Source organism: Ochotona princeps, chromosome X (genome assembly GCF_030435755.1).
Source record: "Ochotona princeps isolate mOchPri1 chromosome X, mOchPri1.hap1, whole genome shotgun sequence".
NCBI lineage: Eukaryota > Metazoa > Chordata > Mammalia > Lagomorpha > Ochotonidae > Ochotona > Ochotona princeps.
Genome location: NC_080865.1, coordinates 88629106 through 88751001, shown reverse-complemented (window position 1 = coordinate 88751001; position 121896 = coordinate 88629106). Strand labels below are relative to the sequence as shown.

The 121896-nt window shown below is 39.4% G+C and overlaps 1 protein-coding gene and 1 non-coding gene across 4 annotated transcripts; one reads left to right on the top strand and one right to left on the bottom strand.

Annotated features, from left to right (window-relative positions):
* Window positions 1–6326: 6326 nt before the first annotated feature.
* On the top strand, window positions 6327–94192 carry SMARCA1 (SWI/SNF related, matrix associated, actin dependent regulator of chromatin, subfamily a, member 1). 3 transcript variants are annotated; one of them, XM_004587678.4, is made up of 25 exons: window positions 6327–6669; window positions 11973–12056; window positions 14781–14947; window positions 15629–15729; window positions 15842–15942; window positions 18510–18689; window positions 21609–21764; window positions 22997–23128; window positions 24109–24177; window positions 30484–30593; window positions 32689–32915; window positions 34025–34146; window positions 36898–36933; window positions 37848–38000; window positions 41488–41620; window positions 42782–42930; window positions 47916–48035; window positions 53904–54014; window positions 54324–54437; window positions 70370–70492; window positions 73290–73422; window positions 75562–75680; window positions 75790–76002; window positions 92528–92638; window positions 93707–94192. In XM_004587678.4, exons 1-25 carry the CDS (start codon window positions 6481–6483, stop codon window positions 93776–93778), a joined length of 3225 nt encoding a protein of 1074 aa, XP_004587735.2. In that variant the 5' UTR covers window positions 6327–6480; the 3' UTR covers window positions 93779–94192. The 3 variants fall into 3 exon arrangements, with proteins under 3 accessions (XP_004587735.2, XP_004587736.2, XP_058514795.1); XM_004587679.4 differs by lacking the exon at window positions 36898–36933; XM_058658812.1 differs by lacking the exon at window positions 6327–6669 and having other exon boundaries at window positions 11977–12056; window positions 92528–92669.
* A 13025-nt stretch (window positions 94193–107217) lies between these two features.
* On the bottom strand, window positions 107218–107324 carry LOC118760534 (U6 spliceosomal RNA). Its single transcript, XR_004996841.2, has one exon. It is a non-coding gene; the product is annotated as a U6 spliceosomal RNA (small nuclear RNA).
* Window positions 107325–121896: the final 14572 nt, after the last annotated feature.

Sequence of the window (121896 nt, the reverse complement as noted above, 5' to 3'; positions counted from 1 at the left end):
AAACATGGTCCCTTGTCTAAGCAGAGAAGTATCTTTGTTCTCTTCTCCTTCACTTCATGCTTTTCTGCAGGACTTCTGGTGAAAGTTTAATGACATCATATTGCTGACCCTCATAAGTGATAATGACAACAGAAAATGAACACGCTGAACAACAGTGATGCTTAGTCTGAGTTTAGTTTTGGACTGACTTCTGGACCTACTTTCTCCTATCCTGGCTTTTTCTCCAGGTAAAAGCATCATCCGGGTTTTCCTGTTGTTGTCTATTAGCCACAGAGTGTGCATTACATCCCAAGAGCAAGCAAGATGTTCTCCATATTCTTTTATATGAAATTCTCATATAAACACTTGGAGCAAGCATTAATACTCATTTTACAGATGCAAATATGAGGTTAGAGGGGTTATATAATTTTGTAGAATTCAAACTCCAAGCCTTTCCAAGTTTAGAGTCAAAGCTGGTAATAGCTGTGCTATTCTGTTTCTAATGATTTTCAGCGTGCATAATACTGAGCCTTTCAGCAAATCCAATTCAGACTATTTAGCATGTATTTCATGTTTTAGGGCATGTATGGATGCATCTGATTTCAGGGCTGTGCACAATTAAATCTGGCATATCTTCTTCCTGAACCAAATTTTGTATAATGGCTTTTAAAAGTACAAAAATCCAGGGCCAGTATTTGGGGTGCCTGAATTCCAAATCAGAGTGCCAGTTTGAATCCCAGCCACTTTGTTTCAATCCAGCTTCCTGCTAATGCCTGGGAAGATAGTGGATGATGACTTACGTGCTTGGGCCCCTGCCACCCGAGTGGGAGACCGGAATGGAGTTCTGGGCTCTTGGCTTCTGGCTGTTATAGGAACTTGGGGAGTGAACCAACAGGAAGAAGATGATTTCTTTGTTTCCTCCTCTCTGTCACAGAGGTTTTTCAAATAAATAAATAAAAAAAAAGTAGAAAAATCCTTTCATATAGAAAAGTACTTTAAACAAATTCATAGAACACAGAATTAAACATAAATATGTAGTTTTTGTGTGCCACGAAATTTTTAAAAATGTAAAATATGAGCTTATTTTTTAAAGATAAGTTTATTCTGGTGCAAAATAATTTTGAAATTCATGCATGTGAGTAGACAAAACAATGTCAAGCAAGTTTTTCAAACAGGTTAACATAACTGAAAACAGTACAATAACAATATTGCATCTATTATATTACACATTACTTTTGTGTTGTGCCATCATTCTTAAATCACTCATTTCCTTTCTTTTATTTACTTTTTCTGAGTGGCAGAGAAACAGACAAAATTCCCTTTCACTGGTTCACTCCCCATAGTCCTACAATGGTTGGGGTTGGACAAAGTCAAGGCCAGGAATCTAGGTTTTTTGTTTTTTTTTCATATGGGTGGCAGAAAAGCAGTCACTGGAGCCATCACCACTGCCCCCCACGGTCTACATTAGGAGGAAGGTAGTTAACAACCAGAACCAGGAATCAAACCCAGGCACTCCAATGTGAGATAAAGGTGTCTTAACCACTAGATCAGATGCCTGTACAGCTCCCCCTTTTAATTCACGCTATCAACTCACACTCCTGTTAAGAATTATTTCAGTTTGTTCCATTTTGAGCAATAATTTTCATCTCATTTTTTCAAGTGTTATTTGTTTATTATGTGGGGGAAAGCGGAAGTATCAGAAAACTAAAAGCAGGAAAAAAAATCCACTATCTCGTCACTTCACTGAAACTACTGCGAACATTTGCAGTAGAGACTTTGGGTTTCTTCCTTTGTGCAAGTATATTTATGTAAGTAGTTTTTTTTTTTTTTGATGGAATCATCTTGTTTTTCTCTTTGGCCAGCCTTTCTTGTTTATTTATCACTATATTAGGAGAATATTTCCATATCAACAGACACCTCTTTACATACCCATTTTTAATGCTACATGGTATTCCATTGCTAAATGTATTATGCGGAGTTTGACCCTTCCCTTCTTCTTAGGCAGCTAAGTTGCTTCCTTTAGGTTTTCTCCTCCTCTGCACTATCTTGGGTATCACTACCGTTCTGAGAATTATTTTAGTCGCAACAACATGGATGCAGATAGAAAAAACGTACCTCAGGAATTTTCTTAAGATGATTTCTACTGTCAAGGAAGATGTCACGAAAAGACAAAAGTTAATTAAGACAAAATGGAACCATGAAATTTGGAGTCAGAGAGTCCAGGATTTGAATCTGTCTTCTGTCACTAGCTATGAAGCCTCAGATGAGTTATTTAGCCTAACTCTTCATTTTGTCATGTGTAAGACAGGGAGATATTTCAAATTTTTATTTTAATTGATAGTTAGTTTTAACAGACTGGATGTGATTTCTAGATACAGTTCTAAGGACATAATGATATGCACTTCCTCCTCTGACCTTTCTTCCTTCTCTGTTCCTTGCACCTTTTTAAAGTTTTTGAGCTAATGTACTTTAAATTTATTTTACAGTAAAAAGTCTTAGTAGTTCACTGAATAAGATTAACAAGTCAAAAGCAAAAGATCTTGGCTTAGTGGGAATATAGACAACAAGTATAAACAATAATCGAATAGAATGACCATTTTACACTCATACAGTAACTTTTAAAGCATTCTCAAGTTATTAAAACGATATAGTATAACATTCTTAAGCTTTGTTTTATGAAGGTATAAAACAACATTTTATAAAAGTGTATTTCCACACATACTGATGCAAATAGATGTTTCTTTTTCATTGTTCATTTATTTTTTAAATTTTAGCTCCCACACATAAGGGAGAACATGTAGGATTTGTCTTTCTGAGTCTAGCGTATTTCACTTAACAGGATATGTTCGGGTTGAGTTAAGGTAGGCACTCTGTGCAGCCAATAGCATGCTGCTTCAGACACAGGCATCACAGGGCCTGGGACTTGAGTCTCGCTTCCTCTTTTGATTCCAGATTCCCAATAACACAGACCTTGGGAGGCAGTAGCAATGGCTCCACTATTTGGGTCCCGGCCTCCTTAACGGGAGACCTGGATTGGGCTCTGGACTCCTAGCTTTGGCATGCCCAGTCCCAGCTATTGCGGTCATATGCAGAGTGATTCCCTGGCTGGATGATGTCTTTCTACCTCTGTCTGTCTTCTTCCTGTCTGTCTCAATACCTTAGAAATATAAAAAAATCATTTCCGAGAATTATCAGGATGTTAAGCTGTATCACAGGTAAAGCATCTAGCATAGACCCTCCCTTAACATACAGAACACTGAGAAAAACGTTGTTTTTCAAAAATGCCACTTTTCGAAAAATCTTTTAAAAAGTGGTGAGTAAGCTTAGATATGAGCAGAATGGCTACGGTTGTCAGCAACATTCTGTAACCAGAATGCTTTGTATTAGTTTCTGAGGAACACGGATCACTGGGATCCCTGTGTGGTTTTAAAGTCACATTGTGGTCTAAATAACATATTTCTGATAGTGGATAAGAAAAGGAACACCAAGCCCCTGGCCTTGCCTTTATGCACTTCATAAAGTATTTAATATCGCCGGTGGATACACATTCTTGTCACTACAAAACAAGTTTGGCTCTGGGAAAATGATTATTGTGCAACTTTGATGATAGCCGTAATCTCCCAGAATGGACACACTGTCCTGGTGACTGGGATTAATTTTTGACGCTCCCAAATGTAGCTACAAGATTCTTTATGAAAAGTTTGCTTTGATCTCCAAACCCTGTGGAGTAGAACAATTAAACAGCATTCAAACGAAAAAACCATAATGGGGGAAAGGGTAGCAGAGAGCAAGATGTTAGGTAGGATCAGAAGCAGGGTGACTGGCTGCACAAAGTCTACAGATCATTAATTTTAGGCAGATTTTCAAATAAGGAATGGCACATGCTCTGCAAATAGCAGCTGCTCCCATAAGCCAATATTTACATGGATCCTGTGGCAAGGTCTATTGAGCATCAACCTTTCCAGCCCAATTCATACACTTTACAGCACTTTCAGCCATGCATCTTGAAAAGGAAGGAACACATTATACTTACATGGACAACTGCCAGCATGCAAATATGTTCTGGTCATCAAATCAATTCCTAACTTTTTTTTTGTTGGTGGAACTTGGAAGTCATGCTCCTACAGGACAGGTTTTTAACATGGGCTGTGGGTTTTCCAGATGCCTTCAAAAGGTTGTACTGAACGCACAAAGTAAGTGAAACACTGCATATTGCAAGGACAAATACAGGGCGTTGAAGGACTTACACAAGCAAGAGCACATCAGTACATAGCAAATAGTTCTTCAGCCTCTCTCCCTTTTTTGAGAGAGAGTTATTTTATTACCGTTACTTGAAAGTCAGAAAGAGAAGGAGAGAGGGAGAGAGAGAGACAGAGACAGTCTTTCATCTAAATGGCCGCAATGGCCAGAACTGGGCCAATTCAGAACCCAGGTCTCCCATGTGGATGTAGGGGCCCAAGGACTTGAGCCAACCTCCCTACTTTCCCAGACCTTACGCAGGGAGCTGGATCAGGAGTGAAGTAGCAAATTGGTGCCCAAATGGGATGTTGGTGTCTACAGGTAGAGCATTAACCTATGCTGCTAAGGTGCTGGCCCCAGCCTCTTTCCTTCAAAGTCTGCTATCTTCTTAGCTGTAGTTTTGTGAAAAGGAAATCCTCCACCCTCACTGCCTCTCTGCCAGGGGCCTTGTCAAGCCAGGGGGATGCTACTTGTATCGCTGCATTCTGGTGTTTAACCAAAGAACCCTTAATGATTGCAGCTATGGGGAAGGGGTAGAGTGTCTAAGTGGAAGTCTTAAGACACTTCAAATTGCATTCTTGAGTATATCTGAACACTTTAATCAAAAATCACATTTCAAATGATCCATAAAGTTAATTCTGCCCCACATTTTGACTGACATTGACACTGCAAAAAACACGAGGCACTTTTATACTGAGACATGCTATGTCTCATGGTTAGAACACATGTGTTTGTCAGGATGAGTAACATGGGCACCGGCTGGGGAAATGTACAGCCCCAAATCAAAGCCTGAGCTGCCGGCTTCTCCTTTCCTCTTACATTAGCACCAGCTTCATGTCTTTTCCCTCTTTTTCTTGGGACAGGATCTCACACTCATTCACACTAATTTGTAAATGACCAACACCAGCTTAAAAAGAAAAAAAAAGTCACATGGTTTGTGTACACAGAGGATCTTAGGTTTGAAAACAAAAAGAAATTGGGCGACTACTCCCCAAGAAAAAGGAGCAATTGTGTGCTATTTGCAGAAATCACACCTCATTTCAGATTGGCAATTGAAGGAGAAATGCCGAGGAAAATTAGTCATCACTTCTTTTCACTTGGGAAAGTGCTGCCTTCATTTTTGGCAGCTGTGGTCTTTGTGCTTGTTGGTTGGTTTACTGCTTTCTCTTGGCCCTAATGACAGAAAATTAAAGGCCAGGATGCAAACCCAATCGAAATAAATGGCGCGGGAGGGGGGGGGGAATAAAAGCAATAATACTATCTTAAGGTTAACGTTTGTATACTGTGGCACCCTATAGAAGTATTTTTTACATCCGTAATTACGTATGCAACTGGAGCTGAAGTACCGACAAATAATAACGGAGATGCAAACAGAAAGCGAATTGAAAAAAAAAATCACATTGAGTTAATAATGTCAGGTACCTACCATGTGTTGCCCCAGGTTCTGTGGGGGACCTTGACCTTGTCTCTCAGGAGTTTTAAGATTCAGCGGTAAAATCAAAAGAAGGGCTCATGCCCGGTGGCCGTCTGGCGGGTTGAAATACGGAACCCCCCCCCCCCCCCCGAGGGAGGTTTCCCTTGTCAGTGAAGGTTGGCAGTCAGAATAGTCAAAGAGAGCACCCCAGCACAATTTAGAAAGGTGAGAACAGCGCAACCACTGCTACTCCTTTAGAGACCTGGGACTGGTCAATCCCCCGGAAAGGGTCTGGGCTTTGCAAATGGGTGGGGGTGGGTGGAGAAAGCCTTTGGCTGAACAGTTACACGCCCAGAAAAAAGTTCTTTGTGCAAGAGGGGAGGGCGTCCCGAGGTACAAAGAGCAGATGTGTGTAAGAGAAAGTGGGTTCCGCTTGCACACGTTTGTGAGGGGAGCTCCGTTTCAGTGTGGGGGCGTGTGGCAAGAGAGGTTTTCGGGGGACGCCAGCTGCAGGTTCCCGCTTCCACCCAGTCCGCGCCTCCCGCGAAAGGCAACAGTTGGTTGTGTGGGGCCGGCCCGGGCTCTGGGTGGGGAGGGGGAGTCTCGCGATCGTTGAGGGGGGGGTGGGGGAAAAGGGGGAGGGTGGGGGGGAGGCCATGACGTAGGGTGGGTGGACGGAAGTGGGGCAGGGTTGAGGGTTATTTAATGAAGGGGGGCCGCGCGAAGGGGTTGGAAGCAGAGTGATTCCCCACCCCTGCTCCATCTAGCTCTTTCCCGAGCCGCAGCCGCCGCCGCCCAGGAGCCCTCATCCCCTTCCTCGACCCCTCTGTCGTTCCCGCTCCAACGCCATGGAGCCGGACGCCGCAGCAGAGGCAGCCACCGTGGCAGCCGTGGATACGACCGCCACAGTCGTGACCGTGGAAGAGGACGAGCAGCCGGGACCGTCCACTTTTGAGGAGGGAGCCGCCGCCGTCGCTGGCGCGGCCACCGAACCCACCGAAGCCACCGCCGCCACCGAGAAGGGAGAGAAGAAGGAGGTAAATAGAAAGGGGGTGTGTGTGTGCGCGCGCGCGCCCTCCTGTGCGGCCGTGTGCGGGGCCCCTCGGAGGGGCCCAAGTCCTGACCTTTGGGCGCCGACAGGTACCGGCGGAGGTGGCCGGGGTTGGGGGTAGCGGGATGGCGCGGGGCGGCGGCGGCTGATCGCCTGCGCTCCCCTCCCCCTTCCCTGCTCGCAGCCGGCGGCCGGGGGCGGGGCCGGCGCGCGGGCGGGCGGGCTTGGGGCTCTGGGGTGCGCCTTTATCCCGGGGCTGGAGAGGGGGCTTGGAAGCCCCTGGAACACCCCCCGACTCCCGACTCGCTGCACCCTCCCGGAACCGGGGTAACGGGGTGGGGGATGGCGCCGTGCGGTGGAAAAAAGCCTCTGCCTCTCCTTCGTTCGCTCGCTCGCTCGCTTTCTCGCTCTCTCTTGCTCTTTCGCTCCCCGCCCCCCCTTCCCGTCGGCCTCTGCCTGGGAAATCTGGGCCCTTCAATCCCACACTCTGGCTAAAGGGGTTTGGCTGGGGGCTTATTTTTGCAATTGCAGTTTCAGGGCGTTAGCGCTGGAGGGGTAAAGCATGAGAGGGAAAACATTTTTTGGATTGGTAATATCGGGCTTTTGGATGGCAGAAAGAAAAAAAAATCATCCCTTGTTCTGCTCCATGCCTGCTGAGGTGGGGTGTCACTTCCAGAAAACGAGCTCTCCTCGTGGTACCCTCCTCCCATCCCAAACGCCAAATTGAGGAACCATGGACTCTGGTTTAGGAAAATTTTCGACATCTGCACCCGTACCTTTGCCTGCCCCGCCCCCCGACGGTATAGTGTTTCACTTCAGGGCCACCCAGATGGTCCCCAATCCGGCCCCAAGCTTTCCAAGCTTCCGCCTCCCTGTTCTAGTAGGCGCTGCTCGCTCCTCGCTCATGGACACGCGCAGGTTGTGTGTGTGTATGTGTGTGTGTGTGTGTGCGCGCGCGCACGCATGCTTGTGTGTCTGTGTGCGCGCGTAATTATTTTTAAAAAATGTAGCTTTGCAGAGATGAGCGGCTAGTAATACATAGGCCAGTCGATTTCATATCTATGAAAGTCAAATCCACAAAATATATATTAATCTCATAAAGCATATTTCACATTGAGGCATGCAAATAAAAGTATGAAATGCTTTGAAAAATTGAGATAAAAATAGCATTGGGCGTAAGGAGCTGCCATGTATATAACCAGCTAGGAGAATGGATGGTTCATGGATAGAGCCTCCCCTTACCAGCAGACATATAGCAATTAAAACCTGTGGGTAATTAAAATGATGCTTTAGAGATCTCAAGTGGCTTTGTCTGAATCACTGTATGATTCTGTACAATCAAATGAAAAGCTTGGGGGGGGGGATGAACACCTTTTGCCTTGTGTTAGAGGGTAATTTAAAATCCAGCCCTTCCTTAAGTGATATATTGAAGGTTCCAGGGTTGATTAAATAGGAAAACAATTGTGATGCTAAGTGAAAGCTCCCTAAAATGCATTTTAAGCTCTGCACAATCCTTTGGTCAGCAGGGTGGTATTGATGATGAAAGTTGGGCTGGTACAAATGTTGAAAAATTCGGACTTATGTCTAGGTGTCATTTATTCCATAGCCTGGACAAATGTAAGTGCTAAACTATTATTTTTTTTTAAGTGTCGCTCTATAGGTTGTTGAATTTTCAGGTTGTATAATTTTTGAACTATGAAACAACTGGAGGAGGGCTCAATTATAAAACTTACATAAGCTCTGAGCTAATAGGTTATAGCTTATAGGTTCAAGAACTTTGTAGTCTCAGCACAAATTGCCCTAATGGTGCTTCAGTAGTCTGCACAGGCTGGGGAAGTGAAGTATAACCTGGCAGGAACCTCCTGGGTGTGGAAGTGTAGTAGAGTTGCTGCTGTAAGTTTTGCTTAAAATCGTCACTGTGGTGCCCACTACCTTGGCTTAAGTTGTGTAGTAACAGAGATGAACCTTTTCTTCATTGTGCATCAGTTGTATCCTGACTGTGGATACCAAGGCTGTTGCTTCCCTTCAGTTCAATAACCACTAACCACTTTCCAGATCTTTCCAGGATTGTGCTGATTTTTTTTTTTTTTGGTATGCTTCTGTCATACCCCTCAGTTGCCATGCTGTTAGCAGTTATATTTTTAACAAAGATTTATTTTATTTGAATGTCAGAATTACAGATAGGGAAGCAGAGACAGAGAGATAATGAAGAGAGAGAGAAGTTTGTTCTGATGGCTCAGTCCCCAAATGGCCATAACAGTTGGAGTTGGGCCAGGCTGAAGCCAGGGGTTGGGGGCCTCTTCTGGGTCTCCTACATGGGTGCAGGGTCCAAGCACTTGGGCCGTCTTGTGATGCTTCTCCCATTCTCATGCCATTAGCAGGAGCTGGAACAGAAGTGGAGCAGCCAGGGCTTGAACTGACACCAAAATGGGATTGCACATGGCAGCTTTATCCGATAGGTTGAGTTGCCAACTCCTTCCTATCACTTTTTATGCACTGCTTCTACTTCATCAGAAAGAATTTAATTTATATACATGTGAGAAAACCATAAAACCAATTACAAAATCAACTGTAAAATGCAAAGTAGTGATACAGCAGGAAGAAGGAAACAATTACACCTGAACACTGAGGGTTATTCACGCTCCTGCAGTGAAACGCATGTTTTGGTACTGGGCTCCTGCCGTGTCTTCTTGCTGTCTCCAGTGAACTTGCCTTTCCCATGTCATTTGCTGCTGTTTTTAGTCTCTGTAGTATGGGAAGCCACATTATCAAAGTTGCTGGAATTGTGCCTCAAATAAAGGAAAGCAGGCTTTTGGATGAGAGCATTTTCTGTTTCATTTAAAGAAATTAATTTATTAATTTGAAAGACAAAGAAATAGAGAGATCATGTGTCTGTTGATTCCCTCCCTAAATGGCTGCAACAACAGGATTGGATGAGGCAGAAGTCAGCAGAGACTGGAACTCCATCTGGTTCTTCCACATGGATCCAGGGACCCAAGGACTTGGGCCATCCTCTGCTGCTTTCCCAGGCCACAAGCAGGGAGCTGAATCAGAAGTACAGCTGCTGGGACTAGAACCAGCACTTATATGGGGTGCTGGTGCCACAGGTGGCAGTTTGACCCACTCTACCAAGATGAGTGAAGTAGATGGGATTAGGTGAATTGACTTGTGTGTGACATATGACTGCTATTCTCAGGTATTTTTGCTTATCTCCTGTTCTTGGGCTTGGTTTGAGTGACAGTTGGTTTTGCCAATGAAAACGTCAAGCTAAAGGTCAGGGCTCTTAACACAAGAGTTTTTGATGGTCTTGTGCTGCATTTTTATGGTATCTGGACTACCAAATGATAACATCTACAAACAATCATTACGTCATCTTGGCTCCTTTTTATCTTTTCTTGTATGAGAAATGTTTTGAAAAATATAAATGCACACACAAATATCTGCATATGGATATATATGTGTGTGTGCGTGTAGATCTGGATATGTATGTGTATGTAAATAGGTATACGTGTGTGTAAATGGATGCATGTGGATATGTGTATATATGCATGAATTTGTATGTGTTTGTATACATACATATATAAATGAGAAGGTAAAGAAGATAGGCATTTTACAATTTGTTGTAGGAGATAGTGCCAATTAAATTACCCATAGCTTTTAATAGCACTATTCAAGAGTAGGGACTTTTATTAGTATGTAATTAAATTCTTATCATATCCTAACTGCAAAGTTAGCGAAAAAGTAATGCATAAAATGTTTTTTCTAAAACTAAAGCTTCGATTTTCTGTAAGTGAACTTTACTTCCCATGGTTAGCTCTATAGCTGTGTAGATGAGGTGAAGGGATTTTCAATGCCATCAACTTGAAAATTCAGACCTCGTATCACTTTTTGAAAAATGATAAAGGTTTAGGCTCTGATACATAGTTTTCCTTGTTGGTATGAATGAAAGAGGATTTATAGTATACATGGCTATTTGAAAGTGTGGGTTTGGGGGCACCTTCAGCAGTTGTTCATTCCCAGCACCTCAGGATTATATTCAGAATATTTCACATGATTGATCTAGAATCCACATGAGATATTATAAATCAGGATGATGACTTGGCTTAGAGAAACTGATGCCTGAGCAGCAGGTCACAGTCAGACTTGGATCATGGTTAAGTTCTATAATCTTAGTTTGGATTTCCTCAAAATAGAGATTTTAGTAAATATTGAAAGATTTATTTACTAACTGTGGGGTGCCTATTTTTTATGTTTAAAGTCATGATCTATTGTTGATTTTTAACCTGTTTTCAGATTAATTTACAAAGCCATGGTAAAATTGACAGCTTCTGTAGTTTTCACAAAGATTTGTGTTTTGACTTACATAGGATACGCTAAAATTGAAAAACTCTGGAGTTTTCTCTTAATGGGGAGATTATATGTTTTCATTTTGTTTCTTGATTTCTAAGAGAAAAAAATTTGCTTGCTATTCATGTCTGCAAATGCAAGCAATTCTTTACAAATGATAGAATCATGAGCTAACCTATCACACAACTTCACTATTTTTAAGTTGCTGATTGATTTTCTTTCTCATTAAATTACACATTTTAAAGTATTGGAGATTAATGATTAATAGTCCTGATAAGCTGCTTTTACAAAAGCATTAAAATAGTTTAAAGTACTTTCCTTTCCAGTTATAGAAAACTAACATGTCAAATATTTGAAATCATACTATTAAATTATTTTAAACATATATGGTCACAGTGCATTACATAACAGATTTAAATATTCTAAGTGGATTATGAAAACAAATTTTGAAAAGTGTCTTTTTTAGGGACAGAAACCACAGCTGTTTCTTCTGAAAGTCTGGCTTGTTTCTGTTACATAAAGAAGTGTTTCTGAGAATTAATATTTACTTTCTTTGAATTCTTTGGTTTGTGGTTGATAATATTAGCCTGTTTTTAGATTTTTAAGTCCTTAGTTAATGGTTACATATTTTCTTATGCTTTAAATTAAAAAAATAGATGAGAAGGTTCCGTGTTTTGGCTTTTGGTTTTATTTAATATCATTAGTCTGGCTTTCCTGATTTTTTTTAGATTATTTTTTTAGTTGGATCTCAGGTGCACAGAACTGCATTAATTGTAAACCTTAATTCATAAATGCTGTCACCATTGGTCTATGCATGTCCCGTGTCCTACATTTACTTACTTAGTTATCTTAATTGCTTTGCACTTTCTGAAAATGAGAACATTGACTAATTTTAAGACCTTGCCTTGCAATTTGATGACATTTATTTTTTTGACATTCTAGAAAAACATTTCTCCTTTCCAACTCAAGCTTGGCATGAAAGCTAAGTCTGAAAAAGAAATGGACCCAGAGTATGAAGAGAAAATGGTAAATATACTCTTGGATAGAATGGGGAATATGTAGTTAATTTTATAGTGGTGATGGAAAGGAAAGAAATATGCATGTGTGTGTATAATACCTTAGCAAATCATAGAGTTTTGAAACTGGAAAGAAATTTGCTGTATAATCTATCATGTGTTTTGTTAAATAAATTCACATCACTCTTCAGATGAGTAAATTAAGGATCTGAGAAACTATTGGAATATTGGTATTAGAAGCTGTATGTTCTAATTTTTGTTCAGTGTTCTTTACCCATAATAAAATGCATTATTATGGTTTGAGTATTTTATTTCTGTAATTAAAATGATTTTATTTATTAGTGCCAGCATGGTTGCTTACGAGGTAAAACACCACATGTGACATTGGCATCCCGTACGGGCATGCTTTGGAGTTCTGGCTGCTCTGCTTCCAATGCTTCTCCCTGTTAATGCACCCGGGAAAGCAGCAGAAGGTGGCTTAAACGCCTGGGCCTCTGCCTCACATGTGGGAGACCCGGCTTTGGCCCGGGCCAACCCTGGCCATTGTGGCCTTGTAGGAAATGAAACAGCTGATGGAAGATCTCTCTCTCCCTCTCTCTTTCTGTAACTCTGCTGTTCAAATAAAGAAATTTCTTTTATTTGAAAGATTTACAGAGATAAAGAGAGAGATACATAGTGAGAGGTCCAAGAACTTGGGTCATGTTAGCTGCTTTACCAGGTACGTTAGCAGGGAGCCAAATTGGAAATGGAGCAGCTGCGACTTCAGCTGGTGCCTATGTGGGATGCTGATGTTACAGGCAACAGCTAAGCTTGCTGCGCCACAATGCCAGCTCTATTCTGAATATTTTATACTTTAAATAATTGTATTAGTGGCACTATCATTGTGGCTTTGTCACCTGAGAAATCCAGTTAAAATCCAGATTGATTTTTTTCTTTTTCCTTCTTGCTTTGGAAAAACGAGGGTATCACAAAAAGTTCATGGAAAACACAATTGGAAGATTGTTTTAATGCAAAACATTCTTGAAATCTATGCATAGTTGTTTTTCATAGTACTCAATATTCAGGAACTGTTTGAAGACTGTAAGTGAATGCTACACACTATGGAAGCATGCAGTGTGTTAAGTAAGGGAGTACATTTTATCTTCGTTACACTGCTAAATTAATTCACTATACATTTAATTATTTCATTTTTATCACTAAACTTGGAACTTTGCTTTAGTTTTAACTGAACTTTTATGCCTTTGGATGTTTGAAGAAATTGAAACTCTTTTTCCTCCCTAAGGGATTGTTTTTGCAGTAGTAGTGTAAGTAGAGCTGAAGTACACTTTCCCGTTCTTCATAGCTGTTTTACGAGACTCTGTGTCATAAGGTTTAAGGGCGCATCTAACATAGACAGTTATTGTTTTAACAACTCTAAAAACAACATTCCAGTGAGGATAACATAAAATGGAAAGTTTCTGGCCTCCTTCCAGCTAACGGTCTGAATATATTTGTCTAACTCTTGGATTTATGTTAATGAACTCTTCTGTAAGTTTCTGGTGTTATTAATTATGCATCCATCCTGAGGAATCCAAGTAATTTTTATCCTGTGGTTAGAAAGTGACTGAAAGATGCTTGGTTTTCTTTTACGTAGAATGATGTGCATACCTTTAAAGCATTTTTAACTGAAAAAGATTTTGACTGTATTTGGTATAAGTTATGTGGTGCTTGACAGCTTACTGTAAAATTAGATTGTACATTAACCTTTAGTAGTTAATATAGATTAACCATTTTTTGTACATATGTTTCTTTCAAGCCTTGCTCACTTTGGGGAGAGTGTTTTCATACTGCAGGCATAAAGTACTATTTTCCAGATGCATTATAATCTAGGAGAGGAAGGTTTATTATATTATTTTTTAAAGTTTCATTTACAGAAAGTCAGATTTACAGAGAAGGAGAGACAGAGAGAAAAATCTTCCATCCACTGGGTCACTCCCCTAGTAGCCGCAATGGCTGGAACTGAGCCAATCCGAAGCCAGGAGCCTCTTCCAGGTCTCCCATGTGGGTGCAGGGTCCCAAGGCTTTGGGCCGTCCTTGGCTGCTTTCCCAGGCCACAAGCAGGGAGCTGGATGGGAAGTGGAGCAGCCGGGATTAGAACCGGCGCCCATATGGGATCCCGGCACATGCAAGACGAGGACTTTAGCCATTAGGCTACCGCACTGGGATCAGTGTTTATTATGTTACTTAACATATTAAAGATATCTTGAGAGATTACACTAAATGCTTTCAGTTATTTCTAGATCAACTTAAAGTCATAGTAATTTCAAAATTGGGGAATGTATTATGTTTGACGCTTAATTTTGTTACTGTTTAGGAAAAGAAAAGCAAATGATGTTTTTGGAAAAAGGGTTTACCTATGGATCTTTAAGAAGAAAAGTACTTCTTGTTGGGACATTTATTAAGTATGTCAGATAATTTTGTTTCTATTTGAACTATTTCAAAATCTTTGAATTCTGCTACCTAATAGTGATGCAGCTTTGGGCAAAATTTTTGTTGGCTTCTCAGTGCCGTTGCATTATCATCTGTGAAATGGGGATTAAGCTAGTAACTACATCATAGGTTTCTTAAGAGAATTCAACAGGTTAGTATATTCCAAAGTGCTTAGAGCATAGTACAAAGTAAGCATAGTATGTGTGTTAAACAACACTGAACAAAAAAGGAATACCAGTACTTTTTCTTTTGTTTTGCAAATTAGAAAGCAGACAGAGCAAAGAGATTTGAATTCTTACTGAAGCAGACAGAACTTTTTGCACACTTCATTCAGCCATCAGCGCAGAAATCTCCAACATCTCCTCTGAACATGAAATTGGGACGTCCTCGAATAAAGAAAGATGAAAAGCAGAATTTAATTTCCGCTGGAGAGTATGTTGGCATCTCTGCTTCTTCCTCCTGCCCTCTCCCTTCCTTCATTCTCTTCTTCCCTTTTCACATATTATGCATTGTTTTGTATGAAAACAATTAGCTTAATTGTTATTGTAAATATATTGTATATATATATATGTGTGTGTGTATATATATATTCCCCCCCCCCCCCCCCCGCTCCAGAGGTCAATCAGTAAAACTTAAGGCTGGCTCTGATAAATCCTTTCTTTTTTAAAGCATATTTTCCTTTGGAGGGGGAGGGTTGCTTTTAAAGATTTATTCATTTGAAAGGTAGATTTATGGAGAGAGGGAGAGAGAGATACCTTCCATCCATTGGTTCACTTTCCCAAAATACAGAGGCTGGTCCAGCCTGAATCCAGGAGCCCAACCTTACAACCTGCTCTCTCACATGGAGTTTGGCATCTTCCACTGCTTTTGCAGGGGCTTCAGTAGGGAACTGGACCAGAAGCAGAGCAGCAGGTAGGTGAACCAGTGCTCTCATGGTATGCCAGCCTAGCAGGCAGTGGCTTAACATACTGTACCACAGCACTGGCCCTGGTTCTGCCCAGTTCTGCAATTCTTAACCAGACCCTCTGTGTTTTATAGTAACAGTGTTCACGGGGTGTAACCTGTAGCACTGTGTTCAGGGTGAAGAGGAACGTGTTTCCTTTATTATTCCAGTTATCGCCACAGGCGAACGGAACAAGAAGAGGATGAAGAGCTCCTGTCGGAGAGCCGGAAAACATCGCATGTGTGTGTGAGGTTCGAGGTGTCCCCTTCCTGTAAGTCCTCAGCCCCTTGCCGATATCCTTTACAGTTTGGTTTTGGAAAAAAAAAAAAGTGGACTTGAGTATGTTCACGCAAACAGGAGACATGCTTGATCTCTTTCATCAGATGTGAAAGGAGGACCGCTGAGAGATTATCAGATTCGAGGACTCAACTGGCTGATCTCGCTGTATGAAAATGGAGTCAATGGCATTTTGGCAGATGAAATGGTAAGGAGTGGGCCGCTAAGAGCACTAGGTCAGTTCTCAGTGCTTTTTGATGCACATTTAAAGCACCTGAGCCTTCCTGACCCTTTCTTGGTGTCTATGGGCTTTCTTTGGTTCTTAGTGTAACAAGGTAATTGTATAAAGTCCACGGTTTCTCTAAGTGACCCGTAGAAGATGACCTTTTCAGGGTTGAAAATTGCAGTTAGGATTTCCTTTGGTGGTACAAAAAAACCTCCTTGTAGTTTTATGTTCTTTCTGTTGACCTTCTGCCTTCCAGCAACCTCAGAGTCAGGTTGAATGTTAAACTGGAGCATCTGTGTAACCATTAATGGGATGCTCTTTGCTGTCTCTTCCTATTTTTTACCTCCTACTCTTTCCTTACTGCTTCTTTACTTTTATTTTACCATTAAATTGTGTTCCATGTTTTCTTTGTAGGCCACCTGAAACATGTTTTCATTGTAGGCTACCTGCCATCCTTTTGGGAATGAGGTGGGGTATATAAATCAGACAAGGAGTGAATGAATGAATATATGCATGAATAACAATATCTCAATTTGTGAATAATGAAAAAGTGAATCGATGGGATAAGTGACAATAAAAAAGGCAGTGTTGAGTCTTGATGCAGTAGCATATCAAGGAGGAGAAACAGGATAAGGGTGTATGAGATAAGAATTTAGCACATGGGATAATATAGCAAGCTCTAGGTTTGTATTTTGAGCTCAGTTAATAAAATACAAGTTGGGAGGGCAGAGGTTTTAGTTCTGTGAAGCCCAGGGGTATTCATTTGTATGACTTGAAAACCATCACTCTTATCCTGAGGCACCACCTAGCAATATGTGCCCTCTGGCATCTGGTGTGGTAGTTTAACAGGTACTCATCTTGGGTTGAGCATCAGTTAGATATGTGGTAGAGGATCCTTTAAATTGGGGGCTGGGAACCTTTTTTTCTGCCAAGGATCATTTGGGTATTTAATAACATCATGTACCATTTTCAACTTAAAAATTAGCCTGCTGTAGATTTATTGAATTTTGAGTCCTGCCTGCTGTTGCTTTGTCAGGGCCAGAGCAGATGATTTCCAGGGCCTTAGATGGCCTGCAGGCCTGATAGTCTCTGTTTTAAATCAAGATTTTGTAACTTCTTTTATTTATTTGCTAGGGATTTTCCAAAAGTTCATGGAAAATGCGTATATTGTGGAAAATCTATACATTGATTTTGAAATTTTTGCTCTAAGACGAGCTTATTTTAAAAAATTCCATTTTTTTAGGCACCCTTGCATATGTTCTGGGTTGAGGACTGTGGACAGCTCAGCAGTGGGGGGTGGGAGGAGGAACTTGGCTAATTCGGCAACTGGAAGACAAGGATTATTTGCCCACACATCTGTTGGCTGGCGCTTATCTAAGCATGAGGAATCCATGTTGAGTTTATGCTGGTGCCAGATATGTTATAATTGCTGAAATAAAGATAGACAGTTTAAGGAGTAAAGAAAATTTGGAAGAAAAATTAGAGCACAATTCTGTTGCATAGACATATCCACAGTTAACATTTTGACATTTATTTCTTTTGGTTGTATTTATTTTGCTTTGTTAGAATAATATTCTACTTCTACTCTGGTAGTAGAATTTATTTATTTATGTATATTTTTCATGTATTTAAAGCACTTTGTAAAAATAATTGTTAATTACTACCTAATAATCCTAGGGAGGTGCTGTAATTTGATTCTGTTCCTTTCTTATTGCTGTTCTTTTGGCTTCCCTGGTGTATAGTACTCATACTGGTGTTATAAGAAGCTTGTAATTGAATTTTTCTGTACCACTCAGATTTTTTTCCCCATAGGATTCTTAAAAGTAGAAATTCTGGGTTAGGGATTATAGACATTCCAAGTTTTTGAAACTCTATAAAAATATTTTAAGATTAGATTTATAAAAGGAAATGTATACCTTGGTTAAAGATAAAGGCTGCAAGGTTAAACGCCATAGGATGCTTCGTATTAGGTGGTGGGGTCATAGGTGTTTTAGGTACTATTTTTTTTTTAAAGTCCACTAGACTTTAAGGGTTTCCAAGATCCTTTCTGGTTGCAAAGTCTGTTCTTTTATGGTTCCTGCAAGTGAAGGACCATAGCCCCTTGAGATGTATAGTCTGAATGTTCGGTATCTGGACTGTAATAATTTCGGGTACAATAAGAAAAAAAGACCAGTATCTAAGCAGGTTGGCAGAGGGAGTTTTCCTTTATGGAATGAAAGGACACAAGATACCTAATTTTGCCAAAAGTAGAAAAAAATTATTTGGATAATTTTGCTCTGTTTGGAATTAAAAAAAAAGTCTTAAATAGAAAGCTGCTTTATTGAGTAACATCTTAAAATTCTTGTTTTCTTTTTGTGCTCAGAGTAAGTACTGAATTTGGAATGCTTATTTTCTTAAAATCTTAAAGCCTTTCTGTACTTTTCATTGATAGAAATATAGTCTACTGTTTGAGTATATAACTGGCAAATATCTATTATATTGTTGTTAATGAAATTACCTTGTTAAAGAAAGAACATTTATGCATTTTTCCCTTTATGATGATAATGCAGGGTCTTGGTAAGACTTTACAAACCATTGCTTTGCTTGGTTACCTGAAACACTACCGAAACCTTCCTGGACCTCACATGGTTTTAGTTCCAAAGTCTACTTTACATAACTGGATGAATGAATTTAAACGATGGGTTCCATCACTCCGTGTTATTTGTTTCATTGGCGACAAGGATGCAAGAGTAAGTGCCAATCATATTTAAAAAGGCAGACAAGAATAATGTCATTTTTGGAGTTAAGTTACACACGATTGCTGTTAAAGATGTTGAAGTCGATTACTGTCAGTAAATCATAGTTAATTTGTGCCAATTCTGATCCATTTGGCTGTTTTAGGTGCTTTGCATGTGTTAATTTAACCCTCAGAATACTCCTATGTGGAATATTCTTATCTTACTAATTTAGCAACAATTCATTATTATGCCTCATCTGTGTTTACTTTTAACTTGCTAACCTGAACATTTTTGAATTATACTTTCAAATAACTTTATTTAAAAACTTCATTTTATTGACAGTATGTCTTAACATTCCCTCTATTTTGAAGCTAAAAATGTGTACAGATTCATTGCTTAAACTTTTTATTTAACATTTTGGTTTTTGACTTGGTTTATACCTGCTCATTCACATCAAATGGAACCTGCTGGGTACATGCAAGGAGCCTTGTATTTTGTGTTTATACATAAACATGTCTTTCAGTTTGCCCTTTGAACAGAAAAATACATGTCTCTGTATCTTCTCAAAATGTATTATAAATCTTGGTTATTTTGAGGGAGTTAATTTTGGACCGTGAAATAAATTTTGCAAATATTCTGAAATGAATAATCAGTTTAGAAAGCATGTTTTGCATCCAAAGAGCAGTTTTAAGAGTTATTCTATTTTTACATATTTAGATAGGCGATCAAAAGATTTTCTCAAAGAAAGGTAGCACAATTAACTACATTACTTCATCCTCATTTTTTTTTGCTGGAGGAAAAATTATATTTCTGATATTTGACCTAGAAATAATTTAGATATTGAAATGTTCAGCTCAAATTTAGATTTATAGGCTTGAATTTTTTCTTATCCCTAATATTTTGCAGTAGCAATTTAGTTACTAAGAATTCTTTCTGTTCACTATTACTTAATGTAATATTATTTCTTATAAAATTTTGCTTTTCTAACGTATTGATGTTTTGATGAAGCTATTTTTTCAAGAGTATAAGCAAGAAAGGAATACCTAGGCTTGTGGGGTTTTTTTTTAGATTTTTATTTATTTATTTATTTATTTATTTATTTATTTAAAGAAAGAGGTTGTGGAATGGAGAGATCTGTCATCTGCTGGCTCACTTCCCAAATGTCCATAGCAGCCAGGGTTGGGCCAAGGCCGGAACCAGGAACTCCATCTTGGTCTCCCATATGGGTGGCAGAGGCGCAGGTACTTAGGCCATCTGCGGCTGCATTTCCAGGCACATCAGCAGGGAGTCTGATTGGAAGTGGAGCAGCCAGGATTCCAACTGATATTGCAGTATGGGATGCTAGTAATAATACAATGCTAGTATTACAGGTGGCAGCTTAAGCTGTTGTGTCACAATGCTGAGCTTTTATCATGCCTCACCAAAAATGTAAATCATAAATCAGTAGCTTTCATTTATATTATATGGAATCTGAGGGTTTTATGAAGTATTTCTTGGCATTTTTTTTAAGAGTGAATATAATTCATTTATGACTGTCCTATATCTGCCCAGTTGAGGGGTTGGGATTCTGATGGATTTCTTAGGCTTGAAAATTATTTTTCAAAGTCAGTGCTTTTGAAATTGTCAGTTTCTATCCATTAATGAGTTAGGAAGCTGGCTTAGTGGGTGATGACAACAACTTTTTTTAAACATTTAAGAGAAGCGAAAATAGCACATCATTTTCATACTGCAGTAATGTTAAGTATTATTTTGAGAAAGATTTACCTTTTTCTAGGTACAAATACTGAAGCATATATGTGTGTGCTGGATTGCAACTTGAAATATAATTTTACTATCGGCCATGGCCAATTACATAAGTAATTCATATGTTCAGTGCGGAGAGATTGTTGTTGACGTGTATTAGCAAGTCCAGATCATTGCTTTTAGACATATTTGAACCTTAGTACCACAGCATATGGACTATTTTCCTGGTCTTCCGGATGTTTTTTCCCTATCAATCACAATTTTGTAGTCTATGTTTCTTCTCTTTTCTTTATTACAAACACCAGACATCTATATTTTTACAAGGTCTGTTTTCTATACTTGTTTTAATTTTTATCTATTTGAAAGCAGAAAGAGCAATTGAGCAAATGAATGTCCTCTACTAGTGCACAACAGCCAAATGGTCACAATAGCTAGTGCTGGACTAGCCTGAAGTCAGGAGCCTAGCACTCCTTCTGAGTCTCTTGTATCAGGGGACCACTTGAGCACCTGTGCCATCACCTGCTGCTTGCCCGGGAGTGTAACAACAGAAAGCCAGTATAATAAGAGTGGAGCCAGTACTTGAACCTAGGCACTCCCATATGGATGTGGCATACCAGACAATGTCATAATAGCTACACTAAATGCCTGCCTCTAAATAGCCTCCTAGAGCACACAGAACAAGCCTACTTTGTGAACATTTGTAGCCCCAGAGTAAAAACTTCACAAAACAATGGATTTTCATGACCTTTGTAGTATGTAACTCATCCTTGTTGGAAAATGAAGGAAAATAGAAGAGTTCTTAAAAAGTTGGACTCTATCCTGTGTATTGAATTCTTGTGTTTGTTGGAACCATTAGTAATGGTTGGATCTTGGTAAGAAAATAGTGTTCTGAAAGTGTTATTTTGTTCCTGTCCTTTGGGTTATTTAGTGGACTCTGGTAATATGTACTTTTCGAGGGTATTGAATGTACCGTATTTCTGTAAGGAAAGCCCTGTTCCATGTCTGTTGATGTATATATTAGAGTGTCTTCCAGATAATCGACTACAAAGGTGTCTTTGTATCTTAGTTTTCTCATCTCAAAAATAGATGAGACAAAAAAAAAATATATCAGACTCCACCTCTGACACTTTAATTCTGTGATTGTCTTGTAAACATATTTTAAAAAGAAGAACTGTTCTTTTGCATTAGGGTGCTTTTATTCGCGACGAAATGATGCCAGGAGAGTGGGATGTTTGTGTCACTTCTTATGAGATGGTTATTAAAGAGAAATCTGTGTTCAAAAAGTTTCATTGGCGCTACCTAGTCATTGATGAGGCTCACCGAATAAAAAATGAAAAATCCAAGGTAAGTTCTCAATATCTTTGTCAACATTTTCATTTAATTCTCAGGTCTGTCCTCTCACTTTCGTGTATTCAAAAAATACAAAAGTGATGGAAGTTTTTTATTTTATTCATTGAATATAGAATGTGAATGAAAATCAGTTTTTCAAATGATTTTAAAGTCTTGAATTGTTGAATACAGAGTAAATAAGATTTGATCAATTTTTAATATACAGAAAATTAGGTGTTCATTGGCTATGGCATTTGTGGTAACCTAACTGTTATAATGTGGTATTTTATTGTTGAGAGTATATAGTGTGTGAATGTGATTTGCATTGACTTATTTTTTATTGAGGTGTTATATATACTCTTATGAATTAGAAAAAGAATTTCCTGGAGTTGTCTGACTTGTGTGAATTAGAGTGTGTTATTAGCATTGAAAACGCTCAGCATGTTTTGCCATTCAACTACATCAGCAGTAGGAAAAGCTTCACGTGTTAGGATGAACATCTCTTTGGATTGCTGGGCTAGTTTGTGAGAAACAGGGACAGAATGTCTGCAAAACCACCAGGTGGATCACACTAATTCCTAACTGGAACAATTACCTGATAAGAGAATACAAATTTAAGAATAATGATTTAAGAGCGTTATAAAAATGTTCACTGTTAGGACTGTTCTTATGTTGTATGTTTTACTACAAAGTTAATAGAAAGTACCAGGGCTCAATTGAAATTCACTCAATTCTGGTGCTTAAAGATTTGGGTTAGGCTAAGTTAGCCCTTTGCTGGGTTTGTAGATGAACATGGTTGGCAGGGAGAAAGAGATTTTGCTGTAGGGAGCAGCTAGCCTGGTTTCCATGGAGATGATCTGACAGTTTTCTGTGAATCCAAAATGAAGAAAATACTTTTTTTGAAGAGGGGAGGAGTCTGATGTATAAATATGGTCTGCACTGTTTCAGATGTAGAAATGCCTAGAGTATTTTGTTGTGCTTCACTGTAGCCGTGTAACTTGAACTAGGATATTTTTCCATAGAGTGTCATTGTGAAGTTTTATTGTACCAAATGGACTTCAAAAAAATGTTCGTGGAAAAATGAAATTAAGTAAGTTTGTTTTGGTGTAAAATACTGAAATCTATACATAGTTTTTTATTATGTGCATTTTGTGAGCTTTTTGGTGGACCCTCATATTTTAAAAAAAAGTGTTGGAATGCTGAGTTTTCTACTAAATCAATGCTTACAAAAGTATTATTGTTTCTAGCTTTCAGAGATAGTTCGTGAATTCAAGTCAACAAACCGTTTGCTCCTAACTGGAACACCTTTGCAGAATAACCTGCATGAACTCTGGGCATTACTCAACTTTCTGTTGCCAGATGTTTTTAATTCTGCAGATGTAAGTTTAAGGTTTATTACACGGATAGTTTTCCTGTGTTCACACACATTTGTTTTTCAAAGCATAGATTGGAGATCAAAAGTTCTACTTACATTTCATGTATGAATTTTTATCTCTGTGTTTCAGTTTTCTCAGGATATAGTTCTTAAGTGTAAAATTTCAAAATGGGCATATTTACAAAATTAGTGTTTTTCTTCTTTGAAATCAACCTGCCTTTTAAACTTTTCCTTTGTCCCATTGCAATCATAGTTTATGGTGTTAGATAATCTGAGTTCAGAATAGTATCTTCAACATTCTCTTTTCATTAAATTTCAGTAGTTTGACATATGTTTCTATATATTAGTGTGGTAGGTGAAGAATTTAAAATAATCTTTATTCTAGGTTTTAGCATTTGGTAAGTGCTAAAGAGCCTGTAAGTATTTGAACTGAGAAACACCATATTTTGTGATTGTGTAATTCCTTTTTTTAAATCATGAGCACAAATTTATACTAGGTTAGAAAACTACTGAATGATTTAAGGACTTTTGGGGCTTGATTTTCCCCATATTAATCAATAATAAAAAAGTACCAAGTTTAGCAATTCATTGACTTGTAAACCTTTATCTTGCTTTTGCTTGTTTTATTATTTGATGACACCAACATTTTCACTAACATGAGATGTCCTTGATTTTATATTCTTCCTCTGACAGTTGTTAATAAGATACAATCTTAATGGTGATATGAGGAAACCTAATAAATGTCTTTTAGGGAAAAAATTGCTGATGGGTTTCCTGTAATATGAGTTCTAATTTCATTGACTGTTCAAATGTTTTATCTCTTTTTAGAAGTAAATAATATATTGCCTGTGATGATGGATGAAGCTTTGAAAGTACTATTAAAATGGATTATGTCTATACAGGTCACACATGCTTTTATGGAATATAGAGTATATATTTTTTAAATGGCTATGCATTTATGACAGAATTTCCACTTCTCCACAGGACTTTGATTCTTGGTTTGATACCAAAAATTGTCTTGGTGATCAAAAACTTGTGGAAAGACTTCATTCAGTAAGTAGTCGCAGACAAGCACATTGGGTCATTAAATGTGTAAATAAGTCTGAAAACAAACTGCCATAGAATCTGTTGGAACTTTTGGCTTTGCCTCTTAACTTCGTCTCACTGCTTCCGAGTCTCAGCTTTCTGACAGCCTCTTTGGTTAACAAAGTCCACTGTATCCTCAGCCTCTCTGAGCAATGGCTTTTTTGAGTTGGCTCTCCCCCAAGGGGCTGTGGGTCTCTCCAGCTGTTGGAACTTCCTTCAGTGGTGCTCAAAATGACGTCAGGGTTCCATTAATTCCCCAGTGTCATTTCTTGAGTTACTGCTTCTGGACTAGCATATATAAAACTCTTTCATTGAGGTGTGTACTCTCTTGGTGTTCCACCCTCTGCCCATTTATCATCTGTTCATCACCAGATGACTTCCTCACGTTCATTGAACACCAGTTTGCCATGATTTGATAGCAAGCTTCTTCCATCTTGCTAGCTCTTTCACTCATGTTATTGCTTCTGTATAGTATGGAGATCTCCAATCCCTTGGACCTCTGCTTTTGTTGCCATTTATCAGCCCACTTCTGTTGTGGCGTTTCTATATTTGGCAGTGAGTCTCTTTTCTGGCACTAAAAGCACTCTTGCCAGTTTTCCCAGGTTCTCTTGCTCTTTTGTCCATTTGCCATACATTCTCTGAAAGCCCTAAACTGGAATGATGTAACATTTCTGTCTTTTGTGTGTAAATTCTGCTTCTACTGCTATTTATTGGAGTGACCCTCTTTGTGCTATGGCTGCTCAATCCTGATGATTTTACAACTGTACGGGTTGGAACTACTGTGATCTCGTATTCTCTAACCTAGCTTTGGTTTTTATGATTCTGGTAATCTCAAGAAATGTGAACTTCTACAGCCTACTTTTGCATTTCCTGTAACAGCTATTCTAGACTTTTCTCAATCTGCCCAAGGTTTCTTTATTTTTATTTTATTTTTTTATTTTATGACAAAGTTTAATAGGCAGTGGGGTTTCACCTCCCCCTCCCCTTTCCCCCCTAGATTTCTATTCCATGTATTTCTTGCCCTCCTCATCTCTGCAGGTAGCATCATGCTATTTTCCAAGACAGTAGAGATCATTAGGTAGGAGTTCCTTGAAGGATATTTATCTTCCAAGGACACCTGCATCTGTGCTACCTTCTGTCTGGACCTCTTTCCTACACACCTGCTCCCATGATCTATGCTTTTTAAAAAAGATTTATTTATTTTTATTGGAAAGTCAGATATACAGAGAGAAGGAGAGACAGAGAGGAAGATCTTCCATCTGCTGATTCGCTCCCCAAGTGGCTGCAACAGCCGGAGCTCAGCCAATCCGAAGCCAGGCGCCAGGAGCCTCTTCCTGGTCTCCCACATGGGTGCAGGGTCTCAAGGCTTTGGCCTGTCCTCGACTGCTTTCCCAGGCTACAGGCAGGGAGCTGGATGGGAAGTGGAGCCGCGAGGATTAGAACCTGTGCCCATATGAGATCCCGGGGCGCATGCAAGGTGAGGACTTTAGCCTCTAGGCTACCATGCCAGGCCCATTCTATGCTTTTAATAACTTAATTTTCACTCTCCTTATCCTCAATATATATAAACATAGTCAGGTATTTCCCTAATTATCTCCAAGTCCAAACCTGTATCCATCCTGATGCATATGAGAGGGAACTTAAAAATTGTATGTAAAAATGGAGTTTAGGGCTCAGTGCGGTAGCCTACTGGGGTCCTCGCTTTGCATGCACCAGGATCTCATGGACGCCAGTTTTAATCCTGGCAGCCCCACTTCCCATCCAGCTCCCTACTTATGGCCCAGGAAAACAGTGGAGGACAGCACCTTGGAACCTGCACCCGCATTGGAGACCCAAAAGAGGCTCCAGGCTCCTGCTTCAGATCTGCTCAGTTCCAGCCATTGCGGCCACTTCGGCCGCAATCAGATGGAATCATCAGATGGAAGATATTCCTCTCTGTATATTTGCCTTTCCAATAAAAATAAATCTTTAAAAAATGGAGTTTAAAACCTTATTCTGGTATAAACTTTTTTTTTTTTGGGAAATCCACACAAACTGTCTTCATAAGATGTTTTTTTCACATTCTAAAAATTTCCATCTTCCATGAACTTTTCGAAGTACCCTGTACAAAACACGGCTGACTCAGCGTGTGTCCCTGTCTGTGAGTCTTGCATCTATTTTCTTTATTTTTGTTTTTACAGATTTATCTATTTTATTTTACCTGAAAATCATAATCACAGACAAAGATCTTCCATCTGCTGATTCAATTCCTAGACCCCCTGCTATGGTCAGAGTTGGGTTGGTCTGAAACTGAGAGCTAGAATTTCTTCCAGGTGTTCCACATAGCTGCAAGGTGTCCGGGGACTTGAGCCATTCTCTGCTGCTTTCCCAGTATATTGGCAGGCAGCTGGATCAAAAGTGGTGTAGCTGGGACTTGAACTGTCACCCACAGGGGATGCTGGTGCCACAAGTGGAGGATTAGCCTGTATGCCAGCACTCTGGTCCTGAGTCTGTTTTCTTCTTTTGAGAACTAAATTTCTTGAAGGAATAGTTTTTCTATCTCTACTACATAATCTCTCATTCATTCCTTTTTAAAACATACAGCTGCTATGTTTGCTATATTCATTTAATAATTATTTTATCTATATCTCTATTATAGCTTTTTAATTTTCAAACCCAAGAGTCAATTGCCTATTGCTATTATAGAACTCCTCAGGGGTCTCCCACACAGGTGCAGGATTCCAAGGCTTTGGGTCATCCTTGACTGCTTTCTCAGGCCACAAGCAGAGACCTGGATGGGAAGCTGGGACACTGGAATTAGAAGCAACACCCAAATGGGATCCTGGCATGTGCAAGGCGAGGACTTTGGCCTCTAGGTTACCATGCCGGGCCATTTGTATTGTTTTTATAGTAAAAGTTTGCTTTGCCTATATAATCAAAATGAGATTTTTTTGTGTGTTATTCCTTCTTATTGTGATAAAATCATATAAAAATATATTTGCCTTAATCATTTTTTTTTAGATTTTTTTATTATTATTGGAAAGCCGGATATACAGAGAGGAGGAGAGACAGAGAGGAAGATCTTCCATCCGATGTTTCACTCCCCAAGTGAGCCGCAACGGGCCGATCCGATGCCGGGACCAGGAACCTCTTCCAGGTCTCCCACGCGGGTGCAGTGTCCCAAAGTTTTGGGCCGTTCTCAACTGCTTTCCCAGGCTACAGGCAGGGAGCTGGATGGGAAGCAGGGCTGCCGAGGTTAGAACCGGCGCCCATATGGGATTCCGGGGCTTTCAAGGCAAGGACTTTAGCCGCTAGGCCACGCCGCCGGGCCCATGCCTTAATCATTTAAAAGTGTATAGTTAAGTGATGTTAGAGTATTCACATTATTCTAAAGCAGATCACTTGAACTTGTCATCTTGGAAGGCTGAAATGATACCAGTTAAGTACAAATTGCCATATCTACCACGCACACCCCTTAGCTACTGTTTTTCTAATCTTTTTTTTTTTTATGATTTTAACTGTTTGATGTTTCATATGAGTGAAATTATTTCATATGTTCCTCTTGGTGACTGGCTTATTTTGATTGTCATATTTCCTTGAGATTCATGAATATTATAGCAGGTGACAAGATTTTGTTCTAGTTAAAGACTGTTCATTGTGTCTGCCAAAGTATTGTCATTGAAGTATCGGTGAACACTGATTCCAGTTGTTGTCTGTGTTACATAAAGCTGCAGTGAACATGAGAGCGGAAGTGTTGAGATGCTGCTTTGTAGTTCTTTGGATATACAGCCAGGTGGGATTGCTAACTCATAGTGATTCTGTTTTAATTTTGGGGGGAGCCACATACTAGTTTTCACAGTGGCTGTATCATTTTACATTCCCACCAACAGTGAACACAGGTTCCAATTTCTTTGCGTCCTTGCCAAACTTATATTTAGTTCTTTTGATAGAGACTGTATTGATTGGTATCAAGTCATATCTCATTGAGGCTTCAATTCTTTTTTCTGTTTTGGATGTTGAGCATTTTATATATGCTTCTTTTGGACATTTGTAAATCTTTTGAGAACTGTCCATTAATTTTCCCATTTTAATTTTTTAAAGACACATTTTTTTTTTAAATTTGAAAGGTAGAGGTAGAACTATGGAGAGTGAGAATGAGAGAGAAAAACAACTGGCTCACTCCCCAAATGGTCATTAGACCTGAGGCAGGCCAGGCGGAAGCCAGGAGCTCAGAGCTCCATCTGAATCTCCCATGTGGGTATAGGGGTCGAAGCACTTGGGCCACTTTTTTGCCTTCTCAGCCACAGTATGGGAAAGCTGGATCAGAAGCAGAGCAGCTAGGACTTAAATGACATTCTGATTTGGAATGTTAAGTGCTTCAGGATGAAGCTAAATCCTCTGATACAATGCCATCCCATATTTTGCTCGTTTTAAAATCGGGTGCTTTTTTGGTCTGTGTTTTGCTTTATTTGTTTTGTTTTTTGCTACAATTTGAAGGAATTTTTTTATATACTGTTTTTAGGAATTTATACTTTTTAGGTTATCCAATTTGTTGGCCTGTAATTCTTCTCTTATTCACTGTTTTTTTTTTTTAAAGATTCATTTATTTTTATTGGAATGGTAGATTTTACAGAGACAAGGAGAGACAGAAAGATCTTCCATCTGTTGATTCACTTCCCAGATGGCCTCAATAGCCAGTGCTGAGCAGATCCAATCTGAAGCCAGGAGGTCTCCCATGTGGGTGCAGGGTCCCAAGGCTTTGGGTCATCCTCTACTGCTTTCCAGGCCACAGGCAGGGAACTGGATGGAACGTGGAGCAGTCTGGACATGAACTGGCACCTGTATGGGATCCAGTACTTAAAGGTAGAGGATTAGCCAATTGAGCCATCACACCAGGTCCTCCTATTCACTTTTGAGCCCATTGACCACTGGCTTCTGTTCATTGTGTATAACTGAAAGTTACCTCATATGATGTTTAATGACTTTCTAGTTGCTGAATTCAAGGTGCATTTCCCTCAGTTTCTTGGCCTCTCTCTACTATTTCACTCTCTCAGTTTCTTGGCCTTAGTTCTGGAAGCCCTTTTTGATGTTTCGTTTCCAATATACTGATTTTCTCTTCCCTCTTTGGCTCCTCTTCTTAGACCTCTATATGGGCTTTTCTTTGTTCCTTAAATTTAACATTTTGGGGATGGGTATTTGGCACAGTATTTCCAAGGCAGTTGCACTTTTAAGATTCTCTCTCTTGAACAAGTTTGTGAGGCACAAATCAAGTCTTCTCTTACTGTTCTGTTTTCCTTACCTTCATAGATCTCTGATAATAATAGCTATAGTTTACTGAATGTGGGAAGCTCTATGCATGTACGACCATAAATCTTTGTGACAGCCCTAGAAATAGTATCATTATCCCCATTTTAAAACACTCGGCATATATACATACCATAAATATTTTTTCAATGACTAAATAAAGAAATGGGCTTGGAAAAACTAAGCAACATGCCTAAACTCAAGAGGTCATCAGAATCTGCCAGATCTGCATTTGAGTTCAGCTTCTACTGCTTACCAGCAAAGTGACTTTGGTGAGTTTACTGCTCAAATTGAAATAGTCACATCTCACTCAAAGATGTGCTGTAGTTACTTGCTGTAATTCAGTACTTATTTTAGTGAAGTTCACAGTTCAGTGTTTGGAAAATTGTAGAGAGGCACTCTGTAAGCGATAGCACTGTTGTTAGGATAGAATCTGTCTTTTAGGTATATGCTGATTATTTGGTATTTTATCTTTTATCCTGATTCATCCACATCTTCATTAATGATGAACCATTTTCTTTTTATTCGTATGTTTAACGATTTTGAAATGACTTGTAATTTTATTTCATTTTTACAGTCTTTGATTAGTGCTCTGAATTCAGATTACCTCTCCTGTTTTAAAGTCAAAAGATTATTTATGAAGAGAGAGAGATCAAGAGAGAGAAAGAGAAACCTTCTAACCACTAGTTCACCCCCCAGATGTCTTTCTAGAACTCAGTCTGGGTCTCCTATGTGAATAATAAAGTCCCAAGTACTTGTGCCGTATTCTCCTTTAGCAGGTATGCTGGACTAGAAACAGAGTAGCTGGGGCTTGAACTAGCACTCTAATGTGGGATTCCAGTGTCAGAATCAGCAGCTTACCGTGCTGAACCACAGTGCTGGTGCCCATAGCTATGAAGTAAATTTCACATTCAAGTGGTGTTAAGTGAAATACATGCTTTGCAGTGTTAAATTTTTTATAATTTTTAAATAAAAACTATCACTTTTTAGGTTTTAAAGCCATTTTTGTTGCGTCGTATAAAAACTGATGTAGAGAAGAGTTTGCCTCCAAAAAAGGAAATAAAAATTTACTTGGGATTGAGTAAGATGCAGCGAGAATGGTGAGCTATTTTATTTCCATTAAAACTTATTTGTGTGTTAAGAATTTACTAAATTCAATAAGATGCTGGACTCTATGTTTGGTATATGCTTGCAATGGGGGAATCTCAACTGAACTTGAGCTGTGGTTATGCAACAAGGTGGAGGAATCCACCATGGTGGGAGGGTATGGGGGGGGGAGAACCCAAGTATCTATGTAACTGTGTCACATAATACAATGTAATTAATGAAGTTAAATAATAAATAATTAAAAAAAAAGAATTTACTAAATGATAGCTTTGTAGTTCCTTAGATATGCTTTCAGTTCAAACATTACATTTTGTATTTAAATGTGACAAGTAGTTGAAATGTTTTAAAACAATTAAAAGATATTTTGCTTAACATTTGGGAAAGAACAGGTTTTAGAGTCTGTTGATTAGTGTTTGAATCCTATGTGTTGCCCCTTTTTATTTTAAAGATTTTATTTGAAAGGCAGAGTTGCAGAGAGGTCTCTACCATCCCCTGGTCCTCCTCCCCCAATGACTGTAAGAGCCAGGGCTGGGTCAGGAGCCTAGAACTCTATTCTGGTCTCTCATGTTTGTGGCAAAAACCCAGGTAACTGGATCATCTTTTACAGGAGCATTTGCAGGGAAAAGAGGTGAATTGAAAATGGTACAGCTGGGGATACAACCATTGTTCATATGGGATTGGGATGCCAGTAATGCACTGCAGTACGCACATGTATTTTTTTTTTTACATGATTTACTTTTTACTCAGAAAGTCAAAGTTATTGGGAGGGAGGGACGGATGGGAGAGGCAGAGAGAGAGAGAATGAATCTTCCATCCACTGGTTCACTCTCCCACCAGTCCACAAAGCCAGAGCTGGGCTAGTCTGAAGTTGGGAGCCAGGAGCTTTTTCTAGATCTTCCAACTGGGTGCAGGACCCCAAGGATCTAAGCCATCCTTCAGTGCTTTCCAGCATCATCAGGGAGCTGGATCGGAAGTAGAGCATCTAGGACTCAAACTGGTGCTCAGATGGGATGCTGATGTGGATGTTATGCCTTGGCACCACCCCACCCCCACTCTTACTGTGTACATTGCCTCTTAATAGCTATTTAGTGCGGGCAAATTATATCACCTTTTTCTTTTTCTAAAAATATGTGTGATAATACTTAGTTTAAGAGGAAGATTTTTAGGATTTAAAGAGCAAAATGTCACTGGCAGACTTGTTATTCTTGGTTTTCTCATCAGTGAAAATAGTAATAATTATCATGATGATGATAAAAACATTGTGATTATGGATGTTAACAAAATACAGATGCTGGAGTGGTCTGATAAACAGAAGCAGAACTGGAAATTGACAAGGGAATCACCAAGTGATAGTGATAAAATGGTTATTGATATAATAATGGTACTGGAAGATGGAAAATGTTGCTTATATAAGTAAAATTAGGTCATATATAAAACATATAATGATTTATCTAGTCTGCAAACTGGTATAATGTAGTAGAGCATCAGAAGTAAGACCAACTCATTACCTTTCCTTATTGCTGTGGCTCTAAGTTATTCACCTTCTCTTAGCTTTGTGAATTTCTGTTCATGATATGGGTATGATACTGATACACACTTGAGTTGCGATGATTTAGTGGAATGATTCAGGTAAGTCCTGTACAAATTGACTATTAAATTCTGGTTTTGGTCAGATGAATGCACAGGTCTCTTTTTGTCTGGGTAAAGGTCTAGAAAAAGGTGAAAACAGTTACAAGATCACAAAAAAAGATTGTAACAATAGGTTTATATAAACTTGAGACTGCTTTTAGCTCAAGTGGATGTCAATGTTTAGCAAATATTGTAGTTCTAAAATAATGATCAGATGCATGCAGTTTTCTGAATAGTTATCAGCTGATGGGCGTTTCTCAATCAGTAGAGCAGGAGAAAACATTTTTGTAAGCAACATAGAAGTTAAATGTGAAAACTTTATTTGTTTCTTGGTTTTGCTGCTCAGTTTTGGTCTTCAGTCAAGTCTTCACATGGGAATCTAATCTGACCATCAGGGATCATTTCTTCATGGCATTCGTCTTTCTAATAATTGGTGGCTAATTTTATTTCAAATTTTAGGTATACAAAAATCCTGATGAAAGATATTGATGTTTTAAACTCTGCTGGCAAGATGGACAAGATGCGACTCTTAAACATTCTCATGCAGCTTCGCAAGTGTTGTAATCATCCGTACCTGTTTGATGGAGCTGAGCCTGGACCACCTTATACCACTGATGAGCATATTGTCAGCAACAGTGGGAAAATGCTAGTTCTAGATAAGCTTTTGGCCAAACTCAAAGAACAGGGTAAGAAGTGTTCACTTTAGCAAGGAACACATTCATATGAATGTATTATGAGTATACTTTTTCCATGTTCATTCATTCACTCATTCAGCAGACATTGTTGCATATTTGTTACGTGCCAGGAATTGTCCTGAGTTGGGTGCACAAAAGTAAGATATTAGTCTTTGCCTTGGACAGGCTGACAGTGCAGGGAGGAGGAATGGTTGTGATAAATGCTGTGATGGGTTGAGAAACAGGGAGTTGGGAAAGTCTTCACAGAGATAACAGTTGGGGTGAATGCTGAAAAGTGGAGTGAACCATGGTAACAGCAGAGGGAGGGTTCTCCAGGTCAGTGAAATGAATATATGAAAGAAGGCGATGGGTGGAGGTGGGGTATATGGTATATGGGGGGTAAAGTGGCAGTTGATGGATCTGAGGAGCTGCATGGGGCCCAGTTGCAAAAGGTCATTAAAACCATGCTTTAAGGCACATGAAAGTTTGCTGAAGGAGGATCTGAGAAGATTTGCTGTGGGTAGTGCTGTTATGCGAGTTAACATGGTAGGAGGAGAGTCTTGGAGGCAGTACAAGGGATCAGCTGAGGCCAAGAGAACAGAAATGGACAGGAGGCTAGTTGGGAGACTAGTAGTTCAGATTCAGTGATCCAATGGGAGGCCATGTGGAGCCATCATTCACCCTTAGGACAAAATAAAGGCACAGTTTCTTTTTTATATCATGTCAATATGTATAGAGGATTTTGAAGTACAATGTGTAGCTCGCAAATGCAAAATTATATAGAGCATCCCTTGAAAGGGTGTGTGTGCGTTTGGACTGCTCTTGTATTATAGGAGAGTACTTCAAAAGGTACATGTGCAATGGAATTAAAAGACAAGTTTATTTTGGTGTAAAACGTTGAAATCCAGCCTTTTGAAAAGTTCACAAAATGTATATTGTGAAAATGCTACATGGAGCACACTAAATTTTATATCAAAATAAGCTTTAAACTCCCCTTTCCATGAACTTTTTGAAGTACCTTCACGTGTGTATATTGTGTATGATGTTAAGTATTATTTTCCTAACTTCAAGTTAGTTTTGCACAAGTTGTATAATTTGCCTTTTCTTGTGAAATGTTTTAGGTTCAAGGGTTCTCATTTTCAGCCAGATGACTCGCTTGCTGGACATTTTGGAGGATTATTGTATGTGGCGTGGTTATGAGTATTGTCGGCTGGATGGACAAACCCCACATGAAGAAAGAGAGGTGAGGAAGAGAGAATAAAACACCACTTCCAAAATCAGTTCAGTGAAGCAATGTTTTTCACCATTAGGTCATTTTGAACTTTTGCTTTTTCTTGAGCTAGGTGCATTGACTTTCTCACTGCCATCTCTTTCTGGAATCTTCAGTTTGGTTTCCATTCTGCTGATTCTTTACAAATCATCTTTCCAAGGTCTGCAAAGACTTCCTTATCTATAGGACACCACTCCATCTTTATCTCCTCTAGCCACTGAGCTCTTTCATTATCGTTGCTCAGCTTATTCTCTGACTTACGATGCAATTTTCTTTTCTTGATTTGCCTCCTGCAGTAGACCCTTGCCATTTGTGGAGTTTAATGGAGGAGATTTGGCCTATTAATGAGCAACACAAAGACTCATACATGAAGTCATCTTTAAAGAGAGTAATCTTGATCTTATGGAGCTTTTGTATAAGTTAGATGGTAGCAGTAAAATACAGATGCTTTATCACGAATTTTGGATCTTGGGACACTCGAAGGTTGTTGTGCATGAATGAGTCCGTGAGCTTACCTACCACCCAGTATGTTTCTTGAATTTGGAAATTCTTTGAGATCTTTAGACTATCCCTCACCAATGTCATGGGTCTAATGCTTTTCAAGCGCTTTTTGGAGAAGGCTTTCATAATTTATCTTCTATATTCTGTTATCTTTCGGGGCTCTTTCTTGGGCTTCTGTTTCAAGCCTATGCTCAAGTTCTGGGCAAAGATGATGATTTTATGGTATATTGAAAAATGCACTGAATTTGGTTAAAGAAGCCCTGTGAATTTTAGCACCTGCTTTGCTGCTTTGTAGTGTATGCAAGCCATTTAATTCTCTGAGGCCCAGTGTTTTCACTTGTATTATAAGTACACTGGTAACACATGAGTTTCTTTTTTTTCTGATAGTGTTAGGCGGATCAGTGAATATGAATGCAGCCTTAAATTAGTAATGCAGTATATGAGTGCACTTCTAAAAGTTCGTGGAAAATTAAAAAAATATTTTGGTGCAATTTTTGAAACTGAGTATGTGCAAGAACTTCAAAAACTTCATGGCAAGTGCATATTATGAAAAGCTACAGGCCTAAATAAACTTAGCTTTTAAGTTAATTTTCTATGAACTTTTGGAGGTGCCTGCATATGCCACATGTCATGACATCGCACACAGGTCTTTTTACAGGCATGTGGTTTATAGTCCTTTCTCAGTGTCCAGGTACTCAGCCTGAATCCCTTTCCGTTGGTGAATGCAATGGGCACTGTCCCTCAGGTGCTTCCTCTGGAGGCCTGGCTGTAGCACAGAGTGGTGTTTACAGCAAGCACACAGGCCCTTTTCCTATTAAGGCGTTTAGGCCAGCTGCTAGAGGGAGGCAGATGTGGTAACATTCACACATATGAGGATGGTTCAGTGCTTGCACTGTTCCATGCAATATAGATTTTTACTCTCTGGGAGTAATTTTTACTCATCTGGGAGATGGTGGCTTTAAGCTTTACGGAGCTTTTGCTGACCTGTTGCTAAGAAATGATTTTACCACATCCATGTTAAGCATACGTGCTATAGTGCCATTGCAGATGACCGTTCTTCATAGAATGAAGAGGATACCAAGTCAGTACAGTAGGTGTTTTGTGATGTCAAGTAGCCAAGTGTCATTTCTGACTGTTCTCTCTGTTCATGATGTATTTATGTTCAAATTCTTCAGGCTTTAAAAAGTTTCAAATAATGAAAAAAAAATTCAAATAGTGCTTTGTTCTCAGAGACTTTGAATTATGTATGGTAATTTTAAATTTGGCAAAGTCAGAGCTGTTCATATTTTTTTTTCTTGGAGATGCCCTGCATTCCTTCTGTGTTGTCCATGCCATCATTTCATCCATTATTTCCAGTAAGAAGTGACAGACCATATTTGGTTTCTTACTCTGTGTGCCAGCTGTGAATAGATAATTCTTTCTTAATAGCTCTGATTTGTCCTTTCCCCATTACTACAGCTGAATTCAGCTAGCTGAGCCTCTGGTCATCCTCTGATTTAATTGGCCTCCTCACTTTTATAGGAAAAGGAACTAACATTTCTCAAACAACTACTATGAGCTAGGCAACTTAAAGTTCCAATTGAATTCTCCCAGCAGCCTGGTAAAGTATTGGTATAATCTTCTCCATTTGAAACTGTGTCTCAGAGAGGTTAAATGCTTGCTGAGAATCACAGATGTAATACATGGTAGAGTTGTGATTCACGCTCAAGTTTTTGCTGTTTCCTCTACAGCAAGGTGCCTCTCACTACACCCAGCTGCTTTCTCTACTGCCCCTTCACGTGCTCTGCTGACTGCGGCAATGGGAGTCACTTTCTCCGCCTGCAACTTTGACCGTGCCATGTCATTCATTGAAAAAAAAAGAAATACTTTCCTGCCTTTTGTAATTATACAAGTGATAAATAATTGCTGAAGGAAATTTAGAAAATGAAACTGTTTCTGGCCAATCTTTTTCAATGTATGTAAGACATGTTTAAGTAATTGATAGCATACTGTATAAAGGTCAATATGCTAAGTCTCACTCAGCATTATATTGTACTTTTGTATTTTAGTAAAGAAAATCATAAAATAATGTTTGAATAACTATTTCATCCAGTGGCTATAGTTTGAGTAACTTACCCCCCCATTTTTGATCATTTAGGCTGTCTCCAATATTTTCATTGTTATAAATAATGCTAGAGTGAAGTCCTTATACATAAATCTTTCTGAACATCTCTATTTCCTTAGGATAAATTCCTAGAAGTGGAATTACGGGGTCAAAGGGTATGAACATTTTTAAGGCTCTTGACGCATATTGCCAAATTGCTTTCCAGAAAGCTTGTGCCAATTGACATTCTCAGCAGCAATGTATGAGAGTGCCCGTCTCACCGCCCCCTCGTCAACATTGAGTATTATCATTTTTTTTAATCTTCAAAAATGGTATTGTTTTACTTTGCATTTATTTGATGACTAGTGAGGTTGAACACTGTTCTTGTTTCTTGTGGTGTTTAGTCATTTGTGTTTGTTCTGTGAGTTGTATTTTTTCTTTTTGCTCATTTTTTTTCCTGTTGGAGTCTCAGTGTTCTAATTTCTATGAGATCTTTATGTAGTAAGGATGTCAACATCCTTTTAATTTGTGAGATTGATTACTGAATATCCCTTTTGTGGCTTCTTGGTTTTGCCTATTGCTTACTTGTTTGTCCTTTGTCGCCATACTGGCATGTATCTTCTTACTTTGCCTTTTGTCTGTTTTTGCTCATTCCCATTCCAAAGCCTTTTTATCTCTTGGTTGAGCTTCTGAATTGTATCTTTATTAATTCTTCATAAGTTAATGGAAATGAAGTTGAGATTGGACATTCTACCTGCAGATATATTTCAGGTCTTAATTATATAAATGAATAATTCATTTTTTAGTTGAAGTTGTCCTTGTGATTTTGCTAAGTTTATTGATGTAAGCTTTTAAACATTAATAGTTTCATTGATATAGTTTCTACAGCAGTTCACACAGTATACAATGTAGATATATGCTTAAGTGTTTTTAAAGATAGAATATTAAAAATATATGTGAAGTATATTAAAAAGTATACAGAGATCTTTTTTTGTGCATGTTAAGTCTTTTATTTGTTTATTAAGGACTCTGGTAATTTGATTTTTCTTTCTCTTTTTTTTTCTATTCCTTTGTCAATTTTTTTTAAAAGGAAGCAATAGAGGCTTTTAATGCTCCTAATAGTAGCAAATTCATCTTTATGCTGAGTACCAGGGCTGGAGGTCTTGGAATTAACTTGGCAAGTGCTGATGTGGTTATACTGTATGATTCAGACTGGAATCCACAGGTTGATCTTCAAGCTATGGTTAGTAATCTTTATTAATAATGTCAGCAATGGGATCTTAGAAAACCATTGTTACTTATACAACACGGCAATTTATGCCAAAAGGGAGAAAACTTTGGAGATTTATAGAAGTTAAAGATTTTCCTTGGGGGAAAAAAAGTTGCTGTGCTAAATATGAAAGCAAAAGAATTGAAGACAAGCACACACATACAGCAATTCCAACTGCAACATTTATGTGTTGATGTGGATTTTTTCACTTACTATTTACTTTAGTTTTCTTTTATCTGAAGAGAATACATGTAAGGATATTTCTCACCTTCCCTCCCTCCCTCATCCTTTCTTTTTTCCTTTTAATTTTTTAGAAGAAAATGCTGTCAATTCACTTTATCATCACAGGCTTAATCCCCCACTAATTAAAAAAATTCAACAAGTATAGACTATAAAGGCCACTGCCCCTCAAGACTACACATAAAAGCTATGAACAATAATCACATCTCAAGATGGCAGTTTTACTCATATATAATACATTTTTTGTGCTGTATATTAGCTGTCACAAATTGGAGGAAACATACTTGTCTTTTAGGGTCTGGCTTATTTCATTAAGCATAATGGTCTCTAGCAGTGGCTTGACGTCCTGCACTGCAATGCCACCCCAATATAAAAGAACTTAGTGGGGTTGGTGCCTAGGCATAGTAGGTTAAGCCTCTGCCTGCAGTGCTGACATTCCATATGGGTGTTTTTTCGAATTTTAGCTGCTCTACATCTGATCCAGATCACTGCTAATGGCCTTGGAAAGCAGCAGAGGATGGTCCAAATGCTTGGGTCACTGTGTTCATGTGGGAGGTCCAGAAGAGGCTACTGGTTCCTGACTTTGGCCCAACTTCCACTGTGGGGGCCATTTAGAGAGTGAATCAATCAGTGGATGGAAGATCTCTTTCTCTGTCACTGGCTCTTTCACTGTGACTGTCTTTCAAATAAAAATAGATAAATCTTTAAGAAATTGGTTAACAGCCACCACTTATGGCACCAGCATCCTGTATCATAGTGCTGGTTCGAGTCCCATCTGTTCTGCTTCTGATTCGGCTCCCTGCTAATGCACCTGGGAAAGCAGTAGAAGGTGGCCCATGTACTTGGACTGGAGTGTCCCACATGAGACACGCAGAGAGAGGAGCCCCACAGATGTATCCTGGTGCGGCTCGGACGGTTGCAACTGTTTGGAAAGTGAACCAACAGATGGACAATCTTTCTGTGTCTCTGTCCATCTCTCTTTTTCACTGTCTTGCAAATAATAAAGAATGTCAAAAAGTAAATATATATATTTATTTTCATTTAGTTTGTAAGAAGAGAGTTTTTATTATAGACTTTTATTTGAGGGCAAAGGGAGAGAGCCTTTATAGAGAGATCCTCCATTCACTGGCTTGTGCTCCAGATGCACACACCTTCTGGGGCTGGGCCAGGCCAAAGCAGGAATCCAGAACTTAGTCTGGGTCTTGCACATGGGTAACAGGGACCCAAATACTTGAGCCATCGTCAGTGGACTCTCAGAGCTCATGTTGGCAGGAAGCTGAGGCAGAAGCAGAGGAGCCAGGGACTGAATAAACACAAGCACAAGTGGCCTGTGACTATCCTGAGTAACTTGGTGCCAAAAACCTGCTACTCATTTGGTTTCCATTCTGAAATACACATGCCCTCATTCATGAAGATCAAAGGGGAATGCATACATCTGATGTAATTAAAAGGGTTAAGATGGATCATTATTATTCCAGTTAACAGCTAAATATATTAAAGTCTTCTGTACTGAAATTGGCAGAGGTGGGATTTTTGCCTCTAGTAATAAAACAATTGAGAACAGAAGATAAAAATGGTCAATAAAGCAATGTATTAGAGAAAAACATTGGCTGCTTTAGGACACTATCCAAAAACTATTCTATAATGAAAAAAATTTTAGGGACTATTTATTTATTTTTATTTATTATTATCATTTTATGATACAGTTCCAAAGGCTCCTGGGATTTCCTTTATCCCCTCCCCAATTCTCCCCTCCACCTAGTTCCTCTATACCATTACTAACATATAGTTCTTCATACACAGTCATATGTCCATCTTTGCAGGCATGGACAATGGCAGAGAGTCCAGCATCCTATTGTCAAGATGTAGTAAATAGTTTCATTGTAAGTTTATCTTTGTCTGGAAGTAGAGATGCATACTACATTATATCCTCACATCTGGATATGTTAGTCTCCATTACACAACTACTGTACATCCCCTTAAATGAAAAGTCACAATACAAAATCAACAATAGGAAGAAAAACAGAAGTTTACAATGCCATGAAGTTAAATAACATGTTACTAGATATGACAGTCTCCATTACACAGCTACTATAATCCCCTTAAATGAAAAGCCACAAAACAAATTCAACAATTGGAAGAAAAAAGAAATTAACAACACCATGAAGTTAAATAACATGCTACTGAATGACTAACGTGTCGCTGAAGAAATGGAAAAGAAAATCAAGAACCTTCTTGAAGAAAATTAGGCTACTGTATGATCTATGAATCCTTGAATAATTTAATCAGAAAAAACTGTTTTGAAGAGATGAAACTAACAAAAACAAAAACATCAAAATCCACGAGCTATAGCTTCCTCTAGGTCTCATGTGGCTGGCCGAGACCCAACTACTTGGCCATCTGCTGCTGCCTCTCAGAATGCACACTTCTGGGAATAGCAGCTGCTGAGTTTCAAAAACCCTCTCCCTATAAGTTTTTATATTAACAAACTCTGTCACCTTTACTAACTATAAATCTGTAGGGCTAATTGTAGACTGTTACATAGCCAGGATAATAATAACCTATTTTTTTTTTTACTAAATATTCTCAGATTTTTTTCAGTAAACTTAAAAAACTGCTTCAATTTGAGATAAAGCAGACTTCTGTAATTGTAACAACCCTTGCTAACTACTTTGTCACTTATAAAACTTCTTTATAGTTTAGAAGATTGAATTTAGTGGCTTAAAGTTACTTAGTAACTCAGTACATAAGCTTTCTGCTCTCTCTTGTTCTCATCCCAAAGGGACTTTACATTTTGTCCTTCTAGAAATTGCCCCTTAAGAGTACAGTATAGGGCTCGGCGGCATGGCCTGGTGGCTAAGGTCCTCGCCTTGATCCCATATGGCCGCTGGTTCTAATCCCGGCAGCTCCACTTCCTCTCTATCTCTCCTCCTCTCAGTATGTCTGACTTTGTAATAAAAATAAAATAAATCTTATAAAAAAAAAGAGTACAGTATAATAGGGTTTTTTTTTTTTGTCCCTGAGGATCTTTAAATATTCGCAATATTCATTCACCTTTCAAAGTGGTATATCTAGGGAGATAGACAGAAAGCCAATTTTATTTTCAGAATGTTGAAGTGTGTGATTACTGATATTCTTAAGTTTTATTTATGATATCTGATATCTCATGTAAGTTTTATTTATGACATCTGATATCTCATGTAAGGACTCTCTCTACCAGGATCGAGCTCATCGTATTGGTCAGAAGAAGCCAGTACGTGTATTCCGTCTCATCACTGACAACACTGTGGAAGAAAGGATTGTGGAAAGAGCTGAGATAAAACTGAGACTTGATTCAATTGTTATACAACAAGGTATTTGTGCTTATAAACTTTGTTAAGTAGGTTTTGCAAAAACACATGATTTTCTTTAAACAAGCTTAGTTTTAATAAACACTGACAGAAATTTGCAAACTTAGAGGAAAAATCAGATGTGAATTATAATCGTGCTTATTGAAATACTTGTATTCACTCTACGGAATACTTGAATACCAGTAGCCTATAGTTTAATGCCAGAAGCTTGCCTTGTGAAGTACCTGGTAAGATTTAGCAGGTAAAATGTCTAGCTTTAAAAACATTTTTTATACAGAGAAATTCGTTCTGAAAAAATGGTCTGAGCATGAGAAAAACACATACATGTCCTGCAAGGTTTTAAATTGGTTTCTTTTTTTTTTTTTTTTTAAAGATTTACTCATTTCATTACAGCCATATATACAGAGAGAAGGAGAGACAGAGAGGAAGATCCTCTGTCCGATGATTCACTCCCCAAGTGAGCCGCAACAGGCCGATGCGAGCCGATCCGAAGCCGGGAACCAGGAACCTCCTCCGGGTCTCCCACATGGGTGCAGTGTCCCAAAGCTTTGGGCCGTCCTCAACTGCTTTCCCAGGCCACAAGCAGGGAGCTGGATGGGAAGTGGAGCTGCCGGGATCAGAACCGGCGCCCATATGAGATCCCGGGGCGTTCAAGGCGAGGACCCTAGCCGCTAGGCCACGCCGCCGGGCCCTTAAATTGGTTTCTAAAAAAGATGATTGGAGAAGAAGAGTGTGAGGTCCTATCTGCTGGTTCACTCCATGCCCGGGACTGGGCAGAGGCCAGAGTCGGTAGCTGAGAACACAATGCACGGCTCCCAGTCATGTGAACCATGTAGCTGCTTTCCAGTGTCTGCATTAGCAAGGAGCGGGAGTCAGGAAGCAGAGATGGGACTCTGATGTGGGGGATAGGTGTCTTCTCTGCTACGTTAAATTCTGTTCCTGTCCTTCTGGGTTTTGACTGAATTTTACAGAAAGAAATTTATATTAAAATGGAAAGCATGATAGAAGAAAAACAGAGTTGTTCATTAAATTACTTTAAAGGTTCACTAGTTTTCTTATGAAGCCTTATGTATGATTAACTGCAGTATGGTTTAGGTAGAACTAATGCAGAGTGCTTTCTTGGGAATGTAATTGCATATATACAATTTTCATTTTTATTATTAGGAAGACTCATTGACCAACAGTCCAATAAACTGGCAAAAGATGAAATGTTACAGATGATACGCCATGGAGCCACACATGTTTTTGCTTCCAAGGAGAGTGAGCTGACAGATGAAGATATTACAACTATTCTGGAAAGGGGAGAAAAGAAGGTTAGTTACCGTAGTATTCTAGTTTCATGTTGGACTTCTTTAAAATCAACATTCTTCACCATCTACTTGTATTCAACTGAGTTTCATACAGCTTATATTTTGTCCAAGAACTTGGAGATATATTTCTGGGGTAGATTACATTTTTTAAAAACATTTTTGGTGAGAAAGACTAAGAGCTAGAATTTAAAATTGAGTGCCCTTATACCTTATGCTTACTGAATCGTGCATACTGAAAATACTGTCCTTAAAAGCCAAGGAGAGTATTCTGGCAGGGAGTGGAGCAGCTGTGGGCATAGCTAGCGGGTCAGATGTGGAACAGGGCTGCATCTCGGTTCCCCCCCTCCAACACACACACACAGACCTCCACCAATGACGCCAGCCCAACCCCTCTGTGAACAGCCCCAGCCCCACCAAACTATCCTCTGATGCATGAGCCCGAGGTGGCTCCAGGTGCCCCCAGAGGACCCCCCCACATCATAGTAGCCAGGGCTCCAAGGTGCCTGGGACCATGTGACTGCTGAGGAGGCAGTAGGCACTTCGCACCCCCCTCCCCCCAAGGCCAATGGACAGGAGAATGACCACGTGAAAAGCAATGGAGATTTAACCCCCAAAGGTGAATAAGAGTGGTCTTCCCTCTCCCCCCCACGAACTGAACAGGTGAGGCAGTGGGCACGCCATAACCGGGATGCCTAGGCCAAGGGGGGAATGCCCCACCCCCACTCTCCAAGGAGACCCTCACGAAGAATAAATTCTCTTTCAAGAAGCCTTTCAAATTGAGCGGTCTGTCCTTAAGGAAAAATCGAAAAGAGGGTAGAGGCAACTCTTCAGCCTCCTTGCCCACCGAGGATGAGCAGGAGCAGGGTGAGATAGGGGCCCGTAGTGACCAGTAGCTGGGTAGGGGCAAAGGGGTGATCTGAGCTACAAAAAAACTGTGCTGTCCTTGTGAGGTCACTGCCTGGTCCCTGTGCCCTGGCTGCCTTCCTGTGCCCAGAAAGGAGGGGCTTCTGCCCCGTTCCAACTACTTCCCTCTCCTCTCCCTCCTGTGCAGTCTCCCGTTGGCCATCTGGTCTCCCTCTGAAGGCCAGTTGAAGATGGTGCCTTTCATTCTCCCAAGTTGGGTTAGTGATGTGAAATGCTCCTGGTCCCGTCCCCTTCCTTGAATCCCTGTCCCCCATCTCCCTGCAGAAGGCAATTGCTCATTTTCTTCCTCAGTTCTTTTCCAAGTAGGTTTTGTTCACTTTCTCCCCAAATCCATGAGCCAGAAGTGGGGTGCTTACACTCCCAAACTCCAAGTGTCAGCTTTTCCCCTGTTGAGTTTTTTGTCTCTTGAACTGTCCTAGTGGCACCTGGGCTTGGGAGGACATTGCACCTGCCTGGGTTTTTATAAATGTCTTACTTAGATTCCACCCTCTGGCTTGTGAATCACTTGTGTCCTTTATTTATTTATTTATTTTTTTGACTTGGGAAGTAAGTGTTAGGCTTTGGGGTGAGGTCTGTAATGTGAAACAACTTTTTATTGTCTTTTTCTCCCATTGATGTAAATAACTTTCAATGGCCAAACCCCAGAATTGTACTTTTTTTTTCTAATTGCTAAAACTATTCTCTTCCATCTAGTTTTACTGTAAATGTCATCCCTTAAAAAAAAAGCCAAGAAAATACTCTTTTTTACCATAAAAGTATTTTCCCCCGGATTAGGAAAAAAATGAAATTGCATATATGAGGGAGTCTTCAAAAAGTTTATTGAAAATATACATTGTGTAAAAGCTATGCATATATTTAAGTTTATTTTGCACAAAAATAAACTTACTTTTTAATTCTATTTTTTCAAACCTGTTGAAGTCTCATATTTCCCAAACATAAGGACTCTTAACATTATATCATGATACCAATGTCCCACTTGAAAACCCCCCAATTTTTTATTAAATCAAATATCCATTAGTATTCAAATGTTTAATTGTTTTGCAAATTGGCATTGTATTTGTTCTGCCAGGATGATATAGAATAAAAAAAATTCCTTAAGGATTTATATAAAATACTTGTGGTAGCAACTATGATTACAAGGGCTTAATATGCCACTAAAAAAGCAATTAAAAACTCTAATATTGGTTTTTAGTTTATTTTGTGAATTTTTTGAAAGTAGTTTTACGTTTTCAGAGAGAGGGTAAATACCACTTTTTTTTTTTCTCCAAGGCAAAACTTAGAGCTTCTGAATACCACTGTAATGTTTGTTGTTTAAGAATTCATTAGTTTTCCTATTTATAAAACATAAGAGTTAAGATCAACTATCAGAATCTGTTAACAGCATTTTTAATGCAACACTTTTACGTCTTTAAAGGGGTCTATGTTTGACCAGTTAAGCAACTAAGCAAAAATACTGAACAGCTTACGTCTGAGTCTTTGAATATTCTGAGGACTTGGGCTACTTTCATAGCTGTTGGAGCCGATGTTAGGTGATAATGATGTTGCTTTTCTGAATGTTTTTATTTCATGATTTTAAATGTATGAAACTGACAGCATTATGTGTGAAAAATCCAGGCCAGTCTTTATCAAACTTACATAATGGTGCGGGTTCAGAACTAAGGCCTTCAGGTCCTGGCTCACAACTCACCATGCCTCACTTCTCTCCCTGCTGTGCTTACGTTGCAGTAAAGCACTATTTACAGTATAGCTAAGCCTTGTAGCAATTTGGCTACAAATAAAAAAAGGTCAGATATTCACAGCTTTCCTGTTAAAATTCATAAGCCACAAATTAGAAATTATTCATTTCAAAAAACTCAACAACGTGTTGACTCAGCCTTTGCAGGTTATTTATCTAAATACATTTACCATGTTAATATCATATCATCACCTGAAGGTGACCAAAGACTGTCTACAATGAGTAAGACAAAGAATAAATGAAAAACAAACATACTTTGATAGGAAGAGGCAAGCTAGTTTTTCAGATTAAAAAATAAATGTAACAAACTGTTGACAAACAAGGAAAGACTCAAGAGTCACTGGTTGTAACATGTGAAGCTGGATCATAGAAAGGCAAAGTCAATGTTTCTCCTGACTATTACTCTGGTACCTGTTAAAGCAGAATGCAGCAGGAGTGCAACTGACTCCAAACAGCTTAGAAATTTATTGTAAACATCCCATAAAGAATGGAAACAAATGAATGCAGTTTTTGTCTTTGAACATAATTTCTTGTAATAACTGACAACTCTCAAATAAAACATATTTTATAAACCAAACCAGTTTAGCTCACCATTTTATTTTTACTGAATTTGTTTAATACATGTTTTGTCAATATGCAGCATTACATCAACTACTAACTGAATGACTCTCTACCTTAAAACTTAGGAACAAATTATGAATACTAAGAAAAAAAAACCCCTAAGGTAGTTTTGTTAATACTGTGTAAGGGGTTACAAATGGCAAGGATGATAAGAACCAGGACAAAGATACAAATTTCTGATTGCCATCACCACAGTATTGTTTAAAAAATTTACAGTGCTAACGTGTATCTGATGACATATGTAGAATCACACTTTCCAATCAGATTTCTAAATATCTTTGTATTAGTTTTACAAGTCAGTTACAAATGGCAATTTTAACACATATTAAGTTTTTTTTTGTTTCTTTAGAAAGTACTTATGCACTTAGATGTCAAAGTCTCATTCTAGTTTTAGTTTAAGATAGGCATAAGGATAACAAGTGTCATGCATATTAAAAAGTAAATACATCTTCCCAAACTGCTAGGACTTTTCTACTATACTTAACCCTTCAGTGAATCAGAACTCTCTTGTCTTGTTGACATGTGTAAATTAGAGTTTAGGTTTCATCTTCATTGCAGAAAAAAAAAAGAGGTGAAGAAACTCAGGACAAGAAGAAAAGGGAAACCATCCAGATTAAGGTTATATACCAAATAACTATCGAGTACTATTTATTAAAATACATCACCATGAAAAAAGCTAGCTTTATATTGATATTTAATCAAACCTTGGTTAAGGAAGATTACTAGGAGAAGTAAAGCAAAAACCATGGGAATATTTTAATGCTGACTTTTTAAAAATGAACCTTAAAAGTGACCTGATAAAATTATTTTCAATAAAACTTTTTAAAAGCCTCATTCACTTCAAAAATGTTGGGGATAGGATTGTGATTTAAAACAGTAGACTTCATAAATTCATTGCCTTCCATGTGTCTAATCCAGTCCTGCAAGAACAGTCTACTCCTGTGAGACTTACTTGCTCCCCAGAGTAAATCATTTATCCCTCTTAAAGACCTAATTACCATCTCTTAAAGGTCTCATGACCTGAGCCACATTACACTGGGGACCAGGCTCCCAACACATGACTCTCTGAGGGATCAGTCCTGTCCAATCTGTGCTGACAACAGTCTTCTATTCTGTAACTTGGTTCATCTGGCTTTTCAGATGATGTTATTGTTGAAGTCTGCCCTGTGTTTTCAACACTCTTGTGTTTAGTATGTTTCATGGCAGTATGCCATTGTCCATAACTACAGTGTCAAGAAACAAAATAACAGAATGATGGACTTATGACTATTTTTGAAGGAATATACTATTGCAGGGGAAATCAGCGGGGGGGGGGAGGAGGTTTAGGGAGGGGGAAGGGGAAATCACAGAGCCTTTGGAAATGCATCATATATAACAAAACAAAAACAAAAAAGTATTGTTTTATCTTTCAGCATTAGCTTTTGGTCCATTAAAATGAACATATTAGAAATTATGGCATGTCTCACCTTCAGTAATAAATAATTTAAAGAAAGCCTAAATGAGAACACTTGGGAAAAACTGTTTAAATTTTTAAGGTACTTGGGATAAGTTAAATTTACATTCAGGTTTGAGATTAATAATGAATTTTTACATCATAAATTAACAGACTGGGTATTTTATGTCAAAACCTAACTGTTACAAAAGCAGAGTCCAGAGATTTTCTAAGAAAATTCTTGATATATTCTCATTTTAATATATTAAACATTAGACTGCGGAGATGAATGAACGCTTGAAGAAAATGGGAGAGTCTTCTCTGAGAAACTTTCGAATGGATGTTGAACAAAGTTTGTACAAGTTTGAAGGAGAAGATTATAGAGAAAAACAAAAGGTAATATTTTATCCAGAACAATTAGACCCTCCAATTAACCTTTTCCCCCATAATAATCATAAAGTAACATACCAAATTACTTGCTGGTGATTTTGTACAACAACTTCTTTAACTTAAGTAACATATATTTAGGTTTCCCACATGTTCTTTCATAGCTTGATAGCTCTTTTTTAGTGCTGAGTAATATTCTATCATCTGAGTGTACCACAGTTGATCCATTTACCTACTGAAGGACATCCTGGTTACTTCAGTTACAAGTAAAGCTGCTATAACTACTTCTAGCATGTTTGTGGACTGAATTTATTTTTGACTGTCTTGAGTAAATTTCAAGGAACGGGATTGCAGGATCCTAGGGTAAGAGGCTGTCTAGTTTGTAAGAAACTGCCAAAATATCTTCCAAAGTGGCTGTACCATTTTAGATTGCTAGCAGCAACGAATCAGAGTTGCTGTCACTTTACATCCTGCCCAGCATTTGTTTGTTGTTAGCAGTACTTTGGATTTTCACCTTTTAACAGATGTGCAATGATTTCTCGGTTTTTATTTTATTTTATTTTTTTTAGATTTATTTATTTGAAAGGCAGAATTACAGAGAGAAAGGGAGGGAGGGAGAGAGAGAGAGAGAGAGAGATCAACATCAATCTTCCTTCCATCCATTGGTTCATTCTTCAAATGGCTGTAGCACCAGGGCTTGCCCACATAAAAGAAGCCAGGAATGAGGGACTTCTTTTGGGTCTCCCACATGGGTGCAGGGGCCTAGGCACTTGGGCCATCCTCTGCTACTTTCCCAGGCATGATATCAAGGATCTGCATTGAAGTGAAGCAGCTGAGATAGGAATTGGTGTCTGTACAGAATGCCAGCACCACAGTGGTAGCTTAATCCCCAATGCCATGATGTTGGCTCCGGATTTTCAATTCTTTAATGACGTATGTTGACTATCTTTACACGTATTTAATTGCTATCTTTCCGATGATACTTAAAATAGTTTGTGGAATATGGATGTCATTAAAAGAAAACAAAACTCTTAATAACTTTGTTGAGGTGGTATCTGTTGGGCTTCTCTCCTGTTAGTTAACTTTTTGGTAAGCTATCTTGAGGGAGATATTGCTACAAGTTGGATTTCAGCATCTGTTGGTGGGGCTTCCCTGGGAGAGTTCTTCGTGTGCTGTTTGCCTCATTTCTCTCATGCCATCCAGAGTTAGTAATCAGGAGTTTTCTGTAAAAACAGCCACTCTTTCATTTAGTCATGTATTCAGTTATGTATCAGTGTGGACTTGTGATGTCTTGTTTCTTGAGTTATAATCCAATTCTATCATTTTATCACTGAAGTTATTCTATAGAGTTGCTATATTTTTGAATTGATGAAAATGAATTTTATGAAAGTTAAAAACAGCTCATCTTTAGGTCTTGAGTTTACCAATATCTGAGGAGGGAGTCATTTTAGTGGCTTTAGTGTACTGATAATGCTTTGTGGCTGTCATTGCTTCTGATAGTTTTTAGGTTTGTGACTTATCTGCGTGATCTGTCTGTAGTCTTAAATATTCACCTTGCTGTGGTGGAGGGGATGGCCTTGCTACACAGGGTAGAAATTGGCTCCTAAGGAGCTTTTCAGATCTCATTATGTGATATGCTCTTTATGCCTTTTATAACTATTCGTTTGAGTATATCAGTATTAGAAGTGTTTGTAAAGTAGAAAAATATTAAGCACTGGAGTGTCTTATTCACATTTTGGAGGAAAATGAGACTTACTAAAACATTTATTTCTATTGTTAACAGGTTTTCCTGTACTTTGGATTCCACTTAAATAATGACAGATATAGAGAAATTTGAATAAAATTGGGATTATTTGTTTGTAAAAAAGATTGGAGTGTTTGATCATTATTGTAATGTTGAAAATCAAAATTTTTTTGAATATTAAATTAAATCTTTCCCTTCATATTTTCTAGGTAGGTTTGGCTAATAGGTTCAAATCATTCTTTCTAGAGCTTTGAAAATCTGGAAGAATTGCTTATGAATCATGAGGGGCTGGTGTTGTGGCAGAGCAGTTAAAGCTGCTGCCTACGATGCTGATACCCCATAATGGACACTAGTCTGAATCCAGGTTACTTCTCATCCAGCTTTCTGATAATGACCTGGGACAGCAGTGGAAGTTGGCCTAAGTGCTCGGGCTGCCGCGCCCCTGTGGGAGGCCAGGGAAAGCTTCTGGCTACTGCTTTTGGCCTGATTTAGTGCTGGCTGTTGCAATTTTCCAGGGATTGAACCAGCTAAGGATAGAAGATCTCTTTCTGTCTCTCCCTCTCTCTATATAATTCTCTCAAATTAATAAATCTTTTAAAAAATCATGAGCATTTTAAATTGAGGTAGATTTTCATTCATAATTTTTCAAAGATTTATTTATTTTATTGCAAAGTCAGATATACAGAGAGGGGGAAAGATAGAGAGGAAGATCTTCTGTCCGATGTTTCATTCCCCAAGTGGCCGCACGGCTGGAGCTGAGCCAGTCTGAAGCCAAGAGCCAGGAGCTTCTTCCTGGTCTCCCACGTGGGTGCAGGGTCCCGAGGCTTTGAACTGTCCTCGACTGCTTTCCCAGGCTACAGGCAGGGAGCTGGATGGGAAGCAGGGCCGCTGGGATTAGAACCAGTGCCCATATGGGATCCTGGTGCATTCAGGGTGAGGACTTTAACCTCTAGGCTACCATGCCGGGCCCTCATACCTAATTTGTTGAACCAGTTGTATTATTTGACCAGTGAACCTGGTAAATTAAATATGTGACAATTGACGGTGAACCTGAATAAACTAACATGAATAAATTAGTATTAATATACTGTTGTCTAAAACAAACTAAAGCAGCATGATTTTTTTGTATTTTTGAAAGTTCTGGATTTGGTCTTTAATGCCCATTTCAAGTGGAATATGTAGGCCTTCAGGTAAGTGACCAAACATTTAGAAAATTAAGCTATTATTGATTTTTTTTTTACTCCAACTAAGGAAGACAAAATATTGGTTATTCATAAAATTTATCTTTCCATTCCTGTCACCTTACATTCATCTGCTTGGAGAAAAAGGCAGCATTTCTGTCATTGTTCTGAATGGTTCTCAAGCCTCACATTATAGTAGCCCTAGTACTTAGCGCACTACAGTTAAAAAGCACTTTAAAAGTCACTCAGGGCCCACCAGGATAGCATAGCGGCTGAAGTCCTCGACTTGTATGCGCTGGAATCCCATATGGGTGCCAGTTCTAGTCCCGGCGGCCCCGCTGCCCATCCAGCTCCCTGCCTGTGGCCTGGAAACGCAGTAGAGGATGGCCCAAAGCCTTGGGACCCTGCACCACGTGGGTACGTGGGAGACCTGGAAGAGGTTCCTGGCTTCGGACTGGCTCAGTTCCAGCTGTTGCGACCACTTTAGGAGTAAACCATCAGTCAGAAGATCTTCCTCTCTCTCTCCTCCTCTCTGTGTATCTGCCTTTCCAGTAAAAATAAATAAATCTTTAAAAAAAAGTCAGTTACTCTAGCCTTTTTTTCTATATAAGAAATTCCATTTTACAGCATCTGTAACAGCTACCCAGACTTTGAGGACTATCATGTTGGAGTCTTATCCCTGTCAAGATAGTTTAGTTACTATGTTATGTTCTCTGGCTCTAAAAAATGTCTTAATTGCCTTACAAGCTCCTTGGAGGGAGATTACTATTTATTGATTTATTTATTGAAGAAAGAGCTTTAGAGAGAGAGGGGGAAAGAAAGAGATAGAGAGACAGGGCGGGGGAGAGATACATCTGTAGTTTGCTGGTTCACTCCCCAGAAGGCCCCCATGGATGGAGCTGGGCCAGCCTGAACAGGATCCAGCAGCTTCTTTTGGATCTCCCATGTGAGTGGCAAGGGCCCAAGCACTTTGGCCATCTTCCATTGTTTCTCCTAGATAATTAGCAGAGAGCTGGATCTAAAGTCCAGCAGCCAGGGCTCAAACCAGCACCCATATGGGACCGGTAGCTACTTTACCAGCTATGCCACAGTACCAGCCCTAATTAAAGATTATTTTTTTCATCTTTTATCCTACTGTGTTCCTGACACTGACATGCATATAAGATAGTAGGCACTTAGTTGCACAATTGGTATATTGAACAGCAATGTGCTTTCTTATAACTCCTCAAATTAGTTTTGACCTTTAACATTATGGATCCACGAAGAATTTAGGTCTTTTCAGTCAAATATGTGAATGACCCCATTGTGTGTGTCTTTAGTCTCAGGCAATATGATTGCTCACAAATCTTTAACCATTCTGGTTGTCTTAGTTTATTATCCACTCTTGGAACCCAGTCCTTAATAAGATAAAATGGATTTGGGGCCTGGCGCGGTAGCGTAGTGCTAAAGTCCTCACCTTGTGTATGCTGGGATCCCATATGGTTGCCAGTTCTAATCCCAGCGGCCCTGCTTCCCATCCAGCTCCCTGCTTGTGGCCTGGAAAAGCAGTCGAGGACAGCCCAAAGCCTTGGGACCCTGCACCCATGTGGGAGACCCGAAGGAAGCTCCTGGCTCCTGGCTTCGGATTGGCTCAGCTCCAGCCGTTGCGGCCACTTGGGGAGTGAATCATCGGATGGAAGATCTTCCTCTCTGTCTCTCCTCCTTTCTGTATATCTGCCTTTCCAATAAAAATAAATAAATCTTTTTAAAAAAAGATAAAATGGATTGGGATCACAGTAGATTAATGGCCTCTTTTAGACCGTTAATGACCTCTTTTATATACAGGCATTACTTAGTCACTGTGAAATCAAGTTATTTTTCAAATGTTTATTTTCATCCATGTGAAAGAGAGAGAGAGAGCGCACATCCATCTTACGATTTTCTCCACAAATTCCCTCAACAGGCAGGGCTGGGCCAGGCCAACACTAGGAGCCAGGAACTTCACCCAGGTCTCCCACGTAGTAGCCAGGCCCCAAGGACCTCAATCCTCATCTGTTGCCTGTTAGGCTGCATCAACAGGAAACTGAACTGGATATGCAGGAGCAGGGACACAGCTCAGCACTCTGATACAGGAAGTGGGTGTTCCAAGTGGTAGCTTAACACACTGCCCCACAGTGCCTACCCCATTCCTATTATTAGTTTTGTCTCTGGACAGTTTAGTTGTATTTTCTACGTGATAATGGAATAAAATTTCTAATGTTACCAAATCATTACTTGTACTCCTTTGGGTGTTTACTAATATCTTACATTTAGCTTGTGGCAGTTTACCAATGTCTTCATGAATGTAATATTGTCATTTTACAAATGGGGAAAATATAAGTAATTCTCCCCAAAGTTACATATCTAGTGAAGCAGCAGAACCCAGATTCAAATCTAAGCCTTTCTGGTCCCAGCAGCTGTTCTCATAAAATGCAACTACTTTCCCTGAATGTCTTATTTGGACGTTTCTCTTGGCTTCAACGGAAATGTGCTTGTCATGTTGGTATTCTTCATTTTTTTGTCATCTGCTTTTGAATATTGGAATCAACATTACTGTTCCTTTTATAGTAACATTGATTTAATTGTTTAATTGGACTTAAATGGCTCTGTGGATTGTACAAATTCTTTTTTATTACAACTAGTTTTGAAATATAACTTTCAAAAGGAAAAGAATAGAAAGTCATTTTATAACCTAAACTGGTGTACAGTGCAAATTTTTTGACCTTTGGTTATGTAACTGATTTACAAAGTATATTTTGATTCTTTTATATATAAATATTCTTGTCAGATAGAAATGTAATGCAGATACAGCATTTATTGTGATGAAACACCATGGCCTTGGTTTTCTCATGCTTCTGCAGCCTTGATGTACTTGATTTTGGTAAAGCGATTCAAAATAACTAACTCCCTTGTTCCTGTTTGTCATGTATGTAGCTTGGTATGGTGGAATGGATTGAACCTCCTAAACGAGAACGCAAAGCAAACTACGCTGTGGATGCTTACTTTAGAGAGGCTCTGCGTGTCAGTGAGCCGAAGATCCCAAAGGTAAACTGCTACAAGGCTGGGTTTTATGTCCTGAAGATTTTCTTCTAACATGGTCTGTGATTCAGAGTTAACTATATTATTGCTAAACCATGGTGTCTTATTATAGCAATGCGAAGAAGCACTTCATATGGGCCAGCCATATCAATGGATTTCTGCAGTATTTGTTTTTCCATCTGTAAAAGAAAAATATTTTCACTCAAAGCATGTATGTGCATGTATGTGTGTGTATATGTATATATAAAACACACACACACACACACACACACACACACACATATATATATATAAAAAACACTTTTTTTTTCACAGGCTCCACGACCTCCAAAGCAACCAAATGTTCAGGACTTTCAATTTTTCCCACCACGTTTATTTGAACTTTTGGAAAAAGAAATTCTTTATTATCGAAAGACAATAGGCTATAAGGTAATATTTTTGGTCTTTTAGACTAATATAATACTGCCTTTTTAAAAATAATAGTTTGTTAAGCTAGAGTATTAGTTGTTTCATATTAATGTGAAAGAATTTAAGAGTAAATCAGAATGGTGTTTTTAAAACCAAAGAGGGGCAGACTTTAGATGCTGGTTAACATACCAGTTAAGGTGCCTATAAGCAGTGTAGGGGTGCCTGGATTCAGCGCTCGTCTCTGGCTCCTGACTCCAGCTTCCTGCTAATAAAGAGCTTGGTAAGGAGTGGTTCTGTCCCAAGGGATTTGGTTCCCGCTCCCCACACGGGAGCCTTGGATTCATTTTCTGACTGCAGGCTGATCCCAGCCATTGTGGGCATTTGGGGAGAGAAGCAGCTGATGGGAATCTATGCTCTTTCTCTGTCATCTGTCTTTCCCTGTCTCTCAGATACGTTAAAGAGGGAAACAAAGAGGAGGTTTAATTGAAAATAAACCATCAGTCACTGAGTTACCAATAGGATCATTATTAAGTGGTATCACTGGAGAATTATCCAACATTTGAAATAGTAATAATAATCTTATGTTAATAATGTGAGTGTTTGACTATTTGAAGACTATGTACTAAGATCAGTACGCAGGTAGTTCATTAGAACTGAATGTTGATATGTGATAGGAAAATTCTGACCATTTTCTTGATAGGACTAAAAAATAATGTATCTCTGTTTATTGCCCATACGTTGATGAAAGTTAGTATCTTAGTAGTTAGTATGTGGTTATTTTGGTATTAGATAATGATAGTTACATAATATAAAAATGGTTATTTGGAATTCAAAATTGTTTAATTTATGTAGGTAGATAGAAATGAATTTTTGGTGAGTGAAATTTATATTTATCACACTAACTCTGTTGTACTGATGGGGTAAGCAATACTAGGTTGTATTTTGATGTTAGAATTGACTTCCTAGTGCAAGACCAGGGATGACCCAAAGTATAATAATCACTAGTGTATGTAAAATTGTAAAAACATTAACACTGTTATAGTGTTATGAATCAGGAACTATGTTTTTATTTTTTGAAATTTTATCACAGTTGGGACTATGACCAGATTTTGATTAGTAGCTGGAATATGCCTGGAAATTTTCATGAAGATATTTTGTTATTTCATTTATGTTTTGGATTTGGAGTGGATCTTTGGAGGTGTGTTATTTGTCCAGACTAGGTAGGCTGTTGTTTGCATCAGTGAGAAACAAAAGAATAAATAAAGAAAAAATGTTGCTTTGTATGATATATGAAAGTTTAAAAATTTATAAAAAAGAACTAAAAAGTTTAAGGGGTATGTCATTGGGTAATGTTATAATCTAGGGAAATGTGTTGAAGTTCAGATGTACAGTTTGTCCCTGCATATCTATGGTCTATGCATCTGAAGATTCAACCATGGATCAGAAATACGGCAAAAATATTGCATCTGTACCAAACATATACAAAATTTTTTCTCGTCATTATTCTCCAAACAATGCAGTGCAGCAATTTACATGGAATTGGAGTTGTATTCTGGAGATGATTTAAGGTATATGGGAGGGTGTGCAGCATTCTGTGCAAATGCTAAATTATTATATATAACTATAAGAGGCTTGAGAATCTGTCCGTGGAACCTCTATTCTTTTGGGATATCAAGAGATGACTGCATTGAGACCAACAGGACTAGACCAAATCCTTGTAAGGAAATTGTGGAAGAGCAGAATAACTACGATTGAACTTTTAGATCAGGCATTAAGCCACTTTTAAAGAAAGTGAAAGCAGAGATGTGGCAGAAGAAACTATTAAGCTATAAGTTAAAAATGAAAATAATAAAATTAATAATAGAGTAGTTTAAAAATAACACAAGGTGAGCAAATGTCTATCATTTCACCAAGTTTGCAATGTTTTAGTTTTATATATTTTTTGTTACTTTTATTGACTGTTATAAGACTTGAAAATTGGTTGGAATGTTACACTTATTAGTAATAAACCATGTTTGTATAGGGCATTTTATAATGTGCAAAATGCTTTAACACATTTCATTTGATTCCTACAAGTCACATGAAGTAGCTGTTATTATCACCTTCACACACTAGGCAAGGAAACGGAAGTTCAGGGAGAGGATTATTAACCTTGTTCAAGGTCACATAGCTAATAAGGTTGCCATGGGAGCTGGTTTCAAACCCTAGTTCAGAGTATTCAAGTGCTGTGCTCTTTCCACTCTGACATTCTGGGCTATTTCTGCATGTGATATAACCCTGCGTCTTGCTACAGTCCTAAATAAGGACTGTGTTTATAGTGGTGTGGCATGTTTTTTGGGAGATGTGCCAAGTGGTAGTCAAATAGCAGCAATAAAAAATCAGAACTGATGATAGAACTGTTTATGCTCCTTCTTTGGTGATTCTGAGATTTTGTTCCTTATGATAATTGCGGTGTTCACTGCATTCTGGCCACAGCTCTGATTTGAATGTAAACATTGCCTTTCATTACAGGCAGTTTGTGGTTAGGGGTGAGGGCTTACAGTGACTGTTTGGATGGGAGCCAGCTGGCAGAAGATGGAGGAGAGAGGAAACCTCAGAAGACGTAGGAATGCAGGGACAGCTGCAAAGGGTAATGGAAAGAAGGAGAAGGTGTAAGAGGAGGATCGGGATGAGAGAGGGAAGATGCAAATCACTGCAGTGTTTTTAACTTAGGGAGGTGGATGAGCGAATGATGAAACATCAACAGACATATTTTGATCTGTGGCCAGACCAACCTGAACGCAGCTGATCTTGGAAGCTAAGTAGGGTCGGACCTGGTTTGTACTGAGATAGGAGATATGTATTTCATCCTGGCTTGCATTACTTTTTGTTCCAGATTCTTTATAGATATTAGCTTCTTATCCTCATGACGGCCGTGGAACTGAATGGTTGTTTACAGGTGAGGAACCTGGGGCATAGAGAGGTTGAACGGTTTGATCTGAGGAATTAACACAAGTCATATCTCTTGTAAGTGTTATAGTGTGGTCAGACTTAATCTTGAAAAGCTCAATTGGTGATGTACAGATTGGCAGGGACACCAGTCATGAGGCTTTTGGAGTATGAAAATGAGAGAAGATGGTGGTGACTTGGACTGTGATGGCGGAGAGAACAGATTCGATGGTCTACAATTCTACTCCTACTCTCGGGCTCTCTTCAGGCCCATTCTGGATTACCGTTGTGTTGTCCTAAGACTTGCTTTGGACATTCTTTCTATGCTGAGAATTCTCTCCAACTAAGGATTTACAAGACAAATAGGAACACATCCTGGATGTTGGTCCTTTGTGAACCTTGTCTCTTTATTCTTTGCCAAGAACTTAAGGACTTAAACTAAGGTGAAATTTTCAATTGACTAGAGTTTTGTGTTTGAGTTCAAAGTATGGAAAAGTTAGCACGGCATGTTAATCATTGCAAAACCCTTCTTTCAAGGAGCATATGATATGTAGTCATTAAACATGTTGTTGAACATAGGCTTTTCACCCATATAGAAAACTTGTTAGGGCCACAGTGAATAGGGGGAGGGCACTGGTTTATTCTTAGATCAATAAAACTGCTATAATGGAGTTTCCTAGGGTACACTCAGGATCCCCCAAAGGGACTATTCAGGGGGTGCTGCGTGTTACTCACAGCCAGGATTCATTGGGGATCCTGGTTCAAAAGTGTTTTCCTTGAGAATCTGCTTAAGTGCATTTCTCTTTCCTGTTTTATTGCCTCCTCCACCCCCATATTCACCAGCAAAAGGTCACATCAGTATTATTGATAAGGACAGCTAGGGTTGCAGGGTATTTGAAGCTGAGAAAAGTGTTTTGCCCTAGCCACTTGATGGCTGGCATGTGTCGATTATTCCCACTAGTTAAGCCTTGATCTTGTTACACATCAGGCATGTTCACAAGCATCATTGCTTCTGCAGCTTAAAAGGCATTATTTAATGCATTCAATTCCTTGTTCAGTAGAATCTTTACATTGGAAGAGGATGACTTAACTGAAATTTCAATTACAGCATGAAAATATGGAATGTCTTAGTTCATTCAGTCCAAGACCTAGAGTGCCAGAATTTTGCTGTGTTTGTAGCTGAAGAAAGCTGTAGAATATTTCCCACTTATTTAATTAATTAGGGACTAAGTGAAACATTTGACAAGTGGAGGAAGCTCTAAGTGTTCTGAGTTTTGGTGACAGGTCATTGTGGGCCACCTACTCTGCAGTACTGGGATCAAAACATGATGAGCTGCTGTCAGGTCACTGTTTTCAGTTTATGGGCTGTTGTATTTAATTCAGTATATACTTGCTAAACTCCTTCCAAGAAACAATATCCTCACCCCCAATTTTTTTTTTCGCTAGATCATGGACCCCAGCTCTTCATCCCAAATTCCTTAGTATCTGTTTGGAAACCGAAATAACAGTTGAGATACTTCCTTTTGAAGGATAATTTTTTTTTTGTATTGTTAGGAACTACAGTAGGATGTAAAGTCTGAGTACTTCAGCCACCTCTTAGGTATCTGTTCATTAGTAGTGGTTTATAATTAATCTGTCTAGTTCTTACATGGCAGTTCTTTTGCATGGAAATTGAAATTTATTGATATTTTTATACGAAGCTATGCAAAGTTATAACAGTTGAGTTTACATTTGATCATTCTAAGCTATTATGTTTGATTAATGTAAATACTATGACTTTCTTTTTTTCTTTTTTTAATATTTTTATTTTGAATTTTGAATTATGTGGTACATTTTTGTATAGGCTAGGATTCCCCCCCCCCAAAATCCTACCTCTTGTCAGATTTTTCCCATTTTGTTACAATAGTATAGTCCTTCATAAGGAATCATAATTCCATCAGTCTCTTATTTAAGTGTACCCCGACATTGTTGGTAGAGACAATGTCAGACAGTCCAGCATCCCATTGTCTACACATGTCCAACAGTTTCATTGGGAATCCATCTTTCATCTGGATGCAGGGATGCATGTTCCATTATACCCCCACGTCTGTGTATGATAGACCCCAGTACTCCATCACTCTACATTACTATAAGTGAGAAGCCATGAAACAAGGTCAACAACCGGTATGAGTTAGAACAGCCACAACAACAACAACAACAACATTAACAACAAATTATAGTACCATAAAAAAAGCACCACTGAGTAACCAGCACATGAGTGACAACAAGGAAACACAGAAGTCTCTTGGGAAAAATGATGCCATCGTATAATTCATGAGCACGTGATGAATTCAACTAGAGAAAAGAGATTATTTGGAATGAACCAAACTGAAATAAATACATCGAAACACATGGGATACAGCCAAAAAAGCAAACAGTCAAAAAACAGTATGGATTGGACTGTTAGAGTTACACTTTCCATGTTGGCTTCCTTATATAAGAAAGAACATATGGTATTTGTTCTTTCGTGATTAACTCATTTCACTGAGCATAATAGTCTCTAGTTGGGACCACCTGGTTGTAAATAGAATAATTTCATTCTTCTTAATAGCTGAATAATATTCCACGGAGTAGATGTACCACAGTTTCTTTTTTTTTTTTTTAAAGATTGATTCATCTTTATTACAGCCAGATATACACAGAGGAGGAGAGACAGAGAGGAAGATCTTCAGTCCGATGATTCACTCCCCAAGTGAGCCACAACGGGCCGGTGCGTGCCGATCAGAAGCCCGGAACCTGGAACCTCTTCTGGGTCTCCCACATGGGTGCAGTGTCCCAATGCATTGGGCCGTCCTCAACTGCTTTCCCAGGCCACAAGCAGGGAGCTGGATGGGAAGTGGAGCTGCCGGGGTTAGAACCGGCGCCCATATGGGATCCCGGGGCTTTCAAGGTGAGGACTTTAGCCGCTAGGCCATGCCGCCGGGCCCAAGATTTTAAAGCAAATTAGTAGGTGTACCACAGTTTCTTAAGCCACTCTTCTTTGGACACACATCTGGTTCGTTTCCATGTCTTTGCTATTGTAGATTGTGCTGCTGTAAATATAGGATTACAGATCCCCTTCTCACATGCAAATTTCACTCCTTTTTGGGTATATTCCTAGGAGCGGGATAACTGGGTCACATGGCAGGTTTATTTGCAATTTTCCAAGCACTCTCCATACTGATTTCCATAGTGGTTGTACTAGCCTACACTCCCACCAGCAGTGAAGGAGGGTGCCTTTTCCCCCACATCCACACCAGCAGGTGTTATTGGTTGAGTTCTCAATGTAGGCCAGTCTCACTGGAGTTAGGTGGTAGCTCAACGTGGTTTTCATTTGTATCTCTCTGATGGCTAGGGAGCCTGAGTATCTTTTCATATGTCTGTTAGCCATTTGAATCTGTTCTTTTGAAAATGTTCATTTCTTTTGCCCATTTTGTTACAGGGTTGTTATTTTTTTCTCTCCCTGGGTTTCTGAAGCTCTTTGTAGATCCTGGGTATTAGTCCTCTATCACTTGTGTAGTATGCAGAAATTTTCTCCCATTCTGTTGGTTGCTTCTTCACTTTGTTAATTGTTTCCTTTGCTGTACAGAAGCTTTTTAGTTTGGTGTAGTCCCATTTGTTCATTTTGGCTTTGATTGCCTTTGCTTTTGGCATTTTTTTCTAAGAAGGCTTTCCCTGTTCCTGTATCTTGGAGTGTGCTTCCTATGTTTTTCTTTAATAGTTTGATGGTTTCTGGGTATAGATTTGGGTCCTTGATCCATTTAGAGCTAATTTTTGTATAATGTAACATGTGTGGATCTTGCTTCTTTATTCTGCAAGCTGCTATCCAGTTGTCCCAACAGCATTTGTTGAATAGACCAGGATTTTTGCCTGGATTGTTTTCAGTTTTCTTGTCAAAGATGAGTTGACTATACATGTGTGGGCTTCCTTCTGGTGTTTCTATTCTGTTCCATTGATCTTCTCTGTTTTTGTACCAGTTCCAGACTGTTTTGATGACCACTGCTCTGTAGTATGTCTAGAGGGCTGGAATTGTGATTCCTCCAGGTTGATTTCTATTTTTCAGGATAGCTTTAGCTATTCGTGGTCTTTTGTGATTCTAGATGAACTTTTGTATCATCTTTCCTATTTCTGAGAAGAATGTTGTTGGGATTTTGATTGGGATTGCGTGGAATCTGCATATTGCTTTTGGTAATATGGTCATTTTGATAATGTTGATCCTGCCAATCCAGGAACATGGTAAGGTTTTCCATTTTTCAAGATTTTCTTCTATTTCCTTTTAAAATGATTTATAGTTTTCATCATAGAGTTCTTTCACCTATTTAGTTAGCTTAATTCCTAGGTATTTAAGATTCCTCTCCTCTATTTTAAAGGGAACTGTACTTACAATTTCTTTCTCATCCATGGAATTATTTATGTACACTAGTGCCATCAATTTGTGTTCATTAATTTTGTATTCTGCTACTCTGCCAAAGTCTCCCCATTTTCTCAATGTCTTCCTCAGTTAACCCTGAGAGTGGGTGAAGCTTTTGCTCCTTTGCTGGAGAGTCTTCAGTAACATTCATAGTGCCTTTGTCTTTTCTTTTACTTTTTGTAGTTGCCATTCTGGTTGATGAAATCATCTCTAAGGTGTATTACCTACAGCTCTACAAGTTGATTTTTTATGATCAATCAGTGCCCTGGATTTGGAAAACACAGCTGTCCTGAATAATTGCTTTGTTGACAGCACTGATTTTGTAGGCTGCACTGATTTTGTCTCCCCCTGCTGGCCGATAAGTCTAAGTGCGTCCTGGAGTTATTTTGGGTGGAGTTGGTGGCATGCCCTGCTGGGGCTGTTTTTTCTGCAGAGCCTGTGTAGTGCTCTAAGATGGTGGTGATTTTGTTGCCAGCTTAGTTCTTGGGCAGCTCAGCTGTGCTCCCTTCAGTGTAACAGTGTCAGGTCCCGTGACACTGATATCTGAGAGCTTCTGAATTAGTGCATGTGCAGTTTACCACTGCTTCTCTTGCAGTTTATCAGTGTTTGGAGCACTTGCCTCAGTGTCCAAGATGGCACCCGTAGGGGCACTAGTAAAGATCAGGGGGCTGTCGGCCATCAGCTCCAGGGGCCACACAGACCCTACAGGCTGCAAGGCTGGTGCTGTGGGCTCAGCTCAGTGCAATTAGCTAGTAACATGCCCACTTTGGACCTTCAGCTGGGGTCCACACTTGCTGCCCTGCTACCTGAGATGGCGCCAAGCTGGACGCTGCTGGAGAACTGCAGCTGCTGGCTTTCATCTCCAGGGACCACACCGACCCTGCAGGGAGTGAAGCTGGTGCTACCCTCCCCACTTGGATCTGTTCTGTGTGATCCACCAGAAGCGTGCCTCCTCTGTGCCACTTTGTCAACTCCACATTACGCCTCTCCACACAAGATGGCGCCCTGAGTCTCCTACTCTTTCTCTGCCCGGGCTGGTCCCAGTCACCCAGCTTGATTGTCAAGTTCCAGAGTGCACTCACCTCCCGAGCTCCCCACGCGGACCCAGGCTCCCACCTGTCGGTCACAAGAGCTGTGTGGAGGCCACTGCTGGATGTCTGGCTGGTGCTGGAAACGGATCGCCGGAGCCTGGAACACCGGAGCCTGGATCGCTGGAGTCTGAGTTGCCCCTTGCTGACTGCTGGTGGATTTTTCTGTCCACTGCAACACTGCTGTCCCATCGCCACAGCTTTCCAGTGTCCAGGGGGTCTCCAGGTACCTCCTGCTTACTGCCTGAGCCCTATTTTCCCCCTGTAATCTACTTATTGCACTTCACCTTGTGTAAAGATTCTCCTTCTTATCAAACGTGTCTGTACTCTATGCCGCCATCTTGCCTCTCCCAATACTATGACTTTCCATTGACGGGAAGCGCAGTCTTTATACTCAAACATTAAAACATACAAAGCATCAATGCATTGTTAAGCATAACAGCAAATTACTAAAAATCAGACTTTGTGACCAAGTACCATGATTAAATCACTTCTTATTTTACATCAACTGTGCACGTCCACCACTTATGCTTGCTATCAAAATGTTACACATGCAAAACAATCAGTTACAGGCAAAAATACTAAAGCTGTATGCTTGATATTTCAAATACACTTGTTTGAGAGCAACTCAAGGATTCACAGTGAGTGTCGTCAGCTGTAGGGGCCTGAAAATGATTTATAAAACTGTTAAACCATTAAAGAATTGCTTGAAATTATATATTTCTTGTACTAGACCTCCAGTGTATGTATACGTAACTATAAATATTGTTCCTTGTGCTGATAAAAATGGAGAAATACTAAAGTTTGAAAATTCTGGATATTTCCTTCATAGCAGATATTAACGGTATTATATTTTTAACATTTATTTATTTATTTGAAAGTCAAAGTTAGCAGCGTGAGAGGGGGGAAGAGACAGAGATCTTCATCCGCTGGTTCATTCCACAGATAAATGCCTTGGCCAGGACTCAATCAGAACCGGACTAGGCCAAAGCCAGGAGCCAAGAACTCTGGATCTTCCATGTGGGTGCAGGGGTCGAAACACATTGAATCATCTTTTATGGTAAAGGCAATATTTTTAATCTAAATGAAATGACTATTATATTTTAAAGGTATGATCACAGTCTACAAAGACTTTTTGAAAAATCAAACTATATATTTTTCTTTTTGATTTCAAAAAATTATTTGAGTGCCCAATATACTCAATACTTTAGCCTAGTGGCTAAAGTCCTTGTCTTGCATGTGCTGGGATCCTATATGGACACTGGTTCATGTCCAGGTTACTTCATTTTCCATCCAGCTCCCTGCTTGTGGCCTCGGAAAGCAGTAGAGGATAGCTCAGAGCCTTGGGACCCTGCACCCGCGTGGGAGACCTGGAGGACGTTTCTGGCTCCTGGCGTCGGATCAGCTGAGCTCCAGTTGTTGCGACCACTTTAGGAGTGATTCAGCAGATGGAATATCATTCTGCTTTCCCTCTCTGTACACCCGACTTTAAATAAAAATAAATACATGTTTAAAAAAACTTATTGGAAAGGAAAAGTTACAGAGAGAGGACACACCACACACACACACACACACACACACACACACACTCACTTTAAGAGAATGCGTCTCTCCACTGGTTCACTCCCTAGTTGGCCACACCACAATGCTTTAGATTAGGGTAGACCGAATCTAGGATGCTCCCAAGTGGGAGCAGGGGCTCAAGCACATGGTGCACTTTCCACTGCTTTCCCAGGCACTTTAGCTAGAAGCGAATCAGAAGTGGACTGGCCAGGACTCATACCAGGATGCATGTAGGGTTCCAGTATCACAGGTGAAGGTGTAACCTGCTACAGGTAATGCAGGACCCACCATAGATTATTTTTTTAAGGAAAAAATAATGTGTTTGTAATTAAAAAGCTTATTTTATATTATACAATGTTAATGATTTTGAACGTCTCAGCTACCAGTATTAAAGAAGTAATTTCTGTAATATGTTTGAAATAATGATGCTTTTAGGATTTACATTATCATACTCTCTAATACAAAGCATGGGCAAGTTAAAATAGAAGTATACCATTTTCGTAGTGTGCAACCTTGGTGGATGAAGGATGTCTCTTAGCAGTAATTCTGGAAGTAGCCTCTGGTTTTACCAGATGTATAATCTAGGGCTGTTATATAAGTAAAATTTTACCTTGTAGTACTGGAAAGTGATTTGTGATGTGTGAACTGATACAGTAGCTTTTCATCTCAGGGAACCACCACGGGAAAGTCCATTTAAGATGTCGGTAGGTTTAGCTGAACTGGAATGCTGGTGTTGTTGAACTGGGCCGTGGTTCTTCAGACCTGGCTCACAGCCACAGCACATTTAGTGTGTTAAATCAGCCAACACAATGAGATTCTGCAGGCCTTTTTAGGCACTGGAGATTTTCTGTTAGTTTGCTGCACTAGGTCATAAAAGGTCTCATTATCCTTGTTTTTTGTTTTTTTATTTTACAGATGATTCCATAGGCGGTTGTTCCATTGTGCTGGTAGTTGTTCATTGTCCTTGTTCCATTCTTACAACTCTCTTGTTCCAAGTCATACTTGTTATCCATCGGAAGCTTTGCAACATCACTGCTGTGTCTTTAACTCAAAAGAATTCTGTTGTCTAGGATCTCGTAAATCATTAAATGCGACCTGTGCTGTGATGGAAGAAGCCAGTGCAGAGCCTTGTCCATTTTTTATGTGCTGTTATACTTTGGTCCATTCTTGTGGTATCTAAGATGTTAAGCTTCCTTTTTTTTTTTTCAAAAAAAAAAAAACATTAAGTTTTTATTGGAAAGGAAGATATACAGAGAGAAGGAGAAACAGAGAGAAACATCTCCCATCTGCTTGTTCACTCCCCAAGTGGCCGCAGCAGCGAGAGCTGAGTTGATCCGAAGCCAGGAGCCAGGAGCTTCCTCTGGGCCTCCTATGTGGGTGCAGGGTCCCAAGGGTCTGGGCTGTCCTCTACTGCTTTCCTTGACCACAAGCAGGGAGCTGGTTGGGAAGTTTAGTAGCCAGGACATGAACTAGTGCCTCTATGGAATCCTGGCACATGCAAAGTGAGGATTTAGTCACTAAGCCATCATGTTGGGCCCTCAGCTTCTTTTCTGTGAGTCTTACATTGTGGGATCGTAATTTTCAACAGAAATTCTGCAGCTAAATGGTATAATCAGAGCAGACTTAGCGTTTCCTCCTGAACACAGAATGACTCATTGATATTTGCACAGCATGTAAACTTGTCCAAATTTAGTATCTCTCACACCACACTGTCACCAGGTCCCAGCAGACACCATCACCTCGTGGTTCCTGCTTCCTCCTGGTAGTTCTGTCTGATTTACATGCCTGCCTCTCTTAAACAGCACTTTGCAACCGTTGCAGGAAACTTACTACTGATAAGGCCTCATGAGAGTCTTTTCAAAATTATGAAAATGAAGGAATTTTTGATATTTAAATAATTTCGAGAATTAAAATTGTAAATGTGGCATTGCTGAAGTTAGTCCTAAGTTTTGTTTTGTTATTCTGTGCAGTGGCTAGGGAAGAAGCTGCCTCCAGTGGATCCTAAATTCCAGTTGTGATGTATAATACTCCAATTTTCCTGTTATTAGAAGTTTCAAGGGCAAATTTTCAGTACTGGGGAAATCTTCACAATAATAAATATTTTGCAGGGACGTATTATCTATTTCTGCCATAAATTAAATGTTTATAAAATATTTTGTTAGAATATGGCTGGACATGGACAGTTTGTAGGTATTTGATAAATGTTTGTAGATATTTGATAGATCTTAAGATCAAAGTGATTTTTCAAAATTAAAATTTGAAGTCAAGGTAATTTGAAATAGCATCAAACTAGCATCTTATCAAACATTTAAAGCTATATAGTCTATTCAAACATACATTTTTTTAAAATGAGACAGATATCTCCACCCTGATACATCTATCTGATCTCTTTGCTTTTTTCCTTTTCCCCTAATTTTTATTTATTTATTTATTTATTTTTTATTACAAAGTCAGATAAACAGAGAGGAGGAGAGACAGAGACGAAAATCTTCTGTCCGATGATTCACTCCCCAAGTGAGCCACAACGGGCCGGTGCGTGCCGATCAGAAGCCCGGAACCTGGAACCTCTTCCGGGTCTCCCACGCGGGTGCAGTGTCCCAATGCATTGGGCTGTCCTCGACTGCTTTCCCAGGCCACAAGCAGGGAGCTGGATGGGAAGTGGAGCCGCCGGGTTTAGAACCGGCGCCCATATGGGATCCCGGGGCTTTCAAGGTGAGGACTTTAGCCGCTAGGCCACGCCGCTGGGCCCTTCCCTAATTTTTAAAAAATGTACTTATTTTTGTTGGAAAGGCAGATTCACAGAGAAGAGAGAGAAAGATCTTCCGTTTGCTGGGTCATTCCCAAAATGACTGCTATGGCTGGAACTGAGCCAATCCAAAGCCAGGAGCCAGCAGCTTCTTCTGGGTCTCCCACGTGGGTGCAGGGTGCTAAGGCTTTGGGCCATGCTCAACTGCTTTTCCAGGTCACAAGCACAGAGCTGGATGGGAAGCGGGGTCACTGGGATTAGAACCGGCGCCTATATGGGATCCCTGTGCTTCAAGGGGAGGATTAACCAATTGGGCCATTGTGCTGTGCCCAAGAAGTTTTGAACACTGACAAATGTTGACAAAATTGTGTTGGTGAATATATGTATACATACATATCATATATCTTTTACAGTTTACTTCTTACTATGTTTGCTTTTTCCCTTATTTTTCCATTTCTGCAGCCCTCAAGATCCATTTTATTTGTTATATATTTCAAAATTGCAGCCATAAGTGCATTTTACCTGGAAGCATTTAAATATGCACATTCTTAGGGAAACTACAATATTTAATTTTGAAGGATTTATATATTTATGTGTGAGGCAGAGTGACAGAGGGAGGGGGAAGCATGTTGATATTCATCCACTGGTTCGCTCCCCAAATACTTGGAATAGCTGGGGTTGGGTTGCGTTGAAGGTAGCAACCTGAAACTCTGTCCTGGTTTCCCATATGGATGGCAAGAACCCAAGTGCCTGGGCCATCTTCTGCTACTTTCATTAGCAGAGAGCTGACCTGAAAGAGAAGGAATTGTGACTTGGAACTGGTGCTCTGATATGAGATACCAATGTTACAAGCAGTGGCTTAACCCGTTGCATCACAAGCTGATGCCTCAAAGTCCAATATTTACTTAAGATTGTTCAGGTAAAACATACATGCTTATGTTGTGGGAAATCTGTGGAGGATGGCCCTCTGCACCAATGTGGGAGACATAACAAAAAACTACTGGCTTCAGGCTTTGGATTGGCTCAGCTCTGGCTCTTACAGCCATTTGGGCAGTGAACCAGTGGATGGAATCTCTCTCTGTAATTCTGCCTTTCAAATAAAATTGCTTAAAATCTTAAAAAAAAAAAAAGGCACTGCTCAAAACTCAGCAACAGGTTTGTGATCAAGGAACATGCTGACTACCTGTTTCCTATTACACTCAGTACTTTCAATGTATTATGGACATAATGGACATTTAGTTCCTGTGTAATAATTTGTCTATCTGGTGCGGATGATTATAAATCAGTCTACTTTTTTAGTATTTTTAAAGATTTATTTTATTTTTATTGGAAAGTCAGATATGCAAAGAGGAGGAGAGACAGAGAGGAAAGACCTTCTGTCTGATGAATCACTCCTCAAGCGCCCGCAATGGCCAGAGCTGCACGTGGTGTCTGCCACACGGGTGCAGGGTCCCAAGGCTTTGGGCCGTCCTCGACTGCTTTCCCAGGCCACAAGCAGGGAGCTGGATGGGAAGCAGGGCTGCCGGGATTAGAACTGGTGCCCTCAAGGGATCCCGGTGCGTGCAAGGTAAGTTCTGTAGCCGCTAGGCTACCATGCTGGGCCCCGTATTTGTTTTTAATGCCCAGTAAGCAGATTTCGTTTTTGGAGAACTGTTAGACACAATATTTTACAAAATACTTATCTTTAGATTCTAGTGTTACATTTACCAACTGTGAAATATGTGTAATGATGAGAAAAATATGTTAGAATCATAGTTGAGCAAAACCATGACTATCTGATACCCCTGGAGAGTTCGTAATTTCTGATATGTATATGTTCCAAACTACAGGAGACTTATTGCCAGCCCTTTTAGTTTCATGTTTAATAGAATGCTGTAGAATGTACATGTTGTCTACCTGCCTTCTGAAGTCAACATGCTGCAGTGTGGCTGCAGATGCGCATAGTGGCTGGCTGGACTTCGTGCTGAGAGACACAAAGTTTGCCCCCTTCCCTCCACCACAGAGTGAACACTGCCCAGGCTGCTGAGCCATACTGTATAAGCATACTTCAAAATGTTTGTGGAAAATGAAGTCAAAAGATAAATGTACTGTGGCACAGAGAAATGCCATGTGAAGGGTACATTTCCCATGGACCTTTTGAAGACCCATCGCATGTGCTGCACTGTGAAGCCTGAAGCTCTTTGGAGTACAGTTTTGCCATACACTTAATGGCTTGTTTTTTTTGGAAGCTCGAGTTTCTGTCCTCCATCTTTTGAACTTGAGCTGTCTTCTTGGTTGTCCTTACATTTGTAACTCTGCTCAGAAAACCTTGCGTCATTTCTGTTCACCACTATTTTTGTCCTTTTCCCCTTCACAGCGGGTTCCGTGACAGTTGTCTGTAGGTTGTACTACTCCCCTCCTCTTACAATGTCTATTTCATTTTTCTTTCATTATCCTGCCACTGAATGCAGATTTTCTATTTCTGAAAATATTTTATTTGGGGGGAAAGAAAGTGAATGAGCAAGAAAGCATTCTCCTCCAATGTTTGCGGCTTTGAGATTGCGTCAGTCCAAAGCCTGGACGTAGGAACTCAGTCCTACGACAGGGACCTACCCTACTTGAGCCAGCACCACTGACTCCTGGGGTCTGCCTTAGTAGGAGGCTGGCATCGGGAGCTGGACCTGCGAGATGAACCTAGGCACTCTGATACAGGATGCAACGTGCAAGCATCCGAACTGTTGTCTTAAATGGTAGCCAAGTGCTTGTTGTCTAATTTTCTATTTTACGTAAAATATTCTCCCTTTGCATACCCCAGAAGGCACTGTAACACTCTTCATACATTGAACCAATCAAAGTTTTGAATATAATCTTTAGGTGCATTGTCGTCTCTGTACCCTGTTCTGTTTAACTAGGGGAATACAAGCGATTTTTAATTGTGGAACTTTTTATTTACTCCAAGTACTAGTATAATGTTGTAAGAATGCATTTTGTGCCACAGTATAATCAAATCTAGGATATAACCCGAGGTTCATTTCCTAATGGATATTAAATCTAAAATGCCGGATGGGACCAGAATGCTTTTTCTTTTGAGAATGTGGAGACCACATGCCATTCTGGTTATGACTTCATATTCTTTAGTGTTAAAGTGACTCCAAATATTGCTATGTGTATACACATTGTGACAATGTGTCTTGTCAATTTTATCACTTGTGTTATGCAGGTTCCAAGGAATCCCGATATCCCGAATCCAGCTCTGGCTCAAAGAGAAGAGCAGAGAAAGATCGACGGGGCTGAAACTCTCACACAAGAGGAGACTGAAGAAAAGGAAAAGCTTCTCACACAAGTAATGTATTCTAAGTGCCTGAAATGCTTCCAGCCGACTGTTAGAATAAAAGAAAATAGGAAAATATAGATCACGTTTTTTATTGTATGAGCCACCCTTCTTAAACATATGTTTAGAACAGATATCTCTTTTGAAAACATTTGTTTTCATCTACTTGAGAGCTGTTGGGAGGAGGAGGGAGAAAGAGAATTTAAAAAAGAAAGGGAGAGACAGATACAGGCTGGTGAGAGAAATATCTTCCGTCCATTGTTTTACTCAAATACCTGTAACAGCCAAGGCTAGGCCAAGTTGAAGCTAGGAACCTGGAACTCCACTTGGGCCTCCCACATGGGTGTCAAAGGGACTCAAACACTAGAGTCATTATTTGCTGGCTCCCAGCATGCATTAATAGGAAGCTGGATCTGAACTAAAGCAGCCAGAAATCAATTGGGCACTCAGGGCCCGGCGTGATAGCATAGTGGTTAAAGTCCTAGTCTTGAGCTCACCAGGATCCCATATGGGTGCTGATTCTAATCCTGGCAACTCCACTTCCCACACAGCTCCCTGCTTGAGGCCTGGGAAAGCAGTCTCTCCTCCTCTCTGTATATCTGCTTTTCCAATAAAAAAAAAAATCAATCTTTAAAAAAAAATGGGCACTCAGATATGTGTCTGGTGTGTGTTGTAAGCACAGCTTAATTCACTGTGCTGTAACATCAGCCCGTTATCCCTATTTCTGAAATACCTGTTATGGGATATGTTCTTTGGGAAATTAGAAAACACATATATGCACAGTGTAATTGTCAACCATGTGATATGTGAAAGGTCAGTGAATCGATTTTTGAGTTCTGGTAAATTGTAATCACTAACATATTCTTGCAAATTTTAGTTTGTTTTATTGGTTGATGTTGATTTTACCCTGAAATTATACCCTACTATTTTTAATTTATAGAATAATCTCATATTTATTTGAACATTTTTCTTTTCTGGGAAAGAATTTTAAAACAATGATGAGGAATTTCTGAAACTTTTAAAATAAAGATTTATTTATTTGAAAAGCAGAGTTAGAGGAAAGACAGAAATCTTCCTAGCTGGTTCAGTCCCCAGATGGCTGCAACTGCCAAGGCTGTGCCAGGCTGTGCCAGGCTGAAACTTGTGCAACTCCATCCAGGTCTCCTACCTAGGTCCAGGGCCCTAGTGTTTGGACCGTCTTCTGTTGCTTTTCCCAACTACATTAGCAAGGCATGAAATCAGAAGTGCAGCAGCCAGGTCTTGAAGCAGAGATCATATGGGATGCAGGCATTGCAGACAGTGGCCTGTTAATATCCCAATATACTACAATGGCAGCCCTAAACTGTGTGAAAATTTTATGGTGACTGTTAGATAATTAAAAGTTAGCTATTATTAAAAAGGAACATTTCCATTTGAACAAAATATTAGTACTTTCAAACTTTTTAATAATGAATTTCATTAATATCATGAATCCCAAACTGTACCAAGTAAAATGTACCAGCATAAAAGACTCTTGCAAAATAATAAGAATGTGTTTACTGTATGATACCATCTTATTATAGAAAGTTGCCAGTATGATTTATTCATTCAGTAGTTTTTTTAAGAATGTATATAGTTGTAGCAAATTCTCCGCATTAATTATTGAAAGATAGTTTTCATATTTATGTATTATTTATTATATGAGTCTTTTTCTTGTTATGTGATTTTTATTGAAGGATTTTTTACAAGCAATATTCATAGAGTTTTGAATCAGATGTCTGAAAGTCATAAAGTTTGGTTTGAAGGTATAATTGCAGTGGCTGAGCACTGGGACTTAACACGGAATAAAACTTTTAAATATTCAAATTCTATTTTCAAAAATGTATTTCCTAAACAAAAACGTGACATTCGGGCCTAGAAATGCTCCCTGGCTTGCAATCTATTGTGAGTGAACAAGAAGAGTCTTCGCCGAGCTAGTGCTGTCACTGGGACAGCAGCAGGTTCTCCCTTTCTCGTAGTTGAATTCATTTTCATATTCTTTCTCTGTTGCTGAATAATAATTACACATATTTTAAAAATCATGTCAGTCGAAAGGAACAAAATATGAGGTCACTTGAAATCTTGACAACTAAAAGCCAGGGATAACAATTTGTAATGTCGAGTGTATCACACTTTGGGTAGAAAGCAAATTCTTGGTCCTATGATTTCACAGAAATGCTAATAATGCCGGGAGATTTAAAACACAGGCTAAGCTGTTCTGTTTTAATAGAGAAATTAAGTAGGCTCAATAATATACTATTTATGGAAATTACATTTATGCATATAATTTTGAGCAAGAATCATCATAGTTTGAAATAATAAAAAGAACTACAAAAGGTTTTTTTTCCTTCTTTTGATCATCCCTCAGTGTTATATTGATTTAATGCATCTATACTCCTCTCAATCTACATGAAAACAGATCTGTTTTAAAAAATATCATTAAAGTAGTAGAATATCAGGGCTTTAGTATTTGTATTAGCATTTTAATTGTAATACATTTGTATTTTAAGGTAGTAGAGATCTGTAAAATATACTGAAGTAAATAGTATCTGAGAACTTAAAATCAACTTTAAGTACTTGGAAGGGAGTACCTTCTCATCATTGAAAAGAAGCTATTTCTAGAACATTTGTTGTTCAGCTTTTGATTCCAGCATATAAAAAGCACAATTTTATTAAGGAGGAACATTTTGAGCATTTAAGAATGTTTTTACACTGTCACAGTATAGAAAGAAGTACATAGGATAATAAATGGATATATTAATCTAATGTCTACTTAACTCTTTGGCCTCAGGGTTTTACGAACTGGACTAAGCGAGATTTTAACCAGTTTATTAAAGCTAATGAAAAGTATGGAAGAGATGACATTGATAATATAGCTCGGGAGGTGGAGGGAAAGTCCCCTGAGGAAGTCATGGAATATTCAGGTCAGTAAATAATTTGAAACTTGATGTTTTGCTTCAGCCCTACTCATTTGTTTGGCATCAGTTTAGTTGTCCCTTTGTTCAGAGATCTTTTAAACTTTGATGCTTACATGCAGGTGAAAGTATAAATATAACTGTTTTCTGTGAAAAGATGTTAAGGATTTATTCTACCATACTAAGTACTTTGCTCTCTAGTAGTCAGCCCATACAACCAAGTAAAACTGATGACTAAGGGTGGTTATTAGATAAGTATGGACAAAGTTAGTTTCTTACTCTTCCACCTCTGGATTTGGTTATCTTCTAGTCCAGTCACGTGATTTCAGGTTCAGGTTTGGGTCTTTTCTTCTAGATTGTCCTTGAAAGTGGAGAGTTCCTGATAGGCCTGTCTAGATGCACAAACATAGCTGGAGTTCCAAGTTTACTCCAGACTGGTTATGTGGGTCCTATTGATATGAGGCAAGCTGGGATGGGTCTGAAAATGTTGCTTGAATAAATCTGTTTACTGATCCTGGAATCATTTCTCTCTTCTACTTAGCTGTGTCTTTGTTCTTAACCAGAATCAGTTTAGCTGCAGAAGCAGGCATAGTTAGTACTAATTTGCATACCACAGAATGTCCAACCTCAGGTTTCAGAAAAACAAAACAAACAAAACAAAACTCATGTAAAATAGGTAAACATGTTTGGCAAATTTTCTATATGTGGAACATAGGATGTTTCTAACTTCCAAATACCTGAGCTCTGAAATTTATTGTGAATAATAGCAGTTTAGAATATAGAACACTTTTCACTACAGAAGCAATGGCACAGAAGTAATTTTAAGTTTTAAACTTCCCTTTGTGCTTCCATCCTATTTAACCGAACCACTGAAATACTGTATTTTTACAACAGCAGCAATGAAATAGTGTATGGAACAGCTTTTCACTTTATCTAGAGTGCTAATGCTTGAATAAATCCCAAGTTTAATTGGAGAACAGGTACTTTTTTTTTAACATTTGGGAGGCTAAAAGGGCCTTCTGGAAATCACAGGGCCTTTAGAGGCTTCCCTGGATAGCAGCAGGACATTCCGATTACTGTTAAAATGTAACACGTAAGTTCAGTGCATTTGGAGGCTTAGGAGAACAACAGAGATTTTAACAGCCAAAGTAAAATGCAAAAAGTGTGAAAGAGTGTGTGTAGATTTTTACAAGTTTTTTTTTTTCAGAAGATTTGAAGAGAAATCACAGCAGTGTATGTGAAGTTGCAAGACAAAAAGTGATTCTAAAAGATACCGTGTCAGTTGTGTAGAAAGAGAGGAAATGTACAATTGGCTGTTTGTGAGTGTACAGTATCTTAAATAGGCATTTAAATGTGTGTTGCATGAATAAGCTTGTGAATGAATAACCCAAGTGCTTATAAAATCTGAGTGCTAAAACACCTTTGTTGATAGGCTATAAAAATGAAGAATTTGAGAATGTAGACTAAGTCATTAAAAGGCTTCCTTCCACTGAAGTCGTAAGATGAGGGATATTAATACAAGCAGATTATTGGACTCATGTATAAAATTTGGTTGGGTGGCTGGATAATTTGAGTGTTTTGTCTGTATGTAATTAAAATCCCAAAGAACGTGTTTCTTAGAGAAAAGCCTATTTGAGTTAAGTTTAGAAACAAAACAATTAGAAATATTGTAATATTAATAAATGATTTGAAAAGCAGAAAACAGTTTCAGTAGAGATGTTTGTTTCATGGGAAAAATTGGACATGTTGGTAATAGTTAGGTTTTGCTTTTGCTTGCTAGGAAAAGGAATTCTTTGTTTGTATACTGCCCTCTTCTGTCAAGTTTTAAGTATTTGGTCTCTTCTATATCATGTTTGAGAAAAAAGCCTAGCTTAAATCTGTCTGTAGCATCCTTTGAGATCTCAGCTATTTGGGATGAATATATGAAGATTCCATATTTCGTGAAATGGGAATTTCTAACTTAAAACCTTGCTGACATATTATTTTCAAATAAAAGATAGTTTTCGATAATTGAACTTATATACACAGATGACTCTGGGTGTATGTTTTTTAAGATAGAAGTTCACTAGAGTTTTTTCCCCACTTTTTATGCTCTGATTCCTTAGTTTTTGGCCTAAATGATACTATTTTAAAATAACTGTTTTTCAGCTGTGTTTTGGGAACGCTGCAATGAGTTGCAGGATATTGAGAAAATTATGGCTCAAATTGAACGTGGAGAAGCAAGAATCCAGCGGAGGATCAGTATCAAAAAAGCCCTGGATGCTAAAGTACTACATTTTATGCCAAATTATTCTTATGTTATTTTAATGTATGTGGTGATTAGCTTTGACTTGCTGCACATTCTGCTAAAAGCACTATTTTTGTTGAAATACACAGATTGCAAGATACAAGGCTCCATTTCATCAGTTGCGTATTCAGTATGGAACCAGTAAAGGGAAGAACTATACTGAGGAAGAAGATAGATTCTTGATTTGCATGTTACACAAAATGGGTTTTGATAGAGAAAATGTGTATGAAGAATTAAGACAGTGTGTCCGGAATGCTCCCCAGTTCAGATTTGACTGGTTTATCAAGTCTAGAACTGCCATGGTATGTATTGCTTTCTTACTTATTTCTGCCAACTTTTTGTTTTGAAAAATTACAGATATCGTGTGTCCTTCATTTACATTCTCCGGTTGCTAGCATTTTGTCACAGTAGTGTACTTGTTCATACTCTCCATATATATATATATATATATAGCAGCGTCTATATATCTATCTTTATATGTGCCATATATAGTAGAATCTGTATTTTCAGAAATAGGTAACCGTTTATATTCTATACTCAGAAATATGTCTGTTTCATATTTGTAAATGCCCATATCGGTACTTCTGAACCATTTGAAAAGCAGTTTCAGACAACATGAGTGCTCACCTTCAAATACTTTAGCATACATCAGCTAGGAATAAATATATTTTCTTATATTAGCACAGTCTTGCTGGAAAATGTTAACATTGATTCGGCATTGTCATTGGGAAAACAGTCCATTTAGAAGCTTCTGCAGATGTTGTCTTTCTTCAGTCCATTTCATGTTATAATATTAGAATATCTAAGACAGATAGTTTTTTAAAAAGATTTGTTTATTTTTATTGAAAGTTGGAATTAAAAAGAGGAGAGATAGAGAGAAAGATCTTCTACCCACTGGTTCACTCCCCGAGTGGCCACAACAGCTGGAGCTGAGCTGATCTGAAGCCAGGAGCCTGGAGCTTCTCCTGGGTCTCCCATGTGGGTACCGCCCTCTTCTGCTTTCCCAGGCCAGAAGTAGGAAGCAGGAAGGGAAGTGGAGCAACTGGGATATGAACTGGCGCTCAGATGGGATCCCGGCACATGTAAGGCAAGGACTTTAGCCACTAGGCTACTGTGCTGGGAGCAAGACCAAATAATTTAAAAAGAGTAGATATGTGTTTGGGTTTATGGTTCTGGAGGTTGGCAAGTTCAAAATCAAGCAATCATATCTGAACAGCTTTTGGCAAGGGCATCGTGCTGCGTTTGTAAGTTGGTGGAGAACCAAAATGGGGAAGCAGGCACATGTGGAGGGAGATGAAAGCTGAAGAGGCAGGCTCAATAGTTATTTACTCTTCTTTTTAAGATTTATTTATCTACTTGAAGGGCAGAGAGAGGTTTGCTTCCTAAATGACCACAATGGCCAGGACCAGCCAAAGGCAGGAATCAGGAACTCCATCTGGGTCTCACTCATGGGAGGCAGGGACTTAAGCACTTGACAATCACCTGCTGCTTTTTAGGCCTTAGCAGGGATCTGCATGGAAATTGGAGTAGCTGAAACTTGAACTGGACGTGGATATGGGATAGAGGTGTCCCAGGGTATGGCTTAACTTGCCATGCCACAGTGCTAGTCCCAGGAACCCACTCTTGAGGTAACTAGACCACTCTTTTGAAACCTAACATTACTCCAGTGATGAGGGCATGAATTCGAATACTTCATGATCCAAACATCTCCCATTAGTTGCATCCCACATGACCTAAAAAAATCTGCTATTTGGATCCACTTCTGAAACGACTTCACTGAGTAAATTCCAATACATGGGGCTGGCACTCTGGTGCCAGCCTGTGCTACAGCCATCCCATGTGGGTACCAGTTCGAGTCCTGACTATTCCACTTCTAATACAGCCCCTGGCTAATTACCTGTATCAGCTAGGAGGGAGAATGATGGAGTGTAGGCCTCTGGTTTTGGCTTGGCCCTGCCCTGGCTATTGCAGCCCTCTGGAGAAGTGAACCAGTGCTTGGAAGATTTCTCTCTTCCTCTCTCTTTCTTTCTCCCCCTCTTTATAGTTCTGCCTTTGAAATAAAAATTAAAAAAAAACCACAAAATTCAAACACATTAACTTGTTGGAGACAAAAATTATATCATCAGAGTATTTTTATATCTGTTTTGTGTATTTCTTATATAACTTACTAAACTTTTAAAATTACATTTGCATTTGAAAGGCAGAGAGAAAGAGAAATACAGTTAGGGAGTGATCTTTGATTTGCTGGCTCACTCCCCAAATGACCAGCACTAGCCAGAGCTGGGCCAGGCCAAAGTAGACCCCTAAATTCTATCTGGTTCTCCCAAGAGGGATACCAAGTGCTTAAGCCATCATCAGCTGCCTCTCAGGGTGCTTATTAGCAGGGCACCAGATTGAAATCAGAGCAGCAGGAACTTGAACTAGGCACTCCAATACTGGATGTGAGACAAACGGCGACTTAACCCACTGTGCCAAACACCAGGCCCTGTTTTTTCTTAAACCGATCCAGCAAGGTTCACACATTGTATTTGGTTATGGGATCTTCTGTCTCTTTTAATCCGCAACTTCTTATTTTTAATGACAAAGATTTTTAAAAGGTATCCAGACTAGTTGTCTCATAGCATGGCTTGTATTGTTTGCTTATTGTTACATTTGGGTTCAACGTTTTTGTCAAGAATGTTCCGGAAGTGATGTGTCCTTCTTATTGTATTGTGGCAGGAGGCATGGCAGGTTGTCTCACATTTGATGATGCTAAGTTTGTTCACTTGATTAATATGGTAATTCCCAGGGCTTTGCAACTTAAAGGTAAATTTTCTTCTTTGTAATTAAGCAGTAGATACTTGAGAGGATGCTAATAACCTAAGGATTTATTTTTTAATGAAAAGGAATTGTTAGCTAAGTTGTGTATAAGAGTTGTAAGAATTACTATAAACGTAATAATTAAGTAGAAGAGATACTTTGTTTTAGCTTAAGCTATTTCCTCCATTTGTTTCTAATGTAAGTTATGTTCCTGTTAGATTCTAGTGCTACTTAGCAGTGCCATTCATGATGATATTGAAATTCATGCAACACATTTTTAATGTTGGCATCCTCAGTTTTTTTGTCAGCCAAAGTAATTAAGAGAAAAACAGATTTATGCAGTCTAAAAATTAAAAGCAACCAGAAAGTAACAACCCAAAATGTGATTTTGTGACTAGTCATAAAATGCAATGCATCTCTTTGTTGCAGTTCTATCATAAATATTTTCTTGTCTCAAAGTTCATTAGGGGTGTGAAACATGTTCAATATTTTAGCATTTATAGTACACATGAATTATATTGTTAGAATGTCGATCAAACTTGTGGATGACGCAGTTTTGGTAGAGCTAGCAAATACTTTAGATCAAGCCAGGGCACAAGAAAGAAATGAGAACAATGGGAATAATGGATCAGTTGACTCTCAAAACCTAATACTTACTGTGGATAAATGTAGTTATACATATTTACAAAAAACTAGTAAGAGGTGTATATGTTCACAAGATATAGTCAGAAGAATGGAGAAAACAATAAGAAAAAAAGGTAAGAATGTGTAGCATGAAGAACTGAGGTTAGAGTTGTTTGACATGGTTGTTTGGATCATTGAAATAGATTATGGAAGAACAATGTGGAATAGCTTTTCTATTAGCCTTTGAAAATGAGATTCATTCTGAACTCTCTTGACAACTTTGACAGTGAATTAGTTGCCCTTTTAAGGTGCCTTCTAGCTTAGTTAATCTGTGCCCATGATTAGCATAGATCTTCCATTTGAAATGTATAATCATTTGGGATTTTGTGCATCTTAGAATAACTCCAACAGCTTGTAAAAGACAAATGCCTACCTGCATTTGTTGGTGAATCATGGTTTAGGACATACATGTCCTCTTCTGTGATGGAATATCTGTTGAATTTTGAGTTTTGTTTAGGTGATATTTTATTAATTTTTGTTAAGATTGTGAGCTTAATGCTGTTTGCAGTTTCTGTAATCATGAAACTAAATAAGTAAGGAATGTAAAGGAATAACGTAGCCTATTTGCAATATAAACTTGACTGTAGTGTAACTACATAAATTTCTGATTTCATTTCCAAGGGAAAAAAATCTGGTATATTATTAACAGCCACTAGATGTCTCTGGACTCCCTTGTAAAGAATATTTTCCTCCATTTTCATTTTATACAAGATTTACCTATATAGTCTTTTTATTTTTTGCCAAGAGATTTAAATCTCTAACCTATGTTTTCCAAAAAGCAGATATTAACTACGTAAGAGATCACAAAATGAAGTCTTTTTTTTTTTTGGTTAAAAATAAAATTACCTTTGTCCTTGATTACCTTCTAGAACATAGACTTTCTTATTCTAAGGCATATTAAAAACGTGCAATAGTTTTTTATATTTAAACATTTCAACTGGAAGCTTTATTTTTCCTCATCTCTGTTCTAGTTAATGAATTTTTTATTATATTTCTGGATTTAGAGTTTAATTAATATGTTATTTAATATTTTAAATTACTTCTTCTCCCCTCATTTTGAATGACTTTCCTTTCTGTGAATAATATTTACAATCTAGGAAGAGAAGCTGCCACCATTGAAACAGGCTATTATGATCCTGAAACACAATAAAAGCAATTTCTTTTGTTAAAAAATCTGATCTTACAGAGGAGATCATTGATCCCTTAGGGTGTCATTGTGTTTGAATCAAAACCTTACTCATGATTAAAGTTAGCCTACTAAAGCAGCTGTCTTGAAAAACTTTATCATGCTTAAAGATATCTTTTCTTCCTCAGAGATACCAGTAAGTAGTGTGAAATACTTATTAGAAAAATGCAGAAACCTTAGCACTGTATTTTATTCTGAGATCTCAAAGAACTGAATTCATGGCTTCTGACATAACTAACAGTCATAAAGTGCCTCAAGGCATGAACCTGTGCTTTTAAACATGCTTCTCTGTGAAAGCTTTCAACGAATGGCTGGAAATTTCTTTGAGGCTTTTTTTTTTTTTTTCATTTAAAAGTGCTGGCTATACAAAAGAGAAAATGAACTTCAGTTCCATTTCTCTGTACTAAAAAAAGATTGTGATTTCTTTCTCTGAGAACTTGTGTGATCTTTAAGTACGTAATCAGCCTCTATTGAATTACATAAACAAGGAGGAAGGATGTGATCAATTCAGATTTTTTAAGCTTTCGAGCGTATGAATCTACCATTTTATTTCTTAGAAGAAGATCTTAAAATGGAGTGTGTCTAATCAAAAGCTATCAGAATTAAACGGATCTTTAGCAGCAACCACAAGAGGAAATGATAGTACTTTGGATAGTGGCAATTCCTTTATCAATGTTGCTTCACTAATTTTCAGGCCATGCCTTTTAGGTAATGGATGTCCGAGCTCTCTCCCTGTTCATTTAATAGTATTCTGATGTGACTTGAGATTTGAGAAGAAAGTGGAAAATCTAGCATGTTTACTACAAAGGGTGTGTGGAAGAACTACCCAAAGTTTAATGACAATCCTTGAGCCTCCTTAGGGCTAAATGCTACTTCACTAGGAAAAGCAGAATTTAATTTTCTTAAGTAAAGACTATCTCTTGATGTAATCCTGCAGTGTATCTTTTGTAGGATTGTTTTGGTATAGTTTTAATTAAAAGACAGTCTGTGTAATGGAGACTGTCATATCCAGATGTGAGGATACAATGCAGTATGCATCTCTACTTCGGGACAATGATGGACTCCCAATGAAACTGTTTACTGTATCTTGATAATAGGATGCTGGACTCTCTGCCATTGTCCATGCCCATTGTCTCTGCCATGTCATGATGGACATATGACTGTGTATGAAGAACTATATGATAGTAATGATATAGGGGAACTCAGTGAGGGGGAAGGGGTTGGGGAGGGGATAAGGGAAATCCCAGGGCCTATGGAACTGTATCATACAATGATAATAATAATAATAATAATGAAAAGAAGTAAAATTTAAAAAAAGATAATCTGACCTTATAACTTTCTGGGGAGTTTTTCTTTTGTAGCGAGCTGTAGGAATTTGGTGTTTTCTGCCTGTGGCCGTGTAGGTTGGTATTGAATCTGAGTGAGTAGTTAGTCTCTACAATTACCCTTTTATAGCAGGTTAAATGAGTTGTTTCGATAGCATCTCAGGAAGAGAAGCACACACTACAGTATGCAATACGATAAAAATTTCATGTTATTATGGTTTGTTTTCAGATCACAGCTTCATTGTTAATGCGATGTTCCTTATTTAAAAGTAGGAAAATGAAGTTGCATATTAGAATTGGAAAAAAAATGTTTTAAAAAAATACTGTGGTAGTTTTTGATGAACTTCCATTTTTTATCAGTTTATCAGTGAATAGTAAATGTTAATTAGGTTTTGGTTGAGCATAGTGTATTTTATAAATTATCTGTTCAGTCAGAAAAGAATTTTCTTTAGAGATACTCTAGAAAAGTGAAGGCCAAACTAAAAGTTTTGTTTTATACTCCCAGTGTTAGTAAAGCCTAGGGAACATCGTAGGGAAAGGCTTCTCGTGAGTTTTGATTTTATGTGTTTGATGGTATTTAATAGTGTGTAACCAGTAATATTGACATTTTAGTGTATTACATGTTTTTCATGATTATTTTTATTTCATTTGAATGGTAGAGGGGAAGAGAGAGAGAGAGAGAAAGGGATGGGGGGGAGAGAGAGAAAGAAAGGAAGAAAGAAAGAAAAGGAAAGATCTTTTCCATCTGCTGGTTCACTCCTCAAATGGGCACAATAGTCAGGGTTGGGCCAGGCCAAAGCAGGATCCCATCTGGTGGCAGGAACTCAAGTGCTTGAGCCATTATTTTGTTGCCTCCCTAGCTTTCACATTAGTAGGAAGCTGCAGCAGAACCAGGCACTCTCACACCAGATGCAAGCTCTCCAAATGGCATTTTGATTGTGTCGAATGGCCACCCTGATTATTACATTCTTAATAAAATATGAGAAATATGAATAATACATTATTAGTAAAATTGTTAAGTTGAAATATATTGGGGATTCTTTAGAATTAAAATATTTAAAAATCTGCTATATTTTTCTTATGGGGTTTGTTACTTCCTCATGCACTCAAAGGACTAGAATCCCTTTCCTGTCTTAGTTTTGAACAAGCCCTAGAACAGGTATATACAGAGGAGGCAGTGCTTATATTTGCCTTGAAGGTTGGGTCAGAGGCGTCATGAGAGACATGCGTAGTTGTAGAAACATATGTAGATAGGAACAGGGAGAACATAGAATGATTTTGTTCTCATTGTTGTCTCAACCCGCAAGTGAATTACTTGGTTATACTTAAAGAGACCAGCACAGGAGTTTACCCAGTTATTCAGTGAATAAATGAGTATGGAACTTCTGTATTTCACTTTATTTCTAGCTTACAGATCTCTGCAATTGGAACCATATATGGAAAGACTTTGAGGAAATGGACAAACGTGCTGGACTTCCTTTCTTTTAATTTACCTTTTTTCTAATGATAGACTGTCTTGAGCTGTCAATTCCTGTAGCTTTCATTTATTGTTCACTTTAAACAGCCAGTTGTAAATTTCATAAGCTTTATTATGGAGCTGTAGCAGTTGATTTAGGACCCTGAACTGTTACAAGTTTGACATACAATTAATGCATTTATGGGAGTTCATCTTAGGTGTTTATATGCATGCATTGTTTTGTGAGGAGGTGTGACATAATATGTGACAAATAACAGTGCTCACATGAGAGTAGCCATGTGAAAATATCATGACACTCGACATTAGTTTGAGAATCGTAGCACATTTTTTCATTTGAATTTTAACTCACATTTAACTACCCTAATGCTTGGGTCCTGAGATTTTGATGCAGGCTTCCATTGCTATTTGTTAGTGAGCCAGGGATTTAGACGTCTCTAGGAGCCTGTGTACTCTGCTGCTTGTTTGTGGGAGTGGGAGTGTCAGTGAAAAAGCAGGACATTTGGAGGCAGAATAGAGGGAATATATAAAAGCAAAGTTGGAAAAAATGCCCGTTTTGTGTAAGACCTGTAGAAGAAAATTTTGATCTTAACAGAACTTTACCAGAGGCACAAATGTGGAGTATAATTCTTTTATTTTTTCCTTTTCCCCTGCCTCTTTCAGCTACTTTTCAGGTGCTTTTTTCAACTACTTCCCACCACAACAGGCACAGATCTTCCGTCATTCAGTCTTAGGTAGGCTTAGTGTCTAGGATTTTAGTACATAGAAAATGTAATGTGGAGCCTCTTTAATCTGATTCAATAAGTCACTTCAAGTCTGCTGATGCTTTCTGTGCCTTTTGAATTGATGCTTTGAAGCCAAGTGCGAATCAGTGCAAAGGATATTTGAACTTAGTAGGCAGCAGGATTGATATTCACCACATGCTAAGGGGCAGCACCAGTCATTGAAAACATTACATCATTTATTGGGGGTAGGGATACATGTCCTAGTATCCAAAAGTTGAATTGTGTGTACTTGCTTTGAATAAAATCCTAGGCAGTTAAAATGGTGTGGAAAAACCAAGGCTGACCAATTTTGTTGAAATTCAGTCTCAAGTCTGTAGTTGAAAACGGGTTGGCAAATTGTGGCCTACCACCTATTTTTGCATGGCTAGCAAGTCAAGAATGAGTTTTATATTTTCAGTAGTTGGGAAAAAACAAATCAAAGCAGAGACACTATTTTGTGATGTGAAAATTCTCCAGTCGTTGTTTGAGTGGCCATGAGGACCTTAGCCACACTGGCAATTACAGATCATCTGTACCTGTTTTCATGCAGCTGTGGTAGAGTTGAATGGCCGTGGCAGAGCCTGTGTGAATTGCAGAGGCAAAACCTTTCTGCCATCTTTACTGGAAAACATGTACTGACTCCTGGTTTAAAATAATGCACAGTGAAAGTGGAAAGAAAGAAATTGTGAAGCCAAGGGTGTGATAGGAGGGGGTGTCCAAAAAGTTCATGGAAAATGTGTTTTCTGAAAAACAATTATACCTGGGTATCAAAGTTTTTCTTTTTTTTAGCAAACTTACCATTCAGTTCTATTTTCCATATACTTCTGGAAGTACCTTTGTGTATGACAGTCCTTTATGAGATGTATGAATGAAGCATGAGAGGTAATTGTGGCACAGATGTGGCCGCTGCCTTGCAGATTCCTTAGGAGGATGATTACATGGAAAAGGAAAGCAGATTGTTCTCGAAGACTGGGAAACTTTGACCTAGGTCCAGTTGTTGAAAACTGTAAAGCAACAAACTTTAGCTTTGCATTAAAGAGCTTTGTTAGCCTTCCCTGGGTAGAATAGCTAGCCAGCTCTGGGAGATAGTGAGTACTCAATGACTGGAAGAATTCAGACAAAGCTGGGCAACTAAGTATCAAGGGATTCAACTATCAACTTAAATGATTTTTAGAAGTCCTTTCTAGGGACTGCTATGGTGGCCTAACAGGATGATCCTCCACCCACAAGTGCCAGCATCCCATATGGGTGCTACTTCAAGTAGCAACTGCTCCACTCCCCATCCAGCTTCCTGCTAATGGACTGGAAAAGTAGTGGAGGATGACTCAAGTCTCTGGACTCCTGTATGCATGTGCGAGACCCAGAGGAGGGCTATGGGCTTCTGGCTTTGGATCAGCTCAGCTCTGGCTATTGAAGCCATTTGGGGAGTGAACTAGCAGGTGGAGGACCTCTCTGTCTCTTTCTCTGTAAACCTTCCATTCAAGCAAAAATAAATAAGTCTTACAAATCCTTTCTAATCCTTAGGGCCTATGACTTCATGAATTCCCACTAGTGAGAATCAATTGTTATGGGAAACTTTTGGAGTACAAAATACACCTTTGATTATATTGCTCATCCTGCTTTTAAAAAAAGTGTCAACGAGATCCTGTGCTTGGCAGAATTAAGAACAATGCCTTAGTTCCTTGTTAGTTTGTAAGTTCTGAGTACTTTGATCCTAACTTCGGTTTATCCATCGCTGTTTTTTGTTTTTTTCTGTTTTTTTTGTTTGTTTGTTTGTTTGTTTGTTTTTTATTCCTGTGGGCCTCGGCCCTCTACTGCTGGGCGCACCAATGCAGGTTCACTCCTTTTTTTTTTTTAAGATTTATTTATTTTTATTACAAAGTCAGATATACAGAGAGGAGAGACAGAGAGGAAGATCTTCCTTCCGATGATTCACTCCCCAAGTGAGCGCAACGGCCGGTGCTGCGCCGATCCAAAGCCGGGAACCTGGAACCTCTTCCAGGTCTCCCACGCAGGTGCAGGGTCCCAAAGCTTTGGGGCCATCTTCGACTGCTTTCCCAGGCCACAAGCAGGGAGCTGGATGGGAAGTGGAGCTGCCGTGATTAGAACTGGCGGCCCATATGGGATCCCGGGGCGTTCAAGGCAAGGACTTTAGCCGCTAAGCCATGCTGCTGGGCCCTATCCATCGCTCTTAATGCTGTACAACATTCCTAAAAGTTGTTTCTCCAACCACTGGCCAGGATATGTAAACAGAAGACATACAGAAGAATTCTGTATTCAAATAGATTTGGGATCTGCTGATGCTCAATCTTTGTTTTCACACCTTGGGTGCTAAAAGCTCTGAGAAGTCCTGCAATGAAGAGAGTTGCTTCAATTTTTAGCATTCTAATGTTTCCCCCACATCTGAACCAAATAAGATATTTTGGTCTGTTGTCACAGCTCTTGACATTTAAGAGTAGTTTTTTTTATTTTTATTTTATTTTATTGTATTGTTGTTGACAATCTTTACATAGTTAGTTGCGGTTAAAAAAAAAAGGTTCAGGGGGTATAGGGAAGTGGGTAATACTATTATGTCCATATTGTTTCCATCATGTATCTGAGGTAAAGGGGGATATTGAGGGAGAAGCCCCACCCGGTTTCCCGCCCACCCCAAGTCCCGGATGTGGGGCATGCTCTGAGATATTTGCTCAAGTGGTTTTAATAGTTCTCCAGTTATGAATCGCTGCCAGTTTCGCTCAATGAGGTCGTCCACTGATTGATATGGTCCATCATAAAGTCTCCGTTTGCCCCATATTTTGCTGCCAACATATAGCTGAGATGAATGATTGACCTGTTCTGTCTTCTGTCTTTTCTTGGTTAGAGTTCTGAGTCCAGCAGTTCGATTGGGGAGATCTCCAAAGAAACCTTGAGGTATTCCCAGACCAGATTCTTGTATGTTCTAGCAAGCACAGGGCCCGGCACAGTCCATCATAGACCAGTCTGTCCCCCATCCAATTTGGCTCTTGTACTTGTCAGTGGGTATTAAAGCTTAGTTCCATCTAACCAACTCAACCATCCAGCCCTGACGGATGTTGTTGAGTGCCTCTCTGTCTAGCCATCCCAGCCCCCATCCTAGTTTTCATGCCCTCCCGTGGGACTAGTGACCCAGGAAGGGGGAACCCACTTTTTCCCTCCCAGGTCTCTCTCAGTCCTGGTTTATGCACTCTTTAGGTGGTTCTGTGATTTGACTTGACAGAATTAGTCTCCAGTGCCAGCTTCTGCCAGCTGATGCTGCGGCCAAGCCCAAACATCCCTCACCCGCTCTAATTTATGCTTGCACCAGCAGGAATAATCAGCCCAGCCTGGCTTTTCCCTATGACATTTAAGACTAGCTTTACACTCATCACTGTCCTATTATTTTCCTTCTCATTTTTGCATCCCCCTTTTCCTCTTGTGTGCCATTTTTCCCCCTTCCACCTCATTCTTGAAACCAGTGTGGGGAAATGGGGCGAAAAAGAGCTAATTAAGCTACAGAATTGTGGAAGCTGATGTCCTATGAACCTTTCCTTCCTTTCCTTCTAACCCCAGAAAAATAGGAAGGTAGAGAGGTACAAGAATCTGAGAGACTGTGCAAAGAGAGATTGTAGAAAGCGAAAAGTTCTTTTGACATGAGCTTTCTCATAGTCACCGGGTTATTTGTATGAGGGATGTGTGAAATGGCTATTTTCTCCTCAATTATTGTCTGTTGCTATTGTCTGTATTCCCACTAAACTAAGGTCTATTTGCTTTTTGCTTGTTAAACCTCTTGGCGAAGCATTAAGCCTTTTATACTGCAATGTAAGTTTACACAATGTTATCTTAAAAACTAAAGAAAAAGAAAGAGGGGATGGGAGGGAGCCAGAGGAGGAAGAAGGAAAGGAGGGAATATCGTTATATTCTTATACTTGTATCCGTGTTAAAAGCTAATTAAAATTTCAAAAACACTGTTTAAAAGAAGTCATGGTCTTGTTAACTTGTCCTTTTCCCTTTTGATTTCTGATTTTAGATAGTGTTCTTTTTATGATACCATCTGTTTAGTTAGGGTAAAGAATGGAGTTGGTCTTCCTAAAAATGTGACAGAGACCTGTGCTGAAAAGGTAACATCCATACTCATCCATTACTTGATGCCTTTCTCTAGAGGTTAGGTTATTTTTCTGTGTCTGGAGTACTTAGTGACAGGTTAAAAGGAAAAAAAGAACTCCCGATATCGTCTATTTATAATCATTTTGAGACATGTAACTTCCCTCTACACAGACTGTCTCAAAGAATTAGCTTTTTCTCCTGAATCATGCATATAAACCAGGAATATGTATCTAAAGATAAGTAAGTCATAGGCAACTATTACTTATTGAGAATAATAACAGCCAGAGGGTATAGTTTAATGATTCAAGAGTAAGCTTCACATGAAGACTCTATCTAGTCTCCCTAGAAAACTAATGGTCAAATCTCATCAGGGTCAATTTAGCCCTTTCTGTAATAGATAAATTAAATAACATGCTGCTTAATTTGTATGTGGATTATTGAGTGAAGCTATGAAGAGCATTTAGTCTGCATATTAAAATATTGTGATTGTTTTGTTAAGTAAGGAAAATTCTAGTGTTAGTCTTCCTAAATTACTTAATCTTGGATAATTGTATGCAAGATCACTTTAATAGATAAGCAATAATTGATTAGTGAGCTTTTTCTGGCTAGATTCTTTGGTTGTCTGCCTTTTTTAGAGCTCCAATTAAAGCAGAGAATGCTTGGATAGTTGATTAGATTTCTGTAGTTAATGTTTCCTCTACTGCATGCCATTTTTTTCTGGATTTTATTTGGAAAAATAAAACTCTATTATGAGTATTTAGGAAAACAATTGCTGTTTTATCAAAACTGTCATATTGCTCAAGACCTAAATGTTTATTACAGACAATTTGGAAAACACAGGCTGGTACTTGTATAAAGAAGAAAATAGAAGTTATCAGTGGTCCCACTCTGATAGTTAGCTGCTGTTAACCATGGGCATTATTGTCAGTATTCTATTGCTGTGTATACCTACCTAATATAAATCTGCGTATTCTCTTCAAATTACCAAAATTTAGGTAGCCCCCAATATCTCCCTTACACTATACTAAACATTTTTTGTAAATCTTTGTGTACATTTATTTCCATCAGTAAATTTCTATGAATGTTAGCTTGGCTCAGCCCCAGCCATTGTGGCTGTCTTGGAGGTGAGCCAGCATGTAGATCTCTCTGTGTCTTTTGAGTTGTCTTCATAACTCTTTTAAATAATAAATATTTTATTTTGAAAGTGCTAAATGAGTGAATCGTATGATTCAGATTGCCTTTTCTTTTCTTTTTTTTTTTATTAATTATTTTGCATTATGTGACAGTTTCATAGGCTCTGGGAATTCCCCCACCCCTCCCCATGCCCTTCCCCTATGGTGGATTCCTCCACCTTGTTGCAGTATTACAGTTCAAATTTAATCAAGATTCTTTCTTTGCAATCATATACCAAGCATAGAGTCCAGCAACTTATTGTCCAGATGAATTGAACAGTTTCTTGGGGAGACCATTTCTTGTCTGAAGCTAGAGCTGGCAGAATATCATCCCAATCAATTAAGAGCCCCAACATAACATCAATGGCAACTTACAACATTATGGAATTGACATGGTTTTGAGTAACCAGTATGTTAAAAAAAAAAAAAGCAAATTCTTAATCACATCCTATGATTAGCTCATTGACATTTCAATTTTAGTTTATATACAGGACCGGCTGCTATATACCTTAAAATGGCTATAAGGTACCATTCAGCTGTCTCGTGTCTATTTCATTTTAGTGTTTAGCCATTTGTTGTGTTGAAGTATAATTTTGCTGATCTTGGCAGATTTTAGGATAATCTAGACTGGCTTGTAACTCTAACAAGACATTTGTTGACAATTAAGGTGCAGAACATTTTTTTTTTTTTTTGCGGGGTGGGGGTGTGCAGGAAAATCCTTAACACCATGGTGAGGAGTGAGTAATCTTTGTGTCCCACCCAGCGAGGCATGAGCCAATCCACTCCAGCTCTTTCCTGTCAGATTCCAAGCTCTACTTTTTGTTGTTTGTCTATTTATTTTAGGGTTTTTTAGTTTGTATGATTGTTTGTTTGCTATGAGGGGTTTTCGGAGCGATCCCGATGGTCATTGCGAGGGAGGGCGGGGGTCCAGAGGTGGAGCCAGGCTCGGACCAGAGAAAGCTCTCCTCCCTGGTCCCAAAGGACGTTTATTGTTCTTCTGTTTCTGCGGACCGCTCAGGGCTTCTGGTTGTCTTTCTGATGACGTTGGTTTCTGCACGGTAGTGTTTGGACTTCTTCCATCCCCTGCGGAAGCTCCGGTTGGGGGTGGGTGACCTCAGAGTACTCAGCCTCCGAGGGCATCCAATTCCCTGTGGCCTCCTTGGCAGTTGGGATATAGTCCTTGTTGCTCGTATTAATAGTTTGTGGTGAAGGTCTGGGAGTCTTCATGGTTGGGATCCAAGCTTCCTCCTTACCACCTGCTCCACTCTGGAGTGCCCCCCTGCTCCACGCACATGACCTCCTGTTAAGAGGTTGTCAGGATCACACCCGATTCCCCCCTCATGCATTGGTATAGTAGTTTTACTATTGTTTAGTGCCGCTTTGAGTCTGTTGTCTATGAATTACCAGATTTGATCTTGATAGGCTATATTGTACTTTTTCTTCACTCTTTTTATGTTCCCGAAAGACTTCCCTGCACTCCCTCCCAATTACGGATTAACATAGCGTATTGAGGGTATAGTAGGTTTTACAGTTTTTCGATGTAGATCTTAAGTATTCTGACATTAATTGTTGGTTTATAGATTATATCGCATTATCTTATTGCATTGGATACAGGTTGTTAGAGATTGCACTAATATTACAATATACAGGTATTATCTTCCAGGTTGTCATCTTTTCATCTCAGATTAAGGCAAACATGTGGTATTTAACCTTTTGGGATTGGTTCATTTCTCTTAGCATAATGGATTCCAGTCGGGCCCATTTGACCACAAAGAACTGCATTTCATTTTTTTTAATAGCTGAGTAGTATTCCATAGAGTAGATGAACCATAGCTTTCTTATCCAGTCTTCTGTTGATGGGCATTTTGGTTGCTTCCAGGTTTTTGCGATTGTAGATTGTGCTGCTATGAACATAGGCGTGCATGTTGGTTTCTTGTGTAGGAGATGTTTTAGATATATTCCTAGGAGTGCTATTGCTGGATCATATGATATGTTGATTTTCAGTTGTTTGAGTATTCTCCATACTGATTCCCATAGAGGCTGTACCAGTCTGCAGTCCCACCAGCAGTGTAGAAGGGTTCCCTTTTCCCCACATCCTTGCCAGCAAGTGTTGTTGGTGGTATTATGTATGTGTGCCATCCTTACTGGAGTTAGGTGGTACCTCATTGTTGTCTTCATTTGGATTTCTCTTATTGCCAGGGAACTTGAGCATTTTTTCATATGCTTGTTTGCCATTTAGGTTTGTTCTTTTGTGAAATGTCTGCCCATTTCCCGTGCCCATTTCTTGAGCAGTTTGTTTGTTCTGGTGTTTTGGTTTCTCTGGAGATCTTTGTATATTCTGGAGATCAGCCCTCTATCTCCTATGTAGTGTACAAAGATCTTCTCCCATTCTGCAGGTTGTTTTTTTACTTTGTTGATTGTTTCCCTAGCTGTACACAAGCTTCTTAGTTTGATGAGGTCCCAATTGTTTATTTTAGTCTCGATTTCTAGTGCTTTTGGAGTCCTTTTTAGGAAGTCAGGGCCTACGCCTAAGTGTTGCAGTGTGTTTCCAACATTTTCTTCCAAAAGTTTGAAGGTTTCTGGATGTAGGTTTAGGCCTTTTATCCATTTAGATTCGATCTTAGTGTATGGTGAGAGATGTGGGTCTATCTTTTTGTTTCTGCAGCAGATTGCCTTTTCTTTAAAGATTTGTTTATTTTTATTACAAAGTCAGATATACAGAGAAAAAGAGAGACAGAGAGGAAGATCTTCATCCAATGATTCTCTCCCCAAGTGAGTGAAACAGCTGGAGCTGCGCCGATCCGAAGCCAGGAGCCAGGAACTTCCTCCAGGTCTCCCAAGCATTTTTAGGGTCCCAAGGCTTTTGGCCATCCTCGACTGCTTTCCCAGGTCGCAAACAGGGAACTGAATGGGAGGCAGGATTAGAACTGGTGCCCATATGGGATCCTGCCACTCATACGGGATCCCAGGCGTGCAAGGCGAGGATCTTAACTACTATGCTATCGCGCCGGGCCCTCAGACTGCCTTTTTTCACTCAGCATATTACCTTAAAGCCCATCCCTTGTATGTGTCAGTTGTCCTTTCCCTCCTGATGCTGAGTAGTATGCTGTGATGTGGATGTAGCACAGTTTGCTTAATCCTGTTGAATGGCATTTGCCTCGCCTCTTATTTTTGGTGGAATCTTTAATATGCTGAATGAATGTTGTTTTCAAACATACCAGTTCTGGAAATTCCACGTCACAGAAATGATACAGAGAATTGTCATCTGTTTAAAGGATTTGACTGGACTATGAGAGTGAGAAAGTTTTATTGTTGCTTTCAGGAATTCCAGAGACGCTGCAACACTCTGATTTCATTGATTGAGAAAGAAAACATGGAGATTGAGGAAAGAGAGAGGGCAGAAAAGAAGAAACGGGCAACTAAAACTCCAATGGTAAAATTTTCAGCATTTTCCTAACTTTTAGGTAGATCTCATTTTTTTTTACATAATTAAAATGCCTATGCTATGTTTAATGTCATAGTGATACCTATTACAAAAACTGGTTCTTTGAAACACTAATTTGTTTTGGACAGAAAAAGAATCACAAAACAACCATATGTTCCCTATTTGTTTATAGAATATGATTAACAATTCCCTAGCAGTGGGGCTTAGTAGTTAAAATATTTCCTCATGGATCTAGGCAGAAATACAATGCAAATTGAATCCTTTGAATGGAGACTGTGATGAGGGCAGGAGAAGGGTAAGATGGGATGGCATGGGGCGAAGTAGAAATTGGAAGTTCTGATTTGCTCAGACACATTTTCTGCTCTTTGTAGAACCAAGTGTACAAATGAGAACTTAGAGCAGAAACTGTTGAACTATTAGATAATTTGGTTTTAATCCCGAAATATTGCTTTGCTATGGGAATGATTTAAAATACTCTTTATTAGATCCTACTCTTTGGGTATCATTAAGTAAACTACCATATTTCATCAAATCTAAGATGCCTTCCCTTGTAAGACAGCATTATTTTATATACCACCAAGAAAAAAATGCTGCCGAAAAATAATTTGTCATCACTTGTGAGATACATCCTGATTTCAGAGATGTGAACATGTGACAGAAATGTGCATCGTAGAAGATATGAAATATGGTATGTTAAAACCTGCTGGAAATTTTTATAAGATGATACACATAGTGAAATTTTGCCTGGAAAACTTTGAGTATTAATCAGTTCTTTACGATAAGAGTACATTTATAATACCATGTGTAAGTAGATACTTGATGACTATTTTTGATGGCTATTTTATGTCTTTTTGTAAAAAGAAACATCTTTGAAGGTTATTTTACATTGGGTTATATAGTTTGTGGGACTATATAGAACATTAACTGTGAGTATAACACTGAAGTGAATATTCATGTTAAAATTTTTTTGATGCATTTACATCCTAGATTTAACATTGTTGGGCCATTTAAAAATGTGCATATTGGAGCAGAACATTAAATCTGTTTCCATTTTAGTCACAGAAAAGAAAAGCAGAGTCAGCTACTGAGAGCTCTGGAAAGAAGGATGTCAAGAAGGTGAAATCCTAAAGCCTAGAAATAAAGTTTTAAGTGGGAAACTGCTATTTTCTTGTTCCCATCTTCAAATGCTAATTGCCAGTTCCAGTGTATTTATGGTACTCTGAGAAAAAATCTCTTTGGTTTTGATTTCTTGCATATTTTATATATTTTACAATGCTTTCTACCTGAAATGTGTAGCTTTATATTTTATGCATTGTAGTATTTTTGTGTACTGTATTTTGTGCATTTCATGTCTTCATCCAAATCTGCTCAGTCCTTGTTTTTTTGAAGCTTGTGCTGAGGTTTTAGCTTTTCTATGTTTTATATGCCGCTGCTTTGAAAGAGAACCTAGATTCTATAGCTGTATTATTGTTGTTTCATACTTTAAATTTATATGGCTGTGGAAAAATGAATTAAAGTGATTTGAGGAGAAAGACTTTTTCACTTCTTTGTTGCTTTCTTTTCTATTGAGTCTGGGCTTGTATGTGTTGCTGCATACTGTGATTAGCATAATAATTGTTTCTTTGAGGTCATCTAAATATTTTTTCCTAACGGAATAAAGGGTGAGAAAAGAAATATTAAAAAAAAAAGCGCTCATATTTGATACTGTGTTTGCTGTCAGTATGCATTACATTTAAATTATTCTCTAAATATTCAAGTGGGAAAATATAATAAAGAAATATCTATAAGAAATTTAATTATTTCCTGTTTTTTGTGTAGTAGAAAGCAGCCGTGTTTGCTGAATTGCGTGGCTCACTGTTGTGTATTTGCTTGAAAGTTCAAACTTTGCTTGCTGACTGATGTGTGATCTTCTGTCCCATCGAGGCGGCTCAGAGGAGCCTGGGTGTAACTTGCAGGGTTTTTTTTTTTAACAGCTACGATTGTGCCATGAGGCCTGTGCACACAGGAGGGGTTTCTGTTCCCTAGGGATACAGTTATGCTCAAGTCACAGTCCCAATGTGTCAGAGGTTTGAGACAGCAAGAGTTGAGTGTTGCTTGCACGACACATCTCTTGCAGAGGAGCAGGATATGAGAATGGAAGGGGATCTGCTCTAACCCAGTTAACTCAAGCCTCTGGGCTGACTGACATTTCAGCTGCCACTGTAGCAGAAAATGAGAGGTTGGACAATGTCCTACAGACTCTTCATTGCCTCAGACCAGGAGTGACACATTTCACATCCACTTGCATTTTCTTGCCCCAAACCAGTCCTGTGGTCCTGGGTCCCTATTAGAAGGCTGGTAAATGTCAGGGAACAAATAGAATGTCTTATATTACCACCTCTGCCACAGGGGCTGTCTGCTCAGCAATGAGCCTGTGGTCAAGCTCAGAGTATAATAGAACTAGGAAAATGGATCTGAATCTGGCATGAAACACAGCAAATACACAAACTGGGGATGCCCGATGCTGATGTTAGTTATTTAAAAAAAGTTTGGGTAACTAATTAGTTGCCTCTTTTCCCTACCAGTATCCTTTGTGTGTGTGTGTTTTTTTTAATCAGGCTCTATTTACTGTAATACTGTGAAACCCTGCATAGTCCCTGCATGCTAAGCTAGCATCTTTCATGTTCTCAGTCTTCCCATAGAAGTTCTGCAACATAGATCTTGGAGAATGACAGCCCAGTGTCTACTGGATTCTTCTAATTTTTCATTTATTACCCAGATTTCATAGTTTTAACAGACTGCAGTGTTCTTGACTGAATTACTTTTACTTCTTTAAATATTAGGCCTTGGGCTCTTAAAAAAAAAAGTTGTTGGGTCCGGCGCAGTAGCCTAGCAGCTAAAGTCCTGACCTTGTACGCTCCAGGATCCCATATAGGTGCCAAGTCTAGTCTTAGATGCCCTCTTCCAGCTCCCTGCTTGTGGCCTGGGAAAGCTGTTGAGGACGGCCCAAAGCCTTGGGACCCTGCACCCGCGTGGGAGACCTAGAAGAAGCTGCTGGGCTTTTGGCTTCGGATCAGCTCAGCTCCTGCCATTGTGGCCACCTGGGGAGTGAATCATTGAATGGAAGATCTTCCTCCCGGCCTCTCCTCTCTCTGCATATCTGACTTTGCAATAAAAATAAATAAATTCTTTAAAAAAAAGAATTGTTTTTATTGGAAAGGCAGATTTACAGAGAAGAGAGAGAGCTCTTCCATCTTCTGGTTTCTCTTCCCATGAAGGAGGTGAAGGCAAGTGAGGTAATACTTTACTAGTTGGTGCTTTGGGCTCCAAATCCCAATCTGGAGCTCTTAAGCCTAAAATGTAATCTTTGAATCTTTGAATTCTCCACCCCAATGTGATTAAAAAAAAAAAAAAACTACAGTCAGTTCATGGCCTTTAGAAATTGATATTAGAGGATGTTACTGAAGCTGTTGCAAAGTGTGAGAGAGATCACACCGGACACACATGTAGGGTATTAGGAGGAGTCTTTACTGTCCAAACGTGATGCCAGCAGCTCCCGCTACACTACAGGAACCACTGCATAGGGCGTGCCAAAGTCAGGGGCTTTTAGGCTCACCTCTTCCACTCAAATTGAAAGCCATACAGGGCAAACAAGGTTTCCGTGCATTCAATTAACTAAGCGGCAGGGAGCAGGAAGGGAGCTGCAGGAACCCGAAGTTTCCCTGTAGCTAATTAACCTAAAGTAGCACAGTAGGAGGTAGGAGGGGCCAGGTTCTAGGGATCTCCCTGAGTCATTTTCACGTTGTCAAGGGGTGGGGCATGTACTTGGAGCCTCTGGAGCTGGTCTCTGTGGATTCAATTAACCTGAATGGTGTGTGTGTGGCGGGAAGCTGGAAGGAAGGGCAGGGTGTAGAACCTCTCCATGCTGTCCGTGCTGTCAACCCAGCTAGCAGTGAGCGGGTGATAGCTATCAGCTGGTTGCACACCATCACAACTCCCCAAGGCCTGTACATTATAAAACAGCACAGCGAGAGGCCTGGACTCTGATACATACATCAAATCAGACCTCCTCTTCTTATGGAGGGATGAAGATGGAGGTGGGAGTAGGTGTAGTCAAGCTCTTTGAATCCTTCCATGCAAATTTAACAATCTACATGTTGCTCTTTCTTGGTTAAATCCAAAATGGTTAATAACTGAGCTGTGTGTGGCTATCTACATTAGAGGAGAAAGTCTGCAGGTAAGTTCTTCCAGGCCTTTCATGGTACCATTGCCCTGATCTATATGGCTCGCAGAAGCCTTTCTTGGACCAAAGAGATATGAACTTCAGTCACCAAGTCCTTCAATGAATGCTTCTCATGTCATCCCTAGAAACACATGGAATGGTTTTGCTTCATCCCAGGACTCAAAGATTGCACTATCTAGAGATAAACATAACCTTGTTTTTCAGTTTTCCAACAAGAGTATGTAGTTATATCGTTGACTCTGACCTACCAAGGAAACCCTTACAGTGAACACAATATCATTGCTTGGTTCAACTAATGCAACACTGCAGATGCAGAATGCTCCCACAAAATCCCTTTGATTGTCACACTTGCACAGAGAATTCAGACTACCCTAGAAAATCTAAAAGTCCCATTTCAAAGAAATTCTAATTCACACAAGAGGCTTAGACTGATAGTTGAATATTTAGACTTGGCCGCTATGTTAGGGAGAGGAAATAGTATATCCAAGTTTACCATGGCAGATGCTTTGAGGCCAAAGGAAGCAGGAGACTGCACAATATACACACATGCAATTTTATTGAGTTGTGAAACAGGGAGTGCTGCCATTTGGGGTCACTCCCCCAAAGCCCCCAGTGGTTGATGCTGGACCTGAGGATTGCAAGGAGCTCAATCTACAGCTGCCATGTTGGTGGCAGGGACACAGTTACTTGATCTGTCACTGTCTTCCTTCCAATGTGTGCATTAGCAATAAGCTGCAATTAGAATCCAGAGCCTAGGTATCAAACTCAAGTACACTGATGTGGGACACAGTCATCTTAACCACTATACTAAAAGCACAGTGAGCCTGCCTGTCAGCAAGAGTGGCCCGACTAGTGGTACTGGAATATGACCGAACCTGATTCCCTGTAGTGATTTGTGGAAGAAAGTGAGTAAAAGAGCAGAGACCCCGAGTAAAGAAACCACTCAGTGTCTCTAGAAGATCAGGAATGATCTTCCTCTAGGGCTTCCATGGAGGCCCTCATCCAGCATATACATGGCTGGGTTACTTGGGCCCTAATTTCCTCAGAATTGGAAGTTGGTAAACTCGGTAGTCCCATTTTACTATAGCCATTTGAATCTATTAAACAATTCCTTTTATCTCCCTGGCTTCCTGGCTTATGAGTGTTTGTACTATATGGAAAACTGGGGTACTTTTCTGATCATACAATTCTCCCATGAGACTTCTCTGTCAAATTTGGGCCTTTGTTAGACCTCCCAGTTAAGAGAAGTGATTAAACTAGTGACTTCACATCTGCCTTAGCTGCTGGGTGTTGTTTATAAAGCCTCCACACCAACTGGTAAAATCCACTGTCAACAAAGTAAAATGCTATTTCCCAGGTGCTGGTGAATGTTCCTATTGTGCATTGTCCCTGTCTGGTGCGCATCACTAGGATTCCCAGGGCAGCTTCGAGGCCCGTGATGAATGCTGGTGTCCATTATACTTTCTCTGTAGGTGGCATTAACAGTCATGGAATCCTTAAGCTGCCCTCAGATTTCAGACATCCACAAGTATTCCATGCAGTGTCTCCTGCAGTTGATTGGCCTATGCTTCCCTTCTCAATAAGCAGGAGATAAGAACTTCTCCTGTGGTTCAAACACCTGTAACCAATGTCTGCCATGCCCGGTATCCATAACTACCAGTTGATGTGCCTTTCAGCTGAATTTTAACCACCAGTATCTTTCCGAATTTTTTCAGAGGCTGGAAGGCTTCTTGACCCTCTATGTGATAGGCTGGAAGAGCTAGGGATTAACACTTATGGGAGTGGCTTGCAACCAAACCCTGAGGGGAGTTGGTATTTGAGTACCGCAGCTCTTGCCTCTCCTGAACAAGGTAACTAAGGTGTGTGATTTATATGGCTCCTTCGAGTTTATCCACGGGATTAAGCTCCAGTCACTCACAGCAGTAGCTGTCTGGATAATACACTGTTGACTGTTGCCCTTTCCCTGTATCAGCTTCTTATTCCTTTGTGGGTATTTCCTGAGATCAGCTCCTAAATAAATTACTTTGCATTAGCGTGTTCATCTCAAGGTCTGCTTCTGAGGCAACTCAGGACAACATTTGCATGGGTCTTTTTTGCCTCTACTAGTTCCACAAAATGTATTTTTTGCCCTTAGGTGCTTCATAAAAAAGAGGTGGTATTTTCAACATTCCTGTGTATGAGTAGGAGACTGGAGAGCAGATGCAAGAGCTTAAACCCTTTGCCCTGGGTACTAAGACTGCTCAGGTGCTTAGCATCTGTAGCAGCCAGTTCCTACAGCCTGGGGCTGATTACATATGTCCATCTGTTGCTGAAACATTAACTAAAACAAAAGGAAGGTATGAGTGAGGGCAGGGAGGAGGGTGGGGTGGAAATATCATTATGCTTTCATATCTGCATATATAAGATAGGAGGGATTTGTTCCCTTATATAAATAATACATATATTCAAAACGATCACAAGAAGTATCAGTATAGGAAGTAAAGCTGGTCATTTCGCATGAGAATCGTGTCATCTGCATGGAGATTCTTATGACCAGCCGTATGTTATGATTGCTAATGAGGTTGTTTATCAATGAGCAGAGTCCTTGAGGACAATGGTGTACTATACAGCCATGGCACAGTATTTATTCTGAACTTTTTCATCTCAGAAGTGGCCGTTGCTACTGATCATGAAGCAAGACTAAAACATGACACCTCCCACGTGCATTTAGAAATGCACATTGGCTGTTCCTGGGTTTTTTTTTCTTTTTAAAGAAATGCACATTAGTAAAAATTTGAATGGCAGTGGGCTGTTTTTCTTGGTAAAAGATTGGAGTTCACTCATTTTTTTTTAAAGTAATGTAAACTATGTGAATGATTCGTGTGTCATGTCATGATTTTCCCCATGATCCTCCCCAGTGTGAGGCCGAGGCTGTGACACGGTGAGCTGGAACTGGTGAGTGCGTCCCACATGGCGCAGGGATGTGGACTTCCTGTGTTGAAGAACATTCAGAGGTGCATTCATTATTGGTAGCCTGAGGCTCTGGAGACAGTTATACTTGGTTTGACTTTATTTTAGTTAGGGCCTGTAGTAGCTTTTGCTGCATAACAAACCCACTTAAAACTTTGTGGCTTAAACCAACCATTTATTCAACTCACAATTCCATCCAGAATGGGATGGGCTCAGCTAGGTTTGAGACATCAAATCTGTATTTATGTATTCAAAGAAGTCTTTTTAAGTTGAAATGCGGGTATTAAATTGAACTGCTAGTAAAGTTGAATTCTTATAACCTGAATAGTCTATCCTCTTGAGTGGAGAAAAGAGCAAACACTGAATAACAATACGTTTGTTGTGGTCAAAACTAGGCATTGAGATAAAGATGTCCCATGTCATGTAGGGGTACCCCAAGGTCCAAAATATTTACTGAGATCTGGGATGGTCCTAACACCCCCATCTTGCCACTGGATCAGAACTGTCAAGCCCCTTTGAGGCAGAAAACTTCTACTTATGGTGCCTCATCTGTTTCCTTTAGAACAGGCTTTCATGCTGCTTTTCCTGTCACCAAAATTGGCAAGGTCTGTGATCCCTTGATTGCCACTGTCACCATTGACAATACAGGACTGTGCAATGTCACCTGGATGATGACATTGGCGTTTAAGTGAGCTTCCAGTCACGCTACACTGAGCTCAGATGATCCAGAGAGAAGTGGTCTACAAATTCAAACCCTTGAGCTCTTTAGGAACATTAACTTTTGCTCAGGACACTTGGAGAACTAGGTTGCTGCGTTTGTCATTTTCCACATTTGAACTTTCTGTTTTCTGTGACTGATTGACCTGGGGCAAGAGCTAGCCTTCTGGAGCTTTCTCTTTCTACTCTCACTGCTTGATATGAGAAGCTTTTTTGATTCTTCTGGCTTTGCGCCTTGGCCAGAGTCACCACTCTTCTTCCTGACAAATACCATTTATAGAATGTGTTCATTTAAAATATGTGAGGAGGTCTTTAAAAAGTAGATAGAAAAATGTATTATCTTCTAATTCCACTTTCCATGAGTTATTTGAAGTTCCCTCACAATTATTTTTACTCATTATTCATATTTGTATATTCATTCTGTCAATTCATTTTTAATTGGACTTCAGGTTGAACCACTGGCAGAAGGGGTTGTGCCATGCTGCCTATTCCGACACCGTGCCTTTTAAGCTTGGCATCCAGAGGGAGTGTCTGTCTCTGTCTCTCTCACTGTGTCTGCCACCTTGTTACTTGCCCTCATTTGCTTACACCTCTCACATGGGAATAGCTCTCTCCTTAGGCACTCTAGCAACTCATTTTGATTGCTAAATAAGGAACAGTGAGCTTCTGTAAGGATGCCAGCCAATACGGATTCATTTATATCTTCCAGGCCTACACAACTCTCTCTCTCATGCGTGCATATGTGTTTGTCCTCATCATTCTCTTTCAGCATCTCTGCTTTTTTTTTTTTTTTTTTTTTAAATCTGTCTATGACCTTAATGCATGGCCTACTGATTTGACTTCTTGGAACTCTGTTGTCCTATGCATTTTGCTTTTATTGATATTTTATTCTGATATATGCCTTCATAAATCCTTCTTTTCCTTAGGGTACTGATGTAAACTCTAGTTCTCATTTCTTTGTTTTGTTTTTTTTAAAATATTTATTAATGGGCCAAGAGCAATAGCCTAGTTGTAAACCTCTCCTTGCATCCGCCGGCATCCCACATGGGTGGTGATTCATGTACTAGCTGCTCCACTTCCCATCCAGCTCTTTGTCTATGGCCTGGGAATGCAGTCGACAATGGCCCAAAGCCTTGGGACCCTGCACCCATGTGGGAGACCCAAAAGAAGCTCCTGGCTCCTGGCTTCGGATTGGCTCAGCTCTGGCTTTTGTGGCCACTTGGAGAGTGAACCAGTAGACAGAATATCATTCTGTCTCTCCTTCCCTCTGTGTATCTGCCTTTCCAATGAAAAAAATATTTAAAAATATTTATTTACTTATTATAAAGGCAGAGTTATGGAGAGGGTAGGCAGATCTTTCATCTGCTTGGTTCACTCCCCGAGTGGTCACAGTGATCCTGGCACTAATATAAGCCCCTGGCATTGCTCACCATCACTTAACCCGCTGTACCATAATTCCAGTCTTTTTATCTCTTATTTCTACCTCCTACAATCTTTCACATTTTTGAATGATAAAAACATATGGCTATGGGTCCTATTCCACATAAAGTCACATTATAAGTAAAGGGGTCAATTGAATGGGCTATACCTGGGTCAGGAGTACTTCCTGGCTAGATGTCAAAGGCCATGTGATATAAAACTTGGCAATACTAGTAGCAGATCACAGGCAACTGGATGAACAGCCAGTGATAACCTGCTCAGAGTCTGTTTCTTGCCCACTAGTTAGTACACTAACCTTTCTCCTATGTGTAATTTCGAAAGCTGTCTCTGCCTAAAGCAACCCACCTGTTACACTCCAGAAACAAACACATACTCTCCCTCTATCCACGAAATAGCCAACCCGTTTCCTTGGAGAAGCAATGTGAAAGTATCGTATTAGAAGCTGCCTGGCTGATTCAGGGTGACTAACTTTTAAGGGGGCAACTTCAGATCCTCAGGCCCCAGGCCTGCCTGGTCTGCTGGTTCAGAGGCTGTGTTGCACCTTGCCACTGTGTGGGGAGAGTGGAGTCCATGCTGGAAGCAGTAGGCGTTCCTGGATTGCAGAGGAGTAAGCTTCCTCAGCTCAGCAGCAAATCTTACCAACAAGAGAGTGCTGCCAAGAAGCTGTAACAACAGCAGCCACTCAATTCCAGGTAAGGCTGGTACTTGGGGCAAAGGCAGCTCAGGGGATTGGTTCTCAAAGTTGAATTTGGAGGGTAATCAACTATAAGGCTGGATTTGGCAGCCTGCTTGAGTTTTTGCTTCAGTATGAATTGGCGTTCCTAACCTTAGCTTCCCAGGTGAGGTTGATGCTGCTCATTCAGCCATCCTGCTTGCCTGCTGCTCTTCTAGAGGTCTTCAAGCACAGAGCAGGAGTGGAGGTTTGTTGTGGTGGTGGTGGTAGTTTCTTTTCAGGAGGAACTTTCCAGGCCATCAGGCACTTTTATTCCCGGGAACCCCTTTGATTGTAAACCCTAGACTGAGGTCTCCGTGTATTTTGTACCTCCTGACACCTGGATTGCTGTCTTTCTTCCCGTGCTGATTGTGGCATCCAGGCTCACAGCTGTGATCAAGTGCTACCACTGACCTACTTCTCCCACCCTCTGTGTTTTTGGTGGCTCCTCTGTTAGCAACTCTCCTGTTCTCATCTCCTGTCCAGGAAAGGTTAACTGCCACTTGTATCCAAGTGTACATGCCTCCTAATCCAGTTTCCCTACAGTGGGAATCAGCTTGCCTGGTAGGTGATCCTTTGGTACCAGCAATATCCAAGGTTGCTGGTTGGCTTAGGAGTTGCAACCTGTGAGTTTTAAGTTTATCCCGAGTCCTTTCAATTGTGGCTAGTGAATGACAGATGAATGTGGGATATAACATGGCTGGTTAGGCAGTAGGGGCTACGTATAGAGTAATTAGACAAAGGGCCTGTGGCTTGACAGGTAGTGAGGGACATTTTGATTACTATGTGTTGTCTGGCAGGGTTGGCTTTTCAGGTGGAATCCATCTTGCTGGTTAGTTTGAACAATACTGATAACATTGAACATAATATTAGAATGCGATGTCAGTTAACACATGAAAGAAATTCAAGAAGTTTGTGGGAAATTTGCATTAGTATTTAATTCTATTTCCCACAAGTCTTTTGAGGTGTCCCCTCACACTGGCAATTATTTGATCATCAGCTAAACTGGTTATTAATTTTAAAAAACGGAATTTATTTGATAGGCAGAGAGAGAGAGAGAGAGAGAAACAGAATATCCATCTGCTGGTATACTCTCCAAATGCTTGCTATGGTTGGGGCTAGGGGCTGGGCCGAAACAAGGGTTTGGAAACTTATTCCGAATCTCCCACATGAGTGGCAGGCACTCAACTACTTGAGCTGTCATCTACTGACTCCCAGGGTGCACATGAGCAGGTAGCAGGAATGAGGAGAGGGTGAGGACTTGGGACACTCTGATAACCGATGTGGGCCTCCCTTAACCACTAGGACAAATGCCTGCCCCTGAATGGGTTAATAAAATTCCTGAATGCCTCCTCGTGATTAGTGAAGAGACCCTTCCCTCAGTATTATAAGCACTTTCCTTCACTCCAGCTGAACTAATCCCTTCCTGGGACTCCCCCAAGACCTTCCTACTACTAAGCTACTAAGGGGTTAATTGGGGAATTCACAGAAACTTTCTGGCTTCTGTTCTAGGGCTAAAGTTGGCCACCATTTCAATGGACCAATGTCTGTGCCAGACTGACTGTTAAATGTTTTGAATATCACCGCCATGGCTTGGATGGAAAAGGGCTTCAAAGCTCACATTAAAAAAAGACACACATATGATATTTTCTATGGGGACTTGTGTCACTGTAGCTTGAAATAATGTGTTCATAGCCTGGTTGATTTGTTTTAAATCATTTTCACATGTCTATGCTTAAATTTAACATTTTTAAAGGTTTACAATGTGGGTTACAAAAAAAAGAAATTGTTTCTTTGGGAAGCATTTTTAAATGTGATCATCTTTCATAGGTTCTCTGTCTTCTTGCCAGGAAAATAAATTTTGATCACAAATCAAAATCATTAGCTTGCCTTTAGGTTAGTATTCTATTTCAGCAAAACTGATCTAGGGAAAAATTTCCCCCTTTTTTTTACAGAGAAGAACTGATTTAATAGTAGAAAAAAATTTATTAGAATCCCCTACAGTACTGTAATGAATATAACCTCAGAGCAAACCAAACATTGCTGAACACTTTTGTTTCTAGAAGGGATTTGGTGTGATGTATAGTGTCTGGTCATAGTGGCATGCAGTGGCTAATCCAAAAAAGAAGTAAATAACAGGGTCCCAAAATGAACATATGTTCATAGAACATTTGATGTCTTGAAACAAACTAGAATTTATCCACCAATAGTCAGATATATGGGATGCAAAGTATTACCCTGAATTTTCACAAAACAGTTATATTGGGTGTATTTGTCAGAAGTTGAAGTGTATTTGCTGAAAGGAATTGCATTATGTAGTTCAAATTTAAATACAGAATCCAAAAAAAAAAAGCAAAAGTAGCCAAGAGCATTATTTAAGAATTGTCTTCTGTTGCTAAGACCTTCAATGTATAACGTAATAAAAATGCACCACTCAGATTTAAGATCTTAAGCCTGACTATAAAGCAACTGACTATTGTTGTGTGTGACTTGTGGAATGAGGGTCATTACTTTAGGGTTATAATCTATGATTATTGCTATGAACAGACATTTTGCTAGATGTAAGGAAACTCAGACCATCTCAGACAGGGGAAACAGTGTAGATTTTGGAAAACAGAATCAGCTGGGGTTGAGCCCGAGCTCCTCCACTTGCCCAGCTGTGTGAGTGTGACTCATTCTCTGACTTCTCTGAGCATTCATTTACCCTTCTGTCATGTGTGGATTGTTTAGCCAGGGCTGGCATTTGCCTGATACCAGTATGGGTAGAACAGTTGTTTACCACTGTGATCTGTTTGATCCGCTGTCCACTTGGATTGGTTGCTAAATGCTAAATATTTTTGGCTGTCCCTCCTAATATCACTCAGTAGATAGGATTATTTGGAGTATAAAATGAGATAATATATGTGATGATCCTGGCTTACAGGTGCCATTCATTAAATATTAGTTTTATTTCCTCCTTTCCTGCATACCTTTAAAAATGTTTTTCAACCTAAATAAAGGCAGAGAAAGATTTCTCACACTCATTTTATAACATGCTGAGCAGGTAAGGACATGTAATATCTTGCATTTGTTCAGTATTCCTTAATAAAGTGATGACCACTGTGTAATCCCTACCTCAGATGAAGTCAAGTCTAGGAAGAACAATAGACACTGACTTCCAGACCAAACAACTACAACAGGCAATAGAGCTTACAGAGCACCTTTGTTCAAGTCCAGTAGAGACCTCTAAGCAGGTACCGTATGGCTGGCAGCTGAGTTAGGCTGAACTGCACCTCTCGCTCTTTCATCTTTGTGCCCTTGCACAGTGCACAGTTACACATGGCACCATGAGAACTGTTATAACAGGGGTAGACCCAGGTGCTGTAGGCACTTTTGCTAAATATGGATAAAGGAAAAGGCATTAGTGTGTGCAGACAGAATGATGAAAGACCTGAGTGATAATGGGAATAGTGGATGTTCCTAGCAGGGAGTATATTTGGACTGTTTTAAAGACAGGAGATAATAGTGTAAGTTATATTTATAGCCTCTATTAAGTAGAGAGTTCACCATCATTGCAATAAAATATTAAACTACTTGATGTATAATTTGATGTTTCTTCATTTTCTTGGATTACTTAGCATACTTTCCCTTTTTAAAATTTTCATTTGTATTAAGAAATTGCTTTTTGTTGGTGACTAGACACTTCCTCTAAGGTTAATTAGTTGAGGTCATCTAGTGCTTTTCCAATAAACCTTGAGTCTAGACAAAGATCAATGATCAAAAGAGGCTTGACAACTCATATCTTTTTTTTTTTAAAATGTAGAGACTTTCATCAGCGAATTGTGGATGTGTTTGTTTCATGGAACATTAAATCTGAGAGTTTGAGAGTTTGGAGATCTTTAGAGACCTTTGACTCCAATCCCTTCACTTCATAATGACTTTGTTCTTGTAAAAATGATGCATGCTCATTACAAAAAAAGTTTAGCAACTCGGAGTTGAGAGCTACACCACTCCAAATCCCACCATCATACTATGTTTTCCATTAGCACGAAATTAACAGCTTTGCAGATACCTTATTGGACGTATAGACAGGTGACAGATGAAAAGATCTGATTTTTGGTAAAAATTGAATCGGACTATACATATTTTTTAGCCAAAATTACTTAATTTGCTTTTTTAAAAAATTGGAAAATAACAATAAAATGAAAATTAGGGGAAAAGGAAGGAACTGTAACCTTTGGGAAAAATAATTTTTCTCCAATAAGGGGCAGTAGTTTCTCACAAATCTCTCTAAAGTCAAGGATAAATATGATGAAAAGGAAAGCAAGAGGTTGATGTTATGATTTTTTCCCTTCTTTTTCAGTTTTAAGTAATGTTGATTGACTCCCTGCTGTGAAAGACGAGGGAATCACATATATTTTTTTTTTCCTCTCAAACTTCCCAGTGTTTGTTTTATATTATCATATATCACATTGTCAAGGTCTATAACATTTAATTCTTATCTAGGAATCAGTTGAGAAATTGTGTCTGCTAGTTTCTTTGTTTTTTCAAAATATGAAATACTTCATCACTTTGCGTTTCATCCTTGTACAGAGGTCACGATAATTTATTCTGTATCGTTCCAATTTTAGTGTATGTGCCATCAAAGGGAGCACTGTCAGTGAATACAGACCTGATTAGAGGGACTTAAACACAAAAGGATTTCATCTCTCACCTAAAGGCTGACTGGAGATAGGTGTCAGTCATGGTTAGGGCTCTTAGGGATCCAACTTTCTCCAGCTCTGATTTGACATGCTTAGTAGCTGACTTCATTTTCAAGGTCATAAGGTATCTGCAAACAGGAGGAGGAGGAGGAAGGAGATGAAGACTGCCAGAGATTCCAACTGCTATTTGTAATTCATTGTCTTTAACTCCTCAATCCATCTGCATGGGGGACTGGGGAATATAGCTTTTATACAGAACATAATGCTTAAAGTGTGCAGACACTGTATTCTCAAATTCTACAGTTGTTTAGTTTTAGTTTTATGTTTATATGGATCTGATGTCTAGAACACCAATTTGCTTTGTCAAAGAACCTCATTTAAAACACTTGTTTTGCTTGAGACTTGCCTTTGTATTTTTCAATGTTAAACCAGTTTCTTCCAGAAGATTGCATGGGCAGTGTGTTACCTCAGTTATTGCTTGCTTGATGACTTTCCCAAGTCCCAAGTGCTTTGTTCCTTATCACTTCCTTGCGTTGTTCCAGCTTTTTAGCTGTAGTGTAAAATCTCTTGATTCATGTTTTTTATGGATGCTTCACTCCTGGAATCTTCCATCACCTTGCTCTCAAACTGACAATTACTCTGTAGTCCTAATGGACAAAAGTCATCCTAGCCCTTCTCTTGTAATACTGAGGTGGAACCACTTGTTCTTAGCTCTGTCTTCTTTTTTGTTTACTATGTTTGCTTTTTAAAGTAGATTTGTTTTTATTTTATTTTATCTTATTTTATTTTGCTTGAAAGAGTCAGAGAGAGGGAGAGACAGAGAGAGACATCTTCCATCTGCTGGCTCACTCTCCAAATGGCTGCAATGGCTACAACTGAGTTGATCTGAAGCCAGGAGCCAGGAGCATTTTCCCTGATTTCCCACATATAGTGGCCCAAGAACTTGGATCAGCCCCAGCTGCTTTTTCAGACCATCAGCAGGGTGCTGGATCAGAAGTGGGACAGCCAGGACTATAAATGGCACCCATATGGGATGCTGGTGCCACAGGCAGAGGATTAACACGATACACCACTGTGCCGCCCCGTAACTTTTCCTGCTAGAATATAGCCTCAAATAATTTTATAAGGAAAAGAATGTATAAGAGAGTAAATATCTGGGTTTTACATATTTGAAAATATTTCTGATTCTGTTCTCTCTACTGATCTATGGGTCTGTAGGTGCAGAACTGTCGTTTGAAATTGCCTTTCTTTTACAACTGGAAGGGATGGTTCAATTGTGTTGCTGAAGAAACATGATGCCAATCTGGTTCTTCTACCTTTATGGATCAGCATTTTTGCTCTTTTATGAGGATTTTAGTACCCTGTTTTTGATATTCTGGAATTCACAATGAGATGGCTTGTTGTAAGATATTCTTGTTTCAGTGTACTGGACTGTCGAGTGGGTTCCTTTGATGTAGAAACAATTTTTTCAGGAAGATCTGTAGAATTTTCTTATGGTATCTTCTGATAATTTCTTCCCCTCTGTTTTCTTTTCTAAAGATTATTTCCATCAGCTTTGGAATTTTTGGACTGATTCTCTGTCTCATTTTCATGCTTAGATTGCCTCTCTCTTTGTCTCTTCATTTTATCTTCTGGGAGACTTTTTCAAATTCATATTTAACTTTGTTACTAAATTTTGCTTTAGAAATCACGTTTACAATGAACACAGGTCCTTTCCTGTTCTTGATCCTTTGTCATTAGCATTTTGTCCATGTTTTGGCGATGTAATATCTCAATTCTCTCTGAGGGCACTATTTAATTTTTTTTCTCATATTGTCCTCTTGCTTCCCTGAGCTATTGATGTTTCTCTGCGGGCTAATTTCTCTGTGTAAGTGACCTCTTTTTACACGCAAAATGTATTCAAATTCCCGATGAGACTGGTGTGTCTTGTATGTGAGAATGATGCAATGTAACATGAAAAACTGCTTGGTAGTTCCGTGCTTGGATAAAGCTTGTCAACTCGTGTGTTTTACTTGCAGGTAAGCTGGTAGGAAGCTCCCAAAGATCAAAAGACAGAGAAGCCTTTGCTGCAGGACTGTTGAATTTCTCTGGAGAAGAAGCCTTTTCCTTGTCTAGAATAGAAGTCTGGTGACTGATAGTCCTTGCTTTTCAAATTTAAACAGAAATATTTTATGTATTCCATAGATACAATTCCAAAAAGACAAGCAAACTTCCCCTAATCCCCCATTTCCCTGCTACTCCTACACTCCTCCTCCTTCCTACTCTTACTCCTCTTTCTTCATCTTTTTTGCAAAGACATAATTTTGATCTGCTCTATATTCACAATCTTAATTCACCATGAATCACATTCAACAAGTAAAAATGTAGGAAGACCACAGTCCCGGTGGTGTATAAAGAAGAGCTAAAAACAACAATATTTCCAAAAGACCGTTTTTTGTGTCCTATGTTTGCTGCCACATATCAGAGAAAACATGATATTCATGTTTGAGACTCACTTATTTCACTATGCAAAACGATTTTTCAATTGCATCTAATTTGTTGCAAAAGACAGGATTTCATTTTTTTTTTTGGCTGCATAGTATCCCACAATGTATATATACCACATTTTCTTTAACACTTATCAGCTGATGGACTTGTGGGTTGAGTCTTTATCTTTGCTATTGTGAATTGAACTGAAAGACTGATCTTACTGTGTATAGGGAACTTGGGAGATGAGGGAAAATCAGGAGAGCTGTATACAGACTCAGCTAGTCAATGCTTAATTCCACATCTCAGCACCCACTTTTTGTTGTTGTTGAGCTCAAACAACAGAAAATTGTCATTTCCATTCCCGTTTCTGGGGCTTATGACAATAAAATTTTGCGAGTAGAGTGATGTGAGTCACCTCCTAGTTGAAGCAGTGAAACATTTAAGATACTTTTCCTTCTTCTTGAAGAACTGGAGCCTTGGAGAGTTGGCTGATTAATGGGTGGCTTTTCATGAATGAGAAACTTTCATTAGTTAAGCTGTTGAGATTTGGGGATGATCTGTTACTGTAAGTCCAGGTTTTTCTGATCCATATAATATCCTTGCACATTCTTGTTTGTATTTGCTATATTAGCTACATGAATGTCCTCTTCTGGGAACTGTTATTCATTACATGTCATTTTGTTTCATTTGGGCCATTAAAAATAATTTATTTTTTATTGAAAAGCCAAATTTATAGAAAGGAGGAATGATGGAGAGATCTTCTATCTGCCAGCCCACTCCCCAAATGACTGTAATGGCCAAAGCTGAGCCGACCTGGAGCCAGGAGCCAGAAGCCTCCTCTGGGTCTTCCATGAAGGTTCAGGATCCCAATGCTTTGGACCAGTCTCCATTGCTTTCCCAGGCCACAAGCTAGTGGCTGGATGGAAGTGGAGCAGCTGGGACACAAACTAATGCCTATATGGGATCCTGGCACTTGCAAGGGGGAGGATTAGCTAATTCAACCATTGTGCCAGGTTCTAGTTTTTTCCTTATTGGCTTGTAGGTGTTAAAAACCACCACTTGTTAATTCATTGTTGATTCTATGCATTGAAAATATCTTTTTCTTGTCTCTGACTTACTTTTTATTTTAATGATGTTTCATCATATAGAAGTTCATATTTAACATAACCAAATTTACTAATGATTTCCATGACTACTTTTGCTCATTGTGCCCTGTTTAATAATTCTTTTTGGACTTTTATTACATGAAGCAGTTTCTCTACCTCTAAGCTTTTGATAACCTTTTTGCTTTTCAGGGTTGGCACCATGGCTAAGCCTCTGCCTGAGGTGCCAGCATCCTATATGGGCACCAGTTCATGTCCCAGCTCTTCTACTTCCCATCCAGCTCCCTGCTTATATTCTGGGAAAACGGTGGAGGATGGCTTAAGTTCTTGAGCTCCTTCCCCATGTAGGAGATCTGGAGGAAGCTCCTACCTCTTGTCCTTGGATCAGCTCAGCAACAGCTGCTGAAACCATTTGAAAGAAAGTGAACCAGCAGATGGAAGTTATCTCTGTCTCTTCTCTGTGTATTTTAAATTCAAATAAAATGAATCTTTGAAAATTTCGCTTTTCTCATTTATGTCATTCCTTGTAGAATTTTTATTTTTATGTGTGATACAAAGTAGGGATTAATTTTTTTTCCCATACTATTGGCTGTAATGAATTATTTCAACATCATTTATTGCATAGTCCTTTGTCACCTACTCATTTTAAATGTAAATTCTGCTATATACTGAGTTATCGTGTGAATGTACATACACTCCTTGGTGCTTCAATCTGAAGCATTGGTCTAGTTCAGGTATTGGTGAACTCATGCTTTCAGTGAGCCTCATGCTAAATCTGACCCATAAACACTGCTCAAGCAGGTTTGTGTCTCAGTGTCTGCCTCCTCTATCAACAGTTGTGCCTTGATGCTGCCCTGAGCTCACACATTTGTTGGAGGATCTGCTGTTAACAGCTGCAAGTATTGGGCCATGAAAACATAATCCAGTGGAAGCTTATTGGGGGGATTTAGTGACCATAGCTCTGGTCACTTGGTCAAATTAAGACAACAAAGCCTTGGGGGAGGGGAGCAGAAAGTGCTAGAGTTTGAATGTGACTGAGGTTGAAAATGAAACTGTGATGGTTGCTGCCCCATTTGCCTGCCTCCAATACCTCCTTCATCCTTAGGGAAAGTGACCAACCATGCTGCTTTCTGGAAGTGGAAGGGAGACTTAGGCCCTGGGATTTTAAGGACTTAAAAGAAAGGCAGTCCCAGGCAAATAAAGGTGGATGGACAACAATCCCCTTGCACTCTGGACAGTAGCTCTCCGACTAGAGAATGTTTGCACTAACACAAAGGCTGTGCATTGCCTGGGACTGATCTCTTACTCAAGGAAAAAGGGGCAAGATATTCTATTTTTTGTAGAAGTTTAACATAATACCCTCAATTTTGCTCCTTGGAGTGCAAAGCCTAAAATGCTTACTATTTAGCTCCTTGCAGAAAAAATTATAGCCTTGTGACTTATTTGATTATTTTCATTCTGATATCCTATTGTTTTTGAATGTTATATATAGTTTTACAAAACACTGATACCTGGTAGCGCAAATTCTGGCTCATTCTTTAAAAGTTGCTTGAGTGCTCTTGATATGTTACTCTTCCACATCAAAAGCTTTCGGATTTTGCATGTCAAGAACACAGACAAACACTGCGTTGGTTTGGGTTGGAATACAGTTGAATAGTAATTTTCTCCATTATGATTGTTCACATCTTGGTTAGTTTTACTTAGGTATATCTTTCAGGTTTTGTTGCTACTCTGAATGATATTGTAAAAATATATCACCATTTTCTAATTGATTGAATTTTGTGTATTGATTTGATCCAGCAATACTTCTGGAATCTTTCATTGTTTGTGGTGGGAATAATAGCTTACTTCCTTTCTTTGCAAGGTTCTCATTTTTTTTTTGTTTTGTTTTTCTGATGAGTACCTTCAGTCTATATAACATGTAAACAGTGATGAAGAGCTTTCATTTGTTCTGATCCTAAAGCGTCTATTTCTAATATTTTATTCTTAAGTATGGTTTTCCTCGCTGGGATTGAATAAACTAGTTTTTTTTTTTTTAATGAAACCACAGAAGTTATTTCTTATTATGAGCTGGCTAGGAGTTTTTTCTTTTTGTTTGTTTGTTTTTTGATTACATGAGTGAGCATTAACTTTATCAAGTGATTTTTATGTACCTAGTGAGATTTGGTATATTTTCTTTCCTGAATGTTGAACTGCATGTTTTTCATCAATTTTCTAATGTTGAACTAAACTTGTATCTCTGAAACAAATACAACATGGTTATAATATTTTTTAAAAGATTTAATTTTATTTGAAATGCAGATTTACAGAGAGAAGGAGAGACAGAGAGGAGGTCTTCCATCCATTGCTCCACTCCCCAAATGACTGCAATGGCTGGAGCTGAGTCTATCCGAAGCCAGGAGCCAGGAGTTTCTTCTAACTCTTCCATGTGGGTGCAGGGTCCCAAGGCTTTGGGCTATCCTCTATCCTGCCACAGAGTTGGGCAGGAAGTGGAGCAGCTAGGATGCGAACCAGCACCCCAATGAATTCCTGGCACCACAAGGATTTGCCTATTGAGGCATAGCAGCGACCTTGGTCATATTTTAAAAATTACGATGTATTTACTAGGTTTAGTTTGGCAATATTTGATTTATGGGGCCTGGTGGCAGAGCCTAGCAGATAAAGTCCTCGCCTTGAACACACCGGGATCCCATATGGGCACCGGTTCTAATCCTGGTGTCTCCACTTCCCATCCAGCTCCCTGCTTGTGGCCTGGGAAAACATTCGAGGATGGCCCAATACTTTGGGATCCTGCACCCGTGTGGGAGACCTGAAGGAGTTTCCTGGCTCCTGGCTCCGGATCGGCATAGCACCGGCCATTGTGGTCACTTGGGGAGTGAATCATCTGACGGAAGATCTTCCTCTCTGTCTCTCCTCCTCTCTGTATATCTGACTTTGTAATAAAAAAAAAAAAACCAAATCTTTAAAAAATATATTTGATTTGTGATTTTTTATTAATGATCTTAAATCAAATTGCCTTGTTTAATCTTTTTGAATTCTTCTTTTCTAGTTTTGACATCAAGGCATACACTTGACAAAAGCTGGGCAAGTTCAAAACTGGAAGCCAATAACTCAATCCCAATCTCACATGTGGGTGTCAGGACTCCAATTCCTGGGGCCATTATCACTGCTACCCATGATCTGCATTAGAAGGAAGCTGGAGGAGCTGGTGCTGTGGCAAAGCTTGATAAAGCCCTTACTGAGATGCTGCTACCCCAAATGGCACTGGTTCCTGTCTTAGCTGTTCCACTTCCAACTCAGCCCCCTGCTGATGGCCTGGGAAAAACAATGAAAGATGGGGTCCAAGTGTTTGTGCCTCTATCACCCACATGGGAGTCCTGGAAGAAGCTTCTTGCTCCTGTATTCTGCCTGGCCCAGTGCTGGCTGTTGTGACCACCTGAGAAGTGAATCAGACAGAAAATCTTTGTCTCCCTCCCCACCTGCTCTATAACTCTTACAAATACATTTAAAATATATATTTAGGACACTGTCGTCATCCCATAAAGAACCTCTATGCAGTAGCTTTCAGTTCCTTCCTTCTCCCATCCCTTGGCAATTCCCAGTTTTCTATCTCTGTGCACTTACCTCTTCATTTAATATGAATTTAATTATATAGTATGTGATCTTTTGTATCTTCTTTAATTTTTTAAAGCATTTATTTTATTGGAAATTGTAGATTGAGGAAGAGAGAGAGGGAAAGAGACAGAGAGACAGAGACAGACAGAATGAATGAATTTGTCTGGTAGTTCACTTCCCAAGTGACTACAATGACTGGAGATAACCTGATCCAAAGCCAGGAGCTAGGAGCTTCTCTTGGATCTCTCACTCTGGCACAGGGCCCCAAGGCTTTGGGCCATCCTCTATTGCTTTCCCAGGCCTCAAGCAGGGAGCTGGAAGGGAAGTGGAGCAAGTGTGACATGAACTGGTGCCCATATGGGATCCCAATGCAAGTGAGGAGAGAATTTAGCTACTAGGCCATCGTGGCAGCCTGCTTCTTTCATTTTAACTTGATGTTTTCAAGGTTTATCCATGCTATGGCTTGTGTCAGTACTCCATTCCTCTTTGAGGCTGAATGACATTTCATTGTATGTACATAGAAGTTTTGCAACTGTTGATAGACATTATAATTGCTTCTGCTTTTGATTTTCATGAATAATACTGCAATGGATCTTCATATGCAAATGTTTTTAGGGGTATGTTTTCAGGTTTTTTTTTGTTTTGTTTTTTTTTTTGGAAATTTCAGAATCTTGTGGAAACTATGTTTTACCTTTGGAGAAATTGGTGATGATGAAACTTTTTAATCCAGTTCCCTTAATTTGTATTTCTGCCTTCTACTTATTTAGAAATAATGAATTTTATTTCCTCTCTTACTAGTAGCTTATTTAAAAAATAGATCAATATGTGATCATTTGAATATTTATAGATAAATGTGATTGAACAATATCTAATATAAATCACTATATGAGTTTTTCTGGGAAATAAAAGGATGGTAGAACCCAAATCCTTATCATCACCCCCTTTATCATCTAGCATATTAATTTTTTTAGATAACTTTCATCTAGTTCTTATTTTTATATGCGGTGCTTTTCAGACTTGCAAGTATGCTTTTCAGTATCTCTGCCCATCATTCTTTTTTTGTGTCCTATATTTTCCTTTTGATTTTGTTTCCTTACCTAAGTACACATTTTTGTTGTCTTTCACCAAGGGTCTGTGCGTGAAAGCCATTCTCAGTCTTGTGAATCTGAGGATGCTTCTGTTTACTGTCCCTTACTAAAGCTTACCTAGCTAGGCGTAGGCTTCAGGAGGCAGGTATTTTTCCTCCTCACTTTGAAGCTAACATTTCTTTTTATTTGAGCCTCCCTTGTCAATCTAATAGCCATCCCTTTGTAGGATTGTTTTGTTTTATCTTTGGTGTTCTGCATCATCAGTTGCCAAGAAGTCAATGATTGGCACTTAGGACAGGAGAGTTCATTACTTTGAAGCTAAATGCAAAAGTCCTTTCTGAATATTCAGCCTGTGAAAAAGCAGTCTCTGGGTTTGTGGTAATCTGGGAAATTAATTTAAACCTCACACGGGGCTGTGTATTAAAGAAAAGACATCTTTATAACATGTGCACAATTTAACAAATGATGTATACTCCATTTCTGGAGCTACAATACAGTGTCAGAAAGACTACAGGAGAGATAAAAGGAAGGTTAAAAATGAAAGGAAACAAAGCAAAGAGTACGGTATTCTGTTTCCAATCTTAAAAACATGGAAGGATAAGTCATTTTGAACACTTGCTGTGTTGTGAAACAGCATGCTGTACATTTGTAATAATAAAGGAGAGATTGACATGACATTTCTTTGATTTTTATTAAAAAAAAAAACAAACCCAAACCAGTGATTTACAAACTGCAGAAACCATCTTTGATCCCAAGGCAGAAGAACTGGGACAATGCTACCTTCTTTTCTGGAATCCAATGAAGTGTAATTGTTGACGTCACATAGGATTTCATAAAAACATGGTGCTGGAAGCTGAGTTCTTCATTTACAAACTGTAACAGAAGGGACAAATGGAGTTCAGTCCCCAGTTGGATTACATCTCTGCATCTGTACTCTGTCCCAACTCCTAGTCCCCACAAGGTCCCAGGGTGTGTGTGTGGGGGGGTGACTTCATGTTCTTCTAGGAGATAAGAAGCAATGGGATGATTGTAATTCCAGTCGTATTTCTAGAGGGGCAAAAGCATTTGAAAATGGAAGGAGTTAATTTGGTTAGAAAGTGTGCCACTTTTTGTTGGTGTCATTGGAATTTGCGATCTCATGCTACCGTTTTCAGAACTGTGTAATGAACAAGTTTGGTTAATGGTGGGGAATTTCATCCTTGAAGAGACCTTTTGATCATGCAAACCAATCCCTTCATTTTAAAAAAGAAAACTTCATTTTAGAAAAGAGTGACTTGCCCAAACCATACAGTGAGTCAGGAGTGAGTTGGGACAAAAGTTGAGATTTCCTAACTCCTAGTCTAGTGTTATTTCTGATATATAAGTTGAAACTCATTGGATTGTTTTATAGAAGCCAGGAGTTAGGAGCCTCCTCCAGGCCTTTCACAAAGGTGCTTTGGGCCATTCTGTGCTGCCCTTCCAGGCCACAAACAGGGAGTTGGATGGGAAGTGGAAAAGCTGGGACATGTGGGATACTTGAACTTGAGGTAGAAGATTACCAGTGACCCATCCCACTGGCCCCAGAGTATGCCATTTTAAAAATATTAAGTTTTGAATCAATGAACACAGATGATTTTCCATGTATTTAGATTTTAAAAGGATTTATTTTTATGAGGCTGGCACCCGGCTCAACAGACTAATCCTCCAACTTCAAGCACCAACATCCCAATATGTGCTTTGGTTCGTGTTCCAACTGCTACATGTTGCATCTAGCTCCCTGCCCATAGCCTGGGAAAGCAGCAGAGATGGCCTTGCACCCACATGGGAGACCCAGGAGAAGTTCCTGGCTCCTGGCTTTGGATCAACTCAGCTCTGGGCATTGCTGCCATTTAGAGAGTGAACCAGTGAATGAAAGATGTATCTCTCTGTATCTCCTTCTCTCTGTAAATCTGCCTTTCTAATAATAACATTTACAGAGAGAAAAGGACAAAGAGATGTCCCAGCCTCTGTTTCACTCTCTCAAGTGGCTACAATGGCCAAGCTGGGCTGGTTTGAAACCAGGATACTAGAGCTTCTTCTGGGTCTCCCACGTGGGTGCAGAGGTCCAAGGACTTGGGCCTTCTTTTACTGTTTCCCAGGCACATTAGCATGGAGCTGGATCAGAAGTGGGAACAGCCAGGACTTGAACCAGAGCCCATATGGGATGTTGGCACTGCAGCTGGAGGCTTAACCTAACACACCACAGTGCCAGTCCTGATGTATTTGAATTTTTAAATTTATTTCAACGATGCTTTGTAATTTGAAGTTTTGCAGTATGTTAAAAATTTACTCCAAAGTATTTTATACTTTTTGTTATTACGAATGGAATTCATAATAAATTTTTAAATTATTTTTATTCTATTTGAACAAAGGCAGAGAAACAGTGAGATGAGTTGGAATCTTCCTTCTTTGGTTCACTCCCCAAATGCCTGTAATATGCAAGGCTGGATCAGATCAAAGCTGGGAATTGGGAACTCAGTCTGGTTCTTCTCTGTGAGTGGCCAGGACACAAGCACCTGAGCCATTATTGGTTGTCTCCCAAGGTACACGCTAGCAGGAAGTTGGAAATGAAACAGGAAGCTGGACTCAACTTAGACACTCCGATTTGGGATGTTAACATTCCAAACATCATCTTAACTGCCATGCCAAAAACCTGCCTCCAAATTGCATTTTTAGATTATTCTTTGGATGTGTATTAAAAAGCAGTTAACTTCTGTATGCTGTATTCTGCAATCTTGATGGATTTATTTATTTTTATTTAAAACTCTTTTCTAGTGAATTGCTTAGTATTTCCTAAAGATCATGTCATTTGCAAATTGAAGTAGTTTTAACTTCCTCTTCAGTCTGGCTGCTTTTCGTCTCATTTACTTGCCTGAGTGTGTTAGAACTGCCAGTAAAATGCTGTACAGAATTGGTGAGTGTGGGTGTGCTTGTCATTCTTTCACCAGTTCACTAGTGAGTGTGATGTTAGCTGTGAGGTTTAAAGCTCTGCTTCAACTTGTTTCAATTGATCTAACCAACTTTTTCTTTCCCTTAACTTGCAACTGCTGACATTCTTGTCTAGCTTCTTAACCTCAGGCTTACTCATAAAGATTCATTAGTCTAAACACTGATTTTTTTTTCTCCATCTTTTCTTCTGCCTTGTATATTTTTGCCTCTGTGCTCATTGCTCATAAAGTTCAAGAGAATGCCCCATTTTCTCCAACCACCCAGCTCATTTATTGCTTCAGGATAAAACTCGATTTCCCAGAGTGTTGCACAAGTCCATTTCCAAGATACAATGGACACACATAGACACCTGAGCACACAGACAGCTCCATGTGATTCCCTGACTACTCATTTCCCGGGTCCCTGAAGCTACTTTACATTTTATTCCAGCTCATAGCACTTTGAAAAATGTTCTTTCATTATTTCTTACATATTTGTCTTGGCTCTACTCATAAACCCTGTATATGTGTGTGTATATATATATTAATTTAAAAGACAGATTTACAGAGAGAGAGAGTGAGAGAGAGAGAAAAAGAGAGAGAGAGAGAGAGAGAGAGCCTCCATTTTCTGGTTCATTCCCTAAATGTCTGCAGTGGTCAGAGCTGAGCCAATCTGAAGCCATAAACCAGGAGCTACCTGTGGGTCTCCCATATGGATGCAGAGTCCCAAGACTTTGAGCCATCCCCCAATGCCTTCCCATGTCTTAGCAGGGAGCTGGATTGAAGTGAAACAGCTGGGATTCGAACAAGTGGCCATGTGGGATGCTGGCGCTGCAAGTGGAAGATTAGCATGTTGTACCACCATAACAACCCCAGGGACCCTGGATTTTAATGTCATCCCTCACAGGGCTCCACACAAAGGCTCACGGAAGCAGAACATTCTTGTAAAAGTTGATTGACTTCAGTCACATTTGTTCTCTCAGAAGGACTTCTTGTTCTTTATGCACTGTTGGGGAAATAGAGAGTGCTTTGATGGTGCTCAAGTCTCCCTCAGTGCCGCCACCTCTGCTTTCATACTTTTTCTAGTCTTCTCATATTGGCTAACTTTCCAGAGGGAAATAATTGGATCTATCCATTTTTATAATTTAATGAAGCTCTCAACCGTGTTTACATGTTTCCCTTCTAGGGACAATGTACCACAAGTCAAGGCGAAGTCATTCCTCCAGTCCTTGTTTCGTAGCTGTTTTTATATTGTCCCCATTAAGAGAACATATTTCATTAGCTTGGACCTCACACATGACCTTATTTAGAAATGAGTGCCTCCTCCAGAGTGGAGCAGGTGGTAAGGAGGAAGCTTGGATCCCAACCATGAAGACTCCCAGACCTTCACCACAAACTATTAATACGAGCAACAAGGACTATATCCCAACTGCCAAGGAGGCCACAGGGAATTGGATGCCCTCGGAGGCCGAGTACTCTGAGGTCACCCACCCCCAACCGGAGCTTCCGCAGGGGATGGAAGTAGTCCAAACACTACCGTGCAGAAACCAACGTCATCAGAAAGACAACCAGAAGCCCTGAGCGGTCCGCAGAAACAGAAGAACAATAAACATCCTTCGGGACCAGGGAGGAGAGCTTTCTCTGGTCCGAGCCTGGCTCCACCTCTGGACCCCCGCCCTCCCTCGCAATGACCATCGGGATCGCTCCGAAAACCCCTCATAGCGAACAAACAATCATACAAACTAAAAAACCCTAAAATAAATAGACAAACAACAAAAAGTAGAGCTTGGAATCTGACAGGAAAGAGCTGGCGTGGATTGGCTCATGCCTCGCTGGGTGGGACACAAAGATTACTCACTCCTCACCATGGTGTTAAGGATTTTCCTGCACACCCCCACCCAGCAAAAAAAAAATGTTCTGCACCTTAATTGTCGACAAATGTCTTGTTAGAGTTACAAGCCAGTCTAGATCATCCTAAAATCTGCCAAGATCAGCAAAATTATACTTCAACACAACAAATGGCTAAATACTAAAATGAAATAGACACGAGACAGCTGAATGGTACCTTATAGCCATTTTAAGGTATATAGCAGCCGGTCCTGTATATAAACTAAAATTGAGATGTCAATGAGCTAATCATAGGATGTGGTTAAGAATTTGCTTTTTTTTTTTTTTTTTAACATACTGGTTACTCAAAACCATGTCAATTCCATAATGTTGCAAATTGCTGTTGATGTTATATTGGGACTCTTAATTGACTGGGATGATATTCTACCAGCTCTAACTTCGGACCAGAAATGGTCTCCCCAAGAAACTGTTCAACCCATCTGGACAATAAGTAGCTGGACTCTATGCTTGGTATATGTTTGCAAGGAAAGAATCTTGATTGAATTTGAACTGTAATACTGCATCAAGGTGGAGGAATCCACCAGGGGGGAGGGGAGGGAGAGGGGTGGGGGGAATCCCAGAGCCTATGAAACTGTCACATAATGCAAAATAATTAATAAAAAAAAAAAAGAAAAGAAAAAAAAGAAATGAGTGCCTCTCGGTGTGAAATGGTGATTTCCAAGGCCAGGTCCATGCTGTTCTTGAAAGACTGTACCACTGGCCTCATATGCCTGAGCTTAATGCTTTGTGTTTCTTTCCTGTGCCATGTGCTTGTCTCTATGTCTTACTGCAACGAGAATATTGGGATCTCCCTGTGCCACCTCAGAGCAAACAACATAAACTGAAAATTCTTTGCAATAAACATACCACCAGTAAGTGGTAGACCTTGGTCTTGCTGCTTTAACAGCTAACAAGGCAGGCTGTATGCCAAATGGTTTGTATTAAGCATTTGCTGAACACATAGCTTATGTCTAGCAGAGGGGAATCGGCAAGAAAATAGATGGTTGCTTTCTAGGGAAGTTTCCAGTCCTACTGGGGAAGATAAGACTAATGTACCTTACATGGAACTCTGAAGCAGGAGGTAGTGCGTGGTAATTGCTGAAATGAGGGCGGAGGAGCATCTGGTCAGTGAGAACTGGAGTCAGTGAAGACTTTTGAGAGGACGTGAGAACTTGAGGTTGACTTAGAAGAATTTTGGCGAGCTGAAAATTGAAAGAACACAGAGAAAGCAACACAGGGTTGGCAAAGTATGGAGGCTGAACTGAGAGAATGGAAGATCCATGCCAGTAACCATCTGGAGATAACTCTGCAAGTGGGAGATGTCTTGATTAGAGTGCCTCTTGAATGAGTACAATTATAGAATACTGGAGCTGGAAGGACACTTCTAATATTCCAGCTGCAACTAGGATATTGAGCT

What these genes read in the sequence shown, in the direction of transcription:
- SMARCA1 (XM_004587678.4), top strand. Translation starts at nt 6,481, where the DNA reads ATGGAGCCGGACGCCGCAGCAGAGGCAGCCACCGTGGCAGCCGTGGAT. An exon ending in TGGAAAGGGGAGAAAAGAAG is followed by an intron (nt 42,931 to 47,915) that starts GTTAGTTACCGT and finishes ATTAAACATTAG; the next exon opens with ACTGCGGAGATGAATGAACG. An exon ending in AGGAAAAGCTTCTCACACAA is followed by an intron (nt 70,493 to 73,289) that starts GTAATGTATTCT and finishes CTTTGGCCTCAG; the next exon opens with GGTTTTACGAACTGGACTAA.